Source organism: Xenopus tropicalis, chromosome 8 (assembly GCF_000004195.4).
Source record: "Xenopus tropicalis strain Nigerian chromosome 8, UCB_Xtro_10.0, whole genome shotgun sequence".
Taxonomy (NCBI): Eukaryota; Metazoa; Chordata; class Amphibia; order Anura; family Pipidae; genus Xenopus; species Xenopus tropicalis.
In genome coordinates, this window is record NC_030684.2 from 87,628,788 (window position 1) to 87,756,993 (window position 128,206).

General features: G+C 38.8%; 2 protein-coding genes across 8 annotated transcripts in view; one reads left to right on the forward strand and one right to left on the reverse strand.

Annotated features, from left to right (window-relative positions):
• The window catches only part of chga (chromogranin A), a 17,596-nt gene extending 10,006 nt beyond the window's left edge, over positions 1 to 7,590 (forward strand). The window contains exons 7-10 of one of the 2 annotated variants that reach the window (NM_001007914.1): positions 30 to 461; positions 2,929 to 3,368; positions 4,678 to 4,729; positions 4,825 to 5,371. In NM_001007914.1, coding sequence (NP_001007915.1) covers positions 30 to 461; positions 2,929 to 3,368; positions 4,678 to 4,729; positions 4,825 to 4,841 — 941 coding nt within the window. In that variant the 3' untranslated portion in view covers positions 4,842 to 5,371. Of the gene's footprint in view, positions 1 to 29; positions 462 to 2,928; positions 3,369 to 4,677; positions 4,730 to 4,824 lie in introns of both variants that reach the window. The other variant, XM_012968263.3, reaches the window with a different exon arrangement.
• Positions 7,591 to 15,105: 7,515 nt separating this feature from the next.
• On the reverse strand, positions 15,106 to 99,501 carry itpk1 (inositol-tetrakisphosphate 1-kinase). Of its 6 annotated transcripts, NM_001017136.2 has the most exon segments (12): positions 15,112 to 16,270; positions 17,034 to 17,087; positions 21,122 to 21,284; positions 22,481 to 22,548; positions 23,396 to 23,561; positions 25,678 to 25,718; positions 27,325 to 27,423; positions 48,097 to 48,214; positions 52,392 to 52,517; positions 82,694 to 82,718; positions 91,174 to 91,292; positions 91,957 to 92,066. In NM_001017136.2, coding segments are annotated over 11 exon segments (963 nt in total). In that variant the 5' UTR covers positions 91,269 to 91,292; positions 91,957 to 92,066; the 3' UTR covers positions 15,112 to 16,262.
• Positions 99,502 to 128,206: the final 28,705 nt, after the last annotated feature.

A 128,206-nucleotide genomic window follows, 5' to 3' on the forward strand; every position in this document is an offset into this window, starting at 1 on the left:
AATAACCTTAAGTATCTCACATCATGCAGAAAAATCTGGTGAGGTGTCTTCGGAAGATCAGAAGTCTCTAAGACCTGAGCAGTCAGCAGAGAGTGAGGAGAGCAAGAGGCAAGTAGAAGATGATGGGGCGAGGAAGGCTGATTTACAGCAGGAAGAGAACAGTCAGGAAGATGATGGTGCTGAAGAGCTGGAGAGCAATGAGATCAGTAAACGGGAAGAGGCCCCTGGTGATGAAGAAATAGACAACCGTATCACAGATGAAATCAATGACCAGGATATACCTACAGAAAAGCAGGAAGATACCAGTGTGGCGCATACTTCTGAGGAGGCAATGGATAAATCCAGACTGACAGATGCAGAGGAAATGGCATCAGATGAGAGAAGGGACTTTGAGAAAGACAACTCAAAGGAAGATACAAACGAAACAGACGAAGAAGAGGATGAGACCCAGAGAGAAGACAGTATGTTTTAATAACAATTGAATTTGAGATTAAAAAGAATGTTATAATGCAAGGGTAGGCAACTATTGGACTGCCCAATTTATTCTGAGATGTAGATATGCAGTATTTCTTTTGCCAAAGGCTACCTATCCCTGCATTCATTCAGAATTGTGCCAATCAGATAATTAGTTATGTAGCTAAGAAACTTTTGACAGTTATAATTACCGTATATACTCGAGTATAAGCCGAGTTTTTCAGCACGAAAAATGTGCTCAAAAACTCAGCCTCGGCTTATACTCGAGTATATACGGCTGACCGTACCGCTCCCCATACTGCTCCCGCTGCATCTTCTCTGTCCGCCAGGTCAATTCTGGGGGACCGGGTCAATTCACAGACGGGGGGCGCATGAGCACATTCGGCACACTCTGATGCTGCTGACACTGACGCGCTCTGACACTGCTGACATTCGCGCCGGTAAAGCTCGTTGGAGTGTGGCTGTTCGCGTGTGTGACCAAATGGAATCTCCAGCCGGCATGACCTCGCTTCCCATCAAGCAGCTAAATCAATAATATTTGGCGCGTTCTGACACTGCGCCGCGCCAATGTCAGCAGTGTCAGAGCGCGTCAGTGTCACCAGTGTCAGAGCGCGCCGAATGTGCGTGTGAGTTACTGGCGTTCGTGCGCCCCGTCCGTGAATTGACCCGGTCCCCCCTTGGAGCAGTATGGGGATTGGAACGGGGAGCAGTACTGCCCATGGATATTAAAGCCCTCGATGGCCGGCTCTACATTCTGCCTCCTCCCACCGCATCCAACTCAGCGCCTGCAATCAAAGTGCATTATGGAATAAGATCCCATACGACTTAGGGTATCAGGTGGCTAAATATTAGACATATACATAATGGCTTATTTTTGAAGGCAGAGCTTATCTCAGAACATTTTGATTCAAATGCTTCTTGTGGCTTGGATAACATTTTCAGAATAGCTATGTTTCCCTATAAATGTGTCCTAATGTGGGCAAAGACTCCAGCATCCACAGATATTCTAGCTGGTGAGTAATGACACTGATTTCATCTTCTTGTACTTTACTATGAATCCTGTGGCATAAAAAGTCTTATTCATGGGGTGAAACTGTAAAGAATGTTGGATGGGGTTGGAGCACAACAACTGTCATGGACAGGGCCACCATCAGGGGGGCACAGGGGGGACAGCACTGGGAGCTGAGAGGGAGGATGCAGAGACGGACGGCAGACTGAAGGGAGGCCAAACTGGCATTCATTAATAAATATATATTTGTATATGTTTTCTCCCAGCAGTGCAGTGTAGTAAGACATTTATTTGTAAATGACATAATGAAAAAGGACATACCTTTCCCACCCTAGGCTTATACTCGAGTCAATAAGTTTTTCCAGTTTTCTTAGGTAAAATTAGGTACCTCGGCTTATATTCGGATCGGCTTATACTCGAGTATATACGGTATCTATTAATTGCCATGGTTGAACTTTAATAACAGCCCAGTAAGACTTGCATAATAAGAATATTTTACTATTATACAGCACTACAATTTGACACAGGGTTTTTCTAGCACAGGAGGGCCAGTTCTAAAGAGTTTACTGTCACAGATACAGGGCTGTAGTATTATTATTTTTGTTTATATTACTCTGAATGTTTATTTTATTAAGCCCTAACATATTTTGCAGCACTGTACAATAGAGGGATATATTTGCTGACCACATAGATTGCATACAAAAATGCAAGTGATAACCAACACAAGAGGATATGAGGACCCTGCTCAGTAGAGCTTACAGTCTAAATTACAATGCTCATTGCATTATCAGTTGTCTTTTCATAATTTTTTTTATTTTAAAACACTTCTTGCCAGTAAGGTCCATGATACAGTTAAAGAGGATGTCCATCCAAAAATGGACATTTTTTCCCTTTGCATCATTTTAAAGTTATTTCAATGAAAGGCAGCTTCTGTCTTTTGCTATTCTGTCATGCTTTCCAGACTATTGAAATAATGTATCAGAAATCAACTATCCTCCAGCCAAGACCCCTTTTCCCACAATGCCATGCATACATCTTATTATTTTGAGGTCTGTTAATCACAGAACATGCAAGGCATTGTGGGAATGGAATCTTGTTTGGAGGAGAGCTGGCTACTGGTATGATGTTGAAATAGTATGAGTAGTTATGGAAAGGAGAGTAGTTAATTGCACAGTTACATTTACATTTACAAATATTTTTATATTTTATAGGAATTAGCTTTTGCCCTGTTAGAATCCTCTTAGATATTCATAATGTATGAATCTGCGTGGTCAGCTATTTACCACCCCTCTAGGTTCCTCACTTGTTAAATGACTAAAATACCCCTGCTGCCCTGTATTCAGCACTCACAGCAATAATGTTTTGCCTCTGTTGTAACTGAATTTCAGCTATAGGAAGAATATTTTCTGTTTTCTGAATAAGGTAACTGTTTTTCTGTTACTCAGACTCTATGAAGCTTAGTGAAGGTCAAGAGTTTGACAGAGAAGATGCCACTAGAGAAAGTGAAAGCAGTAAGGAAGGTGGGAATCCTGATGATGAAACCATGCAGGGAGGTGGAAGTTCACACCAAAGAGCACCCAAAAGTGAAGAAGAAGCTTCCTCTAAGGATATGGAAGACTCTAAGCGATGGAACAAAATGGATGAACTTGCCAAACAGCTAACAGCCAAGAAATGGGCAGAAGAAAACACAAGTGAAGAAGATCCTGATCAGTCAATGAAGATACCTCCCACGGAACAGAAATATAATCTTGGGGGGCCAGAGCCTGATGACAGACAGCCTTGGCAGCAGTCAGGTGAAGAAAGTAGTGAAAGTGAATTTAACGCCGGGAAAAGACCAGAGCCAGAAGGAAGAAAGAAGGAAGAAAGTCCTACCAGGAATGCAGAGGTTGGTTTCAGTCAACTAAAGTGATAACCCAAATGCTACACATGCATAAAATGTTTGCTAATACTAAATTTGACATCAGATGATATAGGCTAAAGCTACATCCACCCAAACACTTAGAGTTTTTTGAATATTTCACTACAGTGTAGGGACATTATCATTAGAAGTGCCACAATACACTGTTTTTAAATGTATTCTTTTCTGTGAGGAGGATTTGGTTGATCTATACATACTGAATTTAAAGCAAGTCTTCATATTGCTTTGCAACTGCCAAAATTAATGCACAAATGTAATGAGCAAGAAATGTAGGAATCCCTCTTTCCTCCCACTACTATGCAACACTCAACAGCTCAGTATTAATCTCCTAGCCCTGATAGGACAGGACACCCCAACAAGTGTCAAACTGAAGAAAGATGCACAGCTTGGACAAAATTATGTAAGTTGTTAGACCTGAACTAATGAACTGCCCAATACAATGGGGATAATTATACTGTTACCCCAGTCAGGTGATCTTTTTTTAGGGTTTTTTTAGGGAAATAAAAAATATTACTCACCTTTCTGACGAATGCCCAAGTATATTTATACTGCAGTAAGTATGTGTTAGGTAGAAGCTTTGAGCTCTGTTATTTGCTCTTTCAGGGGTATAAGTAGAACTGTAAGGGTTGGAATGCTTTGTATTTTTAAAATAGTTATTTTGTCATTGTTGAAGCCTGTGAAGTTTGGAAATCTCTGCATCAGTATTCATTGATTTGTACATTGTTCGGGTTGGAAGGATTTATTTTATCATATACATTTATATGTTGGGATAATAATGTAGCCTTATGTCACAATATAAGAATATAAGACTCTGTTGGTTGAAACATCTGAATGCTGAAAAACTTTTCTTTTCCTAATTTGTTATACTCAAAAATCTAAATTGCTCTTCAGGGTCCCATAAACTTAGAGTTGGTCAGGCAGTGGGAATAGAATTGTCTGTATTCTCAGATATTAGATTAGATACTAAAGGAGCCCATAACCATTAAGTAGACAAAACCCCAGTGTTTCAGAGTAAAGTCCTTTATGAAGGGGCTTCTCAGAATGTATGATTCTGTTCCATTTTAGCATATGGCAAAAAAAACAGATTTCTGCCTTTGCACCTATTTTTATTAATAAGCTTTCTCTCTATATGTCCATTTGTAAACAGGCTTTACAGTTTACACAGTTTGAAGGATAATAAAGAACCATTGCAAAGCCCCCCTTTGATGTAACTTACTCATAATACTCACACTTGTATATAAGCATTATGTGAGTGTAATTCTTGCTGTTATTTCAGATGCTTAGTGGTAATGCCAGAGATACTCTATCAACTAACAGCATTTCATCAGGTAGATAATGACCCAGCCCTGGCTTTTGTAAGTCTGGAGCTAATTGATACCTCTGTGATGAATGAAAGGCTGATGATGGTCCCTGTGTGTTTCAGGACAAAGATCTGGATAGCATTGCAGCCATTGAAGCAGAGCTGGAGAAGGTTGCACACAAACTCCATGAATTAAGAAGATTTTAAATCCACCACCAGATGTGTCACACGAAAAATGTACTATTGCACCTTCCGTCTTTCTTTTCCACGCTAACTCCTTTGTGCCAGAGAGGCTGAAGAGCATTCTTCTGAGGCTGCTTGGGAGTCAATCCTTCTCTCTAGCTAATCTGCCCTTTAGCAAAGCCACATTTCCATGTCTTTACATTGTGGTCTGCAGACGTTTCGCCATCTTCACCAAAGTCATGATTAATGGATGTAGTATATGTCACATTTTTGAGCCATGGGACCTCGCTATTTCCTTTTTAAAAAAAAACAACAAAAAACGAATGTGTGTTTCATTTTGGGGTTGAGATGCTTTTTAGAATATGTTTCTTTTTGTTAGAACGACATAATGCAATAACTTATCTTTTGATTATACTTGGGTAAAGGGAATTATTCTATCTAATCAACCAATTTAAAACAGGGAAATAAAATGCAGGATTTTTCCTTGTCTGTGTTTTTCTTTTATTTTAGACTAGAAGGAACATGGCAGCTATATGCAAAATAGGTTTCAGCTCCAGATTTGACCCAGGACTAAAACGTGAGCAAGTGCATTGGGTTACTGTGTATGGAAAACTGTATATCAGCCCCATAACCTTTGTGCAAACACAACACTTATATTTATGTTTGCCCTTTTTTTGCCCTTTACTTGGTTGGAGGTATTATTTTAAAAGAAGCTATTTGGCTACAAAGAAATGTTTATCCCATTAAGCCCAGACTTGTAAAGCAGTTGTTGGAATTCTGGAACAAGGGTAGACATTGGTTCTGACCAAAGTATGCACTCTAATCACTTTACACTAGAATATAATCAGCTATGTAAAAGCATATATAGTATGGGAAGAAAAGAAATGGCAAAAGCAAAGCCCAACAGCTACTAGCAAGTATAAATACATGCACAGGTAATAATAGAGACAAATTATAAGGATTATTTTTTAAATAAATTGGGGCTATGTAATAAAAGACACAGGTTAGTTTGCTAACACGACCCCTAGCAGCCAATCAGTGTTTACTGGTCAGCGTTTGCTATGTGTTACTGCACCTGGTCAAATTTTGTGCCTTTTATTACTTACTCTTACTTGTGGGACAGAATGTAAAGAACCTGTTTGGCACTATTTATGGACTTAGCTAATGAGAAGCAGCAGGTCACTTGTATGATGGTGAGAACACAATAAGGAGACTGATCTTCATTTAGTATGATAATCACATAAAAAGATATTTTGATCTTATTCCTAATACTTGTGAGTTAAAGGAAGTGGCCTTAAGGTGGCCATGCACATACGGATAGTGTCGTCAGCTACAAAGTTTCATATGGTTATTGTTATGTATGTGTTTACAAAATGATTGGCTTGCTTAGAAAAGGCCATGTCTCCTGGTTCATATGACAGCATCTGTACATGTACAATCAATCTTGCTATAACAATAGAATGATCCGTGCGATGATACCTTTACCAGAAGTTTATAAAGCGTGACATTGCTTCTTTGATCATAATTACATTAGAAACCCTCCAATCCCCAGGATGGCAATCTTCATATTAATGATAAACCAAACAAGGGCTCTTATGACTGTTCCTAATAATGACTCTATGGGGGCCATTTACTAACGCTCAGACTTTTTTTTTCTGATTCGGATTTTTTTTCTCTGAAAGTTGCAGAAAAAAAAGTTGTGGATTTTTCTAAATTTACTATGGGACAACACAGCTAAAAATCTGAATCCCACAATTGCCAGCTAAAACTTGCTGAGTGAATGTGAATGCCTGATGTCCCTTCCCCTCCCCGGAGAATCCTGGAGTTTTTGGATTCTTGACACTGTTTTTTGTGCAAAATTCGTAAGTAGGGGTTTCAGTGCGACAAGTTGGAAAATCTGGAGTTTTATTACTTTTTGGCAACTTTTAAGTAAATATCAGACATTCATGAGTGAAATGAGTTTGTTTGAATTTTCAAAAGGAAAAAAATGAGAAATGTTTTAGTAAATCTGCCCCTGTATGTATGGCTGCATTTACCTTGTTACACCCTCTGGTTTTCACTGCCAAAGACAAGCAGAGTTGGCACATTTGTATTTGCAGGTGCATTTTTTTTCTGGCCTCTGCTTTTTGTGATTAAAAACTATCTTTTGATATCTTTGCAAAGTAACAATCCCTAATAGCCCTGACTGAACCTTTACTGAAAGGGTGGGGTGAAGTACAGCCCACAAGCAGGAAACTGCTAGAGATTAAAGCCAAGGAATGAGAATATTTCAGGTAGGCCTATTAAAGGGCTTCTAATTGTCTGCTGTTTGTTTTGGCAGCTATTAGTATCCCTTTCTTCTTTGTTCAAACAGGTGCTATGTAGGATGGGCAAACTGCGAATTAGAGCTGCCAATTCCATGTCAAGCTGTATTACATATAACAATCTTTTATAGGGATTCTCGCTTCATAAATATTTTACTCAATAAGAGAAGTTCACCTTTTTAACAACTTGTATTTATTAAATGTACTAGTACAGTAGCTTCAGCCTATATTCATTATAATACATGATCTCAAATTGAAGACCAGAATCTTAAATGACATGTTTCACTAAATTGGACTTTTTGTGTCTACTAGAGAAAAAGAAGGAATTAAAGAATGAATTGATCTTTTGTTAGAATGTCCGTTAAGCAACATACAAAAATGAAAATAAAGATATTTTTCTTCACATTTGTGTAGAGCATTACTGATCCTTTATTTGAACCCTTTTGTTCTGTGGAGCTGTACTGTTCCTTGCCATCCAGAAGGTGGAGCAGTTGCTCTTATGCCCTGCTCTCACTGTAAGATGCACATATGGTTGTCCTCATAGACAGGAAGCATAGCAGCAGGACATGTATTGGCACTTAAAGGACACATAACTCACTTGAATTAGGGCAAATATCAACAGTATGGGGCTATAGGGTCATGAGTTAAATATAGTCGAATATTTCTGATGGTTGCCCTGACCATTACAAGATAGACCATGATAGACAAGATAGACTATGTTAAAGAAAAGCAATTTAAGGTCACTCCTTACTGTTGGGTTCTTGCTGTTCGTTTAAGGCCTGTAGCTCTGGGTAATATCTGCTCTCAGCTGTATCTTAGTCCCAATAAAGTAAGACCTCTGATGAAACATGTTGTTTTAGAGGCTACCGGGATACCATGGTATTAGCCTGCAACTCTTCTTCAGTCTTTTACATGACCTTGTTAAATCAAGCAATGAGACATTCAAGCAAGTAGCTCAGGTCTAATGAGACCTGCCATCTTCCAGTCCCTGGCTTTAACGCTATGGAAGCAGAATGCTATGGGGAAGGCCTACATCAGGGGTGGGAATCCAATGACTTTAACTCTCAGCACGCAGTGACAACTGAATCTGAGAGTCTTTGATAACTACCCAGTCAGTTCTGCTCCAGGTCTGGTATTCAACTAACTTTTCCTACTCTGTTTAAGTCAGAACCAGAAGTGCAATTGCTATTATATTTATAAACAGCTAAAACCACTGAAAATGTTAATTAAAGGACACGTCAAGCCAAAAAATGATATTTTGCCTACCAAAAGAAAACATAATCCTAAGCAACTTTATTATTAATTAATTATTAGTACTTTCAGAGTCATTAGTAAATGGAATTGCTATAGAAAGCAGCATTTCCTTAACTCCTGGTTATTACTTTTTAAATAGTTGCAAAAGCCAGTGTCTTCCAGCAAGTCAGGTCTGTCAGTCTGCTGCTTGTTTTATTGTTTCAAAAGCCAGAGCCACCAGGACAGACAACACTGCCTTTAATAGAAATAATATACACATATAACCCAAAAACTGTTGCAAAATTGCTTAAAATTGTTTTCTTTTATTATGCAAAAATAGTTTTACTATACTGTAAAGTTGCTTAAATAAGGGATGCACCAAACCTGAACTCTCAAAATCATCTGATGTTAGACTATGGGACTATGGAAATTGCAGCAGATTTTTGTCACACGCTAATTTGCATATGCAAGGTAAGATTTGGGTTTGGTTAAGTATTATTATTATTATTATTAAGGGAATTATTATTATTAAGGGAATTGTTTGTGGAAGGTTTGTTTTTTTAGCTGAATCTGAAAGAAAGTGGATTTGGTGAGGGACAGCCCTTCCAAAAACATGTGCCTAGGTTAAAACCACACAGATGGCAACATTAGCTGGGGATAAGTATCTGTGTCTCAATGATGTTTTTCAGGCTGGACACCTAGGGGCTGATTTACTTACCCACGAACGGGTCGAAATGAGTCCGATTGCGTTTTTTTCGTAATGATCGGTATTTTGCGATTTTTTTCGTATGTTTTGCGATTTTTTCGGATTATTTACGAATTTTTCGTTACCAATACGATTTTTGCGTAAAAACGCGAGTTTTTCGTAGCCATTACGAAAGTTGCGTAAAATCTGGCGATTTTTCGTAGCGTTAAAACTTGCGCAAAAAGTTGCGCTTTTTTCGTAGCGTTAAAACTTACGCGAAACTTTGCACCTTTTAAGTTTTAACGCTACGAAAAATGCGCAACTTTTCGCATAAGTTTTAACGCTACGAAAAATGCGCAACTTTTTACGCAACTTTCGTAATGGATACGAAAAACTCGCGTTTTTACGCAAAAATCGTATTGGTAACGAAAAATTCGTAAAGAATCCGAAAAAAATCGCAAAACATACGAAAAAGTCGTAAAATGTTCGTTTTCAAGTCGGAACTTTTCCAATTCGGGTCGGATTCGTGGGTTAGTAAATCAGCCCCCTAGGGTGGCAGAAGGTTGCCATTCAAATCAGAGGCAGGCAACACGAGCAGTGACCGGCATTTCCTACACATTTGACACTTTCAACAGACAGTCCCTCATTATTGCGCACTTTGGAAATTGCATCTCATTAGTACAATTATTATAATTGACTTGTTTTCCTCTATCACATTAGCAAGATCGCCAGCTTAGTAAGTCCCTCGTGCAAATGAACCCACTTATGGCTGCAGATTGGACATTTCTCATTTACCTACGTAGAACATCTCTGAATGGCAGTTCAATGTAATAAAGGGTACAAAGTCTGTTCCAGTTCTAGAAATCTTTACTAACCAACAGAAAGAAGTATTATATGTGGCTTCTATTTGAACAGCTGCTGCTAGGCATTGCTAGATCTGGAGCAGAATCTGTGCCTTCAGTTATGTTACCCTCGGATGTCTGCAGTGCTTTTCTCACCAAATGTTTATCCTTGAGCGACTCTTGTGGCTAGGGGCAAGTGCCTTCCCTGCCCTAACATAAAACTTGTTATAATTATTTCTGTAACTTCTCTCAATTATTATTAGCACATTCATTTTACTGTCCATGGCATTTAGAGATGTTAGCGAGATGCCTCTAGGCTGGATGTTGCATCAGATGTGCGTGTGCTCTCACAGTATGTCAGTGTGCCAGTTTGCACTCTCATCAGAACTGACATTAGAAAGAAATTACATACACGTTATTGTCCCAAGATTTCCATTATTTTGGACAAATTTTACTTTTACATAAACATGTTTCACATTTCTTTTCTTGCATACTCGTGATGAATAGCTGCTTAACAATGGATTAAAGTAGCACTCTCTTGTGTATAAGAAGCCCAGTAACTTACCACATGCTATGAACAGGCTGTAAGAACAGGATCCATTTGTGTAGAGCACCAGGAGGCACGCTATGCAGCTTAAGGACATTCAGGGTTACAACCTGTTACAACATGTCCTACCCTTGTGTCTCCTCTTACCTTGAAGAAACCTATTTTCACTCAGTTACTAATTGGCAGAGGTTTGTGCCCAGGTGCTGTTGGTGCAGTTATGCTGGAATATTTAGAAAATATTGTTAAATAGTGAATTGCACTGACTTTTCTGCAATTAGCAATAAGTAAATGGCACACTGTTTCTCTTAGAACATGCAAATACCAAATATGTTGTTCAGTCCTATTTTATATATTGGTTTTTATTAGACTTGTGTTTAGAAAACCAGGAATGACATATGATCTAAAACCAAAAAGCAGGGATATCAGATAAACTATACAAAATATAAATGTTGTAATACTTAAAGGGCATTTAATCCCTAATGGGAAAAGATTGTAAAATGACATAGAGTACCCTTCGGAGCACTAACATGTTTTGATTGAGATATTTGCAGGAGGCAAGAAGCAGCAGCTTTGCCCCAGCTTATCACAGCGACCTGACTTGGACTCAATGTAATGACTCTCGGTAAGGAGGCTCCTGCTTGGCTCCTGCTGTCAGCACAGCTTTACAGTCTAAAAGTGACTTAATGGATAGCACATTTATTTCAACTATATTAGACCTTCTGAAGCAACCACTGCAGGCCAACAGTATCTTATAATTATTCCATGTAAAGGCCCTACAATTCTGGTGGTACTGTCCCTTTAACATGCATACTGAGTCACAAACACAAAAATACAATTTTGACTTTTATATATATATATATATATATATATAAATAATAATAATAATTCTAAGCAACTTTCCAATGTACATACATTCAAACTTTTCAGTAATTTTAAAGGCATTTGTATATGTGATTGCTAATGAAAGCAATAAGTGTATATAAGAGGATATCGGGTGTATTTAGGCTAATTCGGTCGTTTGGCCCTGGGGCCAAACTATTGAATTAGAACACCGGAATAGGTGCAGTCGGTTCAGGGACCGCATCAACAAGCTGATGCGGTCCCTGATCCAACTAAATTTTTTAACCTGCCCAATCGATATCTGGATGATTTCAGGCCAGATATCGGTCGGTCAGACCCGTCATTTGTGCCCTTACACGCGTATGGCCACCTTAAGTCTTGGCCAAAGGTAACGTTTGCTACATTGTTTCAATGAGGGCAGAAAGGGAAAGAAAAATATTGACTTAGTTGGTAAATGTTTAGCTCTATTGGAATGTTCCCTACATTTATATTTTGGCTTAGTGTGTAATGGCTCTAACTGAGAGCTTCCATTGTCCAGTCTTTAATCGCTTCCGATTGGTGGGTACCCCTCCTCATTAAGTAGATTAATTAGGGTTTGCCAGGTCATGTTTTCACATCGGATGCCTACAAAGTACACATGCTTTACTGTTGATTAGCAAGATGTTTAGAGATATATTTAGCCATGGAGTGTATTAGGTGGCTAAAATGGCCTTCAAATGTTCAGACAATTGTCAGTTTGGTGCTTAATGCTATTCTGGTGGAAATTAACATTTTTCCCTCCCTATCGAGTGCTCTTCCATAGACAGGACTGCTTGTTTATGTTTAATATAAATGTAACAAAGACTAGAAAAGAACCTTAAACATGGGCATAAATGCTAATGGAATGCCAAGAAGGCTGGCTATGCCAATGACAAGTGTTGAGACACTCACTTATGATGGGTAAGTTCTGCATAAAGGGACACATAAAATCCCCCAGTGTCCCTTATAAAGACAACCCAAGGCAAGTGAGGTAGGAGATAAAGGTATAAAAATACTTTATATGCAAGGTATAAAAAAAGAATATAAAAGCCTAGTATACCATCTTATAAAATCACAAGGATTAGACATGATAGTGCTGACTAGCTAAGACCCTACATGCCATTTGCACAGCTATTACCACAGAGCACACAGAAAGTTGTAAAAGGGGTATCATATACTTTTTAGATAAGGTATGTCATCCTCTATAAAAGGCGAAGACTTTCAGGGTCTCACTTAAAGCTGTTAGTGACACATTTTAGTCGCTGTTCTGTGTTGCTGAAAGCTTCCACAAGACTCTGTGTTTGCTTGATTAAAAAAAGAAATAATTTGATTAACTGGGAACCTTGTCTGAGGGTCTTGTTGTATAGTAAGGTTCTGGTCAGTTAAAATTACCAACTCGAGAACCTTATCTTTTGGAATGGATATCAATCAGGGTCCTGCCATTACAGCTTTGTTCAGATACAAGTATATATACAAAGATGTAAAATAGAAATATTTCATTGGCAGTTTCAGTGCCAAGAACAGAGGAATTACTTAGGGGCCAGTAACAATATAAAGTTCCAACCCAATCAAGGCAGGAGATATATGCCAAGCTTATAAACATTTATCTCACTATTTAGTCAATAAATATTAAAACATACAAATATTTTAAATATATACAAATATGTAGATTTGTATATTATAGACTATATAATGTTAGATATTTATACAAATTGTACTTTGTGTATGATAAATTGCCTGGTATTGTAAATCAATCCCTTTACGCTGACCCCATTGCATTGATCTCTGTGGGGAAGTAATATGATGATGCAAATTCTCCAGCATTTTTTTCATTTCCTTAACTAAAATTCTTACACCTCAGCTCAATTCAACAAGAAGAAAATCATATAAAGAATAGTGCAAAGAACGTAATATTACAATCCTATACAAACTATGATTGATTTGATGCTCTTTGTGAAACAGAATTAAAGAGGAACTACCAGAAAATTAAAATGTAATATTAGCTTTATCTCATGGAAATAAGAAACTTCTATATATAATCAATTAAACTCTGCCCCATTCATGAAATAATATTCTACATTAACCCCTCTCAGCAACTTGTCACTCTTCATTCTCTCTTTAGGCAGGTCTGGTCTGATTTTGATTGACAGATAGGTCTAATGCATCTTTTAGGGGGGCTCCCTTTCCTAGCAGATGTATTAGAGCTAACTAATGGTTGCATAATACTATGTGTACTGCCAGTCCACATAGGGGCTACCAATAGCTAATAACAGCTCTTATTTAGCACCTCCCAGGACTTTTTTTCATGATGGTGTTGCTCCCCAACTCTTTTTTCATCTGAATGTGGCTCATAAGGGTTGGGAACCCCTGTTCTAGGCAAAGTGTGCAACCCCCCCAAATGATGTATTAGTCCTAACTGACTCCACCTCCTGCACGGAAAGAAAATTGAGAGAGAAAGATTGCCAAGAGGGGAGAGAGAAGAATGCTTTGATTATATCAGAAACAACAAAACATTTTGAATTGATTATATTTAGAAAGTTTCTGATGCACCTTATATTACATTTTAATTTTCTCAATAGATTCCCTTTAACCACTAACACCAGTTACTTTGCCTGTCTCCACATCATGTCCTTAATCTCCACTCATGTCAACACACACCAATTCCAGTGTAGAAGATTATGTTTGCTAAATGTCAAAATGAACTCAAGGACTCAATCCAAGGCTTTATTTGGACGGTTTTCATGCTTCATTGCTTGAGAATGACAAACTGAGCTCATGCAGAGTAACAGTCATTGAAGGCCATACCTGCAAACCTCAGTGATGCTTGGCAGATTTATATGTATATACTGGCAAACACAATTTATGACCCATTAGTGACTCTCCGACCAATGTCAAAGCGAGCAGCTTAAAAGGCCAGTAACAAAACATGCTTCATATGTATGTATAATTCTGTAGTCAGCGCCTCTAAAAAATCTGCATAGGTGGTGCACTGGTTAGCACTAGGTCCTAATGTATGTGAATGTGATAGGGACCTCAGATTGTAAGCTCTGCTGGGCCAGAGACTCTGTAAAGAGCTGTGGAAAATGTCAGGAATGAAGAACTACACAATAGTATGTTACTAAGAAGGTATTTATACAGACTAAAAAATAACTCTCTTCCATGTCTAAAAAAGGCATAGCTAAAAGTGCCCATACACTTAAACATCCGCCCACCTGAGGCGATATCGAATTAGCCCTGTGTGATTGAATCGACGAGCTGATGTGGTCCCTGATTCGACAGGAAAACCTGTCTGATCAGATTTGGCCAATTTTAGACCAGATGGTGGTTGGGTATGCCTGTCACAGATGCCCATACACAGGCAGAGAAGCTGCTGAATCGGTCTGAAGGATCCATATCAGCAGCTGAAATCGGACCGTGTGTGGCCTCCTTAAGTTAAAATAAAAAAAATGTTTGACTTGGAGAATACAAACACGGAATGATAGATATGTATTTATGAGAAGGAGAGCAAGCATATAAACACGAGAAGGTTTATAAATAAACTTGTATTGATATTATTTTGCTATTTGATTGCATGACTGGTGTTTTTACTTAATTATAGCCTTTAGATTACAAATGGAAATACATATAATTACATGCTCAAAAAGGAGAAGCCACCATCCACAATTTAAATAATTTAAAAAAGTTTTGCCCAGAACCATGTTTCAAATATTTATAATGAAAACGATCTGTAGATCATGTAAGAAAAACAGTAAATTTAGCTGATTAAATTAATATTTTATTGCTGATGTTACAAGGAAGGGACAAAATCGAGGTATGGTAAGACATAATGCCAATCTTGTTTTCTGAATAATCTCTTGGTTATGAACATTTAAATCCTTGCTGGTGTTAAGGGGTCCCTGTTGGAGAAATGAAGAAAAGTAAATCTAATTGGAATGATTTGAAGACTGGGTAACCTAGGTAAGACAGTTTAGCTTCTATAAGTGCACTGCAGAGAAAATCTAGGACTTGATTTGAGATTTCCTTTAAAAAAAGAACTATATAGTTACAGTTCAATTATCCATCTACATAACAACCCATGCTTTCATGAACTACAGATATCATTTGCTTACGTAAGTAGAAGTCATTTTTAAGAAAAGATCACTTTTATTTTCTCCTTTATTGGCAGATCCTAACATGTATAGGTTTGTCTCTGATTTTCTCTTTCTGTCACTTTCAATGTACCAAGCACCACCATCAAAAAACCCATTGTGACTTTTGTAATCTATAACATTCTGGTTTATACCTGCCAGGCCAGGGTATGCTCATCATCACACTAAATTAGAAACTCAATTAATATTGTTCAGTATCCAATATAAGTGCTTAAATCTAACTGCAGCAAAATAACTTACAAGGTAGAATGTTAATTATTGGAATATGTAGACCAGTAGAGCAGTGCCAGACAAACTGCAGAACTTCTGCTGCTGCTTAACTAAAACCCACAGCATCCTTGGATAAAGCCTGAAGATTCATCACAGTTTATCAATCTCTGATCCACAGCAAACCTTATATTTTACTTTCTGAACTTTTTCACAAGGGTAGAATTTTAGCAAAACACAACTGGCACTGTTGGATATATGAATAATGCTCTGAATTCAAGAGATTACATTAGACACATAGTGCTAAATCCAAACGAAGTGACCCCTAACTGCTCTGCCTTTATTTGGTCTACAGCAGCAAATATTTTTGTTTAAGACTTTCTCTGTGCACCTTATCACAGAATGCAGAGAGCTGAGGGAAGGGTATTAAAGATTTGGGAAGCACATTAAGACTGAAACGTTTCAAATAAAATCTAAATCACAAGATTAAAAAAAATCAAGGTGCAGAATACTAAAGAATATTTTTTTTAAAATTAAGGAATTAAAATTCTACAATCACAAGACCCAGTGGTTGATGTGTGGTCATTTTCTTATGGTGAAAAAAAGAGTAGGAATATGTAATTTTTTTTTTAAAGAATAAAATTTGTTTTTTGTTATAAAATAATTCCTTTTTTTCCCTCTCAGAACGCAACCCACTTTAGGAACATGTCTGAGTTGAAGAGTTGCAATTTTAAGGACTGTACTATGTCTTAGTAGAACATTGAGCAAAGAGTACTGTCCTCCTATGGCTGCAGAAGGGAACCTCTGAAATGATGAAGAGCCAGTGTCTGCTTATTGGGATCCCTTGAAATTGGACAGTGGAGTTTCTCACAATTGCACAGGGGAAGATTAAATATACCAACTTTCTTCTTTGAAAAAAGCTGTAAATATGATGTCAATTAAAACACTAACTGTCCAGCTGCCCTTTAACCGACCTACAACCTGCTGTTACAACTCAGTTCAAGTAGTTACGCGATGAACACCAAAATAAAACTGTTCCCATGTCCCTTTGGAATTCTATTACTCCCTGTGGTCCTTCAAAAATGACTTGTTATTGGGAAGATGCCTTGGTTGCCAAAGAGGCCACACAGTGCTGCTGGAAGCTGGGAGAAACTGATGAATTGCATCCTAGTCTCTGACTTTGCAACTTTACAGATCCACTTGTGTCTGTCTCCACAATCCATGGGTCTGTTCGGGCAGATGGAGGACAGCAAAGGCGCTCTCCAATTGAGCTTCCTGTCTGCTCCACTGAGGACTTGCTTGCACTCTGATCTGGGCGCTGCAAGATGGTTGTAATGTGGTTTAGGAGGTCAGTGAAGAATTCTGGGACACCCTCATAGCCTAAAAAAAAACACCAATGTACAATAGTTATTATTATTAGAAGGTAATATTATATACATGATATATATTATAATATGAAAGCTGCACTCCCTTAAAGCTGGGTGCCCAGGCCCAGAAGGTGGTCCGCATGCCAAATATCCATATTTCTCAAAGTGCTTTTAAATTTCAATAGTTAAATTTATGGAATAAAGCCTTTTGAGAAATATGGATATTTGGCATGCGGACCACCTTCATTATATGTATATTTTATATATAATCCAGGTAAAGGCAGCACACCATGCGATAGGGGTTGAGACCTGGGTGCCTGTGCAACTCAGTAAAATACAAATGCAAAAAATTATGGCACTCACAGGATTTTACATGATCAAGGCTCAAAAAATCAAAGGTAGCAAAAAAATTTTTTTTAATCCAACGTTTCAGTTCCTTCCTGGAACTCCCTGATGAAAGTACATGAATCCACAAACATGAATCAATTTTATTGGAATTCCACGTGAAAGACCAATACAAAGTGGTGTACACGTGAGAAGTGGAACGAAAATCATACATGATTCCAAACATTTTTTACAAATAAATAACTGCAAAGTGGGGTGTGCGTAATTATTCAGCCCCCTGAGTCAATACTTTGTAGAACCACCTTTTGCTGCAATTACAGCTGCCAGTCTTTTAGGGTATGTCTCTACCAGCGTTGCACATCTAGAGACTGAAATCCTTGCCCATTCTTCTTTGCAAAACAACTCCAGCTCAGTCAGATTAGATGGACAGCGTTTGTGAACAGCAGTTTTCAGATCTTGCCACACATTCTCCATTGGATTTAGATCTGGACTTTGACTGGGCCATTCTAACACATGGATATGTTTTGTTTTAAACCATTCCATTGTTGCCCTGGCTTTATGTTTAGGGTCGTTGTCCTGCTGGAAGGTGAACCTCCGCCCCAGTCTCAAGTCTTTTGCAGACTCCAAGAGGTTTTCTTCCAAGATTGCCCTGTATTTGGCTCCATCCATCTTCCCATCAACTCTGAGCAGCTTCCCTGTCCCTGCTGAAGAGAAGCACCCCCAGAGCATGATGCTGCCACCACCATATTTGACAGTGGGGATGGTGTGTTCAGAGTGATGTGCAGTGTTAGTTTTCCGCCACACATAGCGTTTTGCATTTTGGCCAAAAAGTTCCATTTTGGTCTCATCTGACCAGAGCACCTTCTTCCACATGTTTGCTGTGTCCCCCACATGGCTTGTGGAAAACTGCAAACAGGACTTCTTATGGTTTTCTGTTAACAATGGCTTTCTTCTTGCCACTCTTCCATAAAGGCGAACTTTGTGCAGTGCATGACTAATAGTTGTCCTATGGACAGATTCCCCCACCTGAGCTGTAGATCTCTGCAGCTCCCGCAGAGTCACCATGGGCCTCTTGGCTGCATTTCTGATCAGCGCTCTCCTTGTTCGGCCTGTGAGTTTAGGTGGACAGCCTTGTCTTGGTAGGTTTACAGTTGTGCCATACTCCTTCCATTTCTGAATGATCACTTGAACAGTGCTCCGTGGGATGTTCAAGGCTTTGGAAATCTTTTTGTAGCCTAAGCCTGCTTTAAATTTCTCAATAACTTTATCCCTGACCTGTCTGGTGTGTTCTTTGGAATTCATGGTGTTGTTGCTCCCAATATTCTCTTAGACAACCTCTGAGGCCGTCACAGAGCAGCTGTATTTGTACTGACATTAGATTACACACAGGGGCACTCTATTTAGTCATTAGCACTCATCAGGCAATGTCTATGGGCAACTGACTGCACTCAGACCAAAGGGGGCTGAATAATTACGCACACCCCACTTTGCAGTTATTTATTTGTAAAAAATGTTTGGAATCATGTATGATTTTCGTTCCACTACTCACGTGTACACCACTTTGTATTGGTCTTTCACGTGGAATTCCAATAAAATTGATTCATGTTTGTGGCTGTAATGTGACAAAATGTGGAAATGTTCAAGGGGCCGAATACTTTTGCAAGCCACTGTATATATATATATATATATATATATATATATATATATATATATATATATATATATATATATATATATATATATATATATATATATATATATATATATATGTAACAATTGAAATGGACCGCTTCACACAGGACTTAGGACAAAAAGTTATTTATTAAGTGCAAAAACAAAAAACTGACGTTGAGAAAGTTGAGAAAAGCTACAGGAGTAGCCGAAACGTCAGTTTTTTTGTTTTTGCACTTAATAAATAACTTTTTGTCCTAAGTGAAGCGGTCCATTTCGATTGTTGTACTTAAGTTCGTGAGGACTGCACCCAGGCACTTTTTATTTAATTTATCAAGAGTGCCGACCACTGTGAACTTATATATATATATATATACATACATATACACAATACAATTTATATTACTAAAATGTTCACAAAGTGGCGACATAGTTAAAGAGAAAATAATCTCTGTGCTAAGTATAGACTGCATAAAAAAATTCTATCCATTCTGTGACCAGGAACGTTTGTTTGCATAAATATTTTCTTTGGGAAACTAAAGAGATACATTGAGTTCTAGGCCATCTACTACAGGTATTGGATCCCTTATCTGGAAACCTGTTATCCAGAAAGTTCAGAATTACGAAAAGGCCATCTCCCATATACTCCATTTTCATCAAATGATATTCATATTTCCTTTTTCTCTGTAATAATAAAACAGTACCAACTAAGAAAGAATTAATCCTTATTAGAGGCAATCCTTTTGGGTTAAATTAGTAGACTTAGGGTAGGAAATCTGAATCACGGACCCCTTATCCGGAAAACGCCAGGGTCCTATACCTGTATTTAGAATTTGGGGATATGTTCAGTGTTAAACTGAGCTTTCTACAGACCACCAGAGAACCTCCTGTGCCCTCTCTCACCACAGTTAGATGTAGATAGTGCTAAATGTTATAAGGTTTTATAAGGGGTTTGATGGGAATTGTCCTAGACCCAGTGGCTGGGGTCCACTAGGAATTTGGATGATCAGGCACTCCAGTAGGCTAGTCTAATCTGAGTATGCTGATATAATATTGTCCTAAGGAAACTACAACAAATACAACGTACATACAGGGGAATAGAGCTAGGCCACTGGGTTTATAAAATCATAAACCCTTATCAAATTTCTGTCTACTTTTGAATTGATTCCTAGTACCATTTATTAATACCATAACTACAGTTTGTTTTTGTTATCATAAAAAGGTACATTATCAGTCCATGAATTATTTGTTGCTTGCTGAATAAAATCCGGTCACAGAGCAGTGTGATTAACATAAGATGTTCAAGACAAGGTTCTTGGAAAAGTACTGGGCTTAGAGATTTGCTCAGGCTTCCTGGCCATGCTTATTCATTTCTGTATTCCGGCTCAATTTGTCCCTAACACGTGGGAGTGTAGGAAACAGCAGAAGGCCAGGGACTGAGGTATCTGCATATTAATAGGCACAGTCTCATTAATATGCAGTTAGACGGTGCCTGTTTAAGCTCAGCTAGTAATTTCATTTTAAGCACATGCATATGACTCCCTGGAAAGAAATATTATATGCCAAGCATGTAAAAATTCATATTCTTGGCTTAAATGAGAGTGCAAATGCAAGGGAGCAAGTAACTGAGTGGAGAGAGAAAACAGGAAAAAAAAGAGTCAGACACAATAAGTTTAAAAACAATGAGACAAGATGAATTTGTGTGTACATACACCTTACACCAACAGCGCTCATATAACCATAGGAACACTGCCCTGACTGTGTGCATGGCACAGTATTGTTTAAAAGCTACATAACTCAGTGCTGTACTCAAGGGACGTCATTACTGTTTATTGGTCTATCTATATATCTAGAAAAACAGAATGAGATTCTTGTACAGAATGAATTTATCAAGCCAATAAATATTAGACAAGACCTACAAACTTATTCATGTGGGGAACCTAAAAAATGTTACAAACTAAAGCTTGTGCAACAATAAGGATACATCCAGATACAGATACTGTTCATTTGTAAGTCTGAGTAGAGCTGTACCTGGGAAAGCATTGATATCAATCACAGCATGCTGACCAGTCTTGTTGTTTATAATGATATCAATGCCAAAAAGAGAGATTCCCAGAGCCTGCCGTAGTGCTTTGGAGATCCCACGAATAACCTCATCACAGGGGCGCTCAAACACTCCTTCCACCTTGTCAAGCTGTGTGAGAAGAGAGACAAGCAGGAAATTTTTAAACAAACAGAGATATTTATCAAACCTTTGTGCCAGTTGATTAGATTGTGTTAGAGAAACATTGGAGCAGAACAATCTATTTTATTTTTGGCTTTGTGCACAAAAATGATCTTTTGTATACTATTTTAAAACTGTATGTATGACAGACTAATTATAACAACAGATATTTACAGCACAGGACCAAAAAATAAAGCAACACCCAAACACACATGACTCTCTCACTGGGTCTTGGCTAGAAGTGGCATTCAGCGCTGTAAAGAAGAGAGGCAGAGCAAATGGACAGCTGGACAAAGTATTCACTTAGTTCTATGGAATTATTGTCCCAGTCCTTATTTCAAGCAGTCTCTGTGCTACCTGTAACTAATTGGGTTTCCCTTCCCTCCTGTATCAGCTTCCACACTGAGTGCCACACATTTTTCTATCCTGCCTTTCAACTGACTTGGGAACGCAGTACTGACAACTCGTTATCAATTCTGTGCAGTGTTCAGGCAAAAAACCTTGCAGTGCCCCCCCCCCTTTCACTCCCACACTTGTTTCCCTCCCCACTAGTTGTATCCTTATTGTGTTGTTTGCAGGAGTTCAGAGTTTTATTAGATTATATACATATATATATATATATATATATATATATATATATATATATATATAGGCATGGAGTGATGGCACACACAGGATTTTCATATTATATATATATATATATATATATACATACATATATATATATATATATATATATATTATATTAAAACAATTGTAAACTCTCAAACTCAGCACTTTTGCGATTAACAACAATTTTTTTTTCAGATTTTCAAAATAAGGATGACCAAATGCAGGGTTTGCATGTTTTCAAGATTCTTTGCAAGACTGTAATTTGCAGAATTTCTTAGTATTTATAGGGCTTTGCAGTGACAAGTGAAGGCCATTTATGTTTACAGGTGATGCAGAAATGAGTAACTCTTTTGCTCATTTCCTACTTGGCCTGCATAGTTGAAATTGTGCAGCACTGACTTTAAGTATAAGGTTTTATGCAGGTAATGGTACTAAAGGTACACATTCAGTGTCTCAATTGGGGCACTTATACCCTGACTGAATATACTGTTAGCACATAGTGTGTAATGACTGAAACATAGGGCATTCCCTCAAAACACAAAGGATGCACTCACTGCTGTTAGAATGGAGGATGATTCAGGCTTTGACACATTGTGACTGTTGAAGAATATGGATGCTCTGTCTGAAATAAGAATATAACAGGTATTAGTTCAGAATCTGCAGGAGATTAATAGTTTCCTATGAAACACAACATACAATGTATGTAACAGAAGTTATATAGAAAAAAATCTTGCACACCACCAGATGGCAGAGTTTTCAACAGAATATGTGATACAGCTAATGGGTGTATACACCTTGTCTCTCATACAGCATATAAGGTAGTATTAAGTATTCAGTGTGCTTGGAATGGTGTATTGTCATGTGTGCTTAGATGAGCTCCATATGCATTTAAATGTTTATTTGACACAAATATTCAGTTTACTTCAATCTCATTTCCAGACACGTTAAATGCTTTATGCATGTCATACTCTTCCATAAGGCTTTTTTAACTTACAAAAAAACCCAAGCACCATTAAGTTTGCAACAAACACACAATAAGAAAACAATGGAGCATTTATACCACCACCACAAAGGCATTTATTTTTAGGTTTTGTTAGACATGTTCAAACTCTATTTTAAACAAGAAAGACAAGACAAACAAAAAATACCTGTTAATATATACTATTCCATCTCAAGGCAAAAAGTCCAACTTAGCAGTATAAAATTAAATCTAGTTAATGGACACAAAGACTATGTTAATTCTTATTGGTGGAAAATCAGCACACATAATTGGATCACAGGCAGCTTGGGTTAAAATCTGAAGAATGTTTAACCCTTGTTATATGTTATATTTTTTAATACCAAAAATAAAGTGTGTATTTATGTCTCTCTCTCACTAAAAAATTATTTTATTATCTATTTAACAAACAGTAAAAAACCCCAACATAACTAACAGCTATCCCATTTAGTTAGACTAGTCATTCTATTACCAGAAGCTCCAGGTGAAAAGTTTTTCAAGGATGGCCGCTCCACTACTGTGTAAGATTCTCCCACCACAAAGACTTTGTAGAGGACTGCGTTGTGGCTAATGAAGCTTTGAATTACACAGGGAGGCTTGATTGACCGCAGTCCTTCTGGATTGAATATAATCGCCATCTAGAAGAGATGCCACACAAAATGCCACATTTATATAACTGTATATTCGTCCTCAATTAAACCATGCAGTTATTTCTGTGTTGTCCAGATAAAGGTGTTTTACCATGTTAGTCAATAATGATTGTGCAGGGTAATACATCTGATATGAAACATAAGTGGCATTCCATATATTGCTCATCAACAACAGTGTGAGTCTCAGTGTGAGTAAAAAACATTATATGACATTGTAAATGGATAGTACTAATAACGTAATTCAATAGGAGGATTAATTGAATTGATTCATTCTGAAAGTAGATGTTACTATTGGGGTTAGTTCTTGCCACTGTGGGCTGTGTGAAACTACTACACATTAGGGGAAGAATCAAAATCCTGAATGCTTGCAGACTAGCCCCTTCAGCAAATTTAGCTAATCATCTTGCTGTACTATCTCATAAAGTCCTTGTACAACACTACCTATTTGAGACTGCTAGATTAAACATGGCAAAGACACACGGGGTGATTAAAAAGTTTTTAAAAAAAAGTTGTGGCGACTAATCTGTGCAGTGAAAACTCGCAAGCGTTTAGTCGCGGTGACTTCTATTGTAGCCTATGGAAGAAAAGTTGCGGCGACTAATCACCCTGTGTGTCTTCACCCTTAAGCTGTACTGTATCTAGCCAATGGCCCTATTATGCTTCCAATAATTTTGCCTCCAATAAGGATAAATTATATCTTAGTTAGAATCAATTACAGGGTATTGTTTTATTTTACATAGAAAAAGGAAATCATTTTGAAAAAAGTCAATTAATTGCTTATAATGGAGTCTATGGGAGATGGCCTTCCCGTAATACAGAACTTTCTGGATAATGGGTATCGGATAATGGATCTCAAACCTGTACCTGTATATTGCACACTGCTACATAGTTTTTCACTTCTCCTGGTGTTCCTGTTTATGCAGATCGTAACCAAAATACAGTTTGTATGGTTGACTTTTAAAAAGACACGGGACAGGGAGGGATTAAAGGTGCCCATACACTATAAGATCCGCTCGCTTGGCGATGTCGCCAAGCGAGCGGATCTTCACCCGATATCCCCCACCTACGGGTGGGCGATATCGGGTAGCAAGTAGGTTTAAAAAAAAATCATCCGATCATTACATTTGCGGCCATGGGGCAGTCGGTTCGGGAACCGCATCAACGAGCCGATGCGGTCCCCAATCTGACTGGATTTTCTAACCTGGCCAATCGAGATCTGGCCAATTTCAGGCCAGATATAGGTCGGCCAGGCCGCTCGGTTCTGCCCATACACGGGCCAATTATCTGCCGAATCGGTCCAAGGGACCGATATCGGCAGCTATAATCGGCCCGTGTATGGGGACCTTTATTACATACAGCATATTCATCATACAAATGAACACATTATTACCAAACCTGCAGAATACAGGATGTTCTAATAAATAGCTTCCCTTATGAATAGATCCACCTGCCATTTTATTCCAATTATTGTACTGTATTCTCAATGTTATGTATCTCTTTCCTTTTTACAGAGATGTTTCTTTCTTTCTAAGATTTAAACTACCAACAGTTAAATGTGTGCATCTGCAATCTAGACTTGGTGCTCAGCACTTCAGACTCAAGAACAAGATGGGTTACTCCTTTCTGTTCTTCATGCAGCACATTTTGCCAGCCAGGCATTTAATGACAGTTGAGATACATTAGCACTACAGAACACTCTAATGTTTATCCCTGTGACAAGGAGTGAGGTGCTTCAGGATCTCTTACCCAATTTATCAGAAGGAGCTGTCTATTAGTCTGCCAGAGGACACACCATAACAGAGGGCACCCAGAGCAAAGAAACATTCTCTTTAGCTTGTGTTTTAAATGGTGGTGTAACAGGTGAACATTAATGTATCTGAAGTAGCTAACAATAACTGTAAAAATTGCTGATGCTTAATAGGGTCAAGATAAACTGCTAGGCATTATTCTTTTTTTTTTTCACCTTCTCCTATTTAAAATAGTCACTTCAATGTCAATTTTAATGTCACTTCACCTATGGTTATTTGCAAACATTAAATGATCTGTTGAAAAAAGAAAGAAGAGTGCTAAAAACCCCAAAGACATGACACCTTTATCCTCTTACCTCATGAGAGTTTGTGCCATGGGCCACTCGAGTCTTACAAACTAAAAGAGAAAAAAAGGATGGTCTTAAATGTCAGTTCTTAAGAATACAATGTCGAAGGTTCTCTTTGAGTGGTTTTTAAATTTAACTTCATCCTTAGCTGTGAGCTGTAGCAACAACAACAGTTATCACTGCTGCAAAATAGCATATTACAGTGAGGTTGCTGTACAGGTTAATAATACCATATTTTACATATCAGATACATTACTGACATTTTTCAATATTTTGAAAATATGAGGTACACATTTATAATGTATTTAAAATCTCCCATAATGGAGTTATTATAAAGTATTGTGGTTCCTCAAGAATACAGCTGGTATGTAGCATGTCCTAATGGGCAGATGGACAGAAAACATGCACCCATTTCATCCAGACATTACAAACCTTGGCTTTTAAAATTAAATCTAACCTCTGCAGTTTTAAACATTCATGGTGCTTCTTACATCTATCATACAATCTGAGCTTGTGTGTCAGAACTTCATGTATGTATGTCTGTATAACTTTATTTATAAAGCGCCACAAGGGTACGCAGTGCTGTACAATCTTACAATATACACCATTACACACAGGGAGGACAAGTGTTATAATAAATACAATAAATAAGCATAAATACACAGAAATTAAGTGCTATGTCATATGAAACACAGTAGGAAGGAGGTCCATGTGATAAAGTATAAGGAATGAATTTTCAGTACAGCTTAAAAAGCTTGTGTCATTTTGACTGAACCACTGGGCAAAAATGGACTGGCTCATGACTGCCTTCTATCACCAGCTAAAACAAGAAGGCTCATTTAGTGATGACAGGACAGGGTGCAAAGTACAAGAGGAGAGCAAGGACCTGTGTTTCCCCCATGTATACAACCCTACAATTTTGGACTCCACTAGAGCTCTAGTGTCTGGCATCTTAATCAAGTGACTTCCACTAGTATGTCAGCATACTAAACCCAACATAATGTTTAATATGCCTGAGAAGCACAATCAGCCATCTGAAGACATGGCAGACAAATCTATTTTGCATGCCCCAGCAAAAAAGCAAATACAGGTGCTCTGTATCTGGTATAAGTGAAAATGAAGGCATTAACATATGCTGTTTAAATCACTCCTGTTCATTTATGGCTTATACTGCATGGTCAAGGGTCATATCATAGCAAAATAATGATAACTATTGAGCACTTCAGCAATCTAATGGCCATACAAATCCCCTGGTAGGTCACATCTGGCCTGGGTTAAAGGAAAGGGACATTTAACATAGAATGTATGCCAGTATATTAGTGTACTATGTTTGTACTGTTGAAATAAAAGTCCTTTTGAGATCATCATTAGTTTAAAAATCTGTATATTTACATTACCCTATCACAAATTCAGTAGTGTTTATTATAATAATGTATATGTTAGTTCCAGGAAATCAACGACTAATTTGTCTGGAATACGTTTTTCACTAAGGCAGATTGCTTTTTAAAAAGAACTAAGTGGAAACAGCCATGTTCTTGTACCAGTTGTGAATCCCTAAACGAAATTTGTATATATACAAAAACACATTTATATATACACATACATACTCTGTCCTTTCCATGAGAAAATAAGCATATATTAGGTCACTCTTAGTACCTAATGGAAATGCCAAGCCATTCTTCTCTACAATCTTCAAGGTATCTTCATCACATTCTGCCATTAGCTCCATAAATGGAGGGGAACACAGCCTTTCATCTGGAAGATACATAAAAAAAAAGTATGTAAGATAAATGTATAATACACAATATTCCTTATATTTCACAAACAATTGAGTACATTATTCCACATATATTTACAGGCAGCTAAACACCTGAATTAGATACAGTACATGCTGCTTAGCACAGAAACATAATTAGAAAACAGCCTGAACATGCATAGACAGTTGTTATTAAAACTTGTGTACTTGTAGATCTGCCCTGTCCATACAGTTTCCTTTTAAAGGCATGTTTTTCAATACAAACCTTTTAAAGCTCTTGCAAGGTAATATACTTAATTAAGGGAACGTGTCTGTCTATATTACACTGTACAGATAGGATTTCACGGCTGTCCCTGGAAATGCACAGACAGGGCTTGCATATTTATGAAAGTGCAATCCATCCAAAAGGTGTTTACTGTAAAAGTTTATTGGAGCAGTGTAAAAAAATACCGAGTGTATTGCATCATTCTACTGCAAGATAAACACATCCTCAGTTTGCAATCCTTGTACAGTACCACACTCTATGCACACAATCAGCAGCTCCATAAATTATTCTACTGGAAGACTTTGCCAGCCTCTTTGTTGCTAAGATCACTTCCCTAAAAGGTCTCAATTGAGATTTATTCGGAAATCAGTGGCAAACATTGCCCCACCATGCTAAAGAAAACTAAATCATCTGTGATTCTAGCCAGAGAGGGCCACTGGTACAAACGATTGTAGTTACAGAAGGATTTCTAAATTGCCTGTATAGCATAAATGAAGCCTATTTACTGTACCAGTCATTTTTTAATCTTCCCTTTAATTTCCATAGAGACAGATAGTAAAGATGACAAATGACTGCAAACTGTAAGCAAACATTATTATATATGCACATTTTCAATAAAGCAGAGTTGGAGTTAGGTTTACCCAGCCACTGGGTAATTATATTTGTTGTTTTAGATTTATAAACACATGAGCACATACTATACGTAATGTATGTGTCTTATCATGCAGAGCCATTGGCAGGCATTATTTGTGCTTCTTGCTTACATTATAAGTGTGCATTTTCTGAAACAAATTATATTAAAGTATTGGGCTTGATATTGGTGGCACTGCTTTTCACTCCCATAAGTTATAAACAAGAGCTAAAGCACTGGATAACACAGCATAGTGCTACTGTGCTCACTGTACCAGAAGAGACAACTTTACAGTTAAACATTGGTTAAAGAAGCAAGACTGGGTCATGGGTTCCTTTCCACTGTCTAAAAGATAATGAGTTTCTTTTTTTTCTAATACACCGAAAACATACTAACAGGTTAATTAGCGGAAACTGATCCTAATGTGATAAGGACCATTAATTGTAAGCTTTATTGGAGCAGAGATGGATGTAAAAGATATTATTTCTGTAATATTTCTGTGGAATTTGGCAACTCTGGTATAAATCAATTTATTCAGTCATTGCACTAAAGCATCCACACAAATGTTTGTATATTCTATTTAGTTCCTCTTTAATAAGTGCTATTTTCATGACTTTTGTTGAATCAGCCTTGGCTTTAACAGGTTGCTGAAGCTAAAAAAGCAGTAAAATTCCAGTTTGATCAAACCACTAATATAATAATTATCTCAGAACATGTTGAGAGACATGCTGGCACTTATTGGAAACGAGAGAAATTATAGCACGAAGGGCTCGATTGTAAAAGTCATTTTAGTTAATGGGGACCAATAAATTGAAAGTGCAGGATCATAACCTGTTGCACAAGAGAAAAGTCCTAAAATAATTTTACTCACTGGGGCTCATTTATCAACACTGGGCAAATTTGGGTAACTCATAGAAACCAATCAGTGATAGGCTTTTTCCAGCCAGCTGGGAACAGGAGAAACAATGAATTAAACATTTTGATAAGTTTCCATGGGTACTGCCCATGTGTATATTTTCCCAATGTTAATAAACGACCCCCACTGAAAGGGGCACACCAATACTATTGTACCAAATGAGGTTTCGTACAAGGTTCAGTGCATGTATCAGTTGTCTCGTCGATCGGCCAGGGTGGAACATTTTGATTTGAATTTTGAACATCGAAAGTTAATGCTGAATCATCAGATAGGGGCATAATTCTATTGTTTCTATTGGCATATCTGAGGATTCAGCTCTTATCTATAGTGGAGAGGACAACTATCTTTTCTGCAAACAATGGTCACAGGAAAGATCGTTATTGTAACGTGCAGACTCTTACTACTGTCAACATGTGACCCAGAGCAACATATAGCAGTTGGAAATTAAATGTTCAGAGCAACATGACATGTGAACTAAATAAGGTGCAGTTAAAGTTCCACTGAACTTCTGGAAACAGCATAGACCTTGTTAAAAGAACAGTAACACCAAAAAAATGAAAGTGCACTAAAGTAATTAGTATATTATTTACTGCTGCCATGCAGGTGAAAGTTGTATGTGTTTGCTTCAGAAATACTACTATAGTTTATATAAACAAAGCTGCTGTGTGGCCATGGGGGCAGCCATGCAAATAAAAAAGGAGAAAGGGCACAAGTTACATAGCAGATAAGCTGTGTATATTCCCACTGAATTCTACAGAGCTTATTGGTAATCTTCTATGTAACCTGTGCCTTTTCTCCTTTTTTCCAGTTTGAATGGCTGCCCCTATGGCTACACAGCAGCTTGTTTATATAAACTACAGTAGTGTTCCTGAAACAAACACACAACTTTTACCAGTGCAGGGCAACAGTACATTATATTTTATTTACTTTAACACATTTCCATTTTTTGGTGGTACTGTTCCTTTAATATCTTTAGACAGAGGTCCCTGCATTACATTCAAGTACCACTTGCAGTAGTGACTGCACTGTTTGATGCCAGAGGCACAGGGACACATAGGTCTGCCAGAAACAGGCAGTTGACAGATGTAGAAAAAACACTTATTTGTGCTACTGTCATGGCCTTGCATGCCATCATCGCCTATGCATAATCTTTATACTGGATGGAAGCTTACATAAGAAAGAAATTTGTTTACAGGTTGACAAGTCAACTACACATTCCTCATATTCTGGTTGTACAGAAATAAAGCAAATCAAAGATGTGAGAGATTTGCACTTCAGATGTAGTCCTAACACACCACTTTTCTTTCTGCATGTCCACTGGCACCTGGTTATATGCATAAGAACATACTGGTACCCTTGTATATCCACAGGGATAGCTACAGGTACAGAGGGGTAAATTAGTACTAATAATAGGCCTGTTTGCATGGCTGCTATATATATGTGTGTAAGTACAAATAGCAGAACTATGGCAAATAATTAAATAGTAAAATTCAGTGGTGAATAATATGGTCAGCATTTCTCCATTAAAAACAAGGAAAACTCTGTGCATGAGCAGGTATGTGTAGTGCTGCTTAAAGTAAGAGCTGCAAAACAGAAACCTTGTGGAGCAACCAACTCTCCGCAAATACTGTCCTGTACTCTCCAGTTGGAGCTTGCCACATCAGAATAGGCCAAGCTGGAACTCACTTGCCCAGCCCTAGGCAAATACAGCCAAGGCAAAAATCTGCCAGAAAACAAACATTTCTGTGTGAAATAGCCCACAAGAATTCTCTTTTAACAACAAAAAGTTCTACACACCATTATTAGCATATGCATCATGGTGTAAAACCAGAATTAATTAGAATGTATGAAAATGTACTGAAACTGATCTTTTCAGAAATTTGCCACCCAAGTAGTGGGTCACATCAGCTTATCCAACTGTTTGGACCCTAGGTGAATCATCACATCAAATGAGGGACCTATGATACCCTGTCAGCTAAGGACACACACTCCCTTTAAATATCTTAGAGAGAAAGTCATATCTACATATTTGTAGTTAATATTAGTTAAAACTACTGCACAGCACTATCTGTCAAAGCAAATGAGAAATGATACACAGACTCCAAGAAAATAATGTCATGTATCCATATTTAAGATAATAGTCGCTTGCATTCACCGAGTTTCGATGCATCTCTCAGACATGGCAGAATATATGGTTACATATTCAAATGTCACTATAATGACAAACAAGGTGAAGGGTTATATTCTGTATAGCTAAATATATAAATTGTCTAATGGTTATACATATAACAGCATTATACTATAACTGATTTACTCAGCAACAAAATCTATACAAAAACCTCATAGGATTATCTATCATTAACTTAAGGTAGAATCAATGTGCAGTTCCACTGCAACAAATGGAGTTTCAGTGGCTTACACTTTCTTTGCTCAAAGTCGCGCACAGTTCATAAAGTGACAGTAACTGGTTTTAGAATTGATAGTCTGGTCACTAAAACATCCTTTTACACTGTATTATAACAGCATCACTTTAACATTCTTGCATGTATTTTTTCTTGAGAGCTGTGCTTACATATTTCCTTTGTGCACCGAATTCCCTGGCTTGGAGACCAGCACACCAAGTAAACACGTGAGCTCTATAACAGCATGGAAACTTTTAAATAAATATCTGGAAATAGTATATAGTCTTTCATTTGGAAACAAACAGCAATTTAGACTGGATGCTTCCTGAAGACAAACCACTAAGGGGCACATTAGTCTTTTCCTGTGGTTTACAATGTAATTCCTACGTGCAAAGAATATTAAAAACCTGTAAAGGATTCTTTCCACCCGAGAGACCATCTTCACAGTAAGGTGCAGTTAAAAGTCAAAACCAAAAAAGTCTTTGTAAAACCTGCACTTTTATTTTGAGGGTGTGAATTTGATAGCTACAGAATATAATAATATATACTGCTTTGGGATATATTAACCAGAAACAAATTCTACAGAACACTCCAAAATACCAGAATGCCATCAGTTTCATGGAAAAAAAATACTGCTTTCTAATGATTTTAGAATTCTCTGAAATGATAAAACAGATCCTTGTACTGGATGATTACTATGCAAGTGTGAATTCATGTTTGTGGCAAAGCAATGCTTGTGATTTTTTATTAAAAGTAAGTTTATTTACAAGTACAAGTTTAAGTACAAGTATGGGACCTGTTATCCAGAATGCTTGGGGCCGGGGTTTTTCCAGATATGTGATTTTTTCCATAATTTGGATCTCCATAGCTTAAATCTGTTAAACATCATTTAAATATTGAATAAACCCAATAGGCTTGTTTTGCCTCCAATAAGGATCAACTGTATCTTAGTTGGGATCAAATACAAGGTACTGTTTTATTATTAGAGTGAAAAAGGAAATCATTTAAAAAAAAAAAATAGAATTATATGCTTAAAATGGAGTCTATGGGTGATGGCCTTTCCGGGTTTCCGGATAAGGGATCCTTTATTGTGAAAACCATCCCAAGCATTCCAGATACAGATTTCCTCCTTATATATATTAAAAATACACTGGACCATTCTCGGGCAGTTTAAGAGACTCCATATAAAGGAAATAGGCTATGTACACACTTTATGAACAACCCCTAATGAGATGGAACAGGCATTGCTGCTCTGCCCATAGCCCTGAGTGGGGGGGACAGATCAATAGTTTAGGAACCACTGCCCTAAAAGTAATTTGATCTTTAGTGCTTACATAGGGTTGGACAGTATTTTATAATTGTGATACTCTTGAAACCACTCCCGAGTTTGTATAACTAAATACAGAGTTAACTATACGAACATAGTATAGTTTCTCTATCAGTTGCTGTATTTGGTTGCTTTATATTTATTTATTATATCTTGGAAGTTCTATCATTCAGAGCAATACTTTGCCCCAAATAACGGATTCACAATTGGCTACAGGCAGTGGGAGCTGCAACTTTTTGGATTTCTCCTTTAAGACTAAGCCAAAGATGACTGACCAAACAAACAAAAATCTGAATATTGAATATTAGGATCTAGCATTATTAAGGTCAAGAAATATGGCAGCTCCTAATTTTAATTGTGAATATGCAGGAAACTTTTTAAATGCACATAGCGTGCTTTGTCCTAATAGCTTACTGAACATTCAAAGCTAAATTAAACAGAACATAAATTCTAATTCAGAATACTGTATATACACGAATTACCTTGTCTCTAAATATTTATCAGCAGGGGGATTTATATTTTTTTTAATGTTTTAGATTTGGGAGACAATTTAGTCAGCACATGTATGTATTTGTACAAGTAAGACAGGTTTATTTGGGGGCTATATATGGGGTGTCATATATAAGTTGCCATGGCAGAGGTGAAGAATGATTACCAGGAATGAAGGCTAAATGACAAAAGGGAACAAGCGGGGCAGATTTACTAAAAGTCTAACATTTCTCCGAAACTGAAAAAGTCACCGGAAAAGTTGCAGAAAAGTTTTTCAACTCGTCGCATGAAAAGGTGACTTTTTCAAATTGTCGCACAAAAAAACAGCATGAAAAATCCAAAACCTCTTTCGAAGCATAATAGGGAACCTCCAGGGAAGGGAAATCTGCCCTTGACTTCTATATGATCTTCAGTCCACTGCAAAAACGGCTTCATCAGCACTCGGAACAGCCATGGCATTTAAAAGAAACCTTTATTCATTCCATTAAAATCACATAAATCTATATGATCTTGGCTAGTTTTAGCTGGCGAATGGTCAGATTTAGATTTTTAGCTGTTTTGATGCACAGTAAGGGGCACTTTCATTAAAGTACCACAGGTCCAAATACAAAAAGTTTACAACTTTTGCGCATTTTCTGCGATATTTTGTTAAAGAGATACTGACACCAGAAATTAAACTGTTATATATATATATATAAAGCAAGAAAAAAGAGCTGCACTCACCAGGACTTTGCAAAAATATAGTAAGTTTATTTAAGCAAAGAGAGAGTTTTTTTCCCAGAGGAAGAGCACAGTTGGTGCTCGAAACGTTGGATTTCTTTGCTTAAATAAACTTACTATATTTTTGCCAAGTCCTGGTGAGTGCAGCTCTTTTTTCTTGCTTTATATTTTTTAGTCAGCACCCTGGGCATTTGAATTTCAATAGGGTGTGCTCCGTTTGTTCTTGCTATATATATATATATATATATATATATATATATATATATATATATCATCATAACATTGTCTTTGTATAAGCTTTATAAATTTGCCTTAAATGTATCTGCCTGATGCTTTTCCTTTACCTATCTGACCCCCATTTCCCTCTGTGAGGGGGCTGCCATATTTGTGCAGCAGTAGGCAGTTAGCATTAGAAACTATAACTGACAGGCTGAGAAGGGACAGTAAGGTTGGCAAAACAGTCAGGTTTAGGGACTCCAAGTAACAATTACTTACTAAAGCAGCCCTGTCAGCGAGAAATGATCAACATGACCTACAGGGAATTTTATATGTACATTAATATTTTTTTCATGTCAGTATCACTTTAATTTGCACAACTTTTTCGTACTTTGCGACAATTTATGAGACAAAATCGTATTTGTCGCAACGAGTACGAAAGTTTTGAATTCATTCAAGCTTCGGTATTGTGACTTTCCTTTGGCCAGGCTGGAGCTGTAGAGTGCCATTGAGTATAATGGGAGGCTTCCAAAATCATGCACTAAAGGTTCAAAGTCAGAAAGGTTTTTCCGCCATTTACAATTGTCCAGATACGAACATTGCATAATTTTCGGATCGTACCACAATATTTTCAGACAAGCATGATGCAACTTATTTAATCCTTTTTTACTAAAAGTCTGAAATTCGTACTTTGATAAATGTGCCCCCTAATCTTGGAAAAGTTTCTGCGACTTTTAGCACTAAAAATCCAAATCAGGGGGAAAAAAATCAGATGGTTAGTAAATGGCCCTCATAGTGTTTTCTAAGGAATTTAAAAACATAAAAGTATACACATATTTTTACACCATGTTTAGGGTATGTTTATAAAAATTAGAGAAGGAAAATTGAGCTTTTATTAAGAGACTTGTTTAGGCACAATGGGGATATATACCTGTTATCTCATTTGGAATCAAGTTTGATTTACCTTATTTGACTCTTAGGCAGTAGATTAAAGAGACCACAGCTACGCTAACATACACGCATCCAGAGAATGTGCCGAAAGCAGAGGGTTAACACTATTCTTTAAAGCACAAGTTTGCGCCTGTCTACAGCAAAAAGAAAGGCCCCTGTTATTCTGGGAATGATGGTTATTTAGGCTGAAAGGCAGCTTTTGCCTAGATGTATGGCAGGTTACAGCCTGAAGTTTCACAAAACCCTGACACAGTAGTGCTGAATAGCTAGATGCTAGAATGCTGATAATCTTCTCTGCAATGAATTTTTGGCCTCTTTTCTTATAATTATTTTTTGCCTTGAAAGAAAACCCAGAATGAGTAGAAATAAAAACTACTCATACTTTAACTAATACAGCTGCATGAGCTATTTATAACCTCTAGAAAGAATATCCATGAAACCAGGCATGCATATTAGTGTAATAACTATGTTCTACTGCAGGAAAAATGTTACCTACATTATTAAGAGGTATAATAGATGTATAATAAAAACCCATATTAATTTAATAATTCCTCCATAAAAACCAGTGATGTAAAAGGAATTCTACTACACTCTATTACCTTTCATCTTGGTTTTCATACGTTTTAGGATTAAATACAAGGTATTATTTTAAAAAAGGAAAATTATTTTTAAAAATCAGAACTATTTGCTTAGAATAGTCTCTGTGGGAGACCGTTGCTTTCTAGATAATGGGTTTCCAGATAATGGATGCCATTCCTGTATTTTCCATCTTTTAAACTATACTTTTTGGATTATGATACTTTAATGCACAAACGACATTTGTGTAACACCAAAAAATGAAAGGCCTAAATTAAAATACAGGTATTGGACCCCTTATCCGGAAACCCGTTATCCAGAAAGCTCCGAATTACGGAAAGCCCATCTCCCATAGACTCCATTTTAATCAAATAATTCAGAATTTTAAAATTGATTTCCTTTTTCTCTGTAGTAATAAAACAGTACTTTGTAATTGATCCCTACTAAGATATAATTAATCCTTATTGGATGCAAAACAATCTTATTGGGGTAAATTAATGTTTTATAGATTTTTTAGCAGACTTAAGGTATGGAGATCCAAATTACAGAAAGACACCTTATCCGGAATACCCTTGGTCCAGAGCATTCTGGATAACGGGTCCTTTACCTGTATAACGTACTATTACCCTGTACTGAAGTTCTGAGTTTCAGAAAGACTACTATAGTTCATATAAATAAGCTACTATTTAGCCATGGGGCAGCCATTTCAGCTGAAAAAGAGGTTACTTTGCAGATAACAGATACACTCTGTAGACTACAATGGTGTTTAACAGAGCTTATCTTTTATATAACCTGTGCCATTTAGCCCTATTTCAATTTGAATGGCTACCCCATAGCTACACAGCAGTTTCTATAAACTACTGTGGTGTTTCTGAGGCAAAAACACATTTTTTACCAGTGCAGGGCAACACATGTATGTATGTAATACATATTTTCTTTTCTTTGACACACTTTAATTTTTTGGTGTTACTGCTACTTTAAGTTATCCAACATTTACTAGACAAGTGCTTTGTTCATAAATCTTTTTAAAACAAACTTGTAAAGACAGTTTAAGAATCTGAATCCTACAAGGTTATCAATGCTACACGTGCAGATTAGGAAAATCATGCATCATGTAGTTGCAGGGATATAAATCGTGCCTGTTACTTAACTAAATATTGGTCTCACTGTAAAGCTTAGGCATTGACCCTTACTATATGACACTTTGCAGTATCACCTTGCGAAAACACGCTTCAAATAAATCAGGAGATAGAAGAAGATCCAATCACTGTAAATGTCATTTTTGAATGTAAACATACCATTCTTAGTCTTAAAAATTATATCACAGCTTATAAAATATGAAAAATAAATATTTTAGTTTCTAAAGAAATAATCTGTTCTGGTGCCAAACACGTGACATTTAAACCAAAGGGAGACTGGACTAGACTTGTGGTTATTTTTTTTTACAAGAAAATTCCTCTGTGTATTTCACTTGAAACTAAAATAAACTATTAGTAGAATAAAAAAAAGGAGGGAAGAATGGCATTGGCCTGGGTTTCAGGAAAAAAACAAACAAGAATCATTCCCATGAACAGCCAAAAGGAAGCTAAAATTGGAATTTATCGGTTGTAGATCTATTACTCATGCCTATTAAGTTTGCTGCCTTAAATGTAAGCAACAGTTCCTTAGAACTGAAAAATGCTCACAATAAATGTTTAATAAAGGGTCACATTTTCAATCTTTGCAAAAATGACTTTTTTTGTGCCTTATGACATGCATAAAAAGTAAGTTTTTTTAGAGCTATGTTTCATTGTAGTCAAGCAACAGCCGAAATGATCTATTTATTACATACAGTGCAAGAGACAAATGTAATAAAGAGACTTATGTAATAAAAGGCACTAAGTTTTCCCAGTAGCAGTTACCTATAGCAACCAATAAAATGTTTGCTTTTAAAGAGGTGACCAGTGAATTCTACCTGCTGCAAATCTTCCACTCAAAAATGAAGCAAAATGTCCTGCATTCCACCAAAAATATTGCACTGACTGCGTTCAGCAGAGCTATATTTATGAGGAGGAGCTGGAGCCCTTTTTTGTTATACCACCTGCCCTATGGCTATAGTGAGAACAGTAAGGACAGGGCTGCCTTGAACTCACAAACACTGAGCTCTGCAGCTTTTTCCTGATATGGACGGAGGTGCAGAGATCAGCAATGCACACGACTCAAGTGTTGGCTAAATAAGAACGGGGAAGATTTTGCACCTCATCATTTATGGCAACTTTTTTTTATAAAGAGTTGCTAAATGGCCCCCAGAAGAGTTACATATTGAAGATTACTGTATTCTACCTGGCACACCTTTAAATAAAACAATACCTCTCATTCTTCATATTTTTTTATAGCTTTGTCACAGGTGTTCTGTGAGAAACACCATTAGCTTAAGTACACATTCTGCACCCCTGAGCCTTTAATGCTAATTCATAGATAAGACTTATTTTATTAGAAAGGAGAGACAGTGTTATTAGTCACATAATCCTCACTTACAGCAACAGCCAGATTTACAGTCATGTCCTGGGTCTTCCAACTACATCAGCTGGTGGGGATTTTCCTTGCCATAATGGGGCATCATAAACAGGTACAACACTATGTACAAACTAGTGAACAACATTTGTCCTTATGCACTGCAAAGAATTCCACACTGTCTATTGCTGCCATAGCGCTGCGGAATATATTGGCGCTTTATAAATAAATGTTAATAATAATAATAGTGCCATAGATGTCACATAATGATGGGTTTTTATTATCAATGATTGCATCTCTTGTGAGCAAGAAACAAAATAAGATCAAATAAATATGTGCAGGAAAGTAACACAGGGACATTTTAGACCTTTATTCAGTATATGCTGATCAGAAGCCAAACAGGAAGAAAAAACGCTGAGCTGTGTAAAGAAAGTTCCCATAATGCCTCGTTCCTGCACCGAGACCCAGGCCGGTGTACATGCTCAGGTTGTAAGACTATGAGGAAGCCTCCTGCTGATTGGCTCAGATCCACATTCCTAAGGAAGGGGGGGGTGAGTTCTTAGCATTCTTGAGGGAGGGGGGAGCAGGAGAGGGGAGAGAGCTGCATATCTCTGGCAGAGGAAAACAGACACAACAAATCTTTTGAAAGAGAACTCAGTGCAGCGTTTCTGTGAGTGCTTATGGCTGTATTTACATAGACCTTTCTGATAAAGCTTACTTAGCTTTTACCTTTCTTTCTCCTTTAAACACACACTATTTGTTCACCAAAATCAGCATAGATTTTACCTGGAAATTGCTACACTTTTTGAACAATTAGTCTTTGTATAGACAGCACAGTACATGTTATGTCTGTAAAGTCAGGGAACATTGATTTGCCCAGTGTGTAAAGATATAGTTTACTGTAACCACAAAACTAAAAAGTATGAGAAATTTAACTCAAGAGTAAGTGGGGGCGCTTACAGATGGCATACTTATCTGCACTCCAAATACTGAAAATGATGGGCAACAGTAAGTCCTAGAAATAAAAATGTTCAAGCTCAAATTAAATAAATGCCAACAGATGGTTCCAAGTCCCCATATCAACTGCTTGTGAGCTTTAAATTTTATGCACCTGAGAAAGTCCTGTTTGGATGAGATGCGTTGAGCTGGATTATACAGCAATTATGCTTGATGAGAATCTACACTATTGCTGTTCTGTAAGAGCAACTTTTATCATTAATAAACCATTTTAAACTTTTTACACCAGGGAGCGTGCCTTTCTTTTTGATTTGTCTAAGGAATGCATGTTGTGCAGTAGTAACTATGTCATATGTAAAAGGGGGCTAACAGATACATTACTATATGGTAGAAACTGACTGCCAGCCTTACAATTACTTTACGATTATTAATAATATTTTTATTAATTTTATTGTTATAGTTATTCCCTATATTTACAGGCCCGGCCCGTAAAATACCAGCCAGCAAGTGTCATCCCCTTATGCTTGAATATTCCCATGTTGTCACTAGTGCTGCCATACAACTCAGTCTGCATTGATCTGAATACCCAAAATACAACTTCAGAAGTCTGTAAATTTACTAGCAGTAAAAACATATGGGTTTTTACTGCAATATATATATATATATATATATATATATATATATATATATATATATATATATATATATATATATATATATATATATATATATATTTGATAGCGATTGAAGATTTATAAATACCTAATTTTCATTCTCTCAGATTCCTAAGTGGTCAATCATGTGACCAAACTAGTTCTGACACAACTTTAAAGAGGCAAACTGTAAAGTTTGATAGACAAATATGTAACCCAAGAAAATATAACAGAGTTCAGCTGGAGCTGCCTCAAACCTAGCCAGTTAAACATGCTTCCATCTGAAGCAAGTATAGTTTACTGGACAAAGAGGTAATCTTAAAATAGGACTTTTCACAAATACCTGCTCAACAATATCAGTTTATATACAATTATGCTTCATTATTACCCTTTAATTGTATGATGCCTGCCATATGTTGCACAGAGAAAGAAGATAAATTGTACATTTAGTTATAAGCGCCACTGAGGCTTTTACAGAATTCTTAATAGCACAGCTTTAAGGTAACCAGCCTCTTACAAGAACCATACAGTACATGTGCTCAGGTTTCCCAATATACATAAAGAACTAGGGCAGCATCAGCTTACTGTTCAGATACTTGAGGGCAGATTTATCAAAATGCTCAATATATAAAAACTAACCCATGTTTGATTCATTTTTAGACACGTATTTATAAAATGGTGAGTTCTAATTTACACCCATTGATTGGGTGTAAGTGTGAATTGGGATTAAGTGTGAATTTTGTTCAGGAACTGTCCGGGACAGTGCACATGCTCTGTCTGGTCTGAGCAGCTGTTGAGAAGCTGATCTTAGGGGTCGTTGCAAATTATCAAGCAGAAAACGAGGGTTGTCTGTCATAAAAGTTGATGCTGTAATGTAATGTGAATCTGAATAAATTACTATTTTACAGTTACATTTATACTATATTTATGCAGTATATTTTGAGTCGGCCCCTAAGCTCAGTAAGTGACAGCAGCACAGAGCATGTGTAGGGAAGAAGCAGAAAAGGAGATGGGGAGCTACTGGGGCATTTCCCTGCTAAAAGCTGTGGTCACCTTGGGCCGGTACAGAAGCCCAAAACATAATGTACAACATTTCTGCCCTACTTCTTTAGTTAGGCTTTAGTTCTCCTTTAATGCAAACATGTAAATAAGCTTTCTCCAATTAGTCCCCAAAGGTCCTAAAATGATTCAATGGTGCAATATTCATTAAAAAAGAACAAACAAAATGTACTTTACTCATGCCCTGAATGCTTATTAGTTTTAGCTAAAATAGAAAGTAAATGAATTGAGTTTGTGGATAACATAACATGAAACTGCAAAACATTCAGTTCCCTGTTTACTTTGCATTTGCTGATATAACATTGAATAGCTGCCAATGTTTAAGGTTTTAACTACAGGAAAGGGATTTTGCAATTTATTTAGGAGAAAATCTGAACACTTAGCTATTGGTAATAAATTGCAAATAAGTTGCTAGGGGCAACTCATGGATTCCTTCAAATTATAAAAAATAAAAAATTAAGAAGGATCCTATGGATTTCTACATTCAAGAAAATTTTTCTTCCTGTGTACTAACAAACCTTTATGTGTTAAAATATTATTTATATGGAAATGCACTTAAATTAGCAATAGTTAGTCAAATGGAGAACTGCAGAGAAAAAACACTCTGTGATTGGGCTGGCAGCAGCGCTCCCTCCCAGAGCTGGCTAACACTTAGATCTGCGCTTCATCATTGTTATTCTGTTTGACATTTTTGCTTCCTAGAGAAGGCCATGTAAATCTGGAGATTGCAGTCTGAAATTAGCAGGAAGAGCTTTAAGTACGTCAGATACATCTGTTGTGGTTCTGTTCAGAGTTTAGCTTTTAATATGTAACATATTAACTTGTATTAATTACAAATTTACTTTCATAGACTTGCTTTTTATTTAGTGGCAATTTATTGGCCAAGAGAGTAATTCTTATTAAAAGCAGAGAACACTGTACATTTCAGTTTCAATGTTTCAGCTCTTAATAGTACAACAATACAGATGTTGTGTTAAAATATCTAGTTCCTAAAGATTATTGATTTAGTGTTTGAGGTAGTTTTAAAAATTAAACATTCCTGCTATATAACATGTTATTTTTTTAGTTGCAGTTATTTAACTGCATAAAAAAAGCCTTAAAGGAACAGTAACACCAAAAAATGAAAGAGCTTTAAAGTGATAAAAATATAATGCACTGTTGCCCTCACTGGTAAAACTGGTGTGTTTGCTACAGTAACACTACTATAATTTATATAATAAGCTGCTGTGTAGCCATGGGGGCAGCCATTCAAGCTGGAAAAAAGGAGAAAAGGCACAGGTTACATAGCAGATAACAGATAAGTTCTGTAGAATACAATAGTGTTTTATCTGTTATCTGCTATGTGCCTGTGCCTTTTCTCCTTTGAATGGCTGCCTCCATGGCTACATAGCAGCTTATTTATATAAATTATAGTAGACTTTCTGAAGTAAACACACAACTTTTACCAGTGCAGGGCAGCAGCACATTATATTTTAGTTACTTTTATACACTTTCATTTTTTGGTGTTACTGTTCCTTTAAGTCACACCTCTCTAGGAAGAGGTGACACATAGGGGATACATGGCTGTACACTGGCGCAACAAGCACCTATATGAGAAAGACAAAAAAAAATAGAAAAGCAGAAATAGAAAGCCATGGCACTCAGAGCAATGAGAGGTGCAACGTTTCAGGGCAAAACAACACCTTTATCAAGCATAAAGACACAATGGCTCCCATGTATTTATGACAAGTCAAGGCAAGTGTTAGGTACAGAGCTCCCTGGAGATACAGCATGTTAAACCTTATTTGTCATACACCAAATAAGGAATCAAGTCTAAATAGGTGCACAACATTAATACAGATAAATGCCATTAGGAGCAAGGCCTATACATGGCCTTTTTGTAGGCACAGCACCACAGTTCATAAATGAGCTCATATATATTTTTTTCCTCAGGAGGAGGCACAGCAAAGGAATTAGAACAAACATTTACATTCTGATGTGACCCACATTTGCATTTGCTTTTACATACCCAGCATCTGAATCAGTAGTTTATTTTCTGATCAAAAACTGACCATATATGGCTTCCTGGAAACAATGTGTCACAGTGTAATCTGAACACAGTGCGTTTTATATTGATTTAATCTGCCCTGTGTAAAGTTCAGCAGGTGAGGCCACACCTACTAGAGTTGCAATATATATTGATTTAAAAAGTCTTGTACAATCTGGGCCCTGCAAAGGTCAACATATGAGATCATACCTGCTAGGGATAAGATTTATATTCATTTTAAATTCAATCATATTCAAGTTTAGCAGATAAGATCACATGTGAATGGTCCTACAGCAAAACAGGAAAAAAAATACCAACACACAAAAGAGTAAAGAAAGGCATAACCACAGAGCTCCCAGTATTACCCATAAAAATAGTTTTGCCTCTGCTTAAGCTTTCCCACAAAAACTTTAGTATCTGGGACACAATTGCTACAAAATGCCTTGCAGATTCTGTGGTTACAACATCCAGACAGTGGAGGAGAACAGTGCAAAACACTGTGGACTCTCTCTGTAGGAAAGCTTATCCATTGTCCAATCGTTTGCAGGGCCAAGCAAGCACCTACCCACAGTTTTCCTAGCTTCAAAGGAAACAATATGATTTGAAATGGTCTTTTTTGTTGATGGACAAATCATACTTTTAAACTAGCATTTCAAGATAAGCTTGGTTTTCAAATCTACATGTATATGGCCACCTTAACTCCTGCTACAATATTTTAATGGCACACGTAGTCAGGATGAGCAGTAGAGAGAAATAAAAGAGACTGAGAGCTGCTGCTTTCAACATCACTTATAAATAAACTATCAATTGAAATTCTAGTGAAAAGTTGCTTATTGCATTAGCTTTTATTAGGCAAATACATTTTTGGGTTCCATTCCTCTTTAATACCGACACAGATTTAAAATAAAATGGTCAGGGTCATTCCCCTCCCCTTTAAAGCTCCCAACTGAAATTACTGCAGATTTTCAATACAACACTATGGGAAGCATTTATTAACACTGGAGACAAACATCACTGGTGATGTTGCCCATAGCAACCAATCAGCAATTAGATTTGACCGGTCACCTACAAGTTAGAAACAAAGGCAAACATCTGATTGGTTACTATGGACAACATCACCAATGTTAATAAATACACCCCTTAATATTTGCCTTACTCTACTTATTCATAGAACACAGGGCTAGATGATCGAAAGCCTTCAGTTCATTTGAACATAATATCTCTGGGTGTTTGACAACTTTAAAGCTCCCAACTGAAATTACTGCAGATTTTCAATACAACACTATGGGAAGCATTTATTAACACTGGAGACAAACATCACTGGTGATGTTGCCCATAGCAACCAATCAGCAATTAGATTTGACCGGTCACCTACAAGTTAGAAACAAAGGCAAACATCTGATTGGTTACTATGGACAACATCACCAATGTTAATAAATACACCCCTTAATATTTGCCTTACTCTACTTATTCATAGAACACAGGGCTAGATGATCGAAAGCCTTCAGTTCATTTGAACATAATATCTCTGGGTGTTTGACAATAGTTAGAAAGTATAAGCAAACAATTAAAGGAATTCCATTCATAGAAAGTATGGTATGCTCTATGTGGTAACACAGCAAAGCTATTAGGTAAGACTACAAACTGGTTAGTGCTGGATTTATCTAATATTTAATGCTTTATTCAGAATTAAATATGTCTGTACCAAGCTGGTGGTGTACTGCAGACCTGCAATCCACGGCAATTGCCAATAAAGTATATTGAAAGGGCTATAAACCCTATCTATAAATGTTTATTTATTTGGATAAAGCTGCCAAACTTTTACCCTGGTGAGCATTTATAAAACCTTACCCCTGTTTTTTTAAAGCAAAATACAAGAACTCTTGGTTAGCTTTAGCAAACAGAAATGTTAAATATTATGAAATGTGTGGCAGTCAGGATTTAAGACCTGCACTCACACTCTCACTTTAAAGAGGCAGAACACTGTTCAGTTTCTTTGGTCCATGTCTGCCAGCAACTGATTCAAGTAATTTTACCAATCATACTTCTCTAGCATGAACCAGATGCAAAATGAACTTGCCGGCATCCCATCTTTCTTATAAAAGGAACCAGAACCAGGCTATTTTCTAAATACAAATAATATACTTTGTGCAAATATAAGGTTATTAAGGTTATTGGCATTTTTACTTCTTAACCTCAGCAAAGTGACCCTTACTGAGCCATCTTGTCTTGGTCAGCTCAAACCAGCAATGAGTGCTTGCTACCAAAATAAAAGCTTGTTCACTGAGTTATGAGAAGGTGAATGAGTGTCAATCAGTTGTTGTAACAACAAATGTTGCATTATTTAGCCTAAAACTTGTAAACCTCTGTATACAACACAAACAAAGCTCATGCTTCTCAATAAAGGGAATGATTATGTCTAACCTGAGTCATAAGCTGAAAAGACATGCATCATACCTGGTATATCAGGGAAAGATGTCAGGACCTTTAATTTCACTTAGAGGGGACAGCTTTAATAGGATAACTTATATTATGTAAATGCTAATTACACAAAATGCATTTTCAACCTACACTGGTGTAAATCACAATGTAATGCACTGTTTTAGTATAATATATTTAATTTTAGCTGCTGATTGGTACCCAAACATTTTTTGAAGGCAGCACCCAAGAATTTTCCTTAATATTTCAACACTGTGCAAATCCACTAGAGCTGATTTCTCTATCTAATCTGGAGCTGCTTTCCCATCGCTCAGTTCTGGGCTGCAGTAATGAATACTCTGGCAACAGAGCTAGACTTACCTAAAATGATGGATCCAGCACTTTGCCATTTGGGTATGGTGGATGACCTCCTCCCTTCTAACTCAGTCAGGATAAGGTTCAGATGCCTTACATTTGCAGTTATAATGAGGTGGATGGATAACAGTGTGCCCACATTTGAATTTTGGCAACAGCTCATAAATTGTGGCCTTACCCCTCAACCAAATTATCATATGTAATCTGGGGAGCCCATGGGAAATTAAATAGAACCTGTGGGATGTGGTGCAACTCGGGTACAGGGCTCAAATGTCACTAGACCAGCCAATTTAAAATGCTCCCATAAGGGTAACCACAACTGGGGGCTATGCTGTACCCACTGATGAGCTATGTAGGCTATATATGACAATACAGATCGGAGAAGTCCTTTTGTAAGTGAAACGTCATGTTACGTTCCAACTTGTTGCAACTTGTATAACCTGCTTATGTCTTTTTTTGTTTTATTATTTTATTTTGTTGAAAAATATCAAAAAGTCAAAAAATATATTACATCATTCGTGTCCACATAAATTCAATTTATTTTAACTGATCTTCTGTTCATCTCAACTGGAGGAATATCTTAAATTTAATGTAGTTAAAGATTTTATAGGAACTATTTGATACTGTTAATACTGTTTGCTGTTAAGTCAGGTAAGCTGTATTCTACATTTATCTAGACTGAATGTTCTGAACAGTTTCCTGGTTAAAGACAAAAACACATTGGAAACAGAAGAGATAAGAGGCACTATGGCAGGGAATTCCAGGGAATTATCTGTACTGGATAAGCAGAGTTTCTGGATAATTCTAAGATAACAGATTACAAGCAATTCATGTCTAGTTTTTCAGCTTTGCTGAGAGGTGGCAACCTATATGTTATGAGTATATTTGCAGTTCAGTATCTTTATACTTTGTGTAACATATCACTCCTAAAAACATTCTCTGGAGATTTATGAAGACTGGCTACCTTGGTCATAACAAATTTTGTAATGTGTGTGATGTTGTATAAAAACAATTGGGTGTGGATGGGTATGCTTATTATTATAGCCATAAGAGGATATTCCAACACACATTGTTACTACCAGTCCCCATGAATGCTTACTCCTTACCTGCATGCAATGCTTACATTGAAATGTACAAAGTCACGCATGCATTGTTTCCTAAATATGCTGAGGCTTTTAGTTTAAACTTTGGTTAAATTCCAACCTGCTAAGTTCTTTTATGTTTCAACAAATATCACTCATTCTATATGAAGCTTCCCTTTATGCACATACAATACTTTTTTTTCTGTGTGTAGCAAAAGCTTTCTATGTTTTTTGTTTCCAGCAGAGGCTCCAGACATAGAAGAAAAACTGGTTCTCATGTTCTGCAATCCCGGGCACTAAGAGACAGCTACTGGTTAATCCCACTACAATTATCTTTTGGACAGACTTATAAAAAGCATATGTCAAGTCACTGCATACCCCAAAAATAAAGTGCTAACATAAATCCAAATTATCTTTGACCTAAGTTGTATACTTTAAAGTTTAAAACTGCCTGCTGTCTTTTCTTACATGGACTAAATCACAGCCAAGGAGACTGGACAAGGAGGCACCTGATGATCTAAAATAGATCAAGGATAGACAAAAACACTAAACCAGAAGTAGAAAGTGTTTCTGATAAGAAGAGGCTTCAATTGCCCCACAAATGTGGGGAGTATCATCTCACAACACCTCAGCAGTAAAGAAGCCGTAATATATCCCCATAACCTGGCACTTCTGTGGGATTCTCTGTCAAGAAAGTACCTTTAAACTGATGCTTTAAAAGAAACGGTATAAATGTTCCCTTCTTTAGTGCTATTAAAGAAGTAATATAATAAAAAGTTAGAAATATTAAGTTAAAATATTAATTACAACATCAATGTCATACTGAAATGCAGTAGAATAGAAAAAGAGAGTCACAAGGTTGATATTTTTAGATATTGCCTTTTTTACGCATTTATACAAAACAATATAATGTAAAGGTGTAATGAAATATTTATAAAACACATAGCCCCATTTCTGTATAAGGATGAGAATGTGTGGTTACAGGGCTACCATCAAAAACACACCTGGGCCTTTATAACCAGTACATGGATATTAGTTTTGAAACTCTCATGCCATACAGATAATTAATAAAATGTCCTTAAATTTGCCATGCATGGATACAATAAGCCAACTTACCTTGCATGTATGTTTCTATTCTGCGAATAAGCTCGTAAGATTTTGAGCGGTCCAGCAATGTTCTAATGGCAGGCAACGGGTCCAGTAGTATTGTTTCAGGGTGGCCTTCTATATAGTCCTGTTAAAAGCAAGAAGAGGTTCAAATGACCATAAAAGAGAACAAAATGGGTCACTAATGTGTATAACTGATATGCATAGAAAAAATTTAAGGCAAATCACAGACACAACAGCATTTTCAATATAATCATTAACTGCCCATTTCAAATAGTCAGTCTACCCCATTACTACTAATGTCTACTAACGCCGATTCTCTTAGTAGAACACATATCCTGTAAAGCTACCAATAAGTAGCCAATTCACACCCCACCACCACTCTTCTCTGCCATTTGTCTATATTGCCAGCTCACCAGTCATCGGAATAGTTAGTACAGATAGCTAGAGACATACAAATGCAAAAAAAAGCAGACACCAGTTAGTCAATGTAAACAGGGCACCCCCAATGACACACGCATTTATCTAGTTAAATCCTGAGATTTCATGTGATATCTGTTGAATACATTCGTTATAGCATTCCAAAAACTCCACTCCCAAAAGGGGGGCCTTATCACCTATAACCCTATGACTGTGGTCACTGTGCAATGTACAGTGTTGCACTCTACAGAGCTTTCCACATCAGAGAAAGTCAGCTCAGTCTCTTATTTCATATGTGATGCCCCAAACGTAACCTGGTAGTAAGCTATTCAAATAAATAGTTCACTTTTAAAAACTGTGTTTTATATGATGAAATTATGATTTTTGTTCAATTGCTATTTAAATATTCTTTCTGATTTTCTAAAATTTTAGGGTTTAAACAACTTGTTTTATTTTCCCAACAACTATATTGTTATAGCAACTGTAACAGCTGCTCAGAGACTCGACAATCCAGCTTAATCGCTGGAAAATACCTTCTTTCGCATGTTCCTGTGGTTCCTCAGATGCTAAGGGTAAACAAGGGAAAGGACCTTTTTAGAGATGTGTGGCTGGTCTTGTATGCTTTCCCACAACTGATCTACTTTATTGCCAGTGGGAAAGCATTTTAGGAAGATTCGTCAAGATTCGTAGCCCAGATTTAACGGTGGGCAACAAATCTCCCTATGTGCTATTAGCATAAAAGTTAGTTTGCTTTTGCTGAGCAGCTTATATCAGATAAAGCTATAACCTGCAAATTGCTTCGTTGTCGCTAAATTGCTTAGTTCTGAAACATGTTTTCCTGTGACAGAATCCCTGTAATTCAGATGTACGACAGGAACGAAGACGAACGCACCAAAATATTACACCATCAGAAAAGACCAACACTTCTTTATATTATCTATAAATATTACAAGTGTTTTAAAGCAGCAATCAGGAAGGCAAAATTTAAAAAAAAAATGTTTTTTTTTTGGTTTAATAATAACAAATTGAGGTAGAGAGTAAGAATGTTCCTTAAATAAATAGTGTAATTATTTAAATACTGTTATGTGTTTATGCATTTCCCCTCTGTATATTACACAAATCTTGTATGCCTTTACCAAGTAAATACTTGTGGACACATCCTCTCCTAATGTGAAACTCACTTTATAACCTGTATTTATAGGCACAGCATCAGATTCTGTAACAAGTTAAAAGAAAGCAGGTGCACAGCCAAGACAAGCAGTATACCAAACATCTGTAACTATGCATCAGTGTAACAAAATGTTTTTCATAAGCCAGCTGTGTTTGAGTCAAAAAAAGTTAGTCAGGGAATATGGATACCCTTAAACGTTCCATAACAGGTTATTTTTGTAACTTCTTGTGTAAATACAAAAAAACATTACAATCTCATCATCAAGTTCCTCTTAACTGTGCCATACACCAAGCAATTTGTGTATACTGGCATTCTCTTTTTCTGTGGAATTTTAATTTCATAAGGATAGAGTTTGATTTTGTAAAATACAATAAAAATCTGTAATAAAATCTAGTCTTGTGTTCCCGGAAAGACAGTTCATGTTTTGTTTTGTAGTTCAATTAACTTAATGATGTTACATTTTATCTAAGCCTGAGTCACACTGCAACCAGTCATGTCTAGAAGATAAACCAGAAGCAACCAGAAAGCAAAGGCAGAATTTTGGCTAGCAGATAATTCCATTTCATTTGGCTGTAACCTTAGGATACTGTCATGATTTTTATGGTGTACTTTTTATTTCTAAATTACACTGTTTACATGGCAAATAATTCACTCTACCATTTAACATTTTATTGTTGAACCAACAAATGTATTTTTTTAGTTGTAATATTGGTGTGTAGGCAGCCATCTTAGTGCATTGTGCCCTGAGCTTTCAGAAAGAGCCAGCGCTACACACTAGAACCGATTTCAGGTAACCTATAGTTTCTCTTACTCCCATGTAACTGGAGGAGTCCCAAGCCGGATTTCTTACTATTGAGTGCTGTTCTGATATCTACTGGGAGCTGCTATCTTGCTCCCTTTCCCATTGTTCTGCTAATTGGGTGCTGGAAGGTGGGTGATATCATTCCAAATTGCAGCTCAGCCAGCTCAGCAATAAAGTGTGACTGAAGTTTATCAGAGCACAGGTCACATGGTTGTAGCACCCTGGGAACTGAAGAATATGGCTAGCCCTGCGTGAAATTTCCAAATTAAATATAAAAAAATCTGTTTGTGTTGTGCAGGATTCTGCTGGAGAAGCTCTATTTTTTTATGCAATTTTAAAAAAAAACAAAACAAAACATGTTTTCCAGTGACAGTATTCCTTTAAAGTAGAATTTCTTCAGTCTATTATTGTGGCCTTAAGGAACAGCCACCAATACACAATTTTAAGTATAAAACACCATCATAATGTGCAACTCTGTATAATAGACCACAGTAGTTAATATACTGATAAACTGCTGTCATGCTATGCAAAATAGAACTTCCATGGCCATGGCCTCCAACGGATTAGTTTTAAGGCATTGTTCACATTTAAATAAACTTTCAGTATGATGTAGACATTGATATTGAGACCATTTGCAATTGGTCTTTGTTTTCTAAATTTTTTGCATGTTTTATTTAGCTTTCTGATTAGCAGTTTGGTTTTTCAGCAACTATCTGGTCGCTAGGATCGTATTTACCCTAGCAACAGGGCAGTAGTTTGAATGAGAGACTGAAATATTAATACACGAGTTACTTCATAGGAAGTTAAGTAACAAAAAGTAAGAATAATAGTAAAATTGTAGCCTCACAGAGCAATAGTGTTTTGAATGTCAGTGTCAGTAACCTCCATTTGAAAACTGAAAGGAGTCAGAAGAAGATGCATGGGCATGATGGGCATGTTGTAAGAATACCCAATTCACATTTAAAGAGAGTTGTCTCTGGGCTGCAAAAGCAGTGTACTGGCTTGCCTCCTGCTTTCCCAAAGTCAGGTACAGTCACAGGTGTGTAACTGGCAGGTAGGAGCCTATGTTTTTGGTAACAGCAGTAACATAATGGTGCATAATAATTCATCTAATGAGAATAAATAAAATGAACAAATGAGTGACAGCAGACTGAAAGGTCAGAGGTCAGGGCAGGCAGCAAGTTGAGACAAAGATCTGTAGTCTGAAGGTTAGGGCAGGTGGCAAGTTCAAATAATCAGGACAGGGGTCAAAACCAGGAGATATGGAGGATAAGGATAAAGCAAGAACAAGAGAGCTAGAACACAGCAATGGCTCAATGATCCAGCAATGAGCAGGATGAGAAGACTGTTTCAAATAGGCCCTTTTGCTCTGCATATTTTTATAATTTTGTAATAAGTAACTAGGCAAATAGCTACTTTTTTCTATAGCCATTTGGAGCTTTTGTGTATCCACACTTACTTTTTATGGGCACTGCTTGTTCCATACCACATGGCTGAATGTAGAAAGGGCTGGGGGATAACCACACTGGGGTACAAATAGGGTTATTCTTTAAGGTGGCCATACACAGGAAGATTTTCCAATTTGAGGCCTTCAGAACGATTCGGCAGCTTATCTGCAGTGTATGGGCACCCCGATGGGCCTACCCAACTAACATTTGGCCTGAAATTGGGCAGATCTTGTTTGGACAGGTTTGATTTCCGTCAGATCAGGGACCACATTGACGATGCGGCCCTCAGTCTGACGGTGCCGTATCACTCTGAACGGGCAGTGACTTTTGATATTGTGGTGTGAAAGCAAAGCATGTGCAAATGATAGGAGAATTTGAACATGTCTGATTCTAGAATGAATCTGTGCTGCAAAAAAACAGTGTATAAAGTATGTGTGAAAGAACTTTCAAAGCCTTCACCAACCTGGAACCTTCGCACCAGCTGGATGGACTCACTGTCTTTTTGGTCAGCCTCAAGAATGACGTCTGTCAGCTTGTGTATAATCACATCTAAAGGGCCTTGGTCCTCAATAGGTTTGGCCAGATTAAGCTAAAATAAATAAATAAATAAATGACCATGAGCTTATTACATGAATGACATCAACAATAAATGCAACTTTTGACACCTTGCTCTATGCATTTACTACTTATCACAGTCCTGTTTTGCATTCCTTTATTATAAAAATCTAAACATTAGTTGAATATTCATATAATTTTTTTATGTGGCAAGCACTTAGTATTAGGTAGAATGTATTTATAGTAAGGCAAAATGGAAGAAAAAGTACATGCAAACACAACAAGACTATAATAAATATAAGTGAAGAACTAGTAAATAACTAAAGCCTATTTAAAACCTTGGGCCCCCTCCACAGGAGGATTGAGTTGTGTTTGGTTAGAGTTCCCCTTTAAGTATAAAGTATACGCTGATCAAGGAACAAACATCTAGACCAGTGACCCCAAAACAGTGGTTTATAACAACATGTTGCTCACCACCTCCATGGATGTTGCTCCCAGTGGCATCAAAGCAGGTGGTTATTTTTGAATTCCTGGCTTGGGGGAAATATTTGGTTGCATAAAAACCAGGTGTACTGCCTGTAGGCAGCCAGGCTACACAAGGACTACCAAATAGCCAATCACATCCGATATCTGGAACCCCCAGGAACTTTTTTTTAGACATTTGAATGTGGCTCAGGGGTGAAAAAAAGGTTGGGGACGTGTAATCTAACAAGTAAGCTGGGATAGAGATCTTATGGGAAGAAGAGTTTCTAACAGAAACAAACCATGCTATATAGCTTGCTAAACTCGTGGGATCTATCTGTAGTTTGGTACTGCAGCAGAAACTCCATTTTAACATACTTCAAGTCTGCAGTCATTTATAGTTGTAGAAGTGCTGGCTTCATCCCCATTACTATGCCGCTGAAACATATGGGCTATGTTATCTACTAGCTCTTAGCACAATAAAGTGACTGGGGGAGGACTATGAGATTTTGCAGCAGGCTGTCACTCAGGAAGTAATTCACATTACCTATTGCAACCCTGTCTGCTCTGGGACACTTTGCACACAGTCACTGACAAAAATATCCACAGGGCAAGGTTAAAAGAAATAAATTACTTCTAAGGAGCCTGGAAAGAAGGTTGTTATCGTAACAGGAAATGAAAAGAGGCCCCCTAAAAGGTGACACTATTGACATGAGTGCTGCAATATGGATTCCCTCAGACAAGAACCAATCCTCTCCATGTTAGAGTAATTTTAATTATACATGGATGCATAATATGATTTCTATCATCAATGACCAGGAAATGTATCTGTAGAGAGCATTAATAACATGGGATATGTAAAGAGCAGAAATAACATTGGAAAGGTTCACAAAAAATGACCCATAAACATATCCATAGTTATGACACGGTCCTTTTAAAGTCGTTTCTACTATAGAATTCCAGTTCCTAAATCTGCACAACAGTTAATGATCTGAGCTGTACCTGTGATGCCAATTGTTCCAAGCAAAATGTTTCACAAACTGAAAATGTAGTATTTCATATATCAGCTTGGCACCTACAAGTGCTTCCTGCAGAGGTGATATTCCAAGGTCACCAGTGATCCACTATAAACTCAAATGTGTTTTCTCTGTGTGACAGAGCAGCGAATTTGCTTCCGTTATTCTGGTTCTGATATTGTCTGTCCACTTACAGATAATGTGTCAGAAGAAGAAAAACAGGTTAACAGGAAATGAGAGCTCTGGTAAAAGAATCACTAATCCCTAATTGTTTAAATTCACAGATGAACTGGTTTGGAAAAGTCATTAAAGATACACAACACATACTTAACACATACCTCCCAACATTCTGAAAATGGAAAGAGGACAAAAAGAAATGCTGGTAGCGCGGCAAAATTTTCTTGACCACGCCCATTTTTGTAACCACACCCCCTAAATATCGCTCCCATTTGACTAAATTTGGTAGGTTATTTAAAGTTTGATCACATTTCTGGGGGTTTTGGGGTCTTGTTTTATGTGGTATTAAAGTTTTGTTAAAAAACCTGGAATTGCTCTTTAAGATGCAAGTCTCAGTTCCCCCAAGAGACCTGTTTAGCTTATTAGTTACAATTATATAGCAGTGCAGGTGTGGCTTGTTAACTTTCTGGGCCCTCTGCCAAAAGCTATATTTTAATTAAGGTTGAGAAACATTTGTATCGTTTTTAGCGTTCAATGCAGGAGATCAAAGGGCAATGAGAGACTTTTCAGTAAGAATTCTGGACTGCGGGTTGAGCTGTCAAAAGAGGGACTGTCCCACGAAAATCGGGACAGTTGGGAGCTATGGTTAAAATCATGAAGCATCATGATTCAATGCTGAAAGTGAAGGAGCTGTTTTGTATATGTATTGATTCCTTCTATTACCACTTAGGATAGTCAAGGGACCCCTAAATTCTGGGATACAGCTACACAGTGCGTAGGAGTCAGGACTTTAACTGGGATCAGAGGCCTAAAGGGTGCCCAAAGTGATTAAATATTTAGGGCATTAATGGGGACCTGTCACTAAGACATAAAAAGCTGTATAATAAATGTCCTTTTCATATTAAACATGAAACCCAAATTCCTATTTTATTAACAAATTCATTACTATTATAAAGGGGATGTAAAGTCAAAAATCATAATCCTTGTGTGTGTTATTTAGACCAAATTAAATACATTTGCAATAAAAATCCATTTAATATTATCTACCGTTTTGTTAATTAGAAGCTTTTGTATTTTGCATTTTATGTTATTCCCCTGAAATGAACTCTGATCACAGCTCCTGGAAACCTAGAGGCCTAGTGGCCCTCCTGATGTGAAAAAAGCAGGGGGCTGCTCTGTACCAGACTTGGAAAAAAAAAAAAACAAAACAAATGTAGGCACTGTCCTATACCAGACTTTAAAAAAAAAAAAAAAAAAAAAAAAACACGAGTTTCTTTCCAGTATTGTCATTGGTCAATTGCTGATAAGAGCAAGCCAGGCACAGATAAGTAAGTGAAATATGAGTAGAGAGTGAAAGTAGCTGTGTAACAGCTTTGCCCTCAGATTTTTTAGAACATTTGTTATAGTACTTTCTTATCTTAGGGCTATATATCAACACTGAGTTAAGATTTTGACTTTACGTCCCCTTTAAAAATCCCAGCTGTCAATCATATATTGCCTCTATGCCTGAGGCGGGGCAGGCAATAACTTAAACTTTCCTTTTAAGCACTTCCTAGATGTCACTGCAATTCTCACTTTCCCCCTCCCATCTCACCATCTAATTGTGGGCATCTGGTGCTCCATTCTATTAAACAAGATTTTGGTATGATACAAAGCTTGCCTTTATAACAGTGTCCACAAAATGGTGTCTGCCTGCTTGCTTTGATTGTGTGAAGGAAACTAGATTTATATTATTTTTTTTGAAAATTGTTTTTATTGAGCTTTTTACATATAGGATTCTTGTACATTTTTGTTTTCTGTACTTTTAACAGAAGCATACATATGTTTATCAGCATTTTTTGTTCATAGCAGTTTACAGTTTAAGTATTGATATTATGACTTTACCTTCTATATGTATCTTAATTGACAGAGTAATCTTTAATAAACCAATAAGGCATAAACATGATGACCCACCTTCGAGCTCAGTCTGTTTATTTATTTCTTAGGAGATGTACCCTCTCATTGATAGTATCCTAGCAGTTCTGTGACTCCTGGGAGGCTCCGATTGTTGTGATCATTCATTACTTGATAATGTTTGTATATATTTCTGGGTTTCTATTAATAGTTGGTTGTTTCTCATGAGTTCTGTTTCGTACCATGTTGTATTCTGTAGAGAATAATTGTTAAATATTTTGTATGTTCAGGGAGAGATGTTATGTAGTTTATCCAGTGTGTAAAGAATTTGGTTGTGTTTTTTTCTCTATGTGTCATTGTTTCCAGCCAATCCATGTAGAAAATATAATGTAGTTTTTGTTTAGTCAGTTCTATTGTTGGTTGTTCTGGGGTCAACCAAAGATGTAAAATTGTTTTACGTGCGGCGGCAGCAAGGTATTCTGCGAGGACTCTTTCGGATTTTATGAGTGAAATAGGTTGCTTTAATTTGCTGAATAGTGCCCATTCAAACGAGGGGTGTAAAGTTTTGTTGGTTTGGCTGGACCAATAATTGCTGATTTGTGTCCAAAAGTTTTGTATTTTTGGGAATGTCTAAAGGCAATGTTCTAAATCTGAATCCGAGGTGTTACAACGTAGACAGTTAGAGGTAGGTAGGTTGCCCATTTTATATCGTTTGAGCGGGGTCAAATAAGATTTATGCAATATTTGAAGTGCCATTTCTTGGTATTTGCTTGAGGTAAGGAGTTGCATTGAGTGGTTATGGAGTTTTAGTATGTCATGTGTTGTTGTCTGTGACGGCATATTTGTCCATTTTGCTAATGTTTTGCCTTCATTCCCTTTATAGATCGAGATTCTTCACATGTGGTATAGTTGGGATGTGGATTTTATTGATGTTTTATCTTTCCACATGAGGTTAAGAGGGTTGGTTTTATCTGTTTCTAAAAGTTGTTTTAAAAGGAGAAAGAAGTTTTGTGATATGAAGGATATTTGAGTTGTAATGTTTCTTGTGGGAGAATTGAGAGATTTGGTCCTAGTAGATTTTTAATGTTGTAAAGGCCTTGTTGTTCCCATTGATATAGTGTAGGGTTGTTTATTCCTATTGGAAAATATATATTTCCATTCCATGTTTGATATATTGAGTGAGTAAAAGGTTATTGAAAATTTGAAGTATCTGCCATATTTTATATGAGTGTATAAATAAAGGGTTTTCCCGCATTGTGTGGGGAATGTTGGTGAATGGTGTATGTAGTAAATAGTTTAGGGATTGTTCAGCTACTGGGAGCTAGTCTAAATTGTTTGTGGTGTATATGTCTCTATGCCATAGCCAGTCCCCTATATATCTAGTAAGGGCTGCTTCATTATATTCTTTTATGTTGGGGAGGTTGTGTCCTCCCTCTTGCTTGGGCTGTTGTAATTTTGTAAAGCTTATTCTAGAGCTTTTGTTCCAGATAAAAGATCGAAATGTTTGGTTTATTCGTTTAAGATCTTTAGGTCTTATCTGGTATGGTAGCATCTGTATGACATATAATAATTTGGGGAAAAATATTTTTAATAAATGTATGCGGCCAAAGAAGGCAAGATTCAGTTTTTTCCAGATGTTCTGGTTGTAATGAGTCTATTTTATGTCTCAGATTTAGTTTGTATATTTCTGTATGATGCTTTGGGATATTGATACCTAAGAATTTTATGTGTTGTTTTGTTTTTTGAAAGGGGAAATTTTTTGACCAGTCCGTTTTAAGAGTATGTTTCAGAGGTAGTGCTTCAGATTTTTCTGAGTTGATTCGGAAACCAAATCTGTCTATTATTTGAAATAATATGGGGATATCTTGGGCGGGCTTGTTGATGAATAGCATGATGTCATCCGCAAATGTTACAAGTTTTTGAGGGGTTTGTCCTATTTGGATTCCTTTATATTGTGCGTGAAGTAAAATGTGTCTAATGAGGGGGTCTATGGCCACTCGTCCCTCTTTGGATTTGAAAGAATTTGGAGTTAAGCCCGTTAAGATTTATATTATTTATAAAGTGTAAGTGAAGTTTATTTTGCTTAACTAACATGATAGAAATATATTTGGAATTATTTCTTGGGTGACAGGTCCCCTTTAAGAACATAGAAGTGATAGAATGAATGGGCTTTAAGGCTCAATTCTGTACTGAGACCTATGGACCTGTCTATTGTGCCCAAGGCCTAGATCTGCACTACAATTTGAATGGATAATCTACAACAGTTTCTTTCTGAATCCTAACACTTGTTTACAATAATCTTTATGGCTTACAAATTTTTGGTATCTCTTATCTTGAACTCAATATATCAAATTATACCATACCAACAATTTCATATATATATTTACTTAAAAAGTTAAAGCTTATAAAATCCACAGCGCATCCTTTTATAAACAAAATATAATTACTCCATTGTATGAAACACTACCACACACAGTAAAAGCCTCTCCAGTTACACTCCCTGCAAAGCAGCACATTCATACGATACAGCTAAATCTTCTACCCTCCTCCTCAACATATTCTTTTGTTTAGAATTTCTGTTTCTAGTATTAAAAACAAATTACTCCTTGACTTGGAGGTTAAATAGCAAAGTTTATATTACTCATCCTACCAACAGGCTTGGCAATACAAATAGTTAGATATTATTTTTATATTTAAACAGAAAGAACTTTCAGTATTTTTATACAGGTATGTGATCTGTTATCTGAAAACCCGTTATCCAGAAAGCTCCATAATTACAGTAAGGTCAGCTCCCATAGGCTTCATTTTAATTAATTCAAATTTTTTTAAATTATTTTCTTTTGCTCTGTAAGGGCTGTGGCACACAGGGAGATTAGTCGCACATGACAAGGGAGATTTTGTTTTGGCAAATCGCCGGCGCCGTGTATGCCATCCCACCAGCGATTTACATTCTCGCCAGTGGGATGTCATATTGGGGAGATTAGTCACCCGTGACAAGGGAGATTTGTCGTGGGCGACTAATCTCCCCGTGTGCCACAGCCCTTAAAATAAAAGTAATGTATATACTTGAATATAAGCCAAGGTACCTAATTTTACCTAAGAAAACTGGAAAAACGTATTGACTCGAGTATAAGCCTAGGGTGGGGAATCCTGTTTACTAGATACAACACAAGCATCCATTGTAAAGAAACAAGGACACGTATATCTGTTTTAGTACAAGGATAAGGACCTGGTTTACAGCACAACCTACCAAAGCTCATATCAAATGTAAAAAAACAGACAGGAAAAGCCAAGATGAAGAACAAGAGGGCGGCTGAAGGCCAAGAGTGAAGGATGGTATCAGATTTCTGTCAATCTATAGAAGAACTTGGCCGTCCGCTTCCGTGCATGGAGGCAGTCGCTGGGGTAGGGTGCCCACAACAAACTCGCACAACAAACTCCGGGAACCGGAGGAAGTCGCTGGGGGGAGGTGAAGGAAGTCACTGGGGGGGCGGAAGCCGGAGTGAGGCACGGGGGGGGGGGGGAAGCCGGAGTGAGGCACAGGGGGGGGGAAGCCGGAGGGAGCCGCAGGGGGGAGCTGGAGGGAGCCTTAGGAGGAACCGGAGTAAGTCGCTGGGGGGGTGCGCGCACAACAAACTTGTTCCATCTTCGAATCCTTATACTCGAGTATAAGCCGAGGGTTAGTTTTTCAGCACATTTTTGCTACTGAAAAACTCGGCTTATACTAGAGTATATACGGTATATTGTACTTGATCCCAACTAAGAAAAAATTAATACTAACTGGAGGCAAAACAATCCTATTAGGTTTATTTAATGTTTAAATTATGTTTTAGTAGAGTTATTGCATTGAGATCCAAACAATCGAAAGACGCCTTAACTGGAAAACTCAAGGTCTCTTTTTGGATAACAAGTCCCATACCTATACATGCCTTTATTAATTCACTTCTTCACAGAATGTAAAAATGTAATATAGTTTGAAGGGATATGGCAGTGGTAACAAAAGGATGGTAAACACATGAATATCTATTTGTACAAGTCCCCAAACTGTAAGGCAGAGAGGCTGTCTCTTCATGATTTTACCAACCTGCAGCACTGATGGAGTTCAGTTACAGCTCCCTGATGGGTGTGTTTCAAACCCAATGCTTCCTCTAAGGGTAATGACACGGCAAGCAATTAGTTGCCTGCAACAGATCTCGTCTACCGCGGACGATTAATCTCCTGCATATGTTTCCCCACTGGCAATAATGGGAATTGCTGGTGGAGAAACATATGTGGTGCGGCTACCTTTCGAATTCTCCTCCAGAGGGCTACTTTGCAAAGCTGAAGCAACGCGTATTCCAATTACTGCCAGTGGGGAAAAATATGCAGATTATTAGTTGTCTGTGGTAGAGGACTAATTGCTTAGTGTGTCATTGCCCTAAGTAGTTGCACTTGCGCATCCATACACAAACAATTCTAATGATTCTGCCCAGAGATGCCAAAAGGCATTTGCCAGACCAGGATGCAATTCCTTGAGAAAATCTTAGGACAAACTAGAACAGTGATCCCCAACCATTGGCTCGGGGGCAGTTGCTCACCAACCCCTTGGATGTTGCTCTCAGTGCCCCCAAACCAGGTAGTTATTTTTAAATTCCTGACTTGGTGGTAAGTTTTGGTTGAATAAAAACAAGATTTATTGCCAAATAAAGCCCCCTGTAAGCTGATAGTGTGCATAGAGGTTGCCTAATAGCCAATCACAGCCCTTATTTGGCACCTCCATGAACTTTTATGATGCTTGTGTTGCTCTCCAAGTCTTTTTACATTTGACTGTGGCTCACGAGTAAGAAAGGTTGGGGATCCCTGAACTAGAATAATCTTTCTTTACTAATTCCTAAATACAAAAGTACAATTAAACAGTTCCTTATCCCTCACAATAAATATAAATAAAGACACCACACAATGGTGCCCTCTGTTATCTCCATTTGACATATTATGAAATACCTAATTTTAGGTATAATGAATGGCACAAATGTCACAGTGAATCGGAAAAAAAGGAAAAGAAAATATAAAAAGAAATATAAAATTGCTAGCTTTATATGTGATATTCTTTATATGTAACTGTCCCACTGATGTTATAGCCATCTTCCATCACCCACTGCAGAGCTAGATTTGGAAAATTAAGCAACTTGAAAATGAATTATGGAAAATCTGAAGCCATAAACATCTCTCTTCCTCCAGAAACTATAACCATGATCAAGAAAACTTTCCATTCACATGGTGCAGAGAATCCTTATAATTTATAAATTAACATACCTTTAACCCTAACAGACATTTTCACTTAACCATTTGAAATCCAAGTATAGACAAATAGACACCTCTGAAACTCTCTTGGTTTGGAAGGATACGAGTTTTAAATGTTGAACAGACTCCCCAGACTTCTAAATCATTTTGCCTTCCCTCATTTTTTATAATGCTAAAAGGCAAAATGGTATTATACAGGTATAAGACCCGTTATCCAGAATGCTCAGGACCAAGGGTATTCCAGATAAGGGGTCTTTCCGTAATTTGGATCTCCATACCTTAAGTCTACTACAAAATCAATAAAACATTAATTAAACCCAATAGGATTGTTTTGTATCCAATAATAATTATTTATATCTTAGTTGGGATCAAGTACAAGGTACAGTTTTATTACTACAGAGAAAAAGGAAATCAGTTTCAAAATTCTGAATTATTTGCTTATAATGGAGTCTATGGGAGACGGGCTTTGCGTAATTCGGAGCTTTCTGGATAACAGGTTTCCGGATAAGGGATCCCATACCTGTATCATTAATTAGATTTATATGAAGGAGGGTAACTATAACAGGCTATACTTGAGTAGGAAAACACTCTATAGGACAAACCAACACCCACCCAGGTTGTATGTTTAAAGAGATACTGAAGACAACTGAAAATAAACCCTTTTTTACATCTAAATATCTTTGCATGATATTTATTATTTTGCCATAAGTATTTGCCAGATGCATTTCCATTCCCAATCTGACCCCCCCATGTTCCTCTATGATGGGGCGGCTATTTTGGTGCAGCAGGGGGCTGTTAGCATTAAAAGCTGTAACGGACAGTCTAAAGGTGGCCATACACGCACCGATATTATCGTACGAAACCTCGTTTCGTACGATAATCGGTGCGTGTATGGCATGTCAGCGAGCCGACCGATATCGCAGGAAGCTGCTGATATCGGCCGACTCGCCGATCGGCCAAGTTAGAAAATTTTGATCGGGCGCCATAGAAGGCGCCTGACCAAAATTCTCCCTTCAGAGCTGAATCGGCAGAAGGAGGTAGAAATCCTATTGTTTCTACCTCCTTACCTGCCGATTCAGCCCTGAATGGTGTGTGGCGGATCTGACGATGTTTCGTGCGACCGACGGTCGTACGAAACATCGTGAGATCGCCACGTGTATGGCCAGCTTAAGAAGGGACAGTCAGGTTGGCAGAACAGTCAGGTTTAGGAAATTCAAGTAACAATTACTCACAAAAGCAGCCCTATTAGTGAACAATGATCAACATGACATAACTTTAAATGTACATTTATATTTTGAAAAGTAGTTTTTTTGTGTCAGTATAACTTTAACAGGGTAGAACCTCCTCCCTCTTCATAGCTCTTAACACTGGTTACACACAGGGAGATTAAGCAATAAAACTTCGGCTGTAGTTTCCTCATACCATCACAGCGAATCACCAGGGATTCACATTTTAGCCTGTGGAAAAGTATTTTGGGAAGATTAGTTGCCTGCAGTAGTGAAGATTTATCACGGGCGACTGATCTCCCCCTGTCTACCACCAGCCTTAAAGGGAAACGAAAGGTAAAATCACTTGGGGGTGCCAAAATGTTAGGCACCCCCAAGTGACTTTAACCGCTTACCTCGTACCCCGGGCTGGTGCCCTTGTTAGGAGAAAACAGCACCAGCCCGGGGCACCTGGAGCGGATCGTTTCCTTATTCCGGCTTCCGTTTCTGGAATGCCAGCGGTGGGCGCATGCGCAGTAGAGTGAAAAGCCGACTTTAATGCTTAAGTTCGGCTTTTCACTCTACTGCGCATGCGCGCGCAGCGAATCAGGCAGAGGCAAGCGCCGGCAGCTACCCCGGGCTGGTGCTGTTCCCTCCTCACAGGGGCACCAGCCCGGGGTAAAAGGTAGGTGGTCAAAGTCACTTGGGGGTGCCTAACATTTTGGCACCCCCAAGTGACTTTGACTTTCTTTTTCCTTTAAGGTGGCCATACACGACAGAGTTAAGCTGCTGATTTGGGTCCTTCAGATCAATTCTGCAGCTTATCTGCCTGTGTATGGGGCCCCTTGACGAGTCTACCCGACCAAATTCTGCCTGAAAAAAATCAGCAGATGTCATCGGGCTGGCTTGATTTTCCTGTTGGAAAAGGGGCTGCATCGGCTCAATGATGCAGTCCTTGCTCCGATGGCTTGTAATTTGATTGTTTGGCACTGGGGTCAAATTAGCCCTAAATCGCCTACCTTAGGTGGGCATATCGGGAGAAAGATCTGCTCATTTGATAACCTCGCGAAACAAGCAAATCATAACATGTATGGCCATCTTTAGTCTTGAGTGTAAATGCATTTATTTGTATTTTATTATTTTAGCCATTTGCTCATGGCTACACGATTATTATCACTTTACACACATTATACTTTACATGTGCGATTTTAGGTAATTTTGGTAGATTTACACCTTAAACCATCTAGTTCTCTCATCAAAGGATGGATTTATCCATAGGAAGAGGGTGATTTTTTTGTTTGGGGAGGTTAAAGATGCGCCATACATAGACTGACCTAAAGATAATGTAAGACTTAGTGGATTTGCTGCTGGAGTAAAAAATGAACCTCCCAACTACCTCTTCCGGTTCCCACTGACTTTCAGGTATACTGTGCAAAAGTGCAAGTATGAGTGCTTTTTTCACTCTAAAATGTTTAGGATGTAAAAGTAAAAAATACATGTGAATACATGTAAAAATGCATGCATTTCTTTGAGGGGTTCTCCATCTATTTGTGTTTGTGATCAGTTAGCTTAAATGTGTTATAGTTAGTTTTATAGCGAGAAAGACAATGGGTACTGACATCCCAGGCACATTATATACAGTCAATGCAGTCTATATTTACAAAACCAGGACATTACATGCAGTAGGTACTGGCACCCCAGGCACATTATATGCAGTGAGATGCAATGGGTACTGATGCCAGATATTCACGCATGCGCTTGCACAATAACATTGGCACTGATACACAATATTGGTTTGTTTCCCAGCTATGCAGTCGCATGAGGGCTCCACTGTAACTGACTAGAAATGAACATAACAGTGCCAAAAGTAAGAAAAAAAAGTGCAAAAAACAACAACAAATATATAAAAGCACAATTAGCTTTTTCAGAGGGAAAGAGTTAATTTAGGAATGGAGCAAGGGCGATAGATATATTATAGATGCCAGGTGACAACAAACTATTTAATTTCAGCTAGTGATTTAGCCTCAGTTGGTATGGTTCTTAGGAAAAGTTTACAGCCTTCTTATCTCACATTCAAAATGGGATCACATTCAAAATTATGTAGTGGAGAATGCCATTATGAGCAGTAATCAGCATGGCTTTATGAAGGACAGGTCATGTCAGACCAATTTAATTGCTTTTTATGATGAGGTAAGTAAGAAGCTGGACAGTGGGGATGCAGTAGATATAATCTATTTGGATTTTGCCAAAGCATTTGATACCGTTCCCCACAAACGACTGCTTTCTAAGCTAAGGTCTATTGGTCTTAGTGAAGTCGTTTGCACATGGATAGAAAACTGGCTACAGGATCGGGTACAGAGGGTGGTTGTTAATGGTACATTCTCTACTTGGAAAAAGGTCCTCAGTGGGGTCCCTCAGGGTTCTGTACTGGGTCCACTTTTGTTTAATTTGTTCATAAATGACTTAGGGGAGGGTATTATGAGTAATGTATCAGTGTTTGCAGATGACACAAAACTCTGCAGACCAGTCAATTCTATCCAGGATGTGACATCCCTGCAGCAGGATCTTGACCAACTGGCAATCTGGGCAGCTAAGTGGCAGATGAGATTTAATGTGGATTAATGTAAGGTCATGCACCTGGGATGTAAAAACATGCAAGCCCCGTATACCCTTAATGGGACTGCACTAGGCAAATCCCTAATGGAGAAGGACCTTGGAGTCCTTGTAGATAATAAACTTGGCTGTAGCAAGCAATGCCAGGCAGCAGCTGCAAGGGCAAACAAGGTTTTGAGCTGTATTAAAAGGGGTATAGATTCACGGGAGGAGGGGGTTATTCTTCCCCTTTACAGAGCGCTGGTAAGGCCCCATCTAGAATATGCTGTTCAGTTTTGGTCTCCAGTGCTCAAACGGGACATTATTGAGTTAGAGAGGGTCCAGAGAAGGGCAACTAAGCTGGTAAAGGGTATGGAAAGTCTCAGTTATGAAGAAAGACTGGCCAAGTTGGGTCTGTTTACACTGGAGAAGAGGCGCTTAAGAGGTGACATGATACCAAGTATAAATATATAAAGGGATCATATAATAACCTTTCTAATGTTTTATTTACCAGTAGGTCCTTCCAACGGACACGAGGGCACCCACTTCGTTTAGAAGAAGGGAGGTTACATTTAAACATTCGGAAAGGATTTTTTACAGTGAGAGCTGTGAAGTTCTAGAATTCCCTCCCCGAATCAGTCGTGCTGGCTGATACATTATATAACTTTAAGAAGGGGCTGGATGGATTCTTAGCAAGTGAGGGAATACAGGGTTATGGGAGATAGCTCTTAGTACTAGTTGATCCAGGGACTGGTCTGATTGCCATCTTGGAGTCAGGAAGAAATTTTTTCCCCTCTGCGGCAAATTAGAGAGGCTTCAGATGGGGTTTTTTGCCTTCCTCTGGATCAACTAGTAGTTAGGCAGGTTATATATAGGCATTATGGTTGAACTTGATGGACGTATGTCTTTTTTCAACCCAACTTACTATGTTACTATGTTACTATGTATCTGCAGTGCCTTGAATGTGCAATATCTACACAGCCCTCCCTACATTTGTCAATTTTTCTGCCTGTCAAGACAGCTGTGCTCTAATTGGAGAAGCCACAAGATGAAAGATCCAATCAATGCACAGCTGATTACAACAGAACTGGAGCTCACAGGAATGCAAGAAGATTTCCCAGTTAAAGGTTAAAGAGCAGACCATTTTTATTAAAGGTGCCAAGCAGGTTTGGGGAAGCTTAGTGCCCCCTAGCCTTATTGGAAATCTGCCTATGGATTTACCCCAAATCATGTCTATGTCTCTATCTGATACACAGATCACAGTATTCCCTTACTAGCATATTTCCTTCAAAGCAAAGAAATGTAATTTAAGCATAGAATTGGAGACAGTTGGCACAAAAGTAGTTTGCAGCATAAATAACTCTTCCCTGGTAACCACAGCTGTCTGTTTTCAATCAGAGACCATTTTCTTTACAACAACTAGCCACCTTAACCATAAAGACTTGCAGGGTGACTAAGAACAGATTGTGCTAGCTTGGTTTATATACTAAAATTCCTGGCAGCACAATATAGTCCCTTTAGCAGAAAAAGCTTTCAGAGACAATTTTATGAGGTTTAACATAAACATTTTGGATATAAAAAGAATATGAGATTTATGGAGAAGCCACCCTATTCATGGGGTAGATGTTTATAAGGTGGCGGCAGGGCCACCACCTGAAACTTTTGGGCCTGTACAACTTATTTATATGGGTCCCTCCTATGAACACAAGCACACAGTACCAAAATTCTGTCCCTTGTTTATGCAATATAAACAGTTGATCTTATTCTATAATAAGCTGTTTATATAAAGAGTTCCACTGATTAATGTGCTAATTAGTTATTCAGTTTATTGGGGATCAGTGGAATTTGCCCTAAGTTTAACTCCTTCCCAACTACCTGCCCCTGCTCTGTACTATCATTGCTTGATATGGAAGTTTTTGCATAAGTTACGTAAACTCTGTACGTTTAGGGGCCCAATGACATTGCTGTGGGGCCCAATAACTAGTCAGCAGTAGTTAATAAAAATAGTAAAAATAATTATTGTGCTAATAAGTTAGTATTTTGATTGTGCGGGTCAGTGGAGTTTATATGTAAGTTATATAAGTTTCTTTGAAACTAAGGTAAGTGTTTGCATAAGTTACATACATAAGCGTGGGGCCAAATAAAGTTGCAGTAAGGCCCAATAACCCGTGGTTCCCCTGCTGGAAAGTGCATGTAGAAGACCCTGATATAATTTCAATAGAAAAGGTTCCTATATAAACAGGTGATGTTACTCTGAAATAAGGAGTTTATATAAACTGAATATTTAAATGTAATAAGTCAGTCAGTTCATTGGGGCAGTGGAATTTACCTTAAGTTTTTTAATTCACTGGTGATCAGGGGAGCTTGTCTTTTGCTTGATACTCAAGTTCTGTAAGCTTCTAGGCAAGTTACTTAGTTTTCTAGGCAGTTTTTGCGGAAGTTTATACTGTATGTAACTTACACAATTTGTGTAATTTTTGCAACGTGTCCTGGTCGGTCCCCTTACAAAAGAAGATTTCATGAGGTCTGGCACAGCTGTACCCCCTCTTTCCCCCTGTGGCAGGCCCTGGGTGGTGGCTTAAAGAAACAACTGTCAAAGAGGAAATATTTCTTCTAAAATCTACTATTTTTTGTGATAATATATTTGTTGAAAACCTACAATTTGTTGCAGCTCTGGGCCACTCTTTAAAACAACATTTTAATAATCAAAAACAACAGAATGTTGTATGCATACACCTACATCTCAGATAAATTTCATTGTATCTAGGATAGCACTACTAGAATTTAAAAATATAATATAACATAAGATATACCAGGGTGTATCTAACTGTCAGGTGTGCAGGTACAGCAATGTTGTCCTTACAACAGGGGTATAAAAGCCAATGAATCTGATAGTATAAAAAAGTGAGGTTTCTTGTACTGAATATAAGGTGCAACAAGATGTGCTTGATAACTGATCACTGCACACCTAAACTAAGCAAAAGGGTTTACTTTGTCATCAGTGACTTATGCTACTGCTTTCTTACCAGGAGTAACAGATGGAATACAGGAGAACAGCAGGTAAATGCCAACTGACCTTTGCCTCTTGGAACCTGATCTCAGACACAAACCTCCCAGCACCACCCAGTACAAACCTACACGACTATTCATTCCAGATAAGGCACCAGTGGCCAAGCACAGGGAACTGTTATTGTTAAGCATTCTCTAACCGATAGCATTGTCAGGTTAATTAAACTATGCAATGAACCTCACCCACATTTCATATGATTTGTGCTTCACAGATAATATGTGTTGTGATAGAAAATGTATTTTTTGCTATTTATTAACATTTTTTAACTTACTATCCTTAAATCACAAATTACCTCGAAAAGGATATAAACACAAATCAACATATTATACATATTTTGCTTTCGTCCTTGACAAAGGTTCCAGTAAATAACCAAAACTACACCATTTGCATTGATAAAATGCCTGCTTGTCGCTTCATGAAAATCCTGCGAGTGCCATCACTCCTGCATAGTATATGATTATATAGCAGGGCTGTGGAGTCGGTAGATAAATTCTCGGACTCAGACACCTCAGTTTCTGATACTTCCGACTCCAACTCCAACTCCTCTGTTTTTAATATGCTAATGTATTTATACATTCATACAGTCAATGAAAAGCATGCTTCATGGTCACTCAATGTGTTTGTTTATGCACGGTGTGCATTGGGCTTTATTCTTATAGCAGAGAAGTAATTAATTATGACTGTTTGGGAATTGGGACATTTAAACTTGCTTTATTGTTTTTTTTTTATTCCCATTTAAATTTAGTAGGAGTCGGTTCATTTTTTGCCGACTCCGACTCCAGGTACCCAAAATTGCCTCCGACTCCACAGCCCTGTTATATAGTATATAATTATATATAAAAAGTTGATGTCATATGTCATATTAAGACACACCCTTAAGAAGGAAAGGCAAAGTCACTTGGGGGTGCCAAAATGTTAGGCACCCCCAAGTGACTTTAAGCGCCTACCTTTTACCCCGGGCTGGTGCCCCTGGTAGGAGAGAACAGCACCAGCCCAGGGTAGCTGCAGCGCTTCCTCCTTCCTGCTTTGCTAGCGTGCACATGCGCAGTAGAGTGAAAAGTCGAACTTTAACAGAGAAGTCGGCTTTCCACTCTACTGCGCACGCGCCTGTCATTTAGTCGTCGTAAAACGAAGCAGGAAGGAGTTAGCGCTCCGCTACAGGTACCCCGGGCTGGTGCTCCACAAAAATTCACGTTGGGACATAATACTGATGCAGGCACCATACTTGTGTTTTTTACATTATTTTTCTGACATACATCACATTATACCTTAGGGACCAGGTTCACCTCACACATGCAGCATAGGGCAGGCAGAGTATGGCGCACACATGCAGCATAGGGCAAGCAGAGTATGGCACACACAGGCAACATAGGGTAGGCAGGGTTTGCCTCTATTTCAATACATATACAGAACTTGTTTTTTAAAATAAACACTATTTTATACTGATAATAGCGATTGACAAACGAGAACTATTTCCTTACTAGTTTGCTGACCTTAGAAGGGACCATGATACACAAATTCCTATTTAATGTACTATAGAAACTTGAGACACATGGGTAATCCAACCAAGTTTTAGGCAGGGCCATATTTTCAATATAGGCACCCGAGGATGCTAGCATCTTTAATGAATGAACTAAAACAGTTTAAGGAAGGACATTTAAAAAGTTACAATACCTATTACTGGTTCATGCCCTAGCAGAGTGCATTACTGTAGTTTGCGTCGGAGGGACAGGGGCAATAGAAAAGGAGGAGGAGTGTGTCTGTTTGTTAAGCAAGAATTAAAAGCAAATATTAAAGAGGAAGTGATGGGGGTAACAGAGGGAGCTGAATCCTTATGGGTTGAGCTTCTCACAGGTAGTAAAGAATCTACCGAACTAATTGTAGGGGTATGCTATAGACCCCCTAATGTAAGTGAGGAGGAGGAGGCTCAGCTCCTGTTGCAAATAGAAAAGGCTGCTAGTTTGGGGCAAGTGATAATAATGGGGGATTTTAATTATCCTGATATTGACTGGAGCCATAGTACTGCCAGGACAGTAAATGGAAACAAGTTTATTAACTTGCTGCATGACAACTTTATGTCACAGGTTGTTGGGGAGCCAACCAGGAACCATGCTATACTGGATCTAGTGTTCTCTAATGACCCAGAGCGTATAGCAAATGTGCAAGTGGTTGAACCCCTGGGTAATAGTGACCATAATGTTATTTCACTTGATGTTTGGTGCAGGAAACAAGTTTACACGGGGGCAACAAAGACAATTAATTTTAGGAAGGCAAATTTTAGCTCCTTAAGGGCAGCGCTTCAGGGCATAGATTGGGGCATTATGTTTTCTGATAAAAACACAGAGCAGAAATGGTTGTCATTTAAAATGATATTAAATCATTACTGTTCTCAATTTATTCCATTAATAAGAAAAAGTGGTAAAGAAGTTGATAGGGAAAAAAAGGAAAAAGGAAAAAAAGGAAAGCTTTTAAGAAATATAAGTCAGAGGGGACAGTAGATGCGTTTAATGAATATAAACACTATAACAAGTGTTGTAAAACAGCAATCGGGAAGGCAAAGAGAGAAAATGAAGAATGCATCGCGGCAGAGGCCAAGACTAACCCAAAAAAGTTTTTTAAGTATATTAATAGTAAAAAGGTGCAGGTTGAGGGTGTGGCCCCATTGAGTTATAGTAACAATATGGTTACAGCGGATACAGAAAAGGCATTTGTGCTTAACCAGTTCTTTTCTTCTGTGTTTACAGTAGAGGAGCCAGAGTGCCAAGTCCCAGCCAATAGCTGCACTGTTGCCCCAGCTCCAACTACACAGTGGTTGACACAGGATATGGTGCTTAAAGGGTTACACAAGATAAATGTAAACAAGGCACCTGGGCCAGATGGAATACACCCTAGGGTACTGAGAGAGCTAGGGTCAGAATTACAGTGGCCCTTGTTTCTGATATTCTCAGACTCGCTTTCATCAGGTATGGTACCTAGGGATTGGAAGAAGGCGAATGTCATTCCTATATTTAAAAAGGGAGTAAGATCTCAGCCTGGCAATTATAGCCCTGTAAGTTTGACATCCGTGGTGGGCAAGTTATTTGAAAGCTTGTGAAGGGATCACATACAAAATTATGTACTGGGGAATGGCATTATGAGCAGTAATCAGCATGGCTTTATGAAGCACAGGTCATGTCAGACCAATTTAATTGCTTTTTATGATGAGGTAAGTAAGAAGCTGGACAGTGGGGATGCAGTAAATATAATCTATTTGGATTTTGCCAAAGCATTTGATACCGTTCCCCAAAAACGACTGCTTTCTAAACTAAGGTCTATTGATCTTAGTGAAGTCATTTGCACATGGATAGAAATCTGGCTACAGGATCGGGTACAGAGGGTGGTTGTTAATGGTACAAACTAAGTAAGCTTTATCAGAAAGGTCTATGTAAATACAACCATAAGCACTCACAGAAACGCTGCACTGACTTCTCTGAAAAAAGATTTGTTGTGTCTGTAATTCCTGTGCCAGAGACAAGCAGCTTTCTGTTCTCTGCTATTTCCTGCTCCCCCCTCCCTCAAGAATGCTAAGAACTCACTCCCCCCCTTAGGAATGTGGATCTGAGCCAATCAGCAGGAAGCTGACTCATAGTCTTACTAACTGAGCATGTTCATTTTGGTCTGCATGTCTGTGCAGGAGTGAGGCATTATGGGAACTTTCTTTACACAGCTCAGCGTTTTTTCTTCCTGTTTGGTTTCAGATCTTCTGAACAGGTGAAATATGGGGAGACTTAAGGGCACTATTGAGACAACTGAAGGTATAAGAGTTCAATCAACATAAACAAAAATCTTCAGCACACCACTTACATACATGTTCTCAAAGGGTGCTTAACTTCCACAGCAGCTCCCAAGCCTTTTTTCCATGTATCTTTGCAAAGGGAAAGAAGCACACCAGTGTGTCGGCAATGCCTTTAAATCATTTATTTGCAGAAATGAACAAACAGCACAAGCTTTCGGGGGTGACCCAAGAGGCATGCAGGTGAAATACCTGGTATGATTTAAAGGCATTGCCGACACACTGGTGTGCTTCTTCCCCTTTGCAAAGATACAACTGAAGGTATGCCTGCAGCTTGAGATTAACTCTTTATTAGCCTTTCCTTCTCCTTTAAAGTCAGTATAAAACGATACATAAGTCTATACCCTTTTAAGTATTTCTCTGTAATAAACTTTATTCTGTTGGAATAGTGGCCTTGTAAGCATTAAAAATGTGGTCTAGGTTGACATAAATTACAAGTCTTATATTTACAAAAAAAAGCTAATTAGCACTGCCAGTTACTGCATTCTGGGTAGTAAGTGGGATAACAGATCTTGTATCTGCAATTCATTTATGCCTTGATATTTATGAATAGATCTGACAATACAAAAGGCTCCTCTGTGATGTGTTGCTCTAAATAGCCAGTTCAACAAAATAAGAATAAACAACTAGTAATAGGGATTTAATGTTTAAATAAGAAATCAAAAAATGAGGAAAAAATCCTTCCAAATGTGTGGAAAAGTTTAAATATGTTTGCTATGAATTCCACTTGATTTGCAGAACAAGGAAAGCTTATTTCTAAAGATTTGTAAGCACATTATCCCCTATATGACAGGTTCTTAAATGTGATTATTTATAACGAGAAATTGCTGGTACACATGAAAGTGTCTAGTTCAGGTTAACTGGTTAATATGTCGAACATAAACTCTGTTCATCCTCACTGCTCCCTGGGAACCTGTGTTGCTCCCATTAAAGCATTCAAAACAAAACTTAAGCAATTTATATGCACATCAGGCTCAGACTACTCATCAGCTCTCTATCAGCCTCATCAGGGCCAAATCTGCAGAATGAGTGTGAATCACTAGGAGGAAAATAAAACACTTCTGCAAAATATCAGCTATATCACAAAGGGTAATATGACAAACAAAATTAAGGTTTACAGACTTTCAGTAATAACCAAAATGAAGATGAACAGATCCAGGTCAGATTACACATCTTGTACAATTATTCTTTTCTCCATCATCCACCAGCAACTCCCAAAAGGAAGCTTTCCAAGAGGCATGCAGTACTCCCCAGCACTGTCATTCCTTCCATTACCACACCAGATATAAAGTGATCAGTTAAAAAGGAAGTCAGTATACTGTACCACCAGTAGGCTACAAATAAATGACTGACCTCTCTTCCTGTTATATTTGACTTTTCATAAGGGCTTCTGATTTGCCAGCTCCTAGCTCTGGTTTTAGGGTGAGGAAACATGCTCAGCTCTAGAGCACCATTATGTAGACTAACTTCAGTGTGGAGAATAAGGGGTATTGACTAACATTGCATCTAGGTGTAAATTTACAAGCTGAATTTAAATATCACCATTCCAGCAGAAAAAGGGGCTCCAGACCCTCACTTCCATTACAAATGTAACTATACAACAGTAAGCCATTGCCAAATCATCTCTAGTGCCACAAAAGTACTAAAGCCTAACTAAAGACGTAATGCAGAAATGTTGAACATTATGTTTTGGGCTTCTGTAGAAGCTCAAGGCAACCACAACCCTTTAGCAGTTAGGATCTGTGCCTCTGAAGATGCCCCCAGTTATTCATGTACCTTACTGCACTGCATATTGCATTAAAATTGGAAAGTTGACAAAAGAGAGGACACAAAAAGGCAATTGCAAAATATAAGAAGTTTCAGTACTTACAAAACATTTACTGTTACGTAAACTAGAATTATAAAACAGAAAAAATGCATTTAAATCTACATCTTTAAACAATATTTAAAAAATGTAAAATATGTGGTAATGGCATTTCATAATGTCTGCCTAAAATACATAACACAGAGGTGTGAATGGAATGTCAGACAAGGAAGGCTGAAGATTAAAAAAACAGTGCTGTTGTTTCCTGAATATCTTCCATGAGAAGCTCATCTTTGGCACAGGCTCTGTTGGATGCCATGTTTCCCGACTACAGTTATTTGCTGCACAGTAATAAAACATTATATAAGAATGCCAAACTAATATTATGGAAACCACAATACAAATGGATAAAGGACTACTGAAAAATACACATGAAAAATGTAATGTTTAAGTACAACTAGTGTGTCAAGCTCCAGTCCTACTGAGCAAGAATTTAACATCCTTCTTCTGTGTCTGTAAATATGTTAAATTTGAGAAAAATACTGTAAATGTACCGTACTATACACTGTATATCAGAGGATCTTACACTAAAATACACAAGGAAGTCTTTCTTCATATCTGTGTAGTATGCACCAACCAACCAATACAGTTTCATCAGAATTGCCTGTAACCAAAAATTAAGTCAGGATTTTGTTTTCCTATAATAATCCATATATCTTTTGAATATTAACGTTAGATCATTTATTTTTCCATCAATGTAAATGCATTTTAAGATGATTTATTATATATTTTTATTTTATAGAAAAGTTACCCATTTTCCAAAATATCTTCTGTAAAATACAATGTGTTACAGTCAATTCTATGAACATAATTCCTTCTATAAAATAATACATTTTACGAAGATGAACAAAACTAAACTCAAACTGACCAACTTTTATCAAAAAGTGAAACTAGCGTTCACCACAGTTTGACAGAATGTCACCACTATATTCACTTGTAGAGGATTTTTAGACCATTTACCACTGCCTCTGATGCAAGCACACCCCCTTAGGGCTCATTCACACTTGTGGCAGACTATGCCAGAGGTACAGAGTGAAAAAGACTGCAGGCAGCCCTGTCAAGTGTGGCTGTGAGAGAGAGGAGACCTCCCTCAGGTAGGAAATAATCACCAATAAAAAGTAATGCCCCTCCCATCCTCTATAGTGTTATTAGAAAGCAGTACAAAAGACACACAGAAATAGCAAATTCCTGTTGGAATTGCATTCTTGCCTTTGGAACTGGTAGAAAATGAAGTGAAGCTAAATGGTTAAGATTGAGGCATTTTTAGAGTAATGTTCTAAATGTGTTTGCCACACTTTAACACAGTGCTGTCCAAAATGCCCCCTCTTAACTGGCCTGCATTGACCCCCCCCCCCCCCCCACTGCCCTTCTCACATACAGTCTATAACTTTAAAAACTGGCCCTATAGAAAAACCGAACCTAAAACAGCATAGCAGCGCAACATCGTACCTGGGCACCATCTTCCGCCCAATAGAAAAAGTTTCGGGTCTCACTGCCGGTACAGACCCTGCTTGAGCATGCACAATTGAAGCTGATTTCTGGCTAGCCCCAACTGTGCATGCTCAAGCAGTGAAACCCAAAACATTTTCTATTGAATGGAAGATGCAGCACCTGCAGTTTACGTAAAGAAGTGTTCTACCTTGGACTTCTCATGAGGTGATCAAGATCTATCTGTAACCAACCTCAATAAAGACGATCTGGCAAAAGACTGAAGGCGACAACTCTATTTTACTGAAAGAAGATTTTTATTGCACAAGAAATTATCAGTGATGAATTTGTAGTGGTGATTACAGGAGGTGATTTTTATTTTATTTTTATTATTTTTCAAATAATCAACTATTGTGGTTGCAATGATTGGTTATTAGCATTGGTTTAGAAATAGCACTTATAACTTTATAGCAAAACTATTAGCACTTTATTAATTTCTTTTCAATTAATGATTTTGCAGTGAGTGAGAACACCCAGGGGCAGATTTATCAAAATGTGAGTTTAATACATAAATACTCACCAATGTTCTATTCATTCCTATGGGGTTGTGTATTTATCAATGGGTTTAAGTTAGAACTCACCATTTCCTAAACAGCCTTCTGAAAATCCCATAGGAATGAACAGAACATGGGTGAGTTTTTATTTATTAAGCTCTAAACTCACATTTTGATAAATCTGCCCCCTAGAGTAAGGGTTTTTTTACTATTGATTTATTAAATGATTGGCGAGATTTGATTAAGCAAGGAATTTCCTAATTGCAAAATTATAAAGAATCATCTGTTGGATTAAGAGAAGTGACTACAAGTTGCAGAAAAAAATTCATAGTCAATTTGAAATGGTTTATGCAAGATAAACCAAAAAAAGGGTTGTCTGTCTTTTTCTCTTATAAGTATTTAAAAAATGTCACGATAATGATGAATCATTTGTACGAAAATTTCATGTTTACTTTTAAAAATCCCAAATTTTTGCCACACATACATGTCAGAATGCTGTAGTGTACTATAAAGTATTTTGACTCATTTGGCAAGTTTTAATATGGAATTACATATAATGTTTAAAAACAGTGTGCTACGCGGAAATGTTTTTTAGAAACTAAAAATCATGACAGCTTTATTTTGCATGTGTGTTGCTTTTAATTAAATGTAGGAATAATTATTAGACACATATATACAAGGTCTCATTTAAAAGTGCTATTGCCATTCTGGATTAAAATTCCAGTGCAAAATAGAAATCACAGTACATTCAGGTTCTGTACCCAATGCCTACCGAAGACAGGAAAGGTTGTTAGCCAGCTTTTATGAAGCACCACCAAAAGCTGCCAGCACTTCAAACAAGTGCTCAATATTGTGCTTTTTATATTATTACAGGCAAGAAATGGGAAAGGAGCAAAGTTTTAAAATACAAGGCACATTGCACAATGTATATTATTATATACTTTTTTTTTTTGCACTTTGCACCTAGCTACTACTTCAGTTTTAGGGCTACCTTTGCTATGTGTGATATTACTCTAATCTAAAACTCAATTGAAAAATATTTGACAGCATGGGTGCTCACAATCAAAGCTAAATATAACAGCTGGTGACTGCACTTTGGGGGGTAAACTGGACTTGTGATCTATAGCAACCAAATGGCAATTAAGGCTGATTGCACATCTGTAGTACAACTAACAAAACCAACTTCTGCTTTGGTATTGATGGTTACTAAGCTAGAATAACATTATACACAATTTGTTAACTTGTCCTAATTAGCTACTACTAAGTTTAAAGGGACAGTATACACCTAAAAACACCTTTGTTAAAAATATGAAATGATATTCTGCCTATTAATTTTAATTATAAAAAGTCTATATATAAAGCACTAATTTAAAAGTTGTGCTACATTCACTGAACTTACCTTCCCTTCCTTTATAAACAAGGCAATTTGTTCAGGGCTTTTTTTCTACCTTTAAACACACCAACCTCTCCCTTTTCTAAGCAACAGCCTTAGAACATTTTATTATAAGCTCCTTAAAAATTTTGTGGCATCAGTAAGTGTTTAAAGGAAAACTATACCCCCAGAATGAATACTTAACCAAAAGATTGGTTATATTATATTAAGTGACCTATTAAAGAATCTTGTCAGACTGGATTATATATATATATATATATATATATATAGCAAGAACAAACGGAGCACACCCTATTGAAATTCAAATGCCCAGGGTGCTGGCTAAAAAATATAAAGCAAGAAAAAAGAGCTGCACTCACCAGGACTTGGCAAAAATATAGTAAGTTTATTTAAGCAAAGAGATCCAACGTTTCGAGCACCAACTGTGCTCTTCCTCAGGGAAAAAAATTTATATATATATATAGTGACAGTATGGTTAAGAAACACAACAGTTTTTCCTAAAAATGTAAGAGAAAGTATACATTTTCCAACTGAAACATGCACTTGTAACCCCTATTCTGAAAAAACCCTCTGTTGATCCCTCCAATCCTAGTAACCTCCGACCTATCTCTCTGCTCCCATTCATCTCCAAATTGCTCGAGCGCCTAGTTTACAACCGACTGACGCTATTCCTATCTGACAACCTCATGGATCCCCTACAATCTGGTTTTAGACAACAACACTCCACCAAAACTGGTCTAACCCGACTAACAAATGACCTCCTATCGTCTAAAGCCAAAAAACACTACTCACTACTAATACTTCTCGATCTGTCGGCTGCTTTTGACACTGTATCTCTCAGATCAATTCTTCAGTGTCTCTTACAATGGTGAATCGTTTTCTCCCTTGCCTCTTTCTGTCAGGGTTCCTCAAGGCTCTGTCCTGGGCCCCCTACTATTTTCTCTCTATACCTCCTCACTTGGCAAATTAATCAATTCTTTTGGCTTTCAGTACCACCTCTATGCTGATGATACTCAGATCTATCTTTCCTCTCCTAATCTCAACCCAGAACTCGTGTCTCTTCCTGCCTGTCAGCTATCTCCACTTGGATGTCCCAACGTTACCTTAAATTAAACCTCTAAGACTGAATTGGTTGTCTTTCCCCCATCTAACGCCCACATTGTTCCCGAGGTATTTATAACAGTTAACAATTCTACCATCAACCCATCTTCCCAAGCTGGGTGCCTTGGGGTTATCCTTGATTCTGCCCTGTCCTTCACTCCCCATATCCAGTCACTTAACAAATCATGTCACTTTCATCTAAGAAATATTTCCAAAATACTATCATTTACCACCCAAGATGCTGCCACAATTCTGATTCACTCTCTCATATCTCTCCTGGACTACTGTAACTCCCTATTAATTGGCCTTACCTTCCAAAGACTGTCCCCAGTCCAGTCCATAATGAATACTGCTGCCAGGCTCATACACCTCTCCAACCGCTCCTCCTCTGCCATGCTGCTCTGCCAATCCCTGCACTGGCTTCCCCTACCATCCAGGATAAAATTCAAACTAATGACTCTCACATTCAAAGCAGTTCATAATTCTCCCCACTGGGACCTCTCCCCACTGCTCCGTATGGGACTTTTACTGTTCGCACATGCGTGCTCGGGGGGGTGTTTCGGGCGTTCGCGCATGCGCTGGGTGAAGAAAGGGGATGGGCCTTGGGGCGCCCCCATTAGAAATCCGGCGCTGTGTCCACTGTCAGAGCAGGAAGGCTGCCTGCCTTTGTGAGGAACTCCCAGAGGGGCTGGGAGTGCTGCCTGTCGCTGCAAGGAGCAGAGGGAGTCGTGACCAGGTGTATGAAAGCTGAGAGTCAGCAAGGCTTAAGGTGAAGCCTGAGTGTTCACGGGTGTGAGAGTCACCGTGGATGTGTGAAAGTCACTGTGGATAGTAAGAGTGTGTAAGTTACCCTGGAAGGTGAGAGTCCCAGAAAGGGGACAAGTTTTGAACAAGTTTGCTGAACTGTTTCTTGATGAACTGTGTTCCTGTGAGTTTTATGTTGGGAAGAATTTGCCCTAAATAAACCTTTTGTTTTTGCCTGAAGAAGTGGTATCCGTCTCTATGCTCCTGCTCTAGGCTTACTTGCCTACCATAGCTATTTTCCCCAACTATGTGTACGGCTTTTAGCATGTCACAATATATATTAGTAAATATTGCCCTCTTACATCCTTTCCCTTGTTCCTCCATTTAGTGATGGGCTGTGTGCTCCCTCAGAGATCACATGACCAGAAATAACACAGCTCTAACTGTAACAAGAAGTAGTGTGAAAGCAGAAGGCACAACTCTTTCCATTCATTTGCTGTTGTAGCCTAGCATCTATGTGTGCACTGTGAATCCTATGATTCCAAGAGGCAGCCTTAATTCTTAAAATGGCAATTTTCTATTTAGGAGTCCCCAATAGCACATATTACTATAAAAGTTTAATATTCTTGTTTAGTGCCAGTTTATTAAAACAATTAGCAAGTATGTTCAGCACATGCCCTATTAGTTAAACTCATTTTGACAAGGGGTGTATACAGTCCCTGTAGTGTCACAGGAGCATCCCCATGTCTATACTATGGCCAATGGTTATCAGCATCTTTTGGCATCATTTCTGGGGCTGAAACAAAGCATTACTTACATAAATTTAATTCACATAAGTAAAGAGCTGCAGTCCACCTGACTTCCCCTACAGTTGCTTGAAAATGTCCGCTTTGCAGAAATGTGTGCATTTCACTTTGTGGATTTTCCATGTGTACTCACCCGATGCAGAGCTCTACTACCTGCAACTTCAACACAGTCCCCAGTCTCCAATAATAGCAGGTCAACTCACTATAGGTTTATAATAAATAATGCCTTACTATGACTGTAGAGAGCCAATTATTTACTTATACCATGCTTATGTAGCGTTTGCTACACCTGCTAGTAGTTAGAAGGGATATGTGCTAGACTTCACCTTTAAACATGGCAACAGTGACAAATTCACCACGCCCTTGCCATGTCATGTGAATGACGTCATGGCACAATCACTAGCAAATTGGAACTTAGTTGACTGGATTAAGTGGGATGTCCAGGTGAAGGTACAGATGCATGTGGGATGCAGTTTTCAAAGCCATGAATGTAGAAGCACATATTTTATGAAGGCATGTGGCCAGAGTCGATTTAAAATGCCAGTGGGCAAAAGGTAAATATGGGCCCCCTGCAACTGTCCTACTACACTTAAAGGAGAACTAAAGCTTAACTAAAGAAGTAGGGCAGAAATGTTGTACATTATGTTTTGGGTTTCTCTACCAGCCCAAGGTGACCACAGCCTTTAGCTGGGAAATGCCCCAGTTGATCCCCATCTCCTTTTCTGCTGCTTCCCTACACATGCTCTGTGCTGCTGTCAGTTACTGAGCTTAGGGACCGACTCAAAATATACTGCATAAATAGAGTACGTTACATGACAGATCTAAAACCAGGGCATTTGCATCAGAATTGAAGAATTATCCCTGTGGGGGGTGCACCTGCACTCCCACATGTGCCTCCACCTGGGGAACTGGCAGCAGGAGGAAGTGTACCCAAGATGGGAGGCACAGGAGGGAGCTAGGGTGGCCCTCTGATTATGTTACATCGAACTCGATTGCCCTTTATCAATATGACACTAATGGCCTCACTATGAAAAGCTATGTGATCTGAGATAAGGGCATTAGGCCTCATTGCCCTCTACCAAGATGGCGCTAATGTTTTTTTTTCGTGATCTGAGGATTGCCACCCCTGGAGGGGCGTGCGCATCTGAGTATCTAAAGTGTGCACTGAGACCCCATACTGAGTGACCCTGCTGAGGTTATGTTGACTGATTGCGTCTTGACAAAGTCCCGGGTGGCAGGATGAAACACATGTTGGTGGTATGTTGATTTAACATTCCTCTCTAAGAAAAATCCTTCATTTCTGGGGCTGGAGTCTGTAGCTCTCTCTTGCTCCCCCTCCCATCAGAATGTGTGGCTAGAGCTGCAGCAGGAAGCTATGGAGACCAAGCTAATATGGCAGCTGCTATGTTAAACAAACAGAAAGAGTTTTTAGGGATGTTTACTCGGGTATGTTGATTTAAAAAGGCAGTGATGAAAATACTCCGGCGAAAATGGTGACGGTCTGGCTGTTAAATTCTAATACCTTTGCACTCAGGAGCTAGCACTCCAAATGGACGATGCAGCTTTGCCAGGCTGTGGTGTGATGGAATGTGCACAGATACTATCAGCAGCAACGTTTATCTACATTACAGATATGCTGGCCTTATATACAACAGGAGAACTGTAATAGTATACCTGCAATTCATATTATAGACATGCAGGCAGGACAACTGTTCTAGTATGTCCCCATGAGATAAGCATCAACTTGCCTACACTCTGGATGTCATGTATCAACTAAATAAACTGCTAGCTTCTGCCAGTTTTTGATTAACAACTCCTATGTTTATGACAAACATCCTATTACCCATATCCTATGCTAGTACCACGGGTTGTCTTTAATAATGTGCATGTTTAAGGACATTTAATACATTTTTTTTTTTTTTAAATTTACAAGTAAAAGCCCTGATATTCCATTAGGACTATGCCTGAGATACTTTTTTTAAACTGGGTCTATTTTCTTGTTGGTAGTGGGTATTTTTGTGTTAACCCTGTGTGCACAGACAGTTATCTAGTGGCAGTATAATGGTGTGTTAACAGTTATGGCACCACATGCACCAATGGCCAGTCAGCACATGGAGTGCAGTTCCAATAAGTTTTTATAAATTATTATGCTCTTTGATCGATGCAATCAACAAGTAGCTCAACAAAATCTAAGCATCTGGCAAGTAAGGGTATAAAGAAGGAAAGGTAAAAACTAAGTAAGCTTTATCAGAAAGGTCTATGTAAATACAGCCATAAGCACTCACAGAAAAGCTGCACTGAGTCCTCTATCCTGCTCCCCCTCCCATCAGAATGTGTGGCTAGAGCTCAGCAGGAAGCTATGGAGACCAAGCAAATATGGCAGCTGCTATGTTAAACAAACAGAGAGAGCTTTTAGGGATGTTTACTCGGGTATGGTAAAGCTTTTTGCAGAATAAATATAGCGTACTAGGTGGCACTATTGTGGCTAATCTATTGGCAATAAAATGCCAAAATGATTTTCTCTCTTCTTTAAAGCTTTTACCAACCACAGCTGATTTTGAGGCAAGGATATGCATGCTTTTCTTGTGGTACATCATTTATATGTGGCATGTAGAAAGGCATTAATGTTTCTGTGGCCTTTTCTGTCTTAATTTCCTATTTTCTACATCATTTATATACATCTTTTTATTGTTTACATAGATACATAGTACAAGCATGAATGCATTATTTTCTGAAAGAAAAAAATGCCAATACAAATTTGCCATAAAATATTTAAAAAAGTGAAAGACTTACCTGTATGACCTCAATCCCTCGTTTCCTAGAATAATAAAAAATGCTAATTACTTAAAGAAAAAAAAAGGTCAGTGGAATTTTAGTACAAATGTAAACTAAACCTACTACCTAACCCATATTAGGACAAACTCAAGTAAGTAATGGAAACAGAGTTGTCCACCCAATCTGTCAGAACAACATCTGCAAATAAAATATTATTTGAAAGAAGTGTCCGGTTTGTATAGAGACAGCTTTCATCCTATAGGTGTATAACAATCCATCGATGACATTTGGCCAATTTAATCAGCACTTTAGTACTCTAAACACTCTAGATTTAGAGCAGGCTCTAAAAATATACATGACTTTGTATGGACCCAGCATTTTCCCTTTGTACATACAATGACTTGTTTAGTCTTTTTCTATACATGCCCAGAGATTTTCAGTTTCTTTTATCTACTGCCTTTATTCTTTATTAATTTAATTACTCCAGCTCTGTCTGTAGTTTGCTTACTGGAGATACAATAATAGAAACTGCAAAAAATATTCAGAGGATTAGCAACTCTTACCAGGACGATACTTCTCTACCAACAACACATGTTCAAAAAATATAATATACAGGGCAGTCTTGTCACAAAGTCACAACACATACTTCTGGAACTAAAGTATTTTTGTTCAAGCTGTTGCTAAACTACTACTTCAGATGGGCTGCACGTTGGGCAACACCAATACAAAAAAGTTGCTGTTAACAACTTTCCATGTTGCTCCTATCATGTTCTATATGTTATATTATAATATATATATATATACACACACACACACACTATACCCCCTACCTTCTGCTGTTGCTTGGACCCAATAAGGTTTTTAACTGCACAGAAGTGTTTCAATGACCAAATCTCTTTCCTTTTTTAAGCAACTGTGTTAGTGTACCTATACAGACAAAATATTGCGAACCTCCCTTAAGAGGTATGCCATAATGTCTACACATTGCAGTCTTTAATAAAGGGGAGAAAGAATCATTCTTTACCCCCTTGCTTGGAAGGCAATAAATAAGTAGCAGAAGGACAGTAAGCCATTTCTATTTTTAGCATGCCATTGTTCCTTCCTAACAGCCCAAACTGTTAGGCCACTGACAGCAGGAGAAAACTTTGCGCATCTTTGGAAAACTGAAACAATGTGAAGGCCTTTCCACTGGCGGCTTTTCGGGGGGAAGGCATTTCGGAGCAGTTTGTCACCCGCGATAGTAGATCTATCACGGGCAAATTACACGCACTATGAGACATCAGCCTTAAAAAGAAGACAAATGACCAACTTTGTTGTTAGTAAGTATTCCTCATTATTGTATTATAAATGCATGACAGGGCAACAAGAAGAAAGCTTAAAAGTGATATTTACACAATAAAGTTATTTTTAAAAAGGTACAAGGGCCCATGAATGTCTGAAAACGTAGTAAGCAATAGTAAAAAGTAAGTGCAATAGGGGTGGCTAACTCCAAAAACATACAAGCAGATTAAATGGCTCCTGATAAAAATGTGAATGTAATAGGGACCTTAGATTGTATCTCTACTGGTGCAGGCGCTAATAAGAATGCTGTATAATCTCTGTAAAGCAGAGGAATATGTTGGCACAATACAAAAAGAGGATAAAAATAAAAAATAACATTGTGCCTTTTAGCCAGTGGCACTCAGTATAAAAAAGGCCTTGACTGTCAAATGTTACATCATAAGAGTAGAATGCTACTGATTAAATACTCCATCAGCTCATACATTTTTTTAAAAATTTATGAAAAAAATTTGGCTTCTTCTAAAGATACCACTAATGCACACACATTCTATTATTAACATCTTTCTGCAATAAAGTGTGTGTATAAATAATGCAAGTGAGAACATACAACCCCCTCGCAAACATATTATATAATCATACATAAACACACTCCACCTCCAAAAGTCCCACTTTTTAACACTTTCATTCTGTGTGTTCATTATGTGTACCAATGTCTGATACAGCATCTTCCAAGGTGGTTTAAGTAACACTGACTAACTTCCTACATACAACCGAAACACCACACAGCTGGTCAAGTTGTTTTTTTATCAAAGCAGTCATAAAAATGTAAGAATGAATACTGTTCCCCCAAAAACTCGTCACAGCCCTAACACAGACCTTTACCTTGATATCTATGGTTTGATCTAATACTAGAACTTTATTAGATCAATATTTCATTATTTATATGAGGGCTGAAACATCTGTCTATATATATATATATATATATATATATATATATATATATATATATATATTAATCCAAATGGTGTCCGCACTCCAAGGCTCAATATTCTGCGGGGTGCTAGCCAAAATTATGTCTGTATAGAAAATAATCATCTGTGGCCAGCACACCCTTCAATGTTTTATCAAAATTTTTTTTATTGTAGATATATTGTTAAAACCAACGTTTCGGTCCTTATTAGGACCTTTCTCAAGGAGCCAATCGGCTCCCCGATTGCCATCCTAGATTCACTGACACGTGATGATCTCCTGCTCTATAAGGAGCGGGTTACGGTCCGTCTATCCAGATAACATTGGCTGTAAGTACCTCGTTTGCAATAATATTGTGGGACTGTGGAGGTGAAGCGGCCAAATGAAAACACACATACACCGACTATTCCTATTACTTTATTTACTTGACTCTCTTAACACGATCCGTTTTCCTGCTGTCTGTGTTGTTTACTCTCTGTTGCTTAGCAACACTATCTCTTGGCGCCATTTTCTCTTTAAAACGCCGTTGTGTATGCTTTTCTTCTGCATTCCCTGACGAAAGTCCCAAGTGAGGACTGAAACGTTGGAAATAAATATTCACCGTTTGCATTACAAAAGCCCTGGTGATTTCTTTTGACCTTTTATGAAAATCCTAAAGAGTGCTGACACTTTTCCTGTGTAAAGATTTGTTTTTGCTCTAGCACCAAGGTATTGGAACTTTATATGGTGTGCTTCCCATTCTGGACTCATATATATATATATATATATATATATATATATATATATATATATATATATATATATATATATATATATATATTATATATATATATAGACAGATAGAGAAGATGTGTGTCCTGATTATGTATTCTAACTGAATATCATTTTACAGGATTAACAGATGATCCTCTCCATATACTGCTAAGCAGCATTAACTTAAAGTGGCAGGCCCATTTAAAGACTCCTTCAACAAACAGAATTTCAAAACATCCCAAGGATCAGGCGTAACAGTTTCAACTAACACACATGCCGAGTGCAAAAATGGAGAAAGACCAAGATGCTTCAACCAAGTTTTAAAATGATTAGTCTATCCAATATACATGTAATACAAATAAAATAAAGCAAAAAGAAATAATGTTTTATTTATTAGAGTCGTCAGTAACCAAAGGACTGTATGTATATTTATACATCTGGGAAATGGCCAGACCTGTTAGTATTATATACTATCCACACCGTTATAGGCACTAATTAGTGATGCCCAGCATGGTGCACCCTAAGGTAAATCATATATGATCAATTGAAAAACCTGATATATATGAATTTACATTTGCTTTATTTTTAAATCAGTATAGACTATACTGTCCTAACCCACCCTGTTCAGGAAGCATTCTTTCTTTATGAGATAAAATGTAAAATCAGTAAAACAGAGAACTCCAATGGGCACTGTCCATACAAAATTGCTTTGAAAAAAAAAAAAAGCACCTACCTGATATAGGAATGCCCATATGAAAGCTGATTGACTGAAAAATTGATAATCTGTAAGATAGTGATTCCCTCACCCACAGACAATTAATGGGAGGAGCTGTACACTCAAATACTGTACCTCAAATATCACAACACTTCATGGGTGGCTTGACTGCCCGAAACAATATCAATCTCATGGCCAAATAAAATGTGGGTAACACTTTTTTGTTCATGTTAAGGGGAGTGTGCATTTCCTATTTCACAATCATTACCTGGACACCAGTTATGCAGAAATATAAAATGCCATTTTCCATTCAGTCTATTTGAACAAAACACTCTTCATTTTTTACTTGTACTTGATGACAAATCTATTCTACTGATTATTTTTTAACTGCTTTAATTAACTTTAAGGTCTTGTACTCCACATTACTGACATATAATCTAAACAGGAAACCCCAGGTCACAAGCATTTTGGATAAGTGTGAAGATACACGGAGCGACTTAGTAGGAGCTACTTGTCACAGCTAATAAACACCAGAAAATACCCTGCCATACACAATACCGAGAATAGCCTCTGCTAAAAACACATTTCGAGAAAATTATAAGTAAATAATCAGCATTGTCTATTTTTGTAGCTGTGACAAATAGCTGCTACTAGAAGCTCTGTATGTCTTCACACTTATAGATCCCATACCTGTATATTGATCTGATGATCAGAGCTAGATCAAAATCATACCATTACAAACTAAACCAGAGTCAGTATAGGGGCGGAGACACACAGAGCTACTAGTAGCAACTAATTATGATGGCTACAAAAACAGACAATGCTGATAATTTATTTATAACACTGTCTCTATGTGTGTTTTAGCAGAGGCAATTCTCAGTATTGTTTAGTAGCTGTGACAAGTAGCTGCTACTAAGTAGCTCCGTGTAGCTTCATCCTAACTGCTTGAGACCAGCATTAGCGAAGTATATCTGTGAAAAGTTACTGACAAATATGCAGGAAGCAAAGAAATGTTGAAATTTCACACAATGGGTTTCTTAACTTTAAGCATAGCATCTGAAAACATGCAACCAAAAATAATACCAAAAAATCAGCTTATTTGCTTATAATGCAAACTGATAAAAAAAATTCCTTCTGAAGGTAAACAAAGAGAGCCTGCTTTTATACACAGACATCTCCCAGGTTCCCTGATGACTCTATCATTACAAACTTTTATTACACACAAAGTGATTGTGTTCCTGCAAATAAGGTGGCTTTTGTGTCGTTCTTACAATAGGAGGCTTAAAAACTATGATTTGTGGTAAGTATGCAAACAAAGCAATACAAAATCACACACACTCAAAATATAAATGTAGAGATATATGTAATTTGGACAGCATGGCCAGAACTATAGCTGTAGACCTACTGAGAAGTTGCAAAAGTAGTAGCAGCAGAATGCTATACAATATCACTGCAGTGTAGTCATTGTTTTTACATAGAGCATTTGTTGATACCTATCTTTAACATTAGCTGGACCTCCCTAAAGCTTTCTAAGACACCAGTATCAAACTAAAAAATTGAAGTGTTCTATATGAATTGCAATATGATAAGATGTTACTCTGCGCTAAGAAAATTGTAGTTTTACTTCAACAACACTGCTATTGCAGGCACAGAATAAAGGTGGCCATACACGCACCGATATTATCGTACGAAACCTCGTTTCGTACGATAATCGGTGCGTGTATGGCATGTCAGCGAGCCGACCGATATCGCAGGAAGCTGCTGAAATCGGTCGGCTCGCCGATCGGCCAAGTTAGAAAATTTTGATCGGGCGCCATAGAAGGCGCCTGACCAAAATTCTCCCTTCAGAGCTGAATCGGCAGAAGGAGGTAGAAATCCTATTGTTTCTACCTCCTTACCTGCCGATTCAGCCCTGAATGGTGTGTGGCGGATCTGACGATGTTTCGTGCGACCGATGGTCGTACGAAACATCGTCGGATCGCCACGTGTATGGCCAGCTTAAGGCATTAAGGGCTCTGGAACACAGGGAGATTAGTCGCCTGCGAAAAAACTCCCTGTTCGCGGGCGAATAATCTCCCTGAGTTGCCGCCAGTTGCCATCCCACCGGCGACAATGTAAGTCGCCGGTGGGATGGCACACGCGGCGGCACGATTTTGGGAAATCGGCAAAAAAGCCTCACCAGTGGGATGGCAACTCGGGGAGATTAGTCGCCCGCGAACAGGGAGTTTTGTCGCAGGTGACTAATCTCCTCGTGTGCCAGAGCCCTAAATGTGAATAGTGAAAAATGGCACATTTACAGAGCAGATAGAGATAAGCTCTGTAGAATACAATTGGTTTAGTTTGTACACACAAAGATAAACAGGGGTCAAGTACTATTCATGGCTCTACAAACCTATAGAATAAAACCCTTACTTATATAAAATAGGAAGTTTGTTGTCAATAGTTATGTGCAAGCCAGACCAATACCTGCGGATCAGTATGTTCAGCCTGGAATCCACACATTCTATGCATGTAGGCTGTGGCCAAACTTGTCATCTGTCCACCCCAACCACGACCTTACTACATCCCAAATCCCCCTCTGCTAGTCTGTATTTATGAACTCACACCTTTTCCACCTTGACCCCTTTTAAAGACGTGAGAGATGGGCTGGTAGGGTGTGGGTCTATAAATACCAATGACTTGCCAGGTAAGGCTGGGGTCATGTGTAGGGTGACTTTTTGTGAACCTGCAGAGCACTAATTTTTGAGAAATACTTTATTTGTAAATTTCTGGATGAACATATACAAATCATAAATGTAAAGATGATATTTTCATTTTTTTTTATGTTATTGGACCATTAACTACTTTGACTTTTAAAATATACTGTAAAAATATAAAACTGTCTGGCACTCCAAAAAAAGCTTCAAAAAGACCCAAACCACAAGTGTAAAAACACCCCACAGTGGTCACACAAAGAGCTTCTGGTTGAGCTCCACACCTTAAACTGGTAAGTAAAGTCCCATGGGCCCAATGCACCCTTTTTTGTAGATAAGAAGTGCTAGCCCAGGTTAGGGGGAAGAGACGTGCCTTAGCACTTGGCACATCTGCATTAAACAGATATTTCCTGTCATCCAATACAGAAGTTGATTAACTGTTAACTATACACAGCATGATGGGGAACACAGAATGTGCAATGAGAAATCACTTGTACAAGTGGGGTCAAAATATTAGAGATCATTTATTTCCGCAAGTGCAATTGCAGCTCCTGCAATTTCACCGCAGTCAGTTGGAAAAAAAACTCTGCATTGTTTTCAGAAAAATCATGGTAAGTGCTCAAAATAGCACTTTGCTCACTACCAGTGGATCTCCTGCCATGAGGCAAGATGAGAACCTTGCCACTGACAGCAGTGCCCTGCAAGCTACCGGGGGTGGCTAAAAGGTGCCCCTGATAATGTTAAGAGGCCGAAATGTAAGTGGGGGGCTGAGGGGGGTGGTACATAGTGCGGGATGGCTTACAGCACTTACAGATTTAAATGAGCCCTATTGATTCTACCCCAGATGAACCCTAAAGATAAAAGTTAATAACTGTCTTGCTGATGTGCCTTACTACTCTTGCATAAAACTACCCTCATGGCAAGTTGCAAAGTTTAGCCGACAAGTGAACTATAGTTGCGTTTTCCATTAAAGTATTACTTACACTTTTTTATGAACTGTGCCAATTGCCATCATCACAACCTGATGCTTCAGAGACAGAAGCTTATAGAATTAATAGTGTGCTTCCTAAATAGTACAGCCACTTAGTGCTATCACTTCAAGGCGAGTATTACGCTGCAGTAATGTATGTGATGGAAGCACAAGGTCTTGATTATTACAAGAATTAAAAGTGTCACTTTTACATTGAATGGACATGTGGCTTTTTCTGACACACACATTCTCTTTTAGAACAATATCCCATTGCTTGGCCAGAATCGCACATCTGAGCAGGAAGTACTTAATGAGAAAATAGAAGGAAGTTCAGTCTTTCTTCTTATCGTGCTGAAGAGAATAACCTTTTTCCTCCATTCTAAATCTCCAGTGTTACTTGTGTGCAATAATAATTATACATAGATTATAAACTGTGACCATGTGACAAATCAACACATGCATAAAGCAAGTCAACAAGGTCAGTCAGTTATAACAACTCAATTGAGAATACAATCTAACATCCCTATCACACACACACATGAAATCATCAGGAGCCAGTTAACATGTATGTATGTTTTTTGAGTGTGGGAAGAAATCAAAGTACTAAAAATAGACCCAAGCAAATGTAGCAGACCATACAAGATCCTTGCAAATGGTGCCCAGGCAAGAATAAACCTCAGGACCCCAGTGCTGCAAGGCAGTAGTGCTAACTACTGAGCCATGTTTGTCTTCTACGGCATATATGTATGTAAGGATTACATAGAATTTGGCAGATTTTGGCAACTAGTTGCCTTTGTTTCCTCAGGAACCGTATCCTTTAAGTGACACATTTATTCAGTGGCAAAACAAAAAGCAAATACAGTTAAAAGTGTGGACTAATTGCAAATATTTTAGAATCTTAAAGATAACTTTTATTGATATTGGTTTAAAATTGCCCACATATTCCATGGTCTTTGCACCTTTTCCACACTTTCTTTCAATTGTTTGTGTGTGTTTTGGTTTTGAACCATTAGGCCACCAGGAGGGGGGCTGATAATATTGTTGCACGGGGCCCTGTGATTTCTGATGACAGCCCTGCTATACACCCTAATCACAACACTTTGAATGTTGCGCTTACCTGCACATGTCTGCAAATGCCTGAAAATTCAGTTTCTTGATCTTTTTCTCGCTCATCCAGTAACCCACTCTCTTCCCTTTGAGGAAGGTCTGCATTTTTAGCAGTCTTAGCAACAATGCCTGCGGGGAAAGAAAACCAGTCTTGTTAGCTGCTCGGGAAAATTTAATTAAACAAACATTTCAAATAAACTCAGGAACTTATAGCATCAAGTTAAACTGGGTAACACCCGGCTGGTAATCTTTATGAAATCAATTAAAAATCCAAACAAAAATTAAGCAACTACATTTTTACAAATCATGCTCAAATGACCCTTTTCAGAAAGCATATATAACACTGTAGAATGGACAGCAATACCTCATTATGTAAAATGAATCAAACACAGCATTCTATTTTCCCATGCAGCACCAAGCACCATACACTGATGTCGGCACGCTTGTTAACAGCATCATAATGCATGCCTAAGCATGCTTCCTACATGCCGGCCAGAGTGGGGTTTTCGGAAAGCCAGTTAACTCATTGAGGAGCATTGATAAATGTAGAAAAAGTAAAGAATGAAAAAAACCCTCTTCCAGCTGCGTATATTTACAAAAAAAGAAAACTATACTTTTTTTTTTTTACACAAAAAGCAATATCTCCAAACAGTTAAGGTTGCTGCCAAAAAAAAGTCACTTCCACTGTTCATATGGAGATATGTCACTTGGAAATATAAACAGGTTTGCGTAAAACTACTATCTAGAAGCCTATCAAATGGAGAATACATGGCATTTCTATATACTTACATACACTGGAAATATTCTGCAAATACGTGCCCCGTGGGTTTTACACAGTAATTAAAAGTTAATTAGGAAACCGCTTTTCTGTCATTACGAGGCATAGCGCCCAGTAGTACCGCTTTCCTAACACAGCACGCAGTCCTAGATTGCAGCTTAAACGTCCCGCAAGCCCGTTACCGAGCAGCTCCTTGGCTCCTGCCTGACAGCTAATCCCGAAGCCACAAGTCTCATCTCGCGAGAGTGTGGATTCCCGATTACACATAGGAGAGCACAGTGACTAGTACAGACAGGGTACCTCAGGGTTACACGACTAGAAACTGCTCGAAAAATGGTATGATCTGTGCTGGGCGGGGCAGGCTTCGGGCGGACGCTCACAGCTCCTACTTTTGCCAGCGAACAACAAATAAAGCGGCTTTCTGTTTTTCGTGGTGGTTGCCCGCTGCCCCCAGAGTCTCAGTTTCCAATATCTAGCAACAAATTCATTTGTTTCGATGCTAGCTCGCAGCTAGAGTAGACCAGTAGCAACACGTTACTCACAACCCCTCATATGTTGCTCCCAGTGGTCTCAAGAAAGCAGTTTATTTTAATTTGTGGCTGAAAGGCAAGTTTTGGTTGTACGCTGAACGTTTTTTTGTTTATGAGGAAGTTTTGGTTGTATACAATGTAGGTGTGCAGTCTCCTGTATGCTGCCAGTGCGCAAAGGGGCTACCGAATAGCCAATCGCTACCCATATTTAGCACCTCGGGTAGTTTTGTCAAGTTTGTGTTGTTTTCCCACTCATTTTACATTTGAATGTGACTTGTGTAAAGGTTGGGGACCCCTGGTGTAGGCAATAGCCAATAGCTGCAACTGGGGACTCAACTACCAATATTTCATTAGAAGTCATTTATTTTTTTTTAGCTCAAGCTGCCAGTTATGCCAAGGAAGGAAGAAAAAAAAAACTTGAATTTTTATGGTGCTTACCACCTTTTCTGAAAAAATTACCAGCCTTTCTGTATTTTTAACTTAATTTTGTACTAAAAACATTGGCATCAAGCATAATATATACCAGGCAGGTGCAAACCTTACCCAAGAGCGATTCTGTGCCCCTGCCCCCCCTTGAGGCAGGACTTCTGATGCCACCCTCCCTTCACTCTCTGTGCCTTGGCACTGGTCGAAGGGGCGATGGCTGTTTTGTTAATGCAAATTCTGATTTAAAAAAATCTGAAATGCTGCACTTAAAAGTTACTAGGAGCTGCTTGTGTCAGGAAATAAAAAATGGCATTTTTTCCTGGTTAACAACAACTGCCACCAAGGGAACCTCATGTCCCAATTTGACCAGAAAGGAAAGTGCCGGTATTTTTGTGCAAAAAAGGGGCAGATTTTTTCACAATTCAGAGACAGGTCAAGGGCTAATCCTTACTCTTGATTGTGCAGATTCACTCTCTGCTTTACAGCAGAAAGTTCCTGGGCCCCAAAAGGGTGTTTGTAAAGGTGGGGCTTTGTCCCATTTTATGGAGTTAGACCACACCAACTGTCACCCACAGTTAAGGGGCCAACTTAACTGTGGGAGATAGCAGGTGTGGTGTAACTTGATCATACGATATTCGGTGCATGTATGGCAGTAGACAAGAAATTGGCAAAGACTAATGGTTGTCTCGTTGATTGGGTGGGATGGCAAATTTTGATTGGGCAAAGGCAAGCTTTTAAAGTTGAATCATCTGATAGGTGTAGATTCTACCTACATATCTAATGATTTAGATCTGAATGTTAATGGAGGGTGCAAATGATCTTTCCTGTGACCAATGGTCACTATGATAACAGCACTCAATAGAAAAACTCCAAGTCTGGCTCACCCAAGTCATGACCCCTCCAGTTACGTTGAGTAGGTGTCATGATAGGTATCCCAATATCCAGAACTAATGCCAAGGTCTTGTTCAGAACTCACACTTCTGCCTATAATAGCCATCTTTCACTTCGGGAGGAGCCCTTCGCCAAAAAGAACCAAGGCAAAAGTTCTGGGCGAGCAAGGGAACCAGGGTGTGTATCAGGAATAATGGGAAAGAGCAGGGCATAGTCGAGTTAACAGACTGTGGGTAACCAAACTTTAAGAGCAATACAGAATTTTTATCCAGGAGCGTGGTCAATAACAGGCATTAGGTCGGTACAAGCAGCGAAACAGCAATGGTCAGTGGGAGCACATCCAGTAATTATACAGGATAGACCAAGTTTGGGCAATGAAAATAGCATAAAGGCCCTTTAAATATTTGAATTTCACACCAAGATGACATCGCATAGTAAGTTACAACCTGCATCAAAATAAAAAGATGCACACATCATCACATGCACCAGGAACCATAAGATGGGCCTGTCAAAAGCTACGAGGTGAGTGGCGGGCGTCCCCGCCGCCTCACTGTAAGAGTAGGAGAAACAATATGTTATCTGAAAGTGGTTCTATTGTGTAGTGCTGGCTCTTTCTGCAAGCTCAGGATCAGACACAACACCAATATTACAGCAAAAAATACATTTTTAATTCAAGAATAACATTTTATATGGTAGAATTATTTCTAATGTACGCTGTGTAATTTAGTCCAAATGTTGTTTATAGTACTGAAAGGACATGGAAAGGCAAAGTGACTTTAATCGCCTACCTTTTACCCCGGGCTGGTGCCCCGTTGGGAGAGAACAGCACCAACCCGGGGTAGCTGCAGCGCTTCCTTCTTCCTGGTTCATGAGCGCGGGCATGCGCAGTAGAGTGAAAAACCGAACTTTAACAGAGAAGTCGGCTTTCCACTCTACTGCGCATGCGCCTACCGCATAGTCGCAGCTAAACGAAGCAGGAAGAAGGAAGCGCATCGCTCCAGGTACCCCGGACTGGTGCTGTTTTCTCCTAACAGGGGTACAAGGGAAGCGATTAAAGTCACTTGGGGGTGCCTTTCCTTATTCTTTAAATGCTACTGACAAGGAAATTAAAGTCTTTAAAACTATAGGTCAAGTATGGTAAAACCATCTAAAAATTCTAATAAAACATATACTCCTTTTATGGCGCGGGCCACCTCCCCTGTGGTTAGAGTACCTAGAGCATTAGTGAACCATAAGCAAAAATAAGGATAAATAAACTGAACTGAAACATAAAATAAAGAAACCTGATACTACAGTATTAGTGACAACTGATGGTTCCCTTAGAGTTGGGGGTCTCATTAGGGACCAGTAGGGGTAAAGTTTCTTTGAAAAATGCAGACTAGTTGCTGCCATAGTTTAGTCTAACTTAGATACCACTTGTGTAACACACCAAGACACCATAATGGAGAAATCAGTGGTGGGGTCAGAGGAAGAGGTCTTGACCATGGAGATACCGGAGAGTAGTGATTGGTATTTGTACCCTGCGCTTAGTCATCTTAAGGCCCAGAGTATCACTTCTTTGGAAACACAGTAGTGCAAACAAGCTATTATGTCCTTAAGTGGGCCACCTGGTACTCTGGACCCTGTCAAGTCCCAGGGGCAGATTTATTAAAGTGATACTGGCACTAAAAAACTACTTTCAAAATATAAATGTACATTAAAAGTTCCCTATATGCCATGTTGATCATTTTTCACTAATTGGGCTGCTTTTGTAAGTCCTTGTTAATTGATGTTCCTAAAACTGTTTTGCCAACCTGACTGTTCCTTCTGAACCTGTCAGTTATAGCTTCTAATGCTAACGGCCTCCTGCTGCACAAATATGGCAGCCCCCTCATAAAGCAACATGAGAATCAGATAGGTACCGTATATACTCGAGTATAAGCCGATCCGAATATAAGCCAAGGTACCTAATTTTACCTAAGAAAACTGGAAAAACTTATTGACTCGAGTATAAGCCTAGGGTGGGAAATGCAGCCGCTACTGCAAGTTGAAGTGATATCACCCCCCTCCCAGCAGCCAATTAGCAGAACAATGTGAAAGCATCAAGATAGCAGCTCCCAGTATATATCAGAATAGCACGCAATAGTAAGAAATTCAAGTGCGGCTTGGGACTCCCCCAGTTACATGGGAGTAGGAGAAACAATAGGTTACCTGAAAGCAGTTCTAATGTGTAGCGCTGGCTCCTTCTGAAAGCTCAGACCCAAGCACAATGCACTGAGATGGCTGCCTACACACCTATATTACAACCAAAAAAATACATTTGTTGGTTCAAGAACACAATTTTAAATTATTTGCTATGTAAACAGTGTAATTTAGAACTAAAAGTATACCATAAAAATCATGACAGTATTCCTTTAAAACTTACTTGATATGTTGTATATAAAAACCTCACTAATCTTTTTCTTCAACATTTAAAAATCCCTGCAAGAAGACCCACTCTTGCTCATTCCTCCTTCTCCCTTTACATGGTGCACTATGAATAGAGGTCCACAGAAAAACTCACAAGTGGGAGCATACTGTGGCTTCCTAGCATATTATTTCTTACCAGTGACAGAAGATGTCTCCAATAACTCTCCATCACTCTTTCTACAAACTGTAAGCTCAGGCACATCCAATGACCTTAACAGGGTTATTATATTATACTGTGAAATTAGAACACACCACAGAAAAATTCACCTACTTTCTGTTTATTCCTATGGGATTTTTGGAAGCAGATTTATCAAATGGTGAACTCTTTCACCCATTATTAAATACGCTTTTAAAAATCCCACAGTGTCAGAGGGTTAAAGTGTTTTAGTGCAAACTACAGCACCATTTTCACAATTTTTGGACAAAAAAAAGGTTAATTTAGGAGAAGAAAATGGGCATATCACTTTTAAATTGGACCCGACACCTTAACAGATAATTCCAAATCCTTTGCTATCATGTTAGTTGAGCAAAATAACTTTACTTACACTATATAAATTATTTAAACTTTGTTCATTCTTGGAATTCACAATCACGGCAAGCAGGCAGGCACTTATTTAATTACGTTTTGTATCACCCCAAAATCTTGTGTATGTGCCACAATGGAGGATCTGATGCCCATACCCAGGATACACAATTATACCCGTAAGGGGGGAGGGGGAATGTGATGATTGCAGTGACATCTAGTAAGTGCTGATTAGAAGGTAAATGTAATTGACTGCCCTGATTTTATTCCTGAGGTGTAGGGTAGGGCAGCAAATATATGATTGACAGCTGAGAATTTAAAAACATTTACTAAAGGTATGGATGTTTTAATGAAAAAACAATTGGTTTAACGTTTAATTTGCAAAGGACTTTTATTATACAGGTTTTTATTTGTGGGTGATGGGTACCCTTTAACACAACTTAAGCTTTTTGAAAAGTAATCATAATTTTAAGCAACTTTTCTATATATATCAATTAAAAATATGCAGCCTTTTCATGATTTTTAATGTAATAATATGGTTTGGTACAGTATCCTAAGCCTAGCCCCCTGTTTTCTTGCTGATCTGGCTGACTGTCCTCAGCCTGCATCCTCCAAATCAGATTATAAAGACTACTAAAAAAAAGTTAGCAGAACCTACAAGCAGGCATCTATATTTTCAACCTAATTCTACAGAATTCCAACCTTTCACAAGCTTTAAAAAACAAATTATTTCCAACACTATGAAGCAGCTATAATATAAATACTAAATTAATGGTACCCCTTGAAAGGAAAAAGTATACCCAGTTTCATAAGATTAGAGGAACGGTATGTCTTGGTTCCATAGGTAAAGTTCTACTGCTCACCTACCCCTGAGAATTGCACTGGGCAACCCAGTAACCTTTTGCTAGGGGTAATGGAAACATCAATGTCCCACATAATTCTTACAGTTAGCTGTGAAGATATCAAGTTTTGAGACACCCTAGGAAATGGGAAAGAATGGGAAGAACAATCAAGAGAAGAGAAAGCATTTTTATTATAAAAATGGTCACTTGTCATTAATAAATATATAGTAATTAGGGCAACCTCTGGACTGGAGAGGACCCCCCATAAGGGAAACCAAAGGGGAATCATGGCTTGAAAGACAGTCTTTCCCTCTTGGCATTTAAAGGTTAAAGGGACAGTAGCACTTTTTTCATCCCCTCCCCATCTAGTTAACGTACCTCAGTAACCTCATTAATGGTGCTGCATCTTGATTTCTACTTTTTTACCTCATATCAGTGCATGCAGCAGGGGCCACTGGACTGGGCTCTGCTACTCTATCCAAATGTACATTACATTGCACACACAAGAGGTCAATGGCCTGGCTTTTTTGGTCACCTGCCTTTGCATATAGCAGGGGCCATTGGTTTGAAGTCTGATACTCATATCAGTGCATGGAGCTTGGGTTGAAGGTTTGGGGTCTTTTGTATATTCATATACAAATGTTCATAGCAAAGGACACTGATCTGGGCAGTGGTGATTTGGGGTCTGCTACTTTAATCAGTGTATGCACTGAGGGCCTGGTCTGTGGTCTGCTACTTACATTAGTATGTGCAGTGGGTGCCATTGATCTGGGGTTTTTTGGTCAAATGCCCTTGCACATAGCAGGAGCCAGAGGTCTGATACTCATATCAGTGCATGCAGTGGGGGCCCATACTATATTTAAAGCATGGCCACCTAGAGAGGAGAAAAGTGCCATATGGGATGCTTATGAGGCCACCACTGTGTCTATTATAAAATATTCAGGGGCCACCACTATGTATGAAATAAAATGTGTGGGGGCCACAGTGTGTCTGTTGTACCAGTCATCTAGAAAGAGGTGTGTTTTTGTTAACTAGGCATGGTATTGTCAGGGAGAGGCTACAAAGTGGGTGTGGCTAAAATGTTCACCACTGCTTTACACAGTTAGTTATGTCCCTCTTACAGTTTTTAAAAATGTTGGTAAATATGTACAAGGTATGAAGTCAAGGTTCAACCAGCTGTTCCCAAAACTTCCATCATCCACAGCCTGATTAGAAAAACCTGGGCTGGAGAAGGAGCACATATACTACAATTAAAGTTAACCCACAAAACTACCAGAACAATAAGCAGTGACAAGCAACCATGTGCCCACAACATTCTGCAAGCTCATGTGACTTTGATCCAATATGCCAGTAACCAGTGCTGTCACATCATGTACTATGGACTAGCGCACACAACTCCCCCTCACACAGGCACAATCCGTCAGCACAAAGTCCTGTGATAGCAGGCAGGCGTGCAGCCCATTGCTGAGCAGGCAGGAAGCCAACCAGAGAAACCCAGAGGCATAATCATTCACAAACATTAGCCCCTTATGTGGCACTGCTAGCCCATTACTTACCTGATCAGTAGATGCTGAGCTCCAGGTTAGGGTCTGTGCAAGAGACAGGTCCCGGTCTTCTTCCTTTCAATGATCAGTCCGTCTCTCCCTCCCTCTCTCTCTTGTTTCCCTCCCCCTCTTTCACATCTCCATTTGCTGAACTCGGTCCCTCCCTGGTCGGCTTATGCTCCAAGCTGGGAGGGCACACAGGGAGGTTAGAATTTCAGTGCGAGAACACAACCTCTGCTACAACCCTTAGCACCCTTCCCCTGGTGCCTTCCTTCTCTTGCCACTGAGCGACAGAATGTGCGATTTGGAAAGGGACAGACTGAGAGGGAAAGAATAGCAGCTGCACACACAGGCTGAGCTCTACGTATAGGAAATGAGAATGCGCACTACCCTAATCTGGCCAGCAGAGGGTAGCACTGAGGCGCATAACGATCTCATGCCAACCTTTGTACCATGCTTGTCAGTGGAACTGGCACGGAGGTGCAACAAGCTCAATGTCTTTATGCAAAAGCCTTGGTCCTGCGGATTGTTTTTTTAATTGTGGAAGACAATGAACAGTAAAGATGTAAACCAAACGCCCCTACTCTTAACTGAATGTTATTGCACTTGCACCCAGGTGTCATCTTTATCCAGCTCACATCTGCATTAGTCTTCAGGAATAGGCACCTTTGGGGCCCCCTTGTGACTTCTCGGCAACAGATTTGTCACACGTGACCCTGTCGATTTGTAACAACTGCACCCCTTTAATTGCTGCATGATCCGTCTGAATCTAACGGGGGTATCTTGGCATTAGGGTTTGAATAACTTTCCTAGGGTATTTAGTTATTTAAGTTCTAATAAATGTATATTAACTGTGAGGCAGGGAGGGAGTTTGCCCTGGGATCAAAGCCTGGGAGAGGGTTTTTTTTTACTACATAATGGCATTAGTAAAAGTAAAAGCCATGTTATTACATGTTATTGTGTTGGGTAGTCATTTGCGGGATGTCCAACTACTGTCAATCAAAGCATGCACCAAATAAATATATATATAATTATACATTTATATATATATATATATATATATATATATATATATATATATATATATACTCACTCAGATTGTAAGCTCTACTGGGCAGGGACCTCCTTCCTACTATGTCTCATACCACATGGCACTTATATATATATATACATATTTGTATTTATTGTATTTATTTATTATATCACTCGTCCTCCCTGTGTGTAATTTTGTATTCTGTAAGACTGTACAGCGCTGCGTACCCTTGTGGCGCTTTATAAATAAAGTTATACATACATACATATATATATATATTCGCTCCCACAAACTGTCAGACTTTCTCCCAATCTCTCTGCCTTCAAGAGATCTCTAAAAACGCATTTATTTAGAGATACTTACCCTAATCTAGTTTAACATAACCTCAGTGTGCTGCTAAAAGCAATACCCTGTGCCGCACCTCTCACAACTCTGGTCATGCCCATTCCCACACCTTGTGTCTCAACCCTTTCTTCTTGTAGACTGTAAGCTCTTTTGGGCAGGGCTCTCTTAACCTCTTGTATCGGTTATTGATCGTTTGGTTATTCTGTATGTCCAATGTATAAAACCCACTTATTGTACAGCGCTGCGGAATATGTTGGAGCTTTATAAGTAAATTTTAATAATAATAATAATAATAATAATAATATATATATATATATATATATATATATATACACACACACTCTCAAATACTGTGATATTTTTACCCATGAGCCACATAAAAAAAAAAAAAGTTGGGGTTGCACAAGCATAAACAAAGTTCCTGGGGGTGCAAAATAAGGGGCAGCCTACAGGAGGTTCTGTTTGTCAGTACACCAGGTTTTTATGCCTCCAAAACTTGCCTCCAGGAATTCAAAATTAAGCCCCTTCTTTATGGCCACTTGGGAGCAACATCCAAGGGTTTTGGGAGCACCATGTTGCTCCTGAGCCACTGGTTGAGGGTCACTTGGCTAGTGGCTAAAACACTGATTTGGAAAGCCACATCCATCTGGACTGCACTGCTTTAGTTGGGAGGGACGTATACCAGGCTTAGCCTCAGCAATGTTGTACCTTGAGAACACTGAGTAGATTGGTCTGGTGACCAGTTTAAAATCACTTTCACATAAGGAGAATTACAAGTCACTGTACAAATATTTTCTTGTGAAACTGGGTAAAGTCATTGTTATGTGGTTTGAGGCATGGGGGTATGGTTTGGCTCATTCTGTTGGTATGTAAAGATCACAATGCAGAGATGGGCAGAGAGAGTGGGCAGAGCTTCACAGAGAATGTTTAGTAATTCACATTAGACTCTACCTAGAGAAGCTTACAATCTAAATACCTTTACACACAGTTGGATAAGGTAATCATAAACCCAGTATATATTTGCAGTGTGAGAGGAAAACAGAGCACTCAAAGGAAATCCACACCAGTACTGGGAGCACAAGTGCTTTTTTTTGCAACACGGTAGACATCAGCCTTCCTCCATTAACCAGGGAACCCCTGTTCTTTCACTGCAGACCTACCTGATCTTTAAATTCTGTCCTTCTTCCTGCTCCCACGCACATCCCAGCCTTGGATTACATATGTTGCTAGGAAACAGGAAAAAAATAGCTAGTGAAATCGACCTAAGAGGAGGAAGTGGCTGAATATTAATTGTAGATACAGGGCTTTTTTACAGGTCTGGATTAAAATTCAACATAGGCCCTGGCATTTCAAATACACAGAGCCCAAACAGCCCTTCCCAGGCCCAATAAATAGTGACTGTCTATGTCATCTTACAGTAGCCCCTCTGGAATTTGCCAAAATCTACAGATTGCCAGTCTGGGCCTGGCTTGGTAAGTAAACATAAAGGGCAATAGCAGTAGCCCCAATTTAGATAAAGTAATACCGGGCATTAAAGATGGCATTTACTATCGCTCAATTCTTTTGGTTTTGCACTTTTTACGGCAGAAACCCAATTTTGACACTGGCTTTTGTACGACAACAATAAAAAGTCGCTGTTTTTATGCGACAAATTTAAAAAGTTGCAGTCTTTGCATTTTTTCTGCTACTTTTTTCATTCTTACTTTTTTGATTAGGATTTTTTGATAAATAGCTGACATTTGTAGAAATGATTGTGGTTTCAAAAAACATAAAACCACAAAAATCCAAATGTTAATTAATCCCCCCAAATAGAGGTTGACTGGGACACAAGCAGCCACCACCTCCCTGGATATACAAGAGCAAACTATTCATCTAGGCAGTGTTCAATTGGCCCACCAGGATACCAGGAAAACTCCCGGTGGGCCTATGTGCCAGTGGGCCCTCTTGCTTCTAACTATTTAGCCTATTTCATGATCATTCCCTATCTCTGTATGGGAACAAGGAAGCTTGATGGATGGAAGCAGGGCTGTCCAACTGGCGGCCCCCCTCTGTATGATATCAGTACTGAGTTTGATTGGCCTCCTGCATGGTTCACACCTCAAATTGAGGCTGTAACCCTCTGTATTGTTTAAACATGTAATCCACTGTACTGTTCACACCTTTTAATCCCTGAATTGTTTACCGTCTGCATTGTTCACACCTCAGGTTCAGACTGTAAGACCCACATTGTTCACCTGTTCACTGCCTACACATAGGGGAGAGTTTGGCACACACAGGCATCATAAGGAAGGCAGAGTATGGCACATACAGGCAGGGTAGGGCATTGAGAGTATGGCACACATGGGCAGAGTAGGGAAGGCAGAGTATGGCACACACAGGCAGGGTAGGGCAGGCAGAGTATGGCACACACAGGAAGCACAGGGCAGGCAGAGTATGGCACATACAGGCTGTATAGGGCAGGAAGAGTATGGCACACATGGGCAGGGTAGGGCAGGCAGAGTATCACACACATAGGCAGTACTCTGGCTGCCCTATGCTGCCTGTGTGAGCCATACTCTAACTATCCTACCCTGCCTGTATGTGCCATAATCTGCCTACCCTATGCTGCCTGTGTGTGCCATACTTTGCCTGCCCTATGCTGCCTGTGTGTGCCATACTCTTCCTGCCCTATGCTGCCTGTGGGTGCCATACTCTGCCTGCCTTATTCTGCCTGAGTATGCCATACTCTGCCTGCCCTATGCTGCCTGTGTGTGCCATACTCTGTCTGCCCTATGCTGCCTGTGTGTTCCATACTCTGCCTGCCCTTAGCTTCCTGTGTGTGCCATACTCTGCCTGCCCTACGCTGCCTGTGTGAGCCATACTCTTGCCTGTCCTACACTGCCTGTATGTGCCATACTCTGCCTGCCCTATGTTGCCTGTGGAAGGTGAACCTGACAGAGGTTTGTTAGCATTTGGAAATAGTCATTATATGGTCCCTAAGGTGTGTAATAATATGCTGGGGTTGCTGTGCTATCCACAGAGAGAAAAGAGACTAGGAAAATAACGAATTTGAGGTAGGAGAGGCGGAATTAAAGTTATGAGAGTGGGCCCATTGTCCAGGGTTTTCTGGTGGGCCCCTGCCATCTCAGTCCAACACTGCACCTAGAGTTGTCACCTTTTCTGGAAAAAAAATACTGTCCTACCTATATTTTTTTGGTTTTTTTTCCTATTAATAATATTAGCATCAAGCAACATTTTTACCGGGCAGGCCTGGAAAATACTGGCCAGGTGAGAACCCTATATTTACCTCAGAATTTCTAAGGTAACAGGAATGGTGTTTTCTGCTCCACAGTAAAGCAAAAAAACAACAAGAACTAATTTTAAAAAAAGATATATCATACACTAGATTCACAGTGTCTGTTATAGTGCTTTAGAAGTAGGGTGTATTTTAAGTTGGTTCAGTAATGCTGACAGATCCTTCTGTGCTAATGATTGTGTTTCTGACTCTTATTGCAACTGCACCTTGTATTTATTTGTATTTATTGTTGTACTTTGGTAATTCTCATCTTTGGCAATTGTATCCGCTAACTTGTGCAATTAAAAATTGACTGCTGTTAAATCTTTTGTATTCTATATAAAGGACTATATTTTTGATACTACCACTGTGCTTGTGTTTCTTGTGTGCAAACCCTTATCCTATGTAAGGAAACTATGTTTACACAGATCTAGAGTTCATGTAAAATGCAGAGCTGAACCCAAAGAATGGTTGCCCATCCTGTGAGATCCATTACAATATTTAATAGCTAGAAATATATCATGTTCGCTGAAAGCTTTGCTTCACCAAACATAAATCCAAGTAGACTTAGAAAATAGGTAGAAGTTGATTTATCAGGTAAGCAGTGCAGTTACCCATTAGATCTTAGCTTTCAAGGAGAGATAGCAGAGGGACCAGGACTGTGGGGTCTTCTATATGGCAGACCCATATGCCCAGCCCCTTCTGGCAGATTGCCTCAAATGAGCCTTCAATGAGAAAAACTTATCTCACTGTTCAGGACATGAAAACTCTATTAAAGTCTATGGGGAAAAACTGGAAATGAATTAAGAAAAATTTGAAAATTACAACGTTTTAAGATGAAACTTAATGTGGCTGAAAATATTACATAAAACTTCATCAAAGATTCCATGTCACAATAAGATAGGTGTCCAGGAAAAATATAAAGCCTTCAGCATGTTGTCATCATGCTATTATTTGTGCTAAGCCATAAGTAATTTTTTTATTTTCTTGTACGGATAATTCATTTTAGCAATGCCCACTTTTTTTTTTTTTAGCAAATTAGCTATAACATTTTCTACCAGTCAAGGGCCTGTCTGATTTGTATACCAAGGGAAATGACCTGAAAGAAAATGTAATTCCCCTTTACCAGAGATTACACTATATAAATCATACAGAGCAGCTGTGATCAGCATATTTTATTCTGTCCTCTCTACATTTGGTCAGTCTGACAGCATTTAAGGGCAGATTGATCAAAATGTGATGTTAGAGCTCACCATAGAAAAAGTAACCCACTTTCAATTCATTCCTATGGAATATTTAGAAGCATATTTATCAAATGGTGAAATGTAACTTTTACCCATTTCACACATCTATAAATCCCATAGGAATGAATAGAAAGTGAATTAATTTTCCATGGTGAGCTGTAATCTAACACTTACAAATGTGTCCCTAAATGCACATTGCTTCTTATTTCATTTCTTTATGTGAGCATTATTTCTATCAATTGCTTTCACTGAGTAATGTATTAAAAGAAATGCATTCCTGTTTCACCATAAATTTCCATTCTATTAGTTATGCTGACTCAATCATTTTATTGTAGACCCCCCTCTGTGTGGCCCCCCACCTGTCTGGCTGCTTTGATGGTTTACCTTTGTGTAAGATTTAAATGGTATCTGTACTGAAGATTAACTGGCCCCCTGCATGGTTCTCACCTCAGATTCAGGCTGTAATCCCCCTGTATTATTTAAAAATGTAATCCCCTGTGTTGTTCACACTTTTTAATCCTTGCATTGTTCACCCCCTGCAGTGTTCACACCTCAGGCTCAGGCTGTAATCACCCCCATTGTTCACCTGTTCACACCTCTGTAGGTACTGCCTGGACTATGCTGCCTGTGTGTATGGCACACACAGGGAGCATAGGGTAGGCAGATTATGGCACAAAGGTAGCATAGGGCAGGGAGGGTATGGCACAAACAGGTAGGGCAGGCAGAGTATGGCACACACAGCAGCATAGGGCAGGGAGGGTATGGCACACACAGTCAGGGTAGGGCAGGCAGAGCATGACACACACAGGCAGCTAAGGGCAGGCAGAGTATGGCACACACATGCAGCATAGGGCAGGTAGAGTATGGCACACACAGGCAGCTAAGGGCAGGCAGAGTTTGGCACACACAGGCAGCATAGGGCAGGTAGAGTATGGCACACACAGGCAGCTAAGGGCAGGCAGAGTATGCCACACACAGGCAGCATAGGGCAGGTAGAGTATGGCACACACAGGCAGGGTAGGGCAGGCAGAGTATGGCACACACAGGCAGCATGGGGCAGAGTATGGCACACACAGGCAGGGTAGGGCAGGCAGAGTATGGCACACACAGGCAGCAAAGGACAGGCAGAGTATGGCACACACAGGCAGGGTAGGGCAGGCAGAGTATGGCACACACAGGCAGGGTAGGGCAGGCAGAGTATGGCACACACAGGCAGCATAGGACAGGCAGAGTGCTGCCTGTGTGTGCCATACTCTGCCTGCCATATGCTGCTTGTGGGAGGTGAACCTGGCAGGGGTTTGTTGTGGTAGTTTGTTAGCAGTTGGAAATAGCCATTAAATGGTCCCTAAGCTGTGTAATTATGTGCTGAGGGTTGCTCTGCTATCCACAGGGGAGAAGGAGGCATATGGATTTAAGGGTATATCTTAATATGACATAATATAATTCTTTCACTTGAATGAATGAAGGTTGATATCCCTGCAGTAAGGACCAAGCATTTGGGATGTTGCTGTGCTACCACCATTGTGATAAAATAGGTGTGGTTTGAAGTGGGTGTGATTTTTTTTAAAAAGGGGAGTGGTCAAAACTGGCTTCCATTATTGGCCCTCCACCATGTATTCTAGAGAAATTCCAGCCCTCAGCACAGTGGAAGTTGGACAGCACTGCTGTAAAATAAAGATACAAGAAATGTATACATTTAGGGGCAGATTTATCAAAATGTGAGTTTAAAACTTAATACATAAAAAACTCACTCACGTTCTATTCATTCCATTGGGATTTTTAAAAATGTATATTAATGAATACACTTCTTACAATCACATACGAATGAATAGAATGCGGGTGAGTGGGCGGTGGTAGTGGGAAAAGTTTGGGGGAGGCAGTGTTGGAGGGTACAGTAGGGGTGATGGGGTGGAGAAGATAGTGAAACAAGAAAACAAAAGCGAGACTGCGCCTAAGGTGGAGTAGACTGTGGGGAAATAAAATGTTTAGTTCTGGTGTAGTTGAATTGTCTCTGGATCATGGGGTCTATAGGGTTCGGGGTGGTACCTGAAGAGGGATTAAATGGGGTTTGGGTTTAGGGTTCAGTATTTGAGAAAAAGTCTAGTGGTGGTTGTGGGTTTGCCAGTCCATGGTACTCCCAGATTTGCCAAGTGTCCATGTGTTGTTGGGTTTGGTTGGAGAGTCTTGCTATTCTGTATTCAAAGTCCTTATTGCTGTTGACCCGCCGTAGCACTTCTGTAATGGTTGGTGGGGTGGGTGATTTCCAGTTTGAGGCAATAGACAGAAGTAAGTATATGGTTGGTTAGTGTTTGGAGGTGCTTGGGTAGAAAGGTTGTTATGTCCTTTTGAAGTTGGGTTGGAGTCAGTATGTTTATTATGGAGGCAATATTGTTCTAATCTGATCAAATTTATATTAAAATCTATCCAATACTTATTAACTCACAATTTTTTCTATTTCAATAAGAAATATTATTTGCAATGTTGCGGTACAGCAATGGGTGCAAAATTTGCCCCTTCTTACGCCAACCTTTTCTTAGGTTGGTGGGAAGAAATGCACATATATAATGAAGACAATGCACATTTCCACAACATCAAATATTTTGGTCGTTTCATTGACGATATTATCCTTATTTGGTCCGGCACTAAAAAACAATTTTTTGAGTTTATCACTAATATCAACACTAATGAGTACAACTTAAAATTCACTTCAGAAATTAATGAAAAATGTATTAATTTTTTGGATATCACTTTAAAAAATGAACACATAATCACCTCAATATTCAGAAAAGAATGTTCAGCTAATACCATATTAAATGCTCAATCTTGCCATCCAAAGCATTTGATACATAACATCCCCTATAGCCAATTCCTAAGGCTTAGAAGGATCTGCTCTGAGGAAGCTGATTTTCAATCTAAAGCAAAAGATTTATTTTCAAGACTAAAAGATAGAGGTTATACACATGATAACTTAACAAAAGCCTTTGAAAGAGCAGCCAATACAAATAGATCACGTCTCTTCCATAAATACAAAGCCTGCACTGTAGATACTTCATCCGGCTCAAAAGATACTAGATATCAACAATCTGATCAAATTGAAAAAAGAAATACAAAACCCCTGTCTTGTATCTTAACATTCAGTCCACAATATAATAGAATTAAAAAGATTATTAATAACAATCTTAATATCTTAAGAACTGACCCTATACTAAGACAGATACTAGACAATGGCTGCAGATATGTGACAAGAAGGACAGAAACCCTTAAGAACAAACTATCCCCGAGTCTCATTCAAGCTGATACACCCACTAAGACATGGTTAGCCACTAATGGGATGTACAGATGTGGTTCCAGTCAGTGCATTACTTGCAATTTTGTGTTAAAAACACAGTCTTTTACCTCTACTATGACCAATAAAACTTATAAGATTAATCAGTATATAAATTGTAACACTAAAAATGTTATTTATTTACTTACTTGCATAAAATGTAAAAAACAGTACATAGGACAAACCAGCAGAAAATTAAAAGACAGGATACGTGAACATATTTTAAGCATAACAAATGAACACTCTAAAACCACTGTAGCTAAGCACTTTGCGGAATGTTCTTTGTCATGTCTATCCGTTGTAGGCATTGACAAAGTTTTTCCAAATATTCCTGGAGGAGATATTACTCAGGCTCTAACTAAGAAAGAAACAAAATGGATTTTTTATATGCAGACTAGACAACCTAACGGCCTTAACTACGAATATGATGTTACTTGTTATGTTTGATTTGTCCAATAAGCTATATCCTAATGTAACTTTGATGATAGACATGTTACTTTATTCAAGAAATACACTGTCTTTAATCTTCAACAACTGTGTTCATTCTACTGGATAGAGGTACCATATAATACAATTGAATTAGTTCATTATGAGTCACCTCTTATCCTGTCCAGAATATGATTGGCCCATTTGTGACTCTTTCACAATTGATTGGTTAATTTATAATGCAATGTGATTGGGCCATCTTAGGATTCCTCTGATTGGTCATTGTGCCTTTAAATAATGTGTGTCTTCATATGTGAATTAGCCTATGATTAAGTACCCTGGTAGGTACGAAACGCGTAAGGCTTTTGCTTTTGCAGTTGTTTTTTATGGAAAAAATAAATTTTGATACTTTTATCAACACTACAAGCTGCTTCTTGACAACTTTTTTGACGCAAAAGGGACCCCAGATGTGCCTGCCTATTTGTTCCTGTATGTTTCCGCATGACTCCCCGAGCTGATGGTCTGGGGCATGAGCACCTGGACCCACCTAAATAGGGGGTAAGATTCTACTCAAATACGATAATTCTGTTAGTCTGTGTGATTTTTGTATACAATATTGTTCCAGTATGGCTGAATTACAGGACAGTCCCAAAATATATGTTCCAAAGTCCCCCATTGTCCGCAAAGCCTCCAACAGGAGGGGGAGTGGTTGGGAAAAAGCTTGTTGAGTTTGTCTGGCGTGTGGTACCAGAACATCATAATCTTGTATATATGTTCCTTTTGTTTTGTGCAGGTTACGTTCTTTTTAGCGTTGTTCCCAATCTTGCCCCATTCCATGTTACATAATAGGGTTCTTAATAGAAAAGAAGTCTGCCCTCTGCATCAACAATAATGCATCAGAGATCTCATAGGCAAGTCTGACATCAAAAGTTTCATTTAAAGCTTAGCAACTGCTTTTATGGAGTAAATGATCTGTTAATGATCTACAATTATTGCAAGATAAAGAAGGTTTGCAAGATAAAGGTCTGCATAGATTTTTATTCTGGCTCATGAATTGTGTCTTGTGTCAAATAGTTTTTAACCAGACTTAGCGTTTATCTTTTTTCCTCAATTACAACAACTTTGCCTCCAATTTAAGCATTATAGATGAAAAAAGAATATGCAGCAGCCTAAACAGGCACCTGACATATAAATCCATGAAACTGTGGCTGTGGATGAAATGTTGAAAAACTTCAATGTCATGATAAGTTGTAAAATAGTTTTATTGTAAAGAAGTGGCTCTTGAACTAAGGGACTTAAAATGTAATGTGATAAACCATAAACTAACATTTTCTCATGGAACTAAATCTGACCCATTATATCAATTACACTACCAAAATGGAATTGTGTACATCTATAGAATAGAATACATGAAATATTCATTTGTATAGCATAGATGACCCCCCCTCAATGCCTGTGGTACTGCAAGTTAAATTTGAAGTTTAGTTGAATGAACCATGTTGCACAGGCTACCTATCACATAAAGTAGTAATGGTTTCCATTAACCCCCTAAGAACAAAACAATAAAAAAACAAAGCAGTTAAAAGTTTGTCTTAGTTAGAGTAAGTAGGTATAGTACCGTATATACTCGAGTATAAGCCGATCCAAATATAAGCCGAGGTACCTAATTTTACCTAAGAAAACTGGAAAAACTTATTGACTCGAGTATAAGCCTAGGGTGGGAAATGCAGCAGCTACAGCTAAGTTTTAATAATCAAAATAAATACCTATAAAATTACATTAATTGAGGCATCAGCGGGGTATATGTTTTTCAATATTTATTTCAAAGAAAAACAGTAAACTAGCTCTGTAAGCAGAGAAGAGGGTCAACAAAAACAATATGAGTACTATCCCACGCTCATTGCACACTGGCAAACTGGCAGCAGACCCGGTCCCGGAGGAGATGTAAGGGGAAATAAGTATTGCTAGTGGGAGCCTAGGCCAGGGCACTGGAGGGTCTGGTTGCAGGTGGCTTAATTTGCACACAAAGGACAGAGGGTGCTAGTCTGGAGGGACCCATGGCACCCGACTCGAGTATAAGCCGAGGGTAACTTTTTCAGCACATTTTGGGTGCTGAAAAACTAGGCTTATACTCGAGTATATACAGTAAGTAATAACTTACCACAAAAAGCTATCAATACATGATACCCTTATTAAAAGGGCCTTTACTGTGTTACAGTTAGAATACCATGGGTGGGGGGTTGCCCTGTTATAGTGATGTAGTCCATTTACATGGCATTTAGCATTTCAGGACAGTCCTGTCTTATATAGATACGTTTATACAAACTAATAAACTGGTTGACCTGTAGCAGGTCTGGACTGGGATTCAAAATAGGCCCTGGCATTTTGTCTACACAGAGGCCTAAACAGCCCTCACCAGCCCAATAAATAGTGACTGTCCATTGCAGATCAAAGCAGCCCCTCTGGCATTTGCCAGAACCCACAGATTGCTAGTCCAGGCATGACCTGTAGTTGAGAGAAGGCTATAGTGAAACGATTTCTTTAAATGCTGTAGTTCAGTGCTGTCCAACTGGCGGCCCAGGACCCCCCCCCCCTGTGTGGCCCCAGGTCACAAAGGCCCGGGCCTAGGGTGGCATAAACTAGGGGCCGCCCCGCCACAACGAAATTTTGAAAATTCACTACCACCCGGAGCAATGGGGAACTCTCCCCACTGCTCCATATGGGAGTTTGGAAGTTTGTGCATGCGCTCGTGTGTGTGGGGGGGGTTGTGTTTGCGCATGTGAGGGGGGAAAGTTGATATCCGGCATTGTGTGGCCCCCCCACCTGTCTGGCTGCTTTGATGGTTTACCTTTGTGTAAACTTTAAATGGTATCAGTACTGAATCTCACCTCAGGCTCAGACTGTAAACATTCACATTGTTCACCTCATCACACCTCAGACTGTAGAAGCAGTGCTAGCATTGTGTCACTGTATGCTGCCTGTGTGTATGGCACACACAGGCAGCATAGGAGAGGCAGAGTATGGCGCAGACAGAGCATGGCACACACAGGCAGCATAGGGCAGGCAGAGCATGGAACACACAGGCAGCATAGGCCAGGCAGAGTATGGCGCATACACCAGCATCATAGGGCAGACAGAGCATGGCACACACAGGCAGGGTGGGGCAGGCAGAGTATGGCACACACAGGCTGGGTGGGGCAGGCAGAGCATGGCACACACAGGCAGGGTGGGGCAGGCAGAGTATGGCACACACAGGCTGGGTGGGGCAGGCAGAGTATGGCACACACAGGCTGGGTGGGGCAGGCAGAGTATGGCACACACAGGCAGGGTAGGGCAGGCAGAGTTTGGCACACACAGGCAGCATAGGGCAGGCAGAGTACTGCCTGTGTGTGCCATACTGTGTAGCCATTAAATGGTCCCTAAGGTGTGTAATTATGTATTGAAGGTTGCTGTGCTATTCACAGGGGAGGAAGAGTCATATAGATTTAAGGGTATGTCTTAATATGACATAATATAATTCTTTCACATATGAATGATGGTTAATATCCCTGCAGTGAGCACCAAGCATTTGGGTTTTTGCTGCGCTACCACTATTAATGTTGGCATGGTCTTAAAATCAAGTGTGGATGTGGTTTAAAAAAGGGGAGTGGTCAAACTGTCTTCCATTAGAGGCCCTCTACTATGAATGCTAGAGAAATTCCAGCCCTTGGCATGACAGAAGTTGGATAGCGCTGCTCTAGTTGGAACCAAATCCTCAGCCTGGTTGAGAAGCATAGCTGTGGGGTCAGATTGTATTGCCACCATAAGGGAGTCAATAAGATACTTAGAGATAGTTTCTGAATGTTGGCTCATGACCAAACCATGTGTATGCAATGTAATGGGGCATCATGGCATGTAGGGCACTAATTTGATTAATTGGCTGAAAGAGGAAGGTGAGTTAAGTCCTAATCATAAAGTTAAATAGCAGTAATGTAGAGCCCATAGATACACTGTTTGTGTTTTTAGAATATCGATTCATTTTTCTTCATCCTGGGAGCATTTACTGAAGAATGTTAGTGCTGTCTGGCAGTTAGCTAATATCCATTGTGCACCGGGGAGCAAGATTTGTTTTGGGCAGACTGATCACTTGAAAATAGGAAATTGTTCATATGGATTGCCAGAAATGGATTGTTAGAAATGACAACTTTTTACTTATATTCAGGGTTACTCGAATTGCTAGGTGTGCTAAAATAGCAACTGTGTCTGTGCAGGTGTATGTACCCCCGCATTTGCACTACAATGTATTTGCATGTTTGTGCCACACTAAATTCATGTTTTTGTGCCATGTTATATATTCAAAATTTGCACCATAGAATTGTGTATTTACACTGCAATGTATTTGCGGATCAACCTAGCAGCAAAGTCTAGGTGAACATATAGACACGATTCTACAAGGATGGACATGCACAACCAAAGACATAGCAGGTGCCCAAGGGCCCTTTCATAATGTAACGGTAGGAAATGTAAGGTGGTTTTCTTACTAACATACAGTATTAATGATTATACCATATATTTGCAACCTTCAAGATATTTTCTGTTTCTGGTAATATGTATATTGTGGTATAAGAAACCTTAAAGTGATAATGACACTTAAATTTTTTTTTACACCTGCTGTTGTGTTTTCATTTGCATCAGCTTTAAATTCCTTATGAACTAAATCTGCAAAGTTTTTTCGCTTCATAATTATGGTAGCACGAATTACAGACCCACGGAGCAGCCATGTTTGTTCCCCTCTTCCGGGTTTTAATTTAAAGGAACAGTAACACCAAAATATGAAAGTGTTTTAAAGTAATTAAAATGTAATGTACTGTTGCCCTGCACTGGTAAAACTGGTGTGTTTGCTACAGAACATTCCTATAGTTTATATAAATAAGCTGCTGTGTAGCCATGGGGGCAGCCATTCAAGCTGGAAAAAAGGCACAGGTTACACAGCAGATAAAAGATAAACTCTGTAGAATACAATGGCATTTTATCTGTTATCTGCTAAGTAACCTGTGTCTTTTCTCATTTGAATGGCTGCCCCCATGGCTACACAGCAGCTTTGTTTATATAAACTATAATAGTCTTCTGAGGCAAACACACCAGTTATACCAGTGCAGGGTAACAGTGCATTATATTGTTATTACTTTTATACGCTTGTATATTTTGATGTTACTGTTCCTTTAAATGCCTCCCAAGTGAATAAATATGCCCAATCACAAACCTGCAACACCCCTTCTGCTTTCTGCCGGGGTGACAAGCTCAGTTCTATTGTCTATGTGTAATGGGGAGGGGGGGAGGAAGAGATTTGCAGTTTTTTTCTTCAAATAAAAACCTTATAAATCCAGTTAAAGGGGTTCTGTCACCTTAAGAAATAATTCCAAATCTTTGTTATCATGTTAGTTGAGCTAAATAAACTTTACTTACACTATATAAATAATACAAATCAGGTTTCCCTCAGTCTTGCAAGTACACAATCATAGCAAGAAGGCAGCTGCCATTTTGTAAACACTATTATTAAGACAAGTTTTCCCTAATTCTAAAATCTTGTTTATGCTCCACAATCTGGCACCTGATGCCCATGTACAGGGTACATAAATGCAACAACATCTATGAAGTGCTGAATGAAAAGTGAAAGTAAATGCTTGCCTGAGGCAATTTATGACTGACAGCTCAGATTTTTAAATACATTTATAACAATAATAATTGTTATAACCTAATAATTTATAGGTATGGACGTTTTACTTAAAAAAAAAAGAATTTGGGTTTCATGTTTAATTTGCAAAGGACATTTTTAATACAGCTTTTTATATGTGAATGACAGGTCCCCTGCTACTGCAATCCTTACTTCTTGCTTTGTCAAAGATTTTGATATCTACGTTACCTGTAAGAAATCTCTTCTAGCTACTGTAGATGTATTAATGTAGTGTCATACTGAGGAGTTTGCAGACAAAGTACAATTCAGATAGTCCCTTATGCAGCATTTTCAAAAGGCAATCCTGTCAGGTCACAGTGGGACAAAAAGTTTTTCATCTTTTTCTTTCTTTTCCCTGGTGCTCATGGGTCTTCCTTTCTGAGAAACAAAAACAGCCCTGTCTTATTTTAGGGTGTTGAATCCTTCGACCTGCATAAATGTTAAATATTCTTCCCTCTGCATTTTCACACGATTGGACTGGATTCAACATGGCGATTTCCATATCCCTGAATGTCAAGGTATTTTTGGGTGTTTTGTTACCTGTAAGAGCAACAAAATCTCCAATATCACATTGCCCTTATGGTTCTTATACAAGACAAAGTAGGTTCAATTATCTTTTATCATAAATTCATTCATATTCATAAATATATGAAAACTTAAACGCAATGGTAATGTGGTGTTTTACATTCCCCAAAGGTGATATAAGACTAGAAACCAAAATCAGTAGTATATCGGTTTTATTTTTTGCAACAGCCACATTTTCTGGGGGTAGCAGATAAGATTTTGTAGAGTAGGGACCGTTTTATGGTATTTGCCCTAGGTCCCAACCACACAGGGTCCTCTTGGTAGACATTGCTGATAAAAGTACAAGGATACAATAATTAATCATTTTTCAATAGCTTTGGATATGTCCAACCGCAGGCCTCCAGTTATTGTATTACAGTTCCCAACATCCCACTGGCAGCCAATGCTGGAAGTTAAACAGTTACTGAAGGGGTAGAGGTTGGACATTTATGTTATTTTTCTATAGGAGAGGAACCCCCGCAACTCTAATGCTGACCTTTATTTGTGGATCTCCATTTATGCTTCCTGTCACCAATGTTCCTAATAGACAAATTCTATATCACTCATTCTAATAAGCTCCCAAGTGTAGCCATAACTGTTTCAGAATTTTATGAAAGAAGTGTTTAGGTCTTTATTTGGGAGTTATGTATTTCTGGCTGACCAACTCTATTTTATCTGTGAAAAGCAGAAGAAATTGTGGTGAAAGCGGGAAGTTCTGTTATTAGTTTCATGCTAAAGAACAGAACAAAATGCTTAGAAAATGCGGAAAATAATTGTGTGGTCTGATAGGCTACTGTTAGACCACAAGGAAAGTATTTAGGAACTAGGAACTGAGTGGTTGTTTTTAATAGCAAGGCTTGTTAAGGGAACTATAATAAAAAAAAACTTTATTTGTATAAATTGTATATTTGTTATATTGCTTAGTCTATTTTTCAAAAGCTATGATACCTTCAAGCATAAACTGAGAAGTATAAATGTAATGATTTCTCATACCTGCTGGGCTGTGAAAACATATATTTGTGTGGCCCATTTGATAAAAGGTTTGTATTGCCTTTATTGTCAGTGTAAAAGCAACAGGATAGTTGCAGAAGTCAAAAGCACAGGGCATACAGGCCTACCATTTACATCTTGGGCTGAAAGTGGCTCCTTTAGAGAAGTTTATGGAAAGTCACAGAGTGTAGCAAAAGATGCATCAATGAAATTCCCAGCAGCCCCAGAATCCAGAAAAGCTTGAAAAGAAATAATTTAGAAGAGGATATGGTAGCAGGAAAACATTTTTGTATACTGATTTTACAAGAGTGAAACTACTTTACACCTAGGGAAAACTCCCCACTCAAAGCTAGGCAGGTTGTTTCCCTGCTCTATGGGCTGGACAGGGAAGAGAGGTGACCACTCTGACCACAGTACAGCCCAGTGGTTCTTTTGCAGGGTCTCCATTCTGGAGAAAGATGAGTGTTCCAAGCTGCATGGGTTCTTTAGAGGTTAAAGGTGAAGACATGTAGTCATCATGGCTACTAAATGCCAGAAAATACCCTGCCATAGACCATACTGAGAGCTGTCCCTGCTAAAACACACATAGAGACAATTATCAGTAAATGATCAGCATTGTTTATTTTTGTAGCTGTGAAAAGTGGCTGCAAATAGTAGCTCTGTGTATCTTTACCCTAAACAGGCTTTGCGGCCACATGGCTTCTGTGATTGCCTCTCCTTCATTTGTGTTAATGTGGATTATTAAGAACAATAATTCCTCAAAGTGTGAAGGCAGATCTCTTGTAGTTAGCTCATCCTTGAGATTCTCATTAAGGCCTTGCATCATTGTTCCAGGTTACACAGAAGTCAGATTGATAAAGTGCATGGCATACTATGCAGCTGGCATAGTGCCTTGAGTTATTCTCATAAAGTGGGCATTGATTTTGAGGCCAGGAGTTGTGTACAAGAGTATAATCTTGCTGCCATAAAAGTGAATCCCAAGCAAGTACATTCCCACATAGTAAAGTAATTATATAGGCAACCTTGGATTTTTCCATGGAAAACTGTCAGGATCCCCCGTATAATGAACTGGTGCAAATATTTTGGCCACTAAAGGTTGAGCTGCCCCAAAAGAAGGGGCGGCCGAAGCTGGTAGAGGCACAAAGGCAGGCACCCCCTGGGAAACTGAGATTGATGAACTTATTGAGCCTCTTGGAGCTTGAGCCACTTAAGGAGCGTTTTCAAAACTTTTTTAAGGATGTGGCAGAAGCCACAGCTTGAGAAGGCTCCATGAAGCAAACTGTTACAGTTGGTAAACGGGCCATAGGATTGCAAACTGGTGCCTCCCTTTAGTGAAACATGAGAGCCCTGCCAACACCAGCGCTCTTTAGGGACCACAAAACTTGCTGCAATAATTAGCAGCAGCACAGTGTCTCAGTGAGACAGAGCTGGGTCCTGAGTTCAAGCCCATCTAGGGTATTATCTACAAGGAGTTTGTATGTTCTTCCTATGTCTGTGTGGGTTTCCTCCAGGTACTCCGGTTTCCTTCTACACTCCAAAAACATAGTTAGGAAGGTGCTTCAGTCTCCCGGGGGCATCTGACACCTATTACCTCAACCTACAGTGCCCCGGAAGCCCAATCTGCCTATTGCTGCCTCAGGGCCTTCACTTTACAGGAACAGAGATTTTTGCCACTCTAATTTACATTCATGCTTCGGGGTTCCACTTTCCAGGAACAGGGGTTCTAAGCTGTTACTCCCTCATCCTATGGTGTACCAGAAGGTTATATTACATTGCATTTAAGTTGTTTTTGGCTCTGCAATAGCATAACATTTTCCCAGCATTGGGCCAGATTCAATTCAGTGAGAAAAAAAGGTTTATCATGATGTGTGCATTTTTTTTTCAAACTAAAACCGCATGGTGATATTCTAGCCTGAATTCTCAAAAAAAATCAATGCTGGCGAAACAATTTGCCATTAAACTGAAAATCTGCTCATCCCTATTCATAATCCTAGAAAAGTTGATAGTTATATAGATAGTTATACGTAGAAACATATAACATTTGAGTGCCCTCTTATGGTCAAAAAATATAGATAATTGACCACCACAAATAAAAAATAAAGTAAAATTTAAATGTGTGAATATGTCTAGTAAAGTTTTGTCTCCATACTTTTTGTGTAAAAATTACAAATAGGTAAAATGTCATATGAGCAATTGTAAATGTTGCAATTATACACTTCCTGTTGACATCTAAGGCGACAAAGTAGGTCTGAACTGGAGTGATGAAAGTGTTTTTAAATGTGATTTTTTTTAAATGCAATTGCAGTACAATACAAAAGGGATGTTGTAGTTCTGCCAGGCACAAGGGGGGTAGTTGCTGCCAATGAAGATTTGCAGAACAGGCTCATAACAGGCCAATGTCAATATGTTGTGATAGCTCCTGCCCCACTGATTAGCACAAAGGCTGAACAGCAAGTGCATAGGGTATGCAACACATAACTCTGTTTATTACAAGGGAGATGCTATGACAGAACAGAAAAGGACAAGACTATAGCTGCACTTCCAACACAGGTTAGAACCTGGGGAAGGTGTAATATCAGTTGTACCTGTTGGATTGTTTTTAAAGAGGTTCTCTGCAGAATTTCAACAGTTTTATATTTTATTATGTAAAATAGTAGACTGTCCATGTGTTTAACTGATGGATTTGCTGCGACCAGACCTGGAAAACTTTCAGTGCAATTGTGTCCAATTATATTGAAACTTGAGCACCATTACATTCATTTTGAATGCAATTGTGTTGCCTGTCAAGTGCAACAGTGCTGGATTTCTGGGAAAAACTGCATTATGGGAAAAAACCTGGTTATTGCACTCAAAATTTCACTTTGCTCATTGTACTTGTGGTCGTTAAGAACCATATATTATTCATAATTGACTACATGATGAGGGTGAGTTTAAAAATGTTATATGTTCCCATAATCTATTAAAGCCATCAGTGGGATGGGTAGGAAATGACAGATTCCATTATAACAAAACAAAAAACCAACAAAAAATAAAAAAACATAATACAGATATATACAGAAAATAAGAATCCAATATCAAATGAACTTTTATCCCTCCATGTACCTCTCACCTCCCATGTATCTATCCTGCCAAATTTATATTGTCACTAGTTTTCTGTTGCTTATATATATATATATATATATATATATATATATTGCTTATATTCTCATTGGTTTTTCTATTGCCCCCTAAAAAAACATTAATCGCTTTGTTATATATACTAAAAAGCAAAATCAATATCACACGAGCTACCTAATATTCCCTTTATAGTTAAAATAATTTTCATTAATTTGTCCCACTTACCATTGACCCCAGAAATAAAATGACTACTCTGTGATTTGCAAGCTGTTACCTACTTCAATGATGTTATTGAAGAAATACTCTGTTTTGTTTGTCACTGATCATGGCATTGAGGTTGCAGTTTAAATTTTAGTTTGGTATAAGGTAGAATAGACACAAAAAGGAACCTTCAGGCGAAGCAATGCATATGTTTTCCTACTGATGATTTACATTGTCACTAGTAGGAAAGTGAATGCCCTAAAGGTGCACAGTGCAAACCTAAATAAATCACTATTGAGATAAATAAATCAGTAAATAACTATTGAGATAAATAATAAGTGTAAGTTCAAAACACTCACAAAAGGAAGGCTTTGTATGTAATAAAAACTCTGTGTTTTAGTGTAGTGCATCAAAGTATTCAAGTTAGCTGGGACAGTGGAAACTTTCATCAGGTACAAGGAAGCAAATAAAGCATGCAAAAAAAGCTATCAAGCAAGCTAAAATAGAGATGGAAAGGGATATTGCAGCTAGGAGTAAAAAGAATCCAAAATTATTTTTTAATTATGTGAATAGTAAAAAAATGAAGCAAGAAGGGGTGGGAACTTTATTATCACGGGGGGGGTACGTTGGTTGATGAGAACGGGGAAAAAGCAGAAATTTTGAACTCTTATTTTTCATCTGTCTATACATCTGAGGAGCCAGATAATGAAGGCTTCCCTTTTAATATACCCAGTGCTAGTAATTTAGCTACTGACGCGTGGGTCACTCAGGAGGAAATTCAAAAGAGACTTGAACATGTAAAGGTAAACAAAGGTCCAGGACCGGATGGGATTCATCCCAGGGTATTAAATGAGCTGAGCGCTGTGATTGCCAAGCCTCTTCACATAATTTTTCAGGATTCGTTGAGGTTTGGCATGGTGCCGAGAGACTGGCGGATTGCTAATGTGGTGCCATTATTTAAAAAGGGATCTCGTTCTCAGCCTGAAAACTATAGGCCTGTCAGTCTGACATCAGTAGTAGGAAAGCTTCTGGAAGGGGTAATAAGGGATAGGATAGATGAATACATTGCAGTTCACAATACTATTAGTTTGTGCCAGCATGGTTTTATGCGTAACAGATCTTGCCAGACTAATTTAGTTGCCTTTTATGAGGAGGTGAGCAGGAACCTTGATGCTGGAATGGCAGTTGATGTCATCTACTTAGATTTTGCTAAAGCGTTTGATACAGTACCTCACAGAAGGTTAATGATCAAATTGAGGAATATTGGCCTAGAACATAATATTTGTAATTGGATAGAAAACTGGCTGAAGGATAGAGTACAAAGAGTGGTGGTAAATGGAACATTTTCAAATTGGGCCAGTGTGGTTAGTGGAGTACCGCAGGGGTCAGTCCTTGGTCCTTTGCTTTTTAACTTGTTTATTAATGACCTGGAGGTGGGCATAGAGAGTACTGTTTCTATTTTTGCTGATGACACTAAATTGTGCAAAACTATAAGTTCCATGCAGGATGCTGCCGCTTTGCAGAGCGATTTGACAAAATTGGAAAACTGGGCAGCAAACTGGAAAATGAGGTTCAATGTTGACAAGTGCAAAGTTATGCACTTTGGTAGGAATAATATAAACGCGAACTATCTACTGAATGGTAGTGTGTTGGGGGTTTCCTTAATGGAGAAGGATCTAGGGGTTTTTGTAGATCACAAGTTGTCCAATTCCAAGCAGTGTCATTCTGTGGCTACTACAGCAAATAAAGTGCTGTCTTGTATAAAAAAGGGCATTGACTCAAGGGATGAGAACATATTTTTGCCGCTTTATAGGTCCCTGGTAAGGCCTCACCTTGAGTATGCAGTGCAGTTTTGGGCTCCAGTCCTTAAGAAGGATATTAATGAGCTGGAGAGAGTGCAGAGACGTGCAACTAAACTGGTAAAGGGGATGGAAGATTTAAGCTATGAGGTTAGACTGTCAAGGTTGGGGTTATTTTCTCTGGAAAAGAGGCGCTTGCGAGGGGACATGATTACTCTGTACAAGTACATTAGAGGGGATTATAGGCAGTTGGGGGATGTTCTTTTTTCCCATAAAAACAATCAGCGCACCAGAGGTCACCCCTATAGATTAGAGGAACAGAGCTTCCATTTGAAGCAGCGTAGGTGGTTTTTCACGGTGAGGGCAGTGAGGCTGTGGAATGCCCTTCCTAGTGATGTGGTAATGGCAGATTCTGTTAATGCCTTTAAGAGGGGCCTGGATGAGTTTTTGAACAAGCAGAATATCCAAGGCTATTGTGATACTAATATCTACAGTTAGTATTACTGGTTGTATATATATAGTTTATGTATGTGAGTGTATAGATTGGTTAGTATAGGTTGTGTGCTGGGTTTACTCGGATGGGTTGAACTTGATGGACAATGGTCTTTTTTCAACCCTATGTAACTATGTAACTATGTAAAAGCCATCAGCAGGACCAGTACACTAAGCCCCAACCATTTCTCTAAATGATCGCAATTCAATGCTGAGGATGGCAGCACATTAAGGAACATATTGTATGTTAAGGAAAACACACATTTGAGCATAAGAGGAGCAATATTACTCGCTCCAGGATTGTTGGTTACCATGGTAATACACAACCCACATTAAAAGTGGTAAGTCTCAAAAATTCAAGCTAAGTAGTACACAAAATAAGTTGCTGAAAAAAAATTCTGGCTTAAAACAAAAAGTCACTTCTTTCCTATACTCAACAAAATTCAACAATTCATAAATTGGACTGAAGAGACTGATTCTTTAGCAACTGATTGTAAAAAGAACTTTTAAAAAACATTATGCATATTTAGAAAAAGTGGGAGGGAAATCATAAGCCTCCAAAAGTCACACTGTGACATAAATATAACGTGCAGATTATTAATTGCAAAATAATCACATGCAAATAAGACAATTTACATTCATTAGGCTAAACCAACTAGCAATTACAAAATTAATGAAATGAAGTTTGGATAGATGAGTGAAGATGTCCCAGAAAACTTCTAATTCAGTTATTACTGACTAACCTTGGGCATACCATGTAGTTGAGAGGGCACCACCAAGGGCTGTGGTCTAAAATGTTACCTTCCTAACACCAGGCCTAGACTGGCAATCTGTAGATTCTAGTAAATGCCAGAGGGGCAGAGGGGCTGCTGTAAGATGCCATAAGTCACTATTTATTGGGTTAGTGGGTGGCTAATTGGGCCCCTGTGAACTGAAAAAAGCCAGGGCCTATTTTGAATTTTGTCTCCCTTTCTATTCTCTTAGATTATCCTATTTTTCTCCTTAAATGGGGACAATGTGGCCCTAGTTTGCACAAAAAACACTGTAACCCAATTTGCCCAATGTTACCCATTGTCATCTCCTAAAATAGCCATTGTTTTGTCCCTAAATTGTGAAAAATCTGGCCCCAGTTTGCACAGAAAAACTCAAGATTCCTTTTGCCCAACTTATGCCAATGTAAAAAAGAGCCAAAAACCTCAATAAATTGTAGTTAATTTCCTTTACTGTATTCTGCTAAATTAGTGCATTTTGTACCTATATTGTGAAAATCTGCCTCCTGTTTGCACAAAAAACATTGGCACTGTTCTGATGCCAGATCAAAAAGCTTAAGTTTGCCTAATTTCACCAGGCCCTAGTTTTCACTAAAATCCCTTTCCTTTTTGGTCAAATTGGGAGTGAGGAGCTGGTGGCACCAGGTATTGTTGGCAGCCAGGAAAAATGCTTTTTGTTCCTTTGTCAGAGCTCTGGACAGAGAATAAACATAATTATACTCAATGGTACTTTTTGTCAGGTACTGAGGGTGGAGAGTCTGAAAGTGCCGGGTATTGTTGGGAACAAGGGAAAGGTCTCTTTTTTTTGGTCAAATATTGGAGTCGAGGCTCTGGTGGCAGTGGGTGTTTCTATTGATTTTTTGTTTTTGTTCCTTGGTGCAAGCCAGAGCTCTGAGCAGAGAAAAATATAATTTTTGGTCAAATATTTAGAGTGGAGGCTTTTGTGGCAGCGGCTTTTGAAGCCGTAGTGAGCAGAAAAAAATATATTACTATTGGTTAAATATAGGGAATGACAAGCAGGGAAAAACTTGTCTTGTTTTTGTTTCCTGGCACAAGTTACAAGGCAACTAACAAATAGGCATGTGTCAGGACCTGCCTGTACCAGAACTCTGGACTCTATGTTGGGCAGGTTCTGCATTACCTCACTGAGCCACTGGAGACTTTGGGCATCCAGCCTGAACATTCTGTTAACCCCTCTTCTTTGCTTCAGTGTTTATGTTCTCCTTCTCCTCCCTTAATTAGCCCAGGTGGTTCCAATCGGTCAATTAACGGACTTTATAAGCCTGTCACAAGCAACCCCTGGTTGCTTGATCATTAAGCCCTTTACGTTCCAGTGACCTTACCTGCTTGTTCCAGTCCCTGTTCCTGCCTGACTCCTGCCCGCATTCCTGCCTGATTCCGTTACCTTACCCTGTTCTACGACTCCTGTTCCTTACCTCTGTTTGATCTCCCGGTTTTGACCTCGGCCTGATTATTGGACTCTCCCTGCCTTCAGCCTGCCTTTGACCACTGCCCGTTATTCCGGACCCTCCTTGTTTGCTGCCAGTCCTGACCCTCTGCCTGTTTTACGGATTGTTTCGTCTTCTGCCTGCCTCTGACCACTGGCCTGTTGTAAGGACTTCCATATTGTTATTTCTCAATTTTCATTAATAAATCATGTTTCAGCAGCATAACTTGTTTCCTGGCTATCCACAAGTGAAGTACCCCCTGTACCCATATTACACGGCATATAAGCTCCTACCTGCCAGCCACCCACCTGTGGCTGCGCCTGACAGAATGATCAAGCCACATAAAGAGGAGCCTGCTGGTAACAACTCTGCGGTTCAAAGTAATGCTGAACTACAACTCCCTGCAGAATGGCTTTCCTCCATTAAGAGGTATGAGGGGGAGAAAGACTCATTCAATTATTTGCTTGATTTATGTAAAAAGTTTTCTACAGTGCCATTTTTCAAAGAAGCTCCTGATAATATGAAGAGCAAGTTAATTATTCTATTCCTTTTGGGCGGTGAGGCCGCAGAGTGGGCTGAAACCTGCATTGACGAAGAAGCACATTTTTTAGAAGATCCCTGTTCTTTTCTTTCATTTTTAAAAGCAACATTTACAGGAGATCTATGGCCAGTTTCAAATGTATTTTCCTCCACCTCAAATCCTTCTGCTGCTGTACTACCCAAAACTTTCCAACTCACTCCTCCGGTTCCAAGGTACTCACCCAGGCCCAAAGACTTCACACCTGCTTCAACTTCTTTCAGCGAGTTTTCTGAGGTAGAAGAGTTTTCTGAAGATTCACCTGATGAGGAAGATTGGCAAGATATTTTTGACGACAAAGAATGGGAAGATTTGCACTCAGATGAGGAAGAAATACCTACGGCATTTACCACTAGGTTTAAAGGCCGGTCTATCTCCAAGAACTCTCCTATTCCTCTGTCCGTTTCTTTTCCTGCTGTATCAGCCCCTCAAGATCTCAGGCCTGAACCTCAATTTGTTTGTTTTTCTAATATAACCAAGGCACCTCTGCTGGCTCCAGCCTCTGTGCCAGTGCTTCAGTCTCCTGCTCCAGCCTCTGTGCCAGCGCTTCAGACTCCTGCTCCAGCCTCTGTGCCAGCGCTTCAGACTCCTGCTCCAGCCTCTGTGCCAGCGCTTCAGACTCCTGCTCCAGCCTCTGTGCCAGCGCTTCAGACTCCTGCTCCAGCCTCTGTGCCAGTGCTTCAGTCTCCCGTTCCAGCCTCTGTGCCAGTGCTTCAGTCTTCTGCTCCAGCCTCTGTGCCAGCACTTCAGTCTCCCGCTCCAGCCTCTGTGCCAGCACCCAGACAGCGGCCTTGTCCTGCCTCAGCTCCTGTGCCTGAACTGCAACCCTCGGCTCCTGTGCCTGAACTGCAACCCTCAGCTCCTGTGCCTGCTCCTGCCTCGGTGCCAGCTCCTGTGCCTGCTCCTGCCTCGGTGCCAGCTCCTGTGCCTGCTCCTGCCTCGGTGCCAGCTCCTGTGCCTGCTCCTGCCTCGGTGCCAGCTCCTGTGCCTGCTCCTGCCTAGGTGCCAGCTCCTGTGCCTGCTCCTGCCTCGGTGCCAATACTTCTGCCACCAGCATCTGAGGACAAAACTGCTTCTGGACCTGCCTTCCCTGCTACTGGATCTGGTAGTTCTGGTGTCCCAGACTCTGCCAGTTCTGTTGCAGTGTTTGGTGGTCTTGTTGTTTCCCTGGGCATCTCTCTTCCACCTGTAGTGGGTGTTTTGCCTGGCGACGACTCCGCTGTGGCTCCTGGCCCTGGCGATGACTCCGCTGTGGCTCCTGGCCCTGGCGATGACTCCGCTGTGGCTCCTGGCCCTGGCGACGACTCCGCTGTGGCTCCTGACCCTGGTGTCTCATCCGCTCTGGCTCCTGACCCTGGCGTCTCATCCGCTCTGGCTCCTGACTCTGGTGACACTTCTATTCGGGCTTCCAACTCTGGCAACTCGTTGCTCTGGCTCCCGACCCTAGGCACTCCTATGTTCTGGCTCCAGTCCCTGGCGTCTCCTTTGCTGTGGTTCCTGGACTTGGTTACTCTCCTGTTCTGGCCGCTGTTTCTGATGAACCACCTATTCTGGCATTCACCTTGTTTGGGACTTTTTCTAAGAAGTTTTTTCTTTTGGTTTAATTTATGTTTTTCTGCGATTTTCCAAAGTAGTTTTGGGCCAGTATTTTCTATTTTTGCAGGTTTTCTGTTTTTGGGTTCTGTGGACTTGAAAGTTTTGGACTTTTGGACTGAAAACATTTTTGTAAAGAAGATGTTTGAAAGATGTCCACCCGATCCTGGGATCGCCCGGAGGTCGATCCTCAAGGGGGGGGTGTCAGGACCTGCCTGTACCAGAACTCTGGACTCTATGTTGGGCAGGTTCTGCATTACCTCACTGAGCCACTGGAGACTTTGGGCATCCAGCCTGAACATTCTGTTAACCCCTCTTCTTTGCTTCCTGCCTGATTCCGTTACCTTACCCTGTTCTACGACTCCTGTTCCTTACCTCTGTTTGATCTCCCGGTTTTGACCTCGGCCTGATTATTGGACTCTCCCTGCCTTCAGCCTGCCTTTGACCACTGCCCGTTATTCCGGACCCTCCTTGTTTGCTGCCAGTCCTGACCCTCTGCCTGTTTTACGGATTGTTTCGTCTTCTGCCTGCCTCTGACCACTGGCCTGTTGTAAGGACTTCCATATTGTTATTTCTCAATTTTCATTAATAAATCATGTTTCAGCAGCATAACTTGTTTCCTGGCTATCCACAAGTGAAGTACCCCCTGTACCCATATTACACGGCATATAAGCTCCTACCTGCCAGCCACCCACCTGTGGCTGCGCCTGACAGGCATGTGTTGCAATTATATTGTTTCAGGAAAAATGTATAGTTGTTTAATGATCACATGAATAAATGTACATCCCAGGGTCCAGTAATGGAAATATGACAGGTACTGCTGGCAATTGGTATCAGGTTTTCCCTAATTTTCTGGTTTGCTGATACTCAGTAAAAAAACTGCTCCGTGTGCCCTTGCCCTAAAAACTTGTCCTAACTTTTAAAGCAGTGACACACAGGTAGATTAGTCGCCGCATGACAAATCTTCGTTGTTGCGGGAGACTAATCTCCCTGTGTGTCACTATTAAATTGTGAAAAATACTCCTTGTTTTTAAAATAAATAAATAAATAAATAAAACAAACACCAGCTTTTGCTGGTAAGCACCAGGTAAATACAATATTTTTTTTCTTTCTTCGCTGGAAGCAGTAAGAGCTGTGAACAGCATGGGCACAGCTCCTGGTAACTTTAATCAGAGCTGGAAATTATTTGTGTGCTGGACAGTTTCACCTTTCCACCCCTAACATATATCTCTCACTCCTGGGAATCTCTGGCAGACCACAGCATGCAGGAGAATAGAAGACAGAGGTATCACTGATCCGTTCATAAAATATAGCAGACATTTAAAAGGGGCCCTTATAAGTATGGGAACCTTAGGCTGGCCTTGTTAATATGGCTAGAAATTCTAGTGGTACATTAATATTGTATTGCTTTCAACTGAGAATAGAAGGAAATAACATAGATTTATGCACCACTGGAATTGGCCCTGTTTATAACTTTTGGCATGTCTGAAGTTGATATGCCCTTTCTCAGTTTCATTTAGTAATTTTAATGGGATGTCTGGGGTTAATATGCCCTTTATCAATTTAATGTAGTCATACTGGCACCTTTGAAGTTAATATGTCCTTTATTCTTTTTATTTAATGATTATACTAGCGCATCTGGGGCATGAAAAGTGGGTGTGGCATGTGGGGGCATGGTCACAAAGCAGGCATGGCCAAAAAATATTTGCCACACTACCCGCGTCAAATATTTTTGTCTCTCTCTTAATGAAATGTTGGGAGGTATGGACTAAGGGTAGCTCTGTGCCAGGGCTGTGGAGTAGGAGTTAGAAGCAAATTTGGGTCAGAGTTGGAGATACCATAAACTGAGGAGTCAGAGTCAAAGGATTTATTTACGGGCACCACGGCCCTGCCAAGGATATGGAGCTGGAAGCAATTTTGGGTACCAGGAGTTGCAGACGCAGTGTCATAAACTAATGCATCTCTAAAAGAATGTATGAACTAACTGTACAGCCCTGGTAGCAGCTACCCAGCTACTGCCTAACCCCTCCACAAGAAAAACGTGTAGAAACGGCAGGAAGTAAAAATATGAACTGAAGTAGTTAAATCGAATATATTAAAAAAAATTGTGGCTAACTATTGTGAGATGAGAACTGACTATCTGGTGTCAG

Excerpts from the sequence above, each read along its gene's own strand:
- itpk1 (XM_012968468.3), bottom strand. The coding sequence starts at position 91,268 with ATGCAGACCTTCCTCAAAGGGAAGAGAGTGGGTTACTGGATGAGCGAG. Across the intron at positions 22,549-23,395 it reads CTTTTCACCTGGAGCTTCTG|ACAGAGCATCCATATTCTTC; the intron begins GTAATAGAATGA and ends TTCTTATTTCAG. Across the intron at positions 17,088-21,121 it reads TGATATCAATGCTTTCCCAG|GCTATGAGGGTGTCCCAGAA; the intron begins GTACAGCTCTAC and ends GTTTTTTTTTAG.